This window comes from Oryza glaberrima, chromosome 1 (assembly GCF_000147395.1).
Source record: "Oryza glaberrima chromosome 1, OglaRS2, whole genome shotgun sequence".
NCBI lineage: Eukaryota > Viridiplantae > Streptophyta > Magnoliopsida > Poales > Poaceae > Oryza > Oryza glaberrima.
This window is the reverse complement of record NC_068326.1, coordinates 35,833,415-35,974,013: the sequence shown is the minus strand read 5'-3', so window position 1 is coordinate 35,974,013 and position 140,599 is coordinate 35,833,415. Positions and strand designations below refer to the sequence as shown.

At 40.9% G+C, this 140,599-nt stretch overlaps 14 protein-coding genes across 17 annotated transcripts; 7 read left to right on the top strand and 7 right to left on the bottom strand.

The window, feature by feature from the left end:
- Positions 1-8,806: 8,806 nt before the first annotated feature.
- LOC127760609 (U-box domain-containing protein 45-like) lies at positions 8,807-12,936 on the top strand. Its single transcript, XM_052284891.1, has 6 exons — positions 8,807-8,952; positions 9,816-9,893; positions 10,044-10,229; positions 10,331-10,438; positions 10,581-11,788; positions 11,903-12,936. Exons 2-6 carry the CDS (start codon positions 9,843-9,845, stop codon positions 12,741-12,743), a joined length of 2,394 nt encoding a protein of 797 aa, XP_052140851.1. The 5' UTR covers positions 8,807-8,952; positions 9,816-9,842; the 3' UTR covers positions 12,744-12,936.
- Positions 12,937-15,661: 2,725 nt separating this feature from the next.
- On the top strand, positions 15,662-17,960 carry LOC127760611 (OVARIAN TUMOR DOMAIN-containing deubiquitinating enzyme 4-like). Of its 2 annotated transcripts, none has more exons than XM_052284893.1 (6): positions 15,662-16,004; positions 16,762-16,883; positions 16,974-17,014; positions 17,312-17,410; positions 17,486-17,630; positions 17,755-17,960. In XM_052284893.1, the coding sequence occupies exons 1-6, from the start codon at positions 15,968-15,970 to the stop codon at positions 17,830-17,832; spliced, it is 522 nt and encodes a 173-aa protein (XP_052140853.1). In that variant the 5' UTR covers positions 15,662-15,967; the 3' UTR covers positions 17,833-17,960. The 2 variants fall into 2 exon arrangements, with proteins under 2 accessions (XP_052140853.1, XP_052140854.1); XM_052284894.1 differs by having other exon boundaries at positions 15,665-16,004; positions 17,486-17,650.
- A 191-nt stretch (positions 17,961-18,151) lies between these two features.
- Positions 18,152-23,548, bottom strand: LOC127760610 (transcription factor bHLH128-like). Its single transcript, XM_052284892.1, has 6 exons — positions 22,986-23,548; positions 19,296-19,684; positions 19,078-19,212; positions 18,901-18,966; positions 18,699-18,767; positions 18,152-18,516 (listed from the first exon to the last, which is right to left on the bottom strand). Exons 1-6 carry the CDS (start codon positions 23,434-23,436, stop codon positions 18,463-18,465), a joined length of 1,164 nt encoding a protein of 387 aa, XP_052140852.1. The 5' UTR covers positions 23,437-23,548; the 3' UTR covers positions 18,152-18,462.
- Positions 23,549-37,795: 14,247 nt separating this feature from the next.
- On the bottom strand, positions 37,796-39,239 carry LOC127759799 (phospholipase A1 EG1, chloroplastic/mitochondrial-like). The gene is made up of 2 exons (XM_052284028.1): positions 39,117-39,239; positions 37,796-39,008 (listed from the first exon to the last, which is right to left on the bottom strand). Exons 1-2 carry the CDS (start codon positions 39,237-39,239, stop codon positions 37,917-37,919), a joined length of 1,215 nt encoding a protein of 404 aa, XP_052139988.1. The 3' UTR covers positions 37,796-37,916.
- A 13,479-nt stretch (positions 39,240-52,718) lies between these two features.
- On the bottom strand, positions 52,719-54,395 carry LOC127759846 (phospholipase A1 EG1, chloroplastic/mitochondrial). The gene has a single exon (XM_052284066.1). The coding sequence runs from the start codon at positions 54,366-54,368 to the stop codon at positions 53,013-53,015; it is 1,356 nt and encodes a 451-aa protein (XP_052140026.1). The 5' UTR covers positions 54,369-54,395; the 3' UTR covers positions 52,719-53,012.
- Positions 54,396-71,809: 17,414 nt separating this feature from the next.
- On the bottom strand, positions 71,810-79,461 carry LOC127752624 (uncharacterized). Its single transcript, XM_052278036.1, has 13 exons — positions 79,075-79,461; positions 78,230-78,368; positions 77,636-77,855; positions 77,449-77,549; positions 76,971-77,092; positions 76,804-76,895; positions 75,398-75,503; positions 75,160-75,314; positions 74,760-74,887; positions 74,312-74,442; positions 73,521-73,618; positions 72,627-73,418; positions 71,810-72,317 (listed from the first exon to the last, which is right to left on the bottom strand). Exons 1-13 carry the CDS (start codon positions 79,363-79,365, stop codon positions 72,230-72,232), a joined length of 2,463 nt encoding a protein of 820 aa, XP_052133996.1. The 5' UTR covers positions 79,366-79,461; the 3' UTR covers positions 71,810-72,229.
- Positions 79,462-90,901: 11,440 nt separating this feature from the next.
- On the top strand, positions 90,902-95,211 carry LOC127755806 (AP2-like ethylene-responsive transcription factor PLT1). Its single transcript, XM_052281450.1, has 9 exons — positions 90,902-91,253; positions 91,372-92,080; positions 92,376-92,458; positions 92,607-92,615; positions 92,741-92,829; positions 92,957-93,030; positions 93,170-93,220; positions 93,335-93,411; positions 93,947-95,211. Exons 1-9 carry the CDS (start codon positions 91,100-91,102, stop codon positions 94,780-94,782), a joined length of 2,082 nt encoding a protein of 693 aa, XP_052137410.1. The 5' UTR covers positions 90,902-91,099; the 3' UTR covers positions 94,783-95,211.
- Positions 95,212-97,025: 1,814 nt separating this feature from the next.
- LOC127767285 (extensin-1-like) lies at positions 97,026-99,435 on the top strand. The gene is made up of 3 exons (XM_052292567.1): positions 97,026-97,254; positions 97,903-98,937; positions 99,113-99,435. Exons 1-2 carry the CDS (start codon positions 97,026-97,028, stop codon positions 98,910-98,912), a joined length of 1,239 nt encoding a protein of 412 aa, XP_052148527.1. The 3' UTR covers positions 98,913-98,937; positions 99,113-99,435.
- Positions 99,436-101,488: 2,053 nt separating this feature from the next.
- On the top strand, positions 101,489-106,617 carry LOC127760312 (uncharacterized protein At3g49140). 3 transcript variants are annotated; one of them, XM_052284555.1, is made up of 14 exons: positions 101,489-101,777; positions 102,575-102,667; positions 102,795-102,905; positions 102,988-103,213; positions 103,450-103,552; positions 103,640-103,704; positions 103,894-104,013; positions 104,122-104,217; positions 104,863-105,019; positions 105,107-105,157; positions 105,238-105,347; positions 105,527-105,679; positions 105,799-105,894; positions 105,992-106,617. In XM_052284555.1, exons 3-14 carry the CDS (start codon positions 102,829-102,831, stop codon positions 106,082-106,084), a joined length of 1,347 nt encoding a protein of 448 aa, XP_052140515.1. In that variant the 5' UTR covers positions 101,489-101,777; positions 102,575-102,667; positions 102,795-102,828; the 3' UTR covers positions 106,085-106,617. The 3 variants fall into 3 exon arrangements, with proteins under 3 accessions (XP_052140515.1, XP_052140514.1, XP_052140513.1); XM_052284554.1 differs by having other exon boundaries at positions 102,540-102,667; XM_052284553.1 differs by lacking the exon at positions 102,575-102,667.
- A 5,937-nt stretch (positions 106,618-112,554) lies between these two features.
- LOC127761289 (probable methyltransferase PMT19) lies at positions 112,555-116,208 on the top strand. Its single transcript, XM_052285564.1, has 6 exons — positions 112,555-113,317; positions 113,571-113,781; positions 113,977-114,274; positions 114,699-115,070; positions 115,171-115,248; positions 115,443-116,208. The coding sequence occupies exons 1-6, from the start codon at positions 112,622-112,624 to the stop codon at positions 115,660-115,662; spliced, it is 1,875 nt and encodes a 624-aa protein (XP_052141524.1). The 5' UTR covers positions 112,555-112,621; the 3' UTR covers positions 115,663-116,208.
- Positions 116,209-116,802: 594 nt separating this feature from the next.
- LOC127765396 (uncharacterized) lies at positions 116,803-119,329 on the bottom strand. The gene is made up of 4 exons (XM_052290290.1): positions 119,291-119,329; positions 119,150-119,202; positions 117,279-117,391; positions 116,803-117,200 (listed from the first exon to the last, which is right to left on the bottom strand). The coding sequence occupies exons 1-4, from the start codon at positions 119,327-119,329 to the stop codon at positions 116,857-116,859; spliced, it is 549 nt and encodes a 182-aa protein (XP_052146250.1). The 3' UTR covers positions 116,803-116,856.
- A 4,416-nt stretch (positions 119,330-123,745) lies between these two features.
- LOC127775811 (PTI1-like tyrosine-protein kinase 1) lies at positions 123,746-127,535 on the top strand. The gene is made up of 8 exons (XM_052302117.1): positions 123,746-123,924; positions 124,774-124,901; positions 125,031-125,281; positions 125,387-125,513; positions 125,652-125,925; positions 126,303-126,435; positions 126,626-126,712; positions 126,830-127,535. Exons 2-8 carry the CDS (start codon positions 124,802-124,804, stop codon positions 126,965-126,967), a joined length of 1,110 nt encoding a protein of 369 aa, XP_052158077.1. The 5' UTR covers positions 123,746-123,924; positions 124,774-124,801; the 3' UTR covers positions 126,968-127,535.
- Positions 127,536-128,256: 721 nt separating this feature from the next.
- On the bottom strand, positions 128,257-134,040 carry LOC127775803 (CMP-sialic acid transporter 3). Its single transcript, XM_052302106.1, has 16 exons — positions 133,867-134,040; positions 133,513-133,729; positions 132,671-132,787; positions 132,388-132,444; positions 131,977-132,054; positions 131,797-131,841; positions 131,465-131,524; positions 131,125-131,247; positions 130,467-130,544; positions 130,269-130,338; positions 129,671-129,778; positions 129,295-129,428; positions 129,143-129,213; positions 128,958-129,006; positions 128,799-128,883; positions 128,257-128,683 (listed from the first exon to the last, which is right to left on the bottom strand). Exons 2-15 carry the CDS (start codon positions 133,678-133,680, stop codon positions 128,833-128,835), a joined length of 1,209 nt encoding a protein of 402 aa, XP_052158066.1. The 5' UTR covers positions 133,681-133,729; positions 133,867-134,040; the 3' UTR covers positions 128,257-128,683; positions 128,799-128,832.
- Positions 134,041-136,589: 2,549 nt separating this feature from the next.
- LOC127763425 (uncharacterized) lies at positions 136,590-139,526 on the bottom strand. The gene is made up of 2 exons (XM_052288126.1): positions 139,123-139,526; positions 136,590-137,425 (listed from the first exon to the last, which is right to left on the bottom strand). The coding sequence occupies exons 1-2, from the start codon at positions 139,520-139,522 to the stop codon at positions 137,346-137,348; spliced, it is 480 nt and encodes a 159-aa protein (XP_052144086.1). The 5' UTR covers positions 139,523-139,526; the 3' UTR covers positions 136,590-137,345.
- Between the last annotated feature and the right edge of the window lie 1,073 nt (positions 139,527-140,599).

Genomic DNA, 140,599 nt, shown 5'->3' with positions numbered 1-140,599 from the left:
GTGAGCTAGCTGCCAATTTTTTTCACCCGTTTCGTCGCATCTCCGGTTTTCATGTGTGACGTGGACAGCTTAATCAGCCCCAAAAAAATGATAATTAATCAATTAATCTAATCTCGCACGGTTGAAGTTGACACGCATAAAGTTCGGTTTGACCGAGAAGCTAGAGCTTTATCATCACCATCATCATCATCATCAGTAATCGCTTTCATCCCGTCAAGAACACGCATAAACAAACAAATTAATTATTAAGACACTGTTTGTTTGTGGATTAGTAATTAGTACGATGTATGTGTTCTAGTTGTGCCACGTCAGCGAGTAATTAAGGATCGAGCTGTACACGTACGAGTACAACCAATACTTAGTTAGATTGCTAGCTGCAGGCAGGTCGTAGTATTTATAATTAGTCATTTTCATTTAATCGTTTCCCAACTGATCATATCTATTCCACCTCACAAAATGATATTAGAGGTACAACGAATTAATTAGATTGACCAAACCTAAAAAGGTTGAGAGGATTCAAGCTTGGCTGGCCGGAAATTTAGGCCCAGCTAGCTGGTGATGATCATTAGCTACCTCGCTCTATCCTTTGCAGCTCTCGTAGCTAGCTTAGGTTTTCAGTTCGATTGGATTAATGATCACGGATAAGTGATTGATTAAAGACAGTGATCTATCGATGGATCGATGGGGTTCATGAATTGGTTAGGTCCAATCTCCATTTCGAGCTGGTGAGGAGCTTAATTTTGTGAACGCGTTGTGAGTGATTAGTGTTCAGCTGTGTGTATTAATCCAAGAGATATGGTGATATGCATGTATCGATAGATCAAAATCGCAAAGCTGGCTACTCTAACGCGCAATCGACGAAGCTAATTAAGCTAGGAATTAAGCAGCTGCGTCATACTATGTCTCATAGGCATGCAGGATTGCAGGCTGCTCCTGGTCCGAATGCACGTGGACTTAATTAGGGATGCATTGCGTGCACACTCCTTATCATCATTAATTAAGGCGTGTTTCAGGGTTTTATGAGACCTCTACACAACATTATGATGTGTTTAAATTCGTAATTCAATTAACTTTCTGATCTCTCAAACTTCTCTACAAATGAACTTTTATGCAGGTAATTATATACACAAACATAAATAGTTACCTTTAAGAAAACACACAAGTCTACAATTATATATACGCGGACATATGAGAGATGAGTGGTATATGTTGAGATCAATGAATTCGCCTTGGCAAAAAAATAATGAGATGGATCGACGGACAAAGTCGCCCAAAATGAAACTGAATTTAATCAACTGATCTTTAACCCTGATTATCTGTGACTTCTTTTGGCTCGCAACGATATTCTAAGTGCGTGCACATGCAGTGAGATGATCGATCGATCTAGCCTAATCTCCATTTCGGTTACACCAGATTGTCGTGAAAGCATGCAGGATTAATTGATAGTTTTTTGTTTAATTATTTATTGATTTATTTCGACCGCCTGTTCCCCTTTCTCCGAGCCCTACTAATTGCTGTCGGTGGCGATGCATGTGGATGCTTGGCTAACCTAAACCTGAAATCCTGAAATCCCATGATCGATGCATATGGTCGGTACTAATTAAGCTTGAGATCAGTCTGATTAATCTCCAGATATAATTCCATTCTGCCTCAGATATCGCAAGAATCTCGCAGGGGCATGTGGGTATCACAGAGATGGTTAGCAAGGTGTTTAAGTTTGGTGAGACAAAAGGGGCTCATAACAGAACCGTGCTAATTAATTAGTGGTACATGAGATCGGCTAGATTTGCTCGAGATGCTTCAGGTAGTTATAATTGATATATATACTACTAATAATTCTCTTTATACAGTTTTAAATAATGATCTTCATAAATATTATGTGCATGCATTCAAGCTTTCAACATGATTTTAATAAAATCAAGGATGAGTTATTGGTTTTTGTCTCTTTGAGTATATGTATTAGAAAGCGCATTCGCGGTGTGTAAGTGTGGTGTTATGCATGTAGTAATATGCGTGCGTGCGTGTATATCCTATGTGTAAGGAAAAAAATAATCTCTTACCAAATTAAAGGGTGTGTGTTATTTTTCATCTCTGAATAACCGGATAATTTGTGATGGTTATTTGAGGGTACAAACGAAATAATTATACATTGTAAACTTTAAAAATAGACTATGAAAAATATTTTAGGAAATTCATATATAAAACAATTTTTAAAAGCTCAAATCATAACACATCCAAACAAACACAGAAAGCTCAGAAAGCGTATCTCCGATCATCTCAAACAAACACGTCCACACTAAACAAACATTCATCGGTATATCAACGTACACAATTTTCAAATAGATTGTACCACACAGATAAATAAGTAGGAGTATGAAATTTTTGCTCAAATTTTATCTAAAAATATTCTCTCTTTTTTTTTCTCCAAGGACTCGAACCGATCTTCTGAATCCCGATTGGCCGGCAAGTTCAACGCGTGCATGGGGACCAGTAGTGCAGCTGAGCTGTAGCAGAGTGGTGGTCACTGGTCAGGCTCCAAAGCACGAGGACCTGCCGCGTGTACAGGCCCCCCGTGCTGACCTGTCGCATTGATGGCCATGCCAGCTGGCGCGGACAGGGTGGTTCCAGCGTGGTGGGCCCCGCTTGCCTCTCTGGTCAGCGCGCGTGCTGGGCCCCACCCGTCAGTTGCTTCTACGTATGGACGCGAACGCTGCTGTGTCCGTCCACGTGTGCAGCGCGCGACGTGAAGCGACGCCGGCCGTCCGATCCCGTGGGTGGCGTGTCTCCCCGTCCACGGGAGCACAGGCCAATAATGTGAATTTTCAACTTTAAATTTAAAACTGATTTTAATATTTTTTCATCAAAATTTGTTTTTTAGCCTTTACTTTTATATTGCTAAGAACATATATATAACAGTTTTATTTACAAATTAATTTTCGTTAGTAAATATGCTGCGGCTCCATAAGTACAGTACTAACAGTCTTTTGTTTCGATATTGCCCTCGTTGGTGTACTGGTTTTGGAAAATGACCTTTGTTTTTTTCTCCTCTTGAATCAAGGGCTGTCAATGCAATTGGAATGCTGAGTTTGTGAAAGTCTGGCCAGTTTTTATACGGATAGTAGTGGCAAATCAAGTACTATGAAATCGAAACACGGGAGCTTAGAGTTTAACATGTTCCAAGTACCTGTTGGCAATGCTCCAGATCACTCATACATGCTGAATTTTGGAGAAAATTTTAGTGTTTGTAAGTTATCTAGGGTTCTAAAGTTTTTATATATTTTTAAAATAGAAACAAAATTATTTATCAAATGTTATCGATGTAATTATGGTCTCACAAATATGCATTCATTGATTTATGGATTTAGAAGAGATACCTGTAGGTTTAAAACCTCGAATTCAAACTGTACCAAATATAGGGATGAGTGCACGCGTGTCGTAAGCGTTTGTGTTATACCGTGTTTTAAAATAAGGAGGATGCTACATGACGGTATTCCCATTCGGACGCAATGATACCTAAGAGGTATATACTCAGAGGGATCATCCCGTCCGAATGAGGTATCAACTGATATATACCAATTAGCATGTAATATTTTTGAGGTATTATCCCGTCCAAACAAATATCGTTGTATAGTATTTCCCTTAAAATAATACTCTCTCTGTATTTAAATGTATGACACCGTTGACTTTTTGATCTGTGGATACTGATCAACTTTTTAATCAGTATTCGTTTTTTAAGCATGACATAAATAATTTTATATTTGGAAAAAAAATTTAATAAGACGAATGGTTAAACATTGATAAAAAAGATTAACGGCGTCATACATTTTGAATATGAATATGGAGGGAGTATAAAAAATGTGCCGCTCAAACACTGGTTTTGCTGGGTGCAGTGCAGGCCACCGACAGCCGCGTGGCCGGGGACGACAAGCCGGGCCAGCCGCCGACGCGGAGCGGCGCCGCCCAATTACTGGTGCGCGTGCGTGCATGCACGCCGCCGGCGGCCGGCCGGCCGGTCGGACCGCCGCCGCCTCAGCTCGTGGCTCCGTCTGATTGCCACGTAGGTGTACTGCATGTTCTTCTCATCAACACATGATCAATCTGATCCAACCAACCAACCCAACCAACCCAACCAAACCAGCTTGCTAATCTCTCTCTTATCTCAGAAAATGAGAGATGCAAATAAATGGCCGATGTTTGTACTGTAAGTGATTAAAAGACCAACAGAAAATTGCTAAATCTCTCTCTTATCCTAAAAATGAGAGATGCAAATAAATGGCCGATGTTGTAGTATACTGCAAGTGATCGAAAGACCAGCAGAAAACAACTGTTCAGTGTTGATAAGAGAGGTTAAGTCAGCTGTTGATGGCATTGTTAATTACTGCTACTAGTTTGTTCCTGGGCGATCCAGGGGATTGAGAGAGAAAAATATCTTATTTTCCGCGTGCACGCTTCTCAAACTATGGTGTGTTTTTTATAAAAAAATTCTATAGAAAAGTTGCTTTAAAAAATCATATTAATCTATTTTTAAAGTTTAAAATAGTTAATACTCAATTAATCATATGCTAATGGCTCGTTTTGTGTATCTTTCTAATCTATCTAATCCTCTTCTCTTTAAACACACCGTACTGTCTGTACGTAAAAGGTGAAATTAATAGTAAATAGCTTAGGCCACCATATCTGCATGATGGGCATCAGTGATGTCGGTTTGACTTTTCCTACTCACGACGGATGGGTACCTAGAAATTCGAGTTCTTGCCGACAGTAATATACTTTTCCTACTCACGACGGATGAGTAGTACTGTCTCATTCTGTTTAAATTACTTATCTTTCTTTTCTCAAGTCACAAATTTATATCTTTAACCATCATGTAAATCCGTACAATTATATATGATTTCAGACTCACCATGATTTTTTTTCATAATATATAATTTACATGTTGTTAAATTATACAAATTTCTTTTGAAAAAAATTGATGGCAAGAATGTAAATGTTTGATTTAGAACGAAGCTAGATTGATAAGTGATTTGAAATGGAGTAAATAATTAATTTAACTGTGTTGTTACTCCTGAATCCTGATGCATTCATGGTTTCTGACTTCCCGAGAACTTAGGACAGTAGCAGTACTATGGCCGTGTTTAGTTATTTGGCCAAATTTTTTCAAGCATACATACACACATTTGAAGTATTAAACATAGTATAATAACAAAATAAATTACAGAATTCGCCTGTAAACTGCGAGATGAATTTATTAATCCTAATTAATTCATCATTAGCAAATATTTACTGTAGCACCACATTGTGAAATCATGGCGTAATTAGGCTTAAAAGATTCGTCTCGCAGTTTACCTGTAAACTGTATAATTGGTTTTTTTCATCCACATTTAATGATCCATACATGTGTACAAACATTTGATATGACCGAATTTTGGAAGTTTAAAAGTAACTGAACACAACCTATGTTATTTTTCCCTTCTATCATTGGAGTCAATGCCGGTCAACTGCTGTGTCGTCTGACTTAAATTACTGCAATCACCAACGTAAGCACCTTAAAAATTCTCAAATTCTTTTAGATTATATGGAGATGGTCATGCCCTTTGATTTGCGCCCTTCCCAATCAGAAATGATTGGAATCTTTGGGTATTATTCTGTCCTTGTAGTACACAGTTGTGTACCTCCAGTATCTCTGCATTTTCTCTGTATACATGTGTTACCCGGTTCTGAATTGATATTCAAAACAATAATATTTTAAAAAAATTTCCTCCAGAAAGCGAGCTACTTTTGCATTTTTCTGAAATTAGGTCGGCACTCTGCTTCTTTGTTACTCATGTCTCAGTTTTAAATAATTAATTTCTCTTGCTAGCTACTACAGCTTTCTCCATGAATTCTGAATCAAAGTTAGTGGGCAATATTCTTGCGCCAAGTTTGTTGGTGCAGAAACATCCAGCGCTTTCAAAAGCAAAAAATAAAAGAGCCATAAAAGATAAGCAAAGAAAAAGAAAGCTAAGACTAGATGATCAGTAAGTTGCTATCAAAGTAGCAAACATATGTAATTAATCAAATGGGTGGGCAATGCATTACATCATGGAATTAAATTAGTGGTCAATCCTCTAATCCCTCCCCCTTTTAATAATTTGTCTAACCCATCAACCAAACTTGCCCATCAAACAGTAACATCTTTTCCCTTATTCTCTGCTTAGTGCTATAGCAAAGTTGCTAATAATTCCTTGACACATAAGTACAAGTCTACTAAGCAATATCTCTATCACCTATGGCTCCAAGTGCTTGTCTCTTAAAGGCCTCATGGTATATTATCTTCTCAGGAAAAAGAGCTTTTTTTTTTCCTGGTGGAGTTAATTAGCAAGTGATGACCTTTCTTAATTTCTCCTGAGACAAACCAAAATCAAATCTGGTTGGGTGATTTGATGTGTGCGTGAGGATCCACTGGAAAGCAGAGCTTGATCTAACTCTGACAAATTTAAAATTCTGAGGGGGAAATGCTTGGAATCATTGAGAGGCTAGGAGCCAAGCCAGTGGAAGGGGGTGGCCTTTCACACACACAATCCTCCTTAGTTAATTGCTTGATTAGTACATAATGCATTGATTGGCATGTTAAGATTTGGTTTTATATTCTTCCTGTCTCATGGCCATGTTTGGTTTTGGCATCTGATGGAATCAGCTGGGATCCCTAGCTAACAAAGTACTCCCTCCGTTTTGAAATGTTTGACGCCGTTGACTTTTTATCACATGTTTAACCGTTCGTCTTATTCAAAAAATTTAAGTAATTATTAATTCTTTTCCTATCATTTGATTCATTGTTAAATATATTTTTATATAGGCATATAATTTTATATATCTCACAAAAGTTTTTAAATAAGACGAATGGTCAAACATGTGCTAAAAAGTCAACGGTGTCAAATATTTCGAAACGGAGGGAGTAAAACATAACAAAATGTTCCAACTTGAGATGCACACCACCACTCTGCTGGCACTAGCTAAGCTAGATCTCTGTTAATTACACTGGCTTGAGTTGTTAATCCATCTGGGATCAGATCGATTTGGCGCCATTTCCTGCACATTATATTATTCTAGTATTCAGAGAAAGCTTGGGTTTATGGGAGAAGTTTGGCGAAATCAAGTTGGCATATTTTGGGGTGTTTTTGGCAGAAACATGTGTTGGTTGTCCAAATTGTTCTGATGCATGCATCAGTAGGTCACAGCGTTTGTTTTTTTGAGATCATCAAGTACTAATTCTAATAATTAACTATGAAATTTTGTGGAGATCACCTTGGTTTAATCTCCTGTCCTAGTGATCGGAGTAACTATTCATAACTGTGAATTCAAATATGCTGATAAGATAACTAAAGTAAAAGAGACTGATTAAAACATTTGAACATGCAGTTGTACGCAACTAAGTTTGTTTAAACATCAGTTTCGTGACGAAGTAATGGGAGAAAAGAAACATCACGCGCGACATGCCATGAAATCATCTTGATTTAATTTGTTCGAATTCTTTTTTATAAAAAAAACCGTGCTTTAATTTGAGCAGGATCTCTTTTTTAACCTACTACATGTGTGCGGCATGTATGTCCTTCGGATGCAACAAAAAATAGCTTAGGTGGTAGTTATTGGTAATTATAATATACGATCGCTTTTCAAAAAAGGACCAAGTGAATATATAAACCAGCTATTGAGTATAATGATATTAGAAACAGTTTATTATAGTTGAATGCTGGAGTACATGATTGACTAAATCAAGACCCAAATGAAGAACACAAAAATACTTAAAAAAACACCAGATTTTAAATCCCGAGCTTCCAAAATTCCAGTGCATAATTTGAATTGCACATTCCATGCAAAAATAAATAAATAAATGAGTGCACAACACATATAAAAGCACACACATGGACACTAACCAACAACTACTAATGTCAACATCTCACATTATACAACTAGAAAGAGTATGTCTATAAAATGATATATGCTTATCCAAACACCACCAAGGGCATCATGAAACAAATAAATGAAAAGAAAAAAAAACACTGGATAAGGGACTCTAACCCTTTTTTTTTCAAAAGCTATTTTAATACCTCCCTCTATCTCACAAACAATACTCCATTTTATACAATTTAAAATTTCTCCCACGAAAACTTCACTTCTAGGGCTTACAACTTACAACCAATCACACTAAATCATGCGCATTGAACTAGAGCCTAGGAAAATATAACCAGAGATCCCACTATTAATTTTTCTGAGAATTGCTAGAAATTAAATCTTCATGGATCTGATAAATTATTTTTTTGTTTCAAAACACAAATTAATTACTATCTCCGTCGCAAAATAAGTACTTATAGAGCTGGATACATGTATTAAGAAAACAGATAGATACGTTGAATGATTAAGGATTGGGATTAGTTAGATATATGATGTTGGTGAACATACTCCTGTTCAGATTCGTAGTATTATGTGTCTTATCCGGATAAAATCTCTTATACATTGAGACATATGAGTATATTTTAGAATAAATTCTAAAAGCTTGAAGATGTTATATTTTGAAACGGAGTGATTAAATTAGTTAATTAGTTAATAATCCCATTGAGAAATGGCATTTCATTTTCCATGGGTGACCACCACCACCACCACCTCCCTCTACCCCGCCCTGAAATCTGAATAAAATCCGCCACTCTCCATTATTCCTCTCCTCCTCCCCCCGCTTCTCCTCCCCACCTCCGCCTCCGCCTCCGATCCGCCGCCGCCGTCGGCGACCGCCGGAGCCGCGTGTAGCAAGCACGCCTCACCCCCGCCCCCTCCCCCCCCCCCCCCCCATCGCTCTCCATTTCCCTCCCCTTTCGCTCGCTGCTGCTCCCGCACGCCGCCGGTGCCCGGATCCCGCTGGCCGACGTCGCCCCCGCCGCCGAGCTGCCTCCTCCTCCCCTTCTCTCGCCGCTCGAAATGGTGAGGCCTTCCCACCTTCCCCGTAGGCTGCTGCTCCTCATCCTCCTCGCGCTTCCGCTCGTGTTCTGGTCGCTGCAAATGATTAGGATTTTTTTGGAGGTCGCGGACAAGAGCTGTTCGTCCGCGCCGCGAGGGTCGTCTCGTGTTTTCTCTCATCCTCTTCTCTTCTGATCTTCTCTGAGCTCGTGCATTGGGGGTGGTCTTGGGGATCTCGGGTTAAACCGCGGTTCCAGTGTCGCCGAGTTCTTTTCTTCCTCTGAATTTTTTTTTGGTGTCTCGCGGTTAAAAGTAAAAAAAAAAAAAGAAGTTCAGATGGGGGAGATTTCGAGTGGTGAAAACGATGTCGCAGCCCACACCTTATCGTATTTCCCTTCCAATCACGGAGGATGCTGCGTTGAATTCTTACTTAGTTTGGGAAAGACTTAAAGCAAGCTGCCGACGTCTGCTTATCTGAATTTTTTTTTTTAAAAAAGTGAGGCATGATATGGGGTCAAATGCAGCATTCTGGGAACAGTCGAGTGCCTTGGATTAGTTCAAAAGATGTGAGATTGGTCCAAATTCATGGGCTCCAGGAGCTCGAAATCTTGAATTTTAGCCGAAAGATAGGTATCGATCTGTTAGGGAGCACTATTTAGGCTTGCAGCGGCTGGTTTCTTCTTTTGGCATTCTTATCTCTTCTATTTCGTGCTCATAGGCTGGAAGGCTGCTTTGTCCCGTTCTCTAATGTCCAAATCTGTTCAATGCATTAGTGCTAAGGGAACTTGTATTCTACTATCTGTTTAATTATCTGTAGTGTGAGAATAGCTGGGAGCGATCTGTTCATCTAAGATGGTTTTTTTGCTCTCTTGAATCTTTGTAATCAGATGTTGGAGCTCTGGTGGTAATTAACCATGGATGCAATGGAGGCCGAGGAAGGTCCTTTTCTGGCTAATGATGCTAAGGTATCATCTTGGCAGTGCTTTTATCTTGATGGCAATGAGAGTATATATTTGTTCTTGACCTACTGTCATTAGCCACCTTACTGGAATCTTATCAACCTTTTCTGGACGTATTTGTTGATACATGATCTAAGGAAATCGTGGTTTATGCAGTTGCATGCCGGAATGTACAGAGCATTTCATCCTGCGGTCTCAAAACTTGTAGCGATTTTCCCTTTCATTGAAGCATCAAGACCCAGAAGCAAATCTGGCATACAGGCGCTATGCTCTCTACATGTAGCTCTAGATAAAGCCAAAGGTCTTCTTCAACATTGTGCAGATTGCAGCAGGCTCTACTTGGTAAGCTTATGTTACCAGCATCCCCATAAAGTTCTTCAGAAGATCCATGCCATTGGGATCATTAAAAATGTTATATGCTTAAATATATTGTTCATTTTCAGGCCATAACTGCAGAAACTGTGCTTTTGAAATTTGAGAAAGCAAGAACCCAACTTCAGGAGAGTCTTAGACGCGTGGAGGGCATAGTAACAGAAGAAATTGGTTGTAAGGTATGTCATGTGAAAATCCTATCCTCCTAGTACTTGATTTCTTTGAACCACAAAACCAACTCTGCCCAAGTTATGTTATGGTTTTACAATTTAGTACACCATATGGTATTTCCTGACATCTGGACCTGTTGGTGCACAACAGATTGTAGAGATTATTGCTGAGTTGGAAGAAGTGGTATTTACATTGGATCAATCAGAGAAGGAAGCTGGTGATGAGGTGATCAATTTGCTCCAGAGAAACAGGAAAATGAATAGTTCCAGTGATAGCGGGGAGCTTGAGGTTTTTCATATGGCTGCTCTAAAGCTGGGAATTACGTCTTCCAGGGCAGCACTCACTGAGAGAAGGGCCCTGAAGAAGCTAATTGAGAAGGCTCGTTCTGATGAAGATAAGCGGAAAGAGTATGTTGTGTCATACCTGTACAATCTAATGAGGAAATACTCAAAATTTTTCAGAAGTGAGGCTGGTGATGATACTGATTCTCAAGGATCGTCTCCATGCTCGCCGACAGTATTAGGCATGGAGGACATGTATGGACCCTATGGTAATGGCCGAGCATTCAGCAGACAACTTTCGAGTATTCAATCATTCAATTCAAGGTTTGGATCTTTCAACTCTAGGCTTGGGTCATTCAATTGTAGGCGTAGTGGTCCAAGGTCCGAAAACATGTCGATCCCTCCTGAGGAGCTCCGGTGCCCTATTTCCCTACAACTGATGTACGACCCAGTTATCATTTCATCAGGGCAAACTTATGAGCGTGTTTGCATTGAGAAATGGTTTAATGATGGTCACAGCACCTGTCCAAAGACTCAGCAGCAATTATCTCACCTGTCTTTGACTCCAAATTACTGTGTTAAGGCCCTAATTGCCAGCTGGTGTGAGCAGAATGATTTTCCTGTTCCTGATGGTCCACCAGGATCCTTCGATGTAAATTGGAGACTTGCTTTATCTGACTCCGAAGCGACTGGCTGCGTGTCTCTTGAAAGTTTTGACTCTATCAACGTGAAGAGTGTCAAGGTAGTTCCATTGGATAACGTGAGAAAAGAAGAGCCAGCAAACAACGAATCGGGAACATTGGACGACAGCTCTTGTTATGATTTCGATATGAATGAGGGGTACCGAAACTTACTGCTAATGCTTCATGAAAAAACCAACTTACACATCCAGTGCAGGTTGGTTGAGCAGATAAGATATCTTCTGAAAGATGATGAGGAAGCTAGAATCCAGATGGGCTCAAATGGGTTTGCTGAGGCACTAGTTCAGTTCTTGAGGAACGCTGTGCAAGATGGAAATGAGAAGGCACAGGAAATTGGTGCCATGGCTCTTTTTAACCTTGCTGTCAACAATAACAGGTATTGAAGTTAATTTCCATTTATGTGCTGCTTATCAATTACAACTAGCTGAGTTCATCTTCAGTATTTCTACTTAATCTGTAGTTTTGCTTAACCTTTGCTTGTTTATTTCAGGAACAAGGGACTTTTATTGTCTGCTGGAGTAATCGATCAACTTGAGCAGATGATATCAAATCCACGCCTATCTGCTCCAGCCACGGCACTATACCTTAACCTTTCCTGCCTACCTGAGGCAAAGAACATCATTGGTTCGAGCCAGGCTGTGTCATTCCTAGTAGACCGTCTGTTCAGTCATGAGGCCCGCGACACAAAAGGCAGCTCTTGCAAGCATGATGCCCTATACACACTATACAATCTCTCCAACCACCAGGCCAGCGTACCATCGCTTTTGTCTGCGGGCATTGTGGAAGCTCTTCACTCTCTCCTTTCGGAGTCCCCGGCGTCTGAGGGCCTGGGTTGGACAGAGAAGGCCCTTGCAGTGCTCATCAGCCTTGCGGCAACCCAAGCTGGCAGAAAAGATATCATGTCCACCCCAGGTCTGATCAGCACCTTGGCGATGCTGCTGGACACCGGCGAGCCAACAGAGCAGGAGCAGTCGGTGTCCTGCCTTTTGGTGATGTGCTCAGCCGATGACAAGTGCATCGCACCGGTGCTGCAGGAAGGAGTGGTGCCTTCCTTGGTTTCCATCTCGGCAACCGGCACAGGCAAGGGGAAGGAGAAGTCCCAGAAGCTGCTCAAGCTGTTCCGGGAGCAAAGGCAGCGAGATGGGGCACAGCCTGTGCCGCAGCAAGCTCAGCAGCAGCAGCAGCAGCAGCAGCAGGCGGGAGAGACCGGTAACGGCACCATGGTGTGCCGCCGCGACTCAAAACAGCTGTGCAAGTCTAAATCGAGGAAGCTAGGAAGGACTCTGAGCTCACTGTGGAAGAACAGGAGCTTCTCCCTGTACCAATGCTAGCAGATTTTTGAGCTGAGTTTGATCAGTGGATATGTACATCTTTTCTTGTTCCATGTTTCTCTTGATCTTTCTTTTTCTTTTTGCCTTCTTCTTTGTTGTTTCCTTGTGTAAAGTAAAACTATCTTCCCCCCCTTCTCGGTGGGGTGATGTAGGCCATTTCCTCTTTGTTTTTCTTTGCCAAGATATGTGCATAGCTCATCTTTCACTCTACTTAACAAGTTCAGATCAGATCATCAGATTGTCTCCCCTGAATCCATATGTTCATAGCTCTCTTCACTTCATTTCACAAGTTCAGATCAGATCATCAGATTTTATGAATCACAACTAACATGTTAACGTGTCTATACTCTATACAGGTTCACTCATGCAGATACTTGTCTTCAGGAGGCCCAATTGCTCAAGAAATTCAACATCAGACAGCTCAAGAAGGTAGTACTACCAATCTTGGTACAGTAGTTAATTAAATTAAATATTGTTGAATGCTAGTACCTCATGGTATAGTTTTGTCCCAAGATGCAACAGTGATAAGATGCAGGGTTAGGCTATGGCTTGACAGGACATGGAAGCCAAGCCAGTGAAGACGATGACATGAGATCAAAAAGGAAGAAAATGCCACAGGAGGCAAGACAGTGATTCGAGGGCCGACATGAATGAAGAAAACTCGTGGACTGGCCTTCAAAGTTTGCTGGTGACATTTCAGCCTTGGGCCCAGGCTACTAGTGTTGTGCAAGAGAGACCTCTGTTGTGTTTGTCTCTTAGGGTCAAGACATGATCATGATGATGATGATGATGCCACCTTTATCTCAAAAAATAATGAGATCCCAAAATATAAACATTTTTAGCTATAAATCTGGACAACTGTGTCCAGATTCATAGCCAAAAATTGTTATATTTTGAGACGGAGGTAATATAAGCTAGCACTTTGAATCTAGATAGGCCTCTATAAAGAGCTTGTAGTATTAGAATATATCTAAACTCGTACTATATTACTATATTTCATACTATATTACTATATTTATATTTTAGGACGGAGGAAATATGTGTCGGCTTTGACATCAACACGAATTCTGGACCAAGTATTTTTCCAGTAGTGCGATGCATATACATCTATATGAACAGGTCTGAAATTATTTTTCTTAGGCTTTTTCTCTTCCCATGAATGGCAATTGGATGGTTCTCATCACCTCCACTTTTAATTATTCAAAACAACATACATTCTTCCATAGATAAAAGGTTAAACAATAAATTACACTAACCTAAAATGAAATAAATTTACAATTACACACATTTATAAAATTCCATGTAAAAAGAATTCAAACTCAGATGAAAATAAATTAAAACTATAAAATGAAATAAAGTTGCACATTGCATAACACTACAATTTTAAGCTCAGCAATGTGTAATTTTAGGTGACTGAAAAATTACAAATTTTCATATGCCCTTAAATCTAGCAAATCTCTTGTTCTTAACACAGACATATGAGGGTGAATTTTCTTGGCCCTTGGATCCAAGCTTTAACAACACATGATATAGGTGTGCGCTATTGAGAGGTTGATGGCAATGATGATAGAGATGAACCATGGATATGTGATTGTTGGAGGATAGCCCCACCCATCACTTTTGACGATCGAAAAATGACAAGGTCTTCGATAATTGGACACTATTTGACAATGGAATGGATGGATTAGAACGAGATCTCCAAAAAGAAAAAAAATGGCTCGTGGAGAACTTGACAGGTAAAAACGTCTTGGCAATCTAAGAAGGATGTTGTCAAAAGATTAAAAAAAACAACGATAATTCTAATAACCTTATACACAAAAAATAGACGACAAGATTAAAAAGGATGGAGTATTGAAAAGCTAATAGACCACTCGAGTATCAAGCAATCCATAGAAGACTATGGAATGGCATGGTCCCCTCCTTGTCTAGACTCATGTAACGGAAGAATTAGTGGGGACTATAAGGATAAATTTAGTCCACGTGTCTACGTAAGAAAATAAATAAGTAACACACTTTTAATACTATGTACATTCGACGAAAAAACAAGAGAAATTATATGATAACGACTATATAAACCATTATTTATACGTGTCAAGAGAAAATTAACGGTTACATATACATAACCTTTTTTTTGAAATGCACGAATTCCGTATCCAGAATACAATTTTGATATGAACTATGAAAAAAATTCCATGTTGCAAATCTGAACCATAGGTATGTCAATTGCATTTGTTTATACTTTAATTAGGGAAACACATGTCACATACTCATGTGCAGGTAAATAGCCGTTTCATTCCAAGGACATGGCATCACGGCAAACTGGAAATGTTATTTAGCACAATTGTGTTATCAGCGCACACTATTTCAGGATTTTTTTTGGATGAACGTTTTTTTTTTTAAAAAAAAGGGTGTGTGCATGGGAACACAATTTCGCTGAACAACAACCCACATGGCAAACTATAATTTTATTTTATTTTCAGAAAACCTAGATAACGGTACAGGACAATACCTGATATCTGTTGTGGTACCAGCTGCATGGTACCTGATACTTGTTACCCAGTACCTGTGATACATAGGACCTGATACCTGTTATACTCGTGCAAGAGAATAGTTAATATGTCTATCCCGTTGCAACGGGATTTCGTTTGTAGCAGCCCTCTTATTTTTATTAAAATATAAAAATATTTTTTTCAAAGTATTATAGATCTCTACTACACCTCTAACGCTTTCTGGAGGGCTTTCTTTTTTCTTTTCCTTTTTAACAAAAAAAAATCAACCATGCGCCGCTGACACGGAGGACCCACGAGCAAGATTCAAAAGTGGACGTCCCACGGCCCACGGCTCTCCCTCCCTCACTCCCGCCATTTATTTGTGGCGGGAAATCGAGCATCCGAGACGGCAACGCCTCCACCCACTCAGCGGCAGCGCCACTGTGGCAGGCAAGAGAGAACTAGAAAAGAAAAGGAAAAGAAAAGAGGAAGAAAAAAAAAAGAGGCGGCAATCCGAACAGGGACAGAAGCGGAGTGCGTGGGGAATCCAATTCCATCCCAATCCTCTCTCTCCCCACCCGCCCTCCACGCCCAATTTGTTCTTCCCTCCCCCCCATCTCCTCCTCTCGTGCGCCCACGAGCCTGGTCCCCTCTCTGCCTCATTCCAATCCCCCTTCGTCTCCGGCGACGACAGGAGGAGGAGGAGGAGGAAAGAGGAGGATCGCGGCGCGGCGGATGTCGGATCGGGAGCTCCGCCCGCTGCGATCGATCCGTACGTGACGCCGATCGCGAAATGATGCGATGCCCGGCTCCTGTTTTGATTGATCCCCTTGGATCCTTGATTGCCTTGATCTTTCCTCTTACCTCTTTCTTGTTCTTCTCCTGTTGGGTTCTTTGTTTTCTTGGTTAGTGATTGGATGCTGCAGAGGAAGCAAATGAGTTAGTTGCTATTAGTGCAAGGTTGCTATTAGGGAGTTGTTACCCATTTGTGAAAAGGTGGGCTTTCTTTTTGGTTGTGATTAGTGGTAAGAGAGATCACTGATTTTGGTATCCGGGGATAAAAAAAGTAGATATGGGAGAAAGGAGAGATCAGTGTTGATTTGCAGTCTAAAGGCTGTAATCTGAAGCGATAAACTAATCGGGTAGCAAGATGCCTTTCCTGTCGCTCCTAGATGTGCTTTTCTTGTGCGATTCTTTCCCTGTTGCGTGTGTGTACTATATGCTAGTTTAAGGTCAAGGTCGCAGCTTAAAATAATTTGGTGTCCGCTTTGACAAAATTAGATGAGAGATCAGTCTCTTCCCTTTTGAAAGAAGAAAAGAAAATAGTGACTTTCTTCTTTACATATGTCCTGTTGTGCATCGGAATAATTTTTTCACTGCACTCTCTAACAGTCTAACTTATCAGTTCTGATTGTGTTCTTAACAGTCTAACTTATCAGTTCTGATTGTGTTCTTATTTTTGCTTCAGTTGATGCTCTAGATTGCTGAACATAGGATGTAGCTAGAATGATGTCGTCTTCACATTTCAGGAATTACAGGCGATGGGAGATGCCTCTTTAGGTCTGTTGCGTACGGTGCCTGCTTAAGGAGAGGAAAGCAGTCGCCAAGCGATAGCATCCAGAAGGAGCTTGCCGATGAGCTTCGATCGAAAGTGATTGTTCAATGTTCATCACTTGATGGCTATGCAATTCAGTGAACTTGTGTGATCCACTGAAGAACTTTTTTTTTTTGTCTGTTCCAGGTAGCAGATGAGTTTGTCAGGAGAAGAGGGGACACTGAATGGTTTCTTTTCCTTCCTGTTGTCTATTTGATGCATCTTTTACCTTTGATGATACTTTTGCAGAAGCAGAAGGAGTATAACTAAAAATATGCTTAAAATGACAAACTAATCACTTTTGCTGGTTTATCCATATGTGAAACTCTCATGCAACGACTGGCTTTAGCTATTACTCCTACATGTTTGCCTTTTGGATTTCATTGTTAACTCATAGTCTAATGGTGTTTCAACCATAAATTTTAAAAAAGCCTCAGTCAGATAATGTATTTTTTTTTCTGGTTAATCTTCATTATGATGGATAGGTTTCTTGAAGGAGATTTCGAGAGCTATGTGAGACAGATGAGAAAGCCTCATGTTTGGGGAGGAGAACCTGAACTGCTCATGTGCTCCCATGTTCTTAGGTAGGTACCTTTCTTGTGCTATCCATATCTTCCTCTGCATAATTGCAATTGTTATTGAGTGATGCCATATTGCAGGATGCCTATCACTGTTTACATGTATACCAAGGGCTCTGATAGCCCCAGGATCATCGCCGAATACGGTCAGGAGTATGGCAAGGACAATCCAATCTGCGTGCTCTACGATGGTTATGGACACTACGATGCGCTGCAGCCATCTCTTGTAAGAACACAATCAAGGCTGTGAGTATAGCACTTTACAAAATCTGACAATGGCCTACTCATGCTATTAAGTTCTTTTGCTTCAGTCTTCTTTTTGAGGAACCATCCCCCTGTAAAATTTGCAGGAGAGGAATACAGATAACCGAAGATTACGCTACCTAAGATTGTTCTCAAGGACAGTATCAAGATCCTCTGCTACATGATTTCACAAACTGTATAGTGGTATTGTGACACATATGAAATGCTAGCCTGGCTTTACTGTTCCATATTTCATATTTCAAGGCTGATGATAAATAAACTTCAGATGTGCAACTCTTCTTCCAACCAGAAATTGAATACATACCTGACATTATGTATAGAAAAAAATATGCATACTTAGAATCCTGGTTCTGCAAAAACATTTGTATTTTTAGATCATGGAAATGACACAACAACTAATAAGTTTGTTGGAAAAACGAAAAGGAGACATACAAGGTGATTTACAGCAAAAACAACAGTAATGAGTCGAGTAATTCACAAAAATGGTGCCAAAGAGGAGGATACTTTTATTAAGAGCAATGATAATAAGAAGCAATCCCATTGGCGTTGAAATGGATGATTTTACATACAAGCCACTGCCTTACATCAATTAAAATACAACAATTAATCTACTTTGTCACCGCCTACTCTTCAAGTCATTGACGCTGTCCATAACACAACCGATAAAGGGGAGGGCGAGGCATGGAGGCCACTTGACATGTGAAGTGCTTTTACACCCTAATCTTCTGAAGCAAAACTTTGGGTTCACCAATCACATCATTACAACATTAGCTCGGAGATCTGGTTCTCCAGCCTCAGCAATCGTGCTTGCCTGAGCAAGTGCAGTTTGCTTGGTCATGTTTTAGCTTCTGCATAAATCAATTTCAATATATGAGAGACTAATTCAGATGTAATTCTGTACCAGTTCCAATTTAATTCCCTGAATATATCTGTAACTTAGTTACTAATAACTCTACCTATACATGCAAATGAAACCTGTTGGGAGTTTTTTTTTTTCTCTGAAGAGATTTCTGCAGTGGAGCTAGCATACCTCAACTTGGCCCTGAAGCTCCTTGATGTAGGTTACAGCAATATCCAACATGTCTGATGTATTCGTTTGCTGCATATTTGAGAAGAATCCAGTAAATATCACATCAAACATTTTGAACTAATTTCGATATATAATCGAGGGACAAGCACAGCTCCAATCAGGTTCAATTGATAGAAATGACCCAAGCAGTTCATTGAGTTACCTTGTCCATGTTCGGCACGAGATCCTGCAGCTTCTTCAGCCTCTTGCTAATCCTCGTTCTCCTCTCCTAAAACAGGCACAGAGAAAACATGAGATCTCCATATCAGCATCCAACATCGATCATATCATAATCATATGCAAAGATGGGTGAAGGGAAAATTGACAAATTATGACTAACCCTCTCAGCGATGCTCCGCGGGTGCGTCGCGCAGCCGCGCTTTGCCCGGGCCCTGCAGGCGACGGAGTCTGGCTGGAGCTGCAAGAAGTCATCCATGCCGGCCATCTCCAGCGACGACTGCTTCGACAAGCCAAACTGGATAATCCCAAGAAATGCAGTTTCAGCACAAGGGCAAAAACACAAATCTGAATTGTACCCATGGCAGTGTGGAGTATTACCTGGGAGTCGATGTTGCTGAAGCTGGAGACCATGTCGTCGCCGTGGTCGCCGGCGGCGGCGGCGGCGACGCGGGCCTTCTTGCTGCTGCTCGGGGGCGAGAACATGATGGAGTTGGTGTCGTCCCAGGAGCTCATGGAGAAGTTCCTGGAGGAGAGGAAGGAGGAGGACTGCGCGCCGTGGCCGGCGCCATCGCTGGAGCTGTTTCCGCCGCCGCCGGTGACGATGCTCTCCCCGATGTCGGGGATGAGGCCGCCCATCTCCGATATCTGCGGCAGGTCCTGCCGCGAGAAGCTCCACTGCGAGCTCAGCCTCCTGTGCGCCATCGCGCCGGCGTCGCCGCCGCCGCCGGAGTAGCCGCCCATCCCTCTCGTCGTGGCCATGCCATTGCCTGCAATTCATCACAGGCAGCACGTCAGTTTTTGCAACAGATTCTTCTGTCAGTGAGTGGTCATAACTAATAACTCATAACAATCACGTCAGTTTTTGTAAGTTTTGGCCAATCTTTAAAACAAACTACTGTATAAACGATAAATCTCTTATATTACAAAAAAAAAAAAATCTTTCAAGGTGATACCATACTACAGTAGTATGGTACTCCCTCCATCCCGCCTTATATTTTGGGATAGAGGTAGTACCTTGAAGATTAGTTACTCCCTCCGTTCCAGAATAAGTTCATTTGTTTCCTCCATTTCATCCCAAAATAAGTTAAGTTTATTTTTTAATAATTGTTGCATCGGAATTTATAAAAGTAGTGGATAAATACATTTGGAGTAGATAAAAAGACAAATAATTGCATTAAATTTGATAAGTGAAGGTATTCTAATTTTTTTATTAATAAGTATAAGTAGGTGAAAAATAAATTTGTTTTGGGACCAAGGGTGCCGAACTATAACGTTGCTGATTTTTTTTTGTGATTTTTCTCCTATTTTCGCGTCGCCTCTCCTCCGCGCGGTTTAATTTTTGTCGTGTTCTTTTCAATTTTTTTCAATCTACAGCACAAGTGTTTTCAAATATTTGACTTGAAACTTTTAAAATTTAAGTTGAAAGTTTTCCAATTTAAGTTGAAAGTTTCAAATTTGAGTTGAAAGTTTTCAAATATTGATTTGAAAGTTTTCAAATATGAGTTAGAGTTTCGAATTTGATTTGAAAGTTTAAATTTTGAGTTATAATTTTTTAAAATCTGAGTTTAGAGTTTCAAATTTTTATTTGAAATTTTTAAATTTTAGGTATGTTATTAATTTTTAATAGAAAAATTTAAATTTTATTTGAAAATTTCTTTCATTATGTTAGTAAAAATTCTAAAAAAAATAAAAATCTTATCTTAATTATCATCATTATCTGAAACTAAACAGAGTTAGTTAAGTTAACTTTTGTGACTGATTTTGGCAAGAACCTTTTGTTGCAACTTTTGGTTCTAACCATTGATACAAAACTAGAAATGAACAATTTTCTTTTCAGAAAGCAAGGACACCAAACAGTACTGCAAGAAACGACACATATGGTGAAGAAACTATTTTTGGCCCCATCAAACAGCAAATGTCTGTGTAAATCGGCTAAAGAGTAAAGACAATCAGTATGGGGCATCCATTATCTAAAAGCCTACCCAATTAAGGCATAAACAAAAGCTAAGCTAAAGCCAAGGCTTAATCTAAGCTAGATCTAGCATAGCACCTGGCCATTACTCAAGCTGGATATTTGTCATCGCCTTCACATCTTATCCGTGAATGCATCTGATCCGATATATCAGCCCATGATGAAAAGTTGCAAGTTGCAACAGTAATGAATTTACCATGATCGATGCAGTAGCAATTATTAATGCCGTCCCTGGTAATATTTTTTTTTAACCTTTGCTTTACAGAAAAAAAAACTCCTTTATACTCCTTTGTTTATATTCAAACTATTTTATCATGCTGAAAAAAGGCAGTGATGCAGTATTGCTCGAATATACTATTGGCCCCAGCATGACTCATACGACAAGATATGTCTGCCGTTGCTGTCACTCACCTTATGCATGGTGACATTAATCAACAAAAATGGATTGACTTTTCAAACTCAACGAGAACCTGATATTACTATAACGTTTTATCCCTTCTGAATTAACCATGACCATAGAAAAACAAACAATATATTTTTGTTGGTGACATTTGCATTATGCATGATTGGAGCATAGCTGACAGAGCCAGCAGGTTAAACTAACCGATACACTTATCTTAAATCATACTCCTACCTGCACCAACAAGAATCACTTATCTTAACCTTCCGAATAAATATAAGAAAACGGCATTTTTGGGGGACTTATCTTGCACCTTCGAAAATAAATCAAAAATTAAATCCATGGGGCCCGTTTTGATCGACAACAAAATTATTTTTCTGGTGCGATAGAGAGAGGTTTAGTAGCAGGTGCAGTGAACCGAGTGGTACGTGCTTCACTGTTAGGAAATGAATTCTGCGGACACTGACATGTGTCCAGGTTCGCTGCAAGCAGATGGCCGCCAGCAAGTGCGCCAATAAACGGTCGCAGTCATGTCGGCAACATACAATGCACCAGCCTAATCATATCAAGTTGATAATACTGTACATTGTACTAGGTATGTTGCAGCACATAATGTATAGGACAGTGTCACGCTGCTTAGTACTATTCCTTCAGCTGTAATTACTGGAGACTACCTATATTTAGCCTAACGGACATTTTTTACTATAAATCTGTGTCGTTGTTGTGTTTTGGATCAACATCCTAAATATAAACAATATGACTTTTTATAGTCAAAATATTTAAAATTTATTAGTGATTGAAGCTATAATAATACTAATTAACAGTTACATGTATTTGGAAAAACGGAGGAAGTCATACTAAACTTGCTAGGCAGTACTCAAGCTCTACAATTGGAAATATAACGGTCGAACTAATAACTATAAACCTGATGCACTTATATAGGAGTAGTACACTAGATACAGTGTGCGAGGATGGGATTCTTTTCCATTTCTTTTGTTCTACTTCTTGCCAGAGATGCATTATTGCACTGTCACGAGCACCATTATTGAAGTTAATTAAGCTTACTTGTGTACAGTAATAACAGCACATATGCCCCTGGAGTATGTGCCAGTGGGGGACTCGCATGAATATAATAGTGGGTCAATTATGATAGTAGAATATGATACTAATATGGATGAGATGAGGTTCTCGGATAACTAATCAGGATACATAATTTATTTTCTCTCTCTCACTCTCTGTTTCCTTCTTTGATTAAAATAATTTAGTCCTAGCAACCCTTCATGACATTTGCCAGCCACCCAAACAAAAATCATACTTTGACCACCATTTAGTTTCCAGATTAGTAGTTGATTATGACATTTTTAGTTAGTAGATAACCCTTTTTTTTAAGAAAAAGCATAAGCATTGAATTTGTACTAAAACTGAAAAGATTAGTGCTAATTAAGTGTGGTCGTACTAATCAACTGAGCTAAGTAAGCTATCACGTATCAGAGACGCGAGTGATCGATCGGACGGCGGAGCGCGAGTCGCCGCGGGGAGCGGGGAACCAATCGGACGGCGACAAGTGCACGCAAAAAGCTAGTAGCGAATATGGTGGCACACGCAAAGGCAAAGCTAAACCCGTTGCCGTCGCCGTCGCCGTCGCCGGCGACGGCGAGATCGACGGATTCGTCGCCGGGGAGGGAGGGGAACGTACCGTGCGGGTCAGCCATGAGGCGGGAGAGGAGGCCGGCGGGGGAGCTGCTGTGGCGGAAGAGCGGGACGGCGGCGGAGGAGGCGTCGACGTGGATCTCGCCGGAGCCGCCGTACGCGCGCTCGAGCGGGTGCCGCCCGACATCGGCCGCCGCCGCCGTGGACGTCGTCGTCGTCGTCCGGCAGCTGGACTCGCAGGAGGTGAGCCCCGACGACTCCGCGGAGAAGTACCTCCCCACCATCTGCTGCTGCTGCGGCGGCGGCGGCGGCGGAAGCTGATGCTGATGCTGATGATGATGCAGCTGATCGACAACCCCAACCCCGCCGCCCCGGATCACCGAGTCGGCGATCGACGCCAGCAGCGACCCCGGCGCCGAGCCGTACCTCGCCAGCCCCCCCGCCGCCGGCATCGGCGGCGGCGGCATCCCCCCGTGCGGCGCCGTCATCCTGTTCATCTCCGGCGGCGCGGCGGCGGTGGTGGTGGTGGTGGGTGGAGGCGGAGGCGGAGGTGGACTTGGTTTTGCAGGTTGCGGCTTCGGCTTCGGCTTCTGCTTTGCTTCCGCTGCTTTTTAGCGGGTTCGGGTCGGAGGCAGGGGGGGGATGGATGGATCATGGACCGGGCCGAGGCGGGCGGGGGGGTGGTGGTGGTGGGGCCCACTTGGGAAGGGAAGGGTGACGTGGACGGGGCGACTCCCACGATGCGTGTGCACATGTGTGGGTGTGGCCATGTGCGTTCACAACCCACGTCGGATCTTGACAGCTCGGATGGTTAACACGCGTCGGGATACGGATACCCCCGGGAGTGACTTGGTCAGCCACGTCGGCTCAGGAGGTGGGTCGGCCTGTTTGACCTGCCATCATGTCTTAACAAGCGTAGAGTAACTGAAACGACTTACTACTACTAACTTTCTTTTCAATCTTTTCTTCTCTTTTCAACTTAGGTTGTGTTCTTCTAAGTTCTCAAAACTCATATTCCTTCCTTTTTTTTTACACGCATGCTTTCATACATGATGTGTTTTTTGTAAAAGTTTTTATAAGAAAGTTGTTTAAAAAAAATATAGTGATGCATTTTTCATGCATTTCTGCGTGAAGAGGAGAGGTTCCCTACACCTCCAAAAGAACATAGGCTTAGAACCTGTTTTGGAAGTTTAATATTCTAAGAAGCTACTGGTTAGTAGCCAAGTTATAAAAAATGGAAAAGCTGGGTTTTCCAGTCTATGACTTTTAGTTCATTTTCTACATTATACAACTGCATCATCATAGAATCTTAAAAAAAACTGAACTATGTAGAGGAGCTTTGATTCTGAAAGAAATTGCAGCAGCTAGAAACCCCTTAAATAGGTGCAAAGTGACTAAACAGAGCTATTTTAACGTATCCCGATGTCTTGAAATTATTAAACGTTATTGTTTGTAGCTTTTCAGAATTATTAGCACGATATACGGAGTAGATAGCTGCGCCCACCGAATCCTATCTTGTTTTTCCCCCCCTTTTGCAGACGGCAATGAAATCCTATCCAATTATTATTATTATTATTCAGTGAAAGGCTGAAAGCTCCGCACACATATACGCAACAATAGATGCATATTCTAATTTCGCAGTCGTTGTGTTGGCACTCTCTGAATCACACGAATTAATTTTGTTGGAAGAGAAGAGAAAAAAGAAAATCCACGTCACGTGAAAATGCAAGTTGGGCTGGGCTTTTTTTCCCGCGCCGACCTGAAAAGGTAGTTAATTGGCCACGCGACCCACACATATAATTTGTGCGCGTGCGGAATCCGTCTTGTAGTTTCAAGTTGTAACGAAGTGATCAACCGATTTTCTTTCTTGGCGAACGTACGCACGCGCGCGTCCGTTTCGTGGCAATCTCCGGCCTTCTTTTGACTCCTCGTGTGGATGGATCGATCGGCCGACCATCTGGCTACTACTACTAGGGTGTAGGAAGGATATTTTGCAGCTAATTGATGGCAAAAAAATAAATAAAAATAAATCTAAAGTCAACCATAGTTTTGTTTCTATGTAAACTCTCCTTTTGGATGGAGAAAGCATCAGAATTTAAATACATCTAAATCCAATGTTCGTTTCTTCCGTTAGACATCTGAATGAGACGCAAATCTGATTAAGATACATGTTTAGCTTGGTTTCCGTTAGCACGTTTTTCAAATTGCTAAACGGTGTATTTCGTACGAAAACTTTCTATATAGAAATTGTTTTAAAATATCAAATAAACCTATTTTTCGAATTTGAAATAACTAAAACTCAAATATTTTTTTTGAAAAGAATCAGCACAAGATTGTGCTATTTCATTGAATATAGAAGGAACAAAATACAACCCCTAGGGGTGAAGAAAAAAAAGACTGTACAACATTTTTAGGATCTACAGGCGGCCGGTTAGGAAGAAATTCTCTGAGCCTCTTTGCACCTGCCATGGTCCAGGTTCTTGCCTCATCTTTTATTTTAGCCATAAGGCTAGGGGCTGCGGTCTCCTTTTGTTCAAAGACACGTTGGTTTCTTTTCTACCAAATTTCCCAGACAATTAGTAGGGTAAGGGTTCGCAGGCCTTTCTTGAGGACACCCTTGATATTGGATAGCATTTCCCACCAGTCTTGGATGCTCTGACACGGATCCCATTGGCTTGGGTCCGGTTGTTGATATGCCACTCAGGTGGCCGTCATACTCCAGATCCTTCTGGTGTATCTACAGTGGACAAGGAGGTGGCTTGCTGACTCATTTGTTGTGCGGTATAGAGGGCATGCCCCGTTGTTTGGCCATCCTCTAGCCGCCAGCCGATCCGAGGTGCAAACTCTATTCTAGATCACAAGCCATGCGTAGAATTTGTATTTTGGGGAGCCCAAGATTTCTATATTAAGGTGTTGAAGTTGGTGCCCGTGGTTCCCATACATTACGCTTTATAAGCCGAAGCGGTCGAGTATTCTCCATGGTTTGATAGCTTCCTGGTGATTTGGTCATGTTCGTTTTGATCAAGGATGATGCCCTGTGTTGCGTTCCACAGGGAGACAAGTTGGTTGATTAAATTCACCGTGAAGTGGTTGTTGCCGTTTAGGTTAAGATTGTCAATCCAAGCTCATTTTCGATGCCCTCCCGGAGTGTTTCCCTCCTTTTCTTTTGATATCGCATAGACTAGCAAATGATTTTTTAGGTGCCCATATTTAGAGCCTCATTGGTTGGCCTAATAATTCAAAATCAAAACCAGAATTTGAAATTTCAAACTTAATTTTGAAGAAGATTTTAAGATATTTTCAATGTAGTTTTATTTTTAGTATTGGCTTTTAAGTAAAAAAATACATATATAAAAGTTTTACCTATGAATTAATTTATATTTCATAATAAACCATTTTGGTTTATTAGAGAATATGTGCAACCGATAAGGACCTTATTCTTCACCCTCATCCCATCTGAACGAGGCTGTAACGCAAATCTTCAGGTAAACATCTAGTCTATCTACTACTACTTCCTCTGCCTTAACATTTAGCAACCTTGGAACGGAGGAAATAATACAGCAGTATGTCTCCTCTGAATTCAGCATCTGGAGTTCCGATCCAAATTAAAGCGAAAAAGCCTGCAGAATTCAGATGGTTACGTTGGGTTGGTTGGTTGGTTCGTGGTGGCTGCCAATCTGCAATGCCACCCAACCCAAGGACACACGCACGCCATGGCCATGGCCGTCGTGCGCACGCACGCACGAGAGGTTGCCGTCGTCTTCTCCATCCTCCCCATGTGAGCGGCTACTATCTTACAGGCACACACACACTATATAATTACTAGACTAAACTAAACAAGCTCGCCCAATCTAGTACCGGATCGCTGCTGCCTGCCAGCTGCTTGGCCATGGCTGCAGCACGACGACGTCGACGACGTCGACGGCCATGGCGGCTAGCTACGGCATCGATCTGCACGAACAGTAGTACACTGTTGGCTATGGTTGGCATTGGCCGGACGTAAGCATTCATGATCATATGCATAATTGCAAGCTGATTGGGGAGCAAACTGCATCGATCGATCATCGATAAACCGGCCGGATATCTGGACACCTAGCCAGACAACCTATTTCGCCCCCGGGTGCGATGCGATGGCTAAGATTCTCTCGCTGTGGTTGATGGATCACTGTCAGATTAAGGCCCTGTTTAATTTTCGAGGGTGAAAAGTTTTAGCGTGCCACATCGGGTATATGGACACACTTTTTTGAAGTATTAAACGTAGTCTAATAACAAAACAAATTATACAGATTCTGCCTGTAAACTGCGAGATGAATTTATTAAGCCTAACTAATCCATTATTAGCAAATGTTTACTGTAGCACCACATTGTCAAATGATGATGCAATTAGCTAGGCTTAAAAGATTCGTCTCATAATTTACACGCAATCTGTGTAATTAGTTTTTTATCTGTATTTAATACTCTATGCATGTGTCAAACATTCGATGTGATATGATGAAAAGTTTTTGCGTGGAAAATAAACCGGGCCTAATTTGGAGTACGTGTGATTCTCAACTCTCGAATAGGCATTGCTAGCTTAATTAGCTGCAGCTATGCCTGCATCAGCTCACATCACTGATGACTTCATGTGCTGCTTCTGAATATTTTTCTTGATTTCTTCAGAGAACCGAGGGGGGTCGTCGTCCTACTGCCAAAAACAGAGATTTATTTTCAATAGATCGTACTGTCAAACCTTAATTAATTACTACTCTTACTTGTCTTCTCAAGATAGTTTGGCGGACGGATTAAGTGACTGGCATGCAGATTAGCTGTTGCGTGTTGATAGTACAGTACATGCATGTTAAGAATGCCTGAACCTGGAACCGGTTTTTGCGTTAACCGGCCTTGACTTTCGATAATTTTATACTCCCTCCGTTTCATAATATAAAAGATTTTAAATTTTTTTACTTGCGCTGTTTGACCACTCGTATTATTCAAAAAATTTATACAAATATAAAAAATGAAAAGTTGTGCTTAATGTACTTTGAATAATAAAGTAAGTCAAAAAAAAATAATTTTAAATTTTTTTAATAAGACGAGTAGTCAAACGGTGTAAATAAAAACTTAAAATTCCTTGTATTATGAGACAGAGGGAGTACTCTACTTCTTCTTGCCCCTAAACCCAGCCGAACCAATGCCTAACCCTAACGAAAAGCTTTTCGATATCCGGTGATGCTTGCAGTACTAGCAACAGATTATATTATATTAAGCTGTGTGCGTTTGATTACTCATCAACAATTGATATATATAATTAATTATTCCCAATTGGGCATGCATGCATGTGGATGCTGCTGAAACCAAAGCCCATCACACACGAACCCTAAAGTAACATCAAGCTTTAGCTATTAGCTAGCTAAGCTAGCTGCCTGATCGCCAGATCTGCTGCAAAAAGTACACTGGGCAAGTACAACTCTCGCTGAATCCAACGAGATGACGAGATTTTTTGGGCGCCAAGTTGCAGGCTCTCTCTCCTGATCAGGCTGCAATTAGCTAGCATGATCTGCATCTGCATCCTCCTCTCATGGGAGATAGAGAGAGGTAATTAGCTAGCAAGTGGCAGCTGCAACTACTAATCTCAACTGTATTAGATTAGATTATTAATACAAGTATTAAGTTAATTACTTCCTCAGTATTTTAATGTATGATACCGTTGACTTTTTATCAACATCTGACCACTCATCTTATTAAAAAAAAATTATGTAATTATCATTTATTTTATTTTGACTAGATTTATTATCAAATGTTCTTTAGATCTGACATAAATATTTTTATATTTATAAAAAAAAATTTAAATAAAATAAACGGTTAAACATTTGATTAAAAAATTAACAGCCTCATACATTAAAATATTAATACTGACTGAGCAGTACTTAAGCCACGAAGGTAGCAAGTGCTTAATTAGCAGTAGCTTGTTGCTGGGCGCTGAAAAGATAGAGATCGTCGTTTTCTAGCGATGCTGGCTTGTGGTGGTGCACTCACCACGGAGCTCAACCCATCGCCAGCGATTTGGTCGTCGCGAGCTCTCTATTTTTCTTCGAAAAATTAATTGGTCAGCAATTCAGAAGTCTAATCAGAAGAAGAAAAAAAAAATCTATCCAGCTAGGTAGTACTCCGGTTTCTAACGTACGACGTTGTGGATTGTCTTGTTTATTGAAATTAATAGTGTATATAAAAAATAAGTCATGCTTAAAATACTTTTAATAATAAAACAAATTATAATAAATACCGTTCCATATCATAAGTCTCTTTTGATTTTTTTTGTCAGACTTATTTAGATTTGATCAAGTTTATAGATAAAGTAGCAATATCTACAACACCAAAATTATTTTATTAAATGTAACATTAAATATGTTTGTTTGTGTTAGAAATATATCTATATTTTTCTATAAAGTTTGACTAAGAAAAAAAAGCCAAAACGATTTATAATATGAAACATATGAAAAAATAATTACGTATTTTTAATAACATAAATAGCAAAACGTACTCACTCCGTTTCTAAATATTTGACATCGTTGACTTTTTAGCACATGTTTGACCATTCGTCTTATTAAAAACTTTTGTGAAATATGTAAAACTGTATGTATACATATAGGTATATTTAACAATGAATCAAATGCTAGAAAAAGAATTAATAATTACTTAAATTTTTTGAATAAGACGAACGGTCAAACATATTTAAAAAAAATTAATGGCGTCAAATATTTAGAAACGGAGGGAGGATGTATAAAAGTTTACCGTGTCATACTCTTAAAACCAGAGGGGATACTTTGCGTACAGGATCTGTGTGATTGGTTGCATTGACAGTGTGTCAAATTATTAAGCCCACAGGCCACACAACCTATGGGCCACCAAAGCCCTTCTGCACAATCCAGCCCAGATAGCCCATGCACATACACATCCATCTTATTTTTTTTTTTCCTTTTTCTCTCTTTGTCTGATGGTGGAAGAGGATTACACCTCCGGGTTCTGCATCATGGAAGCACACAGCAGAATCTACTCTTATCTATAAACTTTTTTATGAGGTCAAAAAAGAAAATCTATCTAGAAAATCTATCTATCAAAAAAGAAAAGGTGTTGCTTTCCAGTCTGAAATATACCTTGAGAATTGAACTCGTCAGAGCCCTGAAAACTGCTTGATTTTGTGCCCGTCTCCTTCGTCTGACTCGACGCAGTTCGCCATCAGCCTTCTTCATGGTAATTTGGTAACCCAACCACATGCCTTTTCATCTGGCTGCCTGATGCTGTCCTCACGTTATCAGGCTTAATTAGCGATGTGTATTACTATACATTGTCAGTAGACACACGGTCACATCTCGATCGAGACTTGATAAGTACGATCTCTGAACATTTCTACATCTCTGAACATTTCTGAACTCCGGACAGTCGCTGGAGCTGAATGTGTATTATATTTGGCAGTCAAAACCTACCAAAATTCTCCCCCTTGGCTACGCCGAATCTAATTAAACCCGAAGAGAAGTATCTGAATTGCTACGTGCCGTTTTGAGCTCGGCGAAAGGTAGCTGCTAGCTTCGATCGATCGAACGCGAGCTGACTGTGTGAGTGCGACGAGCACTCACTGATTATTACGAGATGGAATGCAATGCGACGCAACCAATGCAGCCATGGATCGATCTATCGATGGATCTATCGGATGATGGCATTCGTCATCTCTCTGATGTGGAATCTTTCCCCAGCTACACGCTGGAAGAAATGCAGGCGTCGCTGTAGCTCGTAAAGCAGGAGTTCGATGAGGCAGAAGCCTGAACCTAATTTAACACCCTGGAATTCTGCATTAACCATTGCTACTACTATTTGGCAGTGAAGTATTGGTATAGCCAACCTCAACTGAAGATGCTCTCAGCATTGTTCAGAGAAAAAAGAAGAAGAAGAAGAAGAAGAAGAAGAAGAAGAAGATGTTGTCAGCAACTTTGCTAGATACTCCAGCTAGGATTTTGTTCGGTGCAGAAACGGCGCTAGCACTTCTTTCTTCAGTTACACATCGTTTTCCCTCTGTTTCTTCTGACAGCTACACAATTCACTGATGATTCTGAAAGTACAAACATTTCGTCGTGGACATGTATAGATTATGTGCAATCAAGCTGCATTATATTTCTTTAAAACAGAAACTGTATTAATGCTATCAGATAGTACTAGCCACTTGGTCGCGCGTTTGTATGCCCAAATATAAATAAACCATGTATATATTTGTGGTACCTGGTTGTCTCAACTTCCCTGATCTTTGTATTACAGTGATACGCATTTTGCGTATTAAAAAAAACTGTATATATAGGCTGTGTAATATGTGAATGAGATTGTACTTTCAAAAGTAGTAATTCATACTGATTACTCATACACCATTGCAGAATTAAATTTAAAAATATACTGATCATTTGTTTTTTCTTAAAAATATTCTGGATGTAACATTTTTTATCCAAATATACCGTCGATCTCGTATAACTGTTACATGAAGATGACGTGAGCGTAACGACATGGGCCGAGTGGTCTCGCGGACCGAAAATAATGAGACCGACCGGTCTCGCACAAGTACAAAGCGAGAGCGAACTTCGGTCTCAGCTAATTAGCGAGTGCTGCCACTTAACTATTGACTAATTACCTGATTAATAATTAAATAATAATAATTAGTGATTAATTATCTTGATTAACAATTAGTTAATTAATCGCTAATCATAATTAATCGATCAAGCCTGTTCGGTCTCGCTCGCTGATAATGCAAGACCGCTCAATCTCGTAGCCCCGCCGTACGAGACCGAGCAGTCTCGAGCCGTGGTCGCCCGCGTTGTCACGTCCACATCAATTTTACGTTACGTTTATGCGAGATCAGATGTATATTTTTGAAAAAAAAGTTACCTTCGAAATATTTCTGAGAAAAAAACTAATGAACAATATATTTCAAATTTAATTCCACCGTTGCAAGGATTAATTAAGCAACAAACCTTCTCTATTTAGTCTACCCAACACATTGAAAACATAGTGTGGGCATAATATTTTGTAGTAGAGCGTCTTGGAAACTAACCCTCATTACTTGACAGCCCATTTTCTTGTTATGGTTGTGTTCATAACATAATGTGGGAATGATATTTTGTAGTAGAGCATCTTGGAAAGTAACCATCATTGTTTGACAGCTCATTTTCTTGTTATGGTTGTGTCCATCGTAACAACTTTTTTTCTCGAAAATACAAGAGCCATGCGTTTCATTTCATTAAAGAGAAGATAATGTATGTATAGTAGAGCGCTTGACAACACTCTAAAAAAAGGAAAACACATAAAAAAAAAGTTGCTGAAGCGATGTGAGGAGCTAAGCTCATAAGTGGGGAGCAACCGGGCCAAGAGTTCATTAAGAGCTCTTGCTCTAGCGGTACACCATAAGGGCAGTCTCAACCCATAGTGTCCATAAGCAGTGTCGACTATGGTGCCATGTCAATAAGACATCACAATAGAAACTACACTCTACAACCCATGGTTTCTTAAAGTGGGCCATTAATAAATACATAATCTCTCTTCTCTACCAATCATATTTATTCTTCATCTATTATAAAGACACTATTCTCTCTCAATGCAAAACTTGATAGTGTCTAGTGCATAGGTTCTCGTGTTGATGCTGTGTCTTGCATGAGACCTAGTTTCTTCCTCTCTTCACTCTCTCTCTTAATTAATATAGTGCCACATAAGCTAAAAGTTCTACATGGCAATATAGTTAATACCATAGACACCATCCTAGCTAGAGAGTTGGGACTGCCCTAATAAACTCTCCCTTGCCACAACAACCAATACGACAACAGTACTTGGTGTGGCATTGTTGAATACACTGTCATTCTTGTATTTCTAAATTTGCCAGACCACTAAGATAAGAGTTCAGTCTTTTTTATCTTCCTTAGATACACCTCTGACCATTTGAGACCACCAGCTAGAGAATTGCCTTGAGGAAGGTTGAGGCCCTGAGGTCTCCATGCCTATCTTTTCTATAATTAGGTACCATACTTTACGGGGAAAGACGCAAAACACAAGGATGTGTTGTATTATCTCCTACTGTTGATCATAGAGAGGGCAAACTTTTGAGTGTGATATTCCAAACTTCTCAAGGCAATCCGATGTCCAATATTGGTTATTCACCGTTAACCACAAAAAGAACTTACACTTGGGCGTCCAAGTCCTCCATATTCTCTTCCATGTGGTAAATTTTATCGACCCAATGAAATAGGTGTGGTAAGCGGACTTGCTTGTGTAAGTTCCTGACTTCGAAAACTTTAAAGTGTGTTGGTCAGGGATATCCTGTTGTAAGATCAGTCCATCAACTAAGTCCCACAGTTGCAAGTATTCTTGTATAGAGAAGCTTATCATATAACCAATAATCAAATAACAAGGATTATATAACCAAATAAGCATAAGAACAGTGAACCTGCAAGTATATCTCAGCATTAGAGATATTCTAAGAGCAGATTTTAAATGCTAATGTACATCAACTACTTCCTCCGTTCCAAAATATAGTTATTTTCAGGATTCAAATATATCCCAAATGTAGCTATTTCTAGTTGTTTTTTTTTATACCTCAACCAGCCACCCTACTCTCCACAAGTCCTCCATGCATTAATGAAGGACATTATGATCCTTTCACCCTCGTTCCTGGCTGAGTTCTTTCCCAGAGTTACCAACTCATCTCCCTCGTTTTCCGCGTTTTTTGCGTGTACGCTTTTCAAACTATTAAACGGTGCGTGTTTTGCAAAAGTTCTATAGGAAAGTTGCTTTAAAAAAAATTATATTAATCAATTTTTCAAGTTTTTTTAGTTAATACTTAATTAATCATATATTAATATATCGCTCCGTTTTACGTGCGGAGGGGAGGGGTTCCCCTCCAAAAGAACTAGTAGAAATAACTACATTTTAAAATGGAGTGACTGCTATCCAGAATTGCAGTAGAAGAAATTATACAGTTTAAAAAAGATCCATTCGCTGTCAGCTCCAAGAGTCTACCTACTTTGAAATTGGACAGGCAAACTTAGGTGGTCTCTTTTACATAAGGGTGCAGCAAGTTAGCATGCAAAACACTATTTCTTTTTAACATGACCTGTTTCTCTTGGGATGCACTCACCAGTCACCATCATGCAATCATTTAGGAATTCTTTCTACTTTTCCCATCAGATTGCCAACTCATCTTGTGTTAACCATGGATGAGGATGACAGCATCCATAATTCAATACCAAACAAAAACCAAATTAAGTAGGAGTATACACCATACGGTGCCTAATCTAATAACCCATCAAACAACAAATAAGTCCTCTAATACGGTGTGCAAACTGAACTTTCAGACACTTTGGCCTGAAAATTTATTAAATTCAACCCAATTCTCAATTAAGGTAGTAAAGAAATAGCTTTTAATATTTAAATACATGGACAGTTGATTAGCCTTGTTCTCATTGCTCTTTTGGCTGCAGGCAAGGCAAGGCAAACTCCATCTCAGTTGAAAGAATGCAAATAATATTCAACGATCAAATATACATCGACATTTTCACGAAATGATTTACTAATTGAAAAAAAAGAACAATGGACATTTTATATGAAAGAACAAAGAGAAATACAGATATGAGCTCTTTTATCAAGATAAATTCATAGTTTGCCTTTAGCACTTCCAGGTGTTTAGGTTGGGATTTTAATCATTTAATCACAACGAAAGTATATAATTAATAGCTTATGAAGCGTATGACAGCAAGGGATCCCAGTCACTAATACCTTCTAGGTTGCAATTTTCTCCTTTTATATATGGAATTCCTTTTGCTCTTTGGAGAAAATGGTGCGTGGTGGCTATTTTGCAAGAAAAGAAGAAAACCAATCCTCACATTTGCACTGAATAGCGCATATGTCCTCGAACCAATTGACACCTTGTTGTGTTTTATTCTTAAAAACCCCTCGCTTAATTAACTCTACCGTTTGCATCGTGATATGAAGAAATGGTACCTAGGAAAAACATTCAGCCTTGTAATCATCAGATCGGTGTAGCAAATGGGAGATAATCATTCACCGCATGACATAATTTACATTAGCTAAATCATTTTTTGCACATGTTGGCTTGTACCCTTTCCCACATTTGCATGGTGTTCTCTAAATCAAATTTCCAGATGTTCAGAAACTTGCACTGAGATTTTGTGCAGTTGATCCGATGCCTCCCAAGATCGTGTGGATTAATTGGAGAAATCTGTGGCACCGGCGCCGTCGATCAGAAGGGGACCAAGAGGTGGCGGCGACAGGGAGGCGCCCACGGCGGAGGAAGGGAAGACTGAAGAGGCTCGTGGAGAAGACGAGATGAATGGACCAGATTTTTTTTTCGTTCTTTCCTTTCTTTTCTTTTTTTTTTACTGATGAAGGATGTGAAAAGAAGTTTTATGAAAGATTTTAGAAGATATTTTGTCATTTATTGGATTTGATGGATTGTAGCACTCTAACAAAAGTCGAACGGATGATGTTTTCTTGAAGATGTACCGTGGTAATTTTTTTGTGAAAGTTTAGGCTCCCTAAGCCAAACGGCATATTTGTAAATGAAAAATAATTTACGAATAAAACTTTTATATACGCGTTCTTAACGATTTAAAAGCAAAGGCTGGAAAATAAACTTCGATGAAAAAAACCCCCAAAATCAACTCCAAATTTAAAGTTAAAAATTTAAATTTTGGCTAATAAGTATAAGCATAAACTAAAAGATGGGGCTGTTAGAATGTTAGAATTTAAGAGTATAGGAAGATTGTAGTGATCGCGGAAGAGATGGCAACTATCAAAGCCCAAAATTTTCGGGCCAATTGTTGTCTTCACTCTTCAACCTTCATCCATGAGTTCCTGATAATTTCATGTTTTTTATGTTGAGTTTGTTTGACTGGATTTTACCTCAGTTTGATGTGGTCCGAATAATTCCATATTTTTGGATGTTGACTTTGTTTGGCTGGGTTCCCCCCCCCCTCTCTCTCTCTCTCTCTCCGTCTCTCCGATCATTGGATAGAGATGGAGGGTTTTACCTCATTTTAATATGTGAGTTGTGTGTTCATCTCTCCGATCATTGGATAGAGATGGAGGGTTTTACCTCATTTTAATATGTGAGTTGTGTGTTCACACTTGCAACTGATGAATAAGAGAATGTACACAAAATTTATGATAGAAAAATCTACTCCTCAAAATAATGTTGGTACTCCCTCCAGTCAAAAAATATTTTATGTTTAAAACAAGATTCAATCAAACCTTTAAAATTATGGTAATCAATTTTACGTTAGAATAAGTTTTTAGTATCTAACAGGTTTACAATATTATGATACTCCCTCTATCCAGAAGTATAGGAGATTTTGCCCCTAGAAATATCCATAAATATAGTGGATTTATCTCCTCCCAAAGCAAGCAGGATTGTCAGCCACCCATCAATCGATTTCTGTGAGAAGTACTCCCTCCGTGAGACTGTCAGGCACAAAAGCAGATATGGTCCGGTATTCCCTCGTTCCCCGTATTGGTTATGTTCTTTATTTCTTGTCTAGTAGAAACTAATCGAGCTCCGTCTGATCTCCTAAAAGCGGAAGCTGAATCAGTTGCTGGCTATAATGTGGAATATGCATGGGATACGATCCTTAATAGTTCACTGTAGGCGGAAGCCAATGTCTCGGGGACTCATTCTGACTTAAACAAGGGGTGGGTCTTTACCAACTTCCAATTCTAAGATTTAGGGAAAAAAAAAGAGAGGCAGGGCACTCTTCATTCTTCATTCGAAACTCATGAATGTCGGGTCGGAGGTTTTTGCCTTGTTATCAAAAAGGGGAGTTGGGTAAAGCAAACTCCTTGGGCGAGCAGAGCTTCTAATATTACTACTACTACTCCACACTATTCATGTCAAAAACTAAAAAAAAATACAAAGAATGTACTTAATGTACTACTTACCAGTACTACTACTTTGTTTATTATGCCAAAGATGCTTTTTCAAACTACACATATGTACTACTTCTCTTCCTTAATTTATATTATTTTAGACATAATACCTTATATTTCTGGACAGAGGGAGTAGTACTTTTTTAAGGCAAACCTACTGATGTCATTCATTTTGTTTATAAACTAAGCATTTATAAAAAAAATATTGGTGATATGAATTTTAAAAGTATAAGTGGATTTTGTCATAAACTTCAAATATTTGACTGGAGGGAGTTGCAACTTATCTATAGACCAGAGAGGCAGAGAGAGCACAATACAAATTAATTTGAGGCAAATGAGAGAGACTATTTTCTTAACAGCAAAAGAATGAGAGTACAATGGAAGAGAAGGGATTGATCCCTCTTTTCTCCCAAAACAAAAAAAACCAAAAAACCTCTGCTTGTTAATTTACAGACTAAAATAGTCAATAAAACTATTATGTTGGACACATATTCTAAGAATTAATTAACACTCAGTGGCCAATGGGAAAAATCTCTGCAAAAAATGGATGCAACAGAGGGAGATGAATTCTAATAGCTAGAGTGGACGTCCATCCATTTATTACATGTTAACTAGATGATTATGAAAAATTTTCAAAAAAATTAAGAAGATAGATCAATATTTAATATATCACTCCACAAACATGCAAGTTCAAATTCAACTTCTACAAGTTATAACAAAAATAACAAATTTAATTGTAAATGTACATATAGTAATTTGAGTTTTGTTTGTTATTTTTGTTACAATTTGTAGGAGTTGAATTTTAACATGCATGTTTGTGAATTGATGTATTATATATTGATCCATCTTGTTTATATTTTTTCAATTTTTTTCATAACCATTTAGATGACATACAATCAACGGGTCGACATCCACTCGAGCTGTTAAAACAGTTTCCCTGCAACATAGATATCTTTTTTTTTGAACGCCCAAAAGGATTTCACACTAATATATTAGGAGGAAAAGAGTTTTTGCAACAGGGAGAGATCTCTCATATCAAGCCAGTTGACTGCACCATCCCCCTGGCTGCGTCCTTCGACTGCCATTGCCTCCCAACGAGCTCCATCGCCATGGCGAGAACGCCGCCGGTGGCAGCCTCGGCGTCGGTGACCACCCCTTCCCTGAGCGACGCGACGTAGGATCCGAGGTCGTGGACGCTGGCGAGGTCGCCAAGGTTGACGAAGTCGAGGGTGAGCTCCTCGCCGACGTGCGCGTAGCACGCGCCGCGCATGGCGGCGAGCGGCCCCGACCTCGTCGTCGCCTCGTTGAGGAAGACGCCCGGGAGCTTCGTCACCGGGTCGCGCGCGTTCGCCACGCGGAGGACCTTCACGCCGAGCTCGTCGCAGCGCGCCTTGAACGCCGCGTTCCCCACCCTCGGCCCGCCGTAGGAGAAGACGGTGACCGGGGCTTCGCCGGCGACGCCGAGCTCCGCGAGGTCGTACGCCAGGAGCAGCGCGAGCGCGCCGCCCATGCTGTGCCCGGCGAGCGTCACGCTCACGTCCTCGCCGCCGGAGCGGGAGGCGGCGAACAGGCGGGACACCTCGCGGAGGAGCTGGTCGCGGCAGCTGTCGGCGCAGCCGAAGCGCCGCGTCTCGTCGGCGGAGGTGTAGACGTTGAGGAACCCCGACTCGACCTTCACGTCGCCGCCGCCGCCGCCGCGCGCGGCGAGGCTCGCCGGCACGAGGGAGCTCCTGAGGTTGGCCATCCACTCGGCGGGGGTGACCGTGCCGCGGAACGAGACGAGCACGTCGCGCCGCCCGAGCCGCCGCGTCGTCTCGTCGGTGGACACCGCGACGTACCCGACCCAGCTGGCGCGGCCGCTGGTCGACGCCTCCATGCCCGGCACGGCGGCGTCCGGCGACGAGTAGATGTACCGCGTCACCTCGTACCCTGCCCCGGCGACGCCGGCGTCCTCCAGCATCCGGAGCTTGCCGTACTTGCAGTTCATGTACCTCGGCGACGAGGGGTCCTCCTCCAACGCCGCGTAGCACGCGCCGACGAGCTCGCCGTACCGCGCCACCTCGCCGCGGAGCACCGGGTGCAGCGGCGAGAGCATGCCGTCCCAGTCGCCGGAGCCCTGGACCTTCCTCCACACGCGAGCGACAGAGCCCGACGCCGCCGACGCCGACGCCGTGCGCGAGCTCGTGGCGATCACCCTCGCCGCCGTCCGCTCCGCCGGCGCCGTGGACACCGCGTCGGCGGCGCAGCGCAAGTGGCCGGCCGGCCTCGCGTGGCGGTGGCGGGTGGCGGCGGCGGCGGCGGCGGCCGGTGGCATGGTGGATGGCAGCTCGAGCGTGGTTGGAGTGAACGCCATGGGATGGTGCATGCAACGTCGAGTTTGCATCCCTCTTAATAGTTATATATACTTACGCTGCTTAAGCTTGTGGATTAGGCGTGATATATGCGTAGACTTGGCATCTTGTGGTGAAGCCACGTGTCCAAAAGTTTGGGAGAGAGAAAGTGAAGATAGAACCTGACTCATATAGTTTTGATTTTTAAGATAAATATCTATTCTCGTTAGTGGACTGATATTTAGTGTTTATAAGTTATTATATCAATATAATTTCATTGATTTAGTAGAGCTTTCGCCGAAATGTTGGTTCTATAGCAATTTTCAAATGTAATTTTTTTTTTAACAATGAAACTCCATTCCAGCATTTGCTTTCAAGAAGTCTTAGTCAACTATTATAGAGTTTGCAGATTCAATAACTACAAATTACAAATAACAACTCGATGGATAAATGAAAAATTAATTGAAATACTAACGTAAATATAGAGATAACACCAGGAATACTAGTACTCACGAGAGGCCTGAGGAGGCCTTCATTGAATTCATGAGGATCTAAGCTCCTTAATTTAACCTTTGTCAGATTAGAAGGTGGACTTTTCGAGTTTCATTTAGAATCAAAGTAATTACACCTCCAAGTGTTTTTATAAACTGAACTTTGCAGTTTTACAAGCTCCTCGGCCATACTTAGGGCCTGTTTGATTTAGCTTAAAATTATTATAATATAGATTATTAAAAGTAAGCTGAAACAAACAGATAACTTATTATAATAGATTATTACAAATTATAAGTCAAATTACTATAATATGGTAATCCACTCTAAATATGTTTTTTTAAGATGAGAAACAAACAGCTAACAACTTATTTTATGTCGGCTTATTATAATCAAGCTTACAGCAATCTGGCTCAATAATCTAGATTACAATAATCTTAAACTGAAACAAATATGGCCTTAGTGGTTATGGAAGTTGGAAGACCAAGTGTATGATGAAAATCAAAGTTTTTATTTGGCTCCTCTTTGATGATCCGCTAAACACAAGAGACATGCTTGATAGGAAGAAATGTGCTCCACCAGATGCTGACCTAACATGTTTTTTTCTCTGCCCTTCTCAGCACAGAGAAACTATTTTACACCTCTTATCCCTCAGTCGTTTCAGTGAAAAGTGCTGGTAGAAACTTGGTATCTTTTGGAATACCTCTCTTCTTGATTTCTTTCAAATTGTGATCTTAGCAAGACTTTGGTTCAGATAGAAAGGTTTCTTAGAAGTTTTCTTCACAGCTTGCTAGCACATTTGGAAACAGCAAAATGGAAAGATATTTCAGAATATTGGTCCTTTCTTTGATAGTTGGTGGTCTGCTATTCAAAATGAGGTTCTTTTGCATATGTATAGGATGAATGATCACTTAAGATAGGTGCTGATTGGTTACAACACTTGTAGTACTCCTTCTGTTTTTCCTTTTTTAAGTATATATTTGTATAAAACTATTATGTTTTCTTTGGTTATAAAATCACACACTACAAGGTAAGGCCTGGTAGTATTTTCTTAAAAAAGAAACTAGTACTGACAAGGAATTTCAGTATTTGTTTTGTTTTTTTTTTTCAAAAAGAAGATGGTTAGGATATACTTCCTCCGTTTCACAATGTAAGACTTTCTAGCATTACCTACATTCATATGGATGTTAATGAATTTAGACAAACATATATGTCTAGATTAATTAACATCCATATGAATATGGATAATGCTAGAAAGTCTTACGTTATGAAACGGAGGGAGTAATTGGTAAGGGTAGCAATATGGTTCGATACATTCTCTAGTTTAACATGAGATTTGGTAAAATGACAAACAAATTAAAACAAAGCAAACGACACTTCAACTAGTGACGACTGCACGTATGCATCATACAACGACAAGATATTTTGTGACTGAGATGGAGGGTGTGTTCGGTTCACGCTAAAATTGAAAGTTTGGTTGAAATTGGAACGATGTGATAGAAAAGTTAAAAGTTTATGTGTGTAGAAAAGTTTTGATGTGATAAAAAAGTTAAAAGTTTAAACAAAAAATTTGGAACTAAACTCAGCCGGAGTATTGGGAAGAGATAGGTAGCTGCACGATCGAACGTACACCTGCGAGGTGTCGTCCCCTCGTCATAGCACGCAGAAAACACAAGCCATTTGCCCTCTTTCGTACAAGAATTGTAGGCATCGATCTACCTAACACGGCTGTCACACCCTCTTCTTTTTCCTCGCAAATATATATACTCCATTTATTTTCTAATATATGGCGTTGTTAATTTTTTAATATATATAAATATTCATTTTATTATAAAAATATTTTATTATAATTGGATTTATTATCAAATATTCCTTAAAGTTTGACTTAAATTCTTTTTACATTTGTTAAAAACAATTTGAATAAAATAAGCAGTCAAATGTTTGTAAAATTTTTTTTATTATGATTGGATTTATCATCAAATGTTCTTTAAAGTTTGACTTAAATTCTTTTTACATTTGTTAAAAAAATTGAACAAAACAATTAGTCCAACGTTTGTAAAAAAAAATTAATGGCATTATATATAAACAAGATGGAGGTCATGTACCATGTTTTTTTTTAAAAAAAGGTCATGTACCATCTCTCTCCACGTTCTTCGCGTCATTGTGGTAGACGTCATATACTCCTCAATCGATCACCTTTGTGTGTTGTGTCATTCGTAATGTGAAATAAGAGCATCTCCAACAGCCTCTCCATCCCACTCTCCAAGCCAAATTTTAGCCATTCTAGCAAAAAAAACGTGCTCCAACAGCCCCTCCAACCGGATGGCTAAGCCATCCGGCTGGCCAAAACCCTCCCTCCACTAGCCAAATTTGGCCACTCTATTTGGCTGGCCAATGGTGGGCCCCACAGAGCCCATCTCCTCCATCCCCACACGGCAACCAAGCACAGAAAGAGCACGACGACGCATGGGGAGGAACTCGAGCACGTCAGCCGCCGCCCTTCGCTCGCCGCGACCGCCATCCTCCACTCGCCGCCACCGCCGGCCCCCGCGCAGCGCCGCTCGCCGCCGGCCTCTGCACGGCGCACCCCGCCAGCCCCCGCACGGCTGCCGTCCTCCGTCTCCGCTCGCCGCGGCCGCCGGCCCCCGTGCGGTTGCCGTCCTTCGCCTCCGCTCGCCGCGGTTGCCGGGACCCCGCGCAGTGCAGCCCGCCGCCCCCCGCTCGCAGCGGCCGCTGGCCCCCGCTCGCCGACCGCCGCTCGCCGCGCCCGCCGTCTCCGCTCGCCGTCCCCTTCCCGCTTGCCGCCGCCGCTTGTTTCCTGCCATTGGGGAAGGAAGCATATGCTAGAAAAGAGGAAAATGGGAAGGAAGGGGAGAAAGAATAAGGAAGAGGCTGACATGTGGGTTCCTGTGTCATAGAGTCAAAGTAGAGATGGTAGATGAAGAGGCTGTTGGAGTGAACTACTAGTTTAACTAACCAAATCAGATGGAGAATTGGTTATATGGGTATTTGGAGAGTTCGATTTGGAGAGGCTGTTGGAGATGCTCTAACGTAAGTAACCTTGATCACTCTTGAGAGAGTACTACACATGTATAATATCTTTCAGCAAATTAATGTATGGGAGATTTTTATCTTTACCATGCTCCCGTTTCGTTTCCTCCTTGATCCGGAAAAATTCCCAACAAACTAGTGAAGTGCAGTGCTATAGCTACTACTTGTCTACCCTCCTTTGCATTTGCTTTAGTCACAAAAGGCAGGCACCATTAGTACGATGGTGGAACTGCGGGTACGGTGTAAAATAATATCGATATGTGAATAAGGGTTTAAATTTTGATGCCCGCAATTAAACAACTTTGTCTATTACTATCTCCGTCCTAAAATAAGTGCAGTTTTACACTGTTCATGTCTCACGTTTGACCGTTTGTTTTATTTAAAATTTTTTTACGATTAATATTTTTATTGTTATTAGATGATAAAACATGAATAGTACTTTATGTGTGACTAACTTATTTTAATTTTTTTATAAATTTTTTAAATAAAATGAATGGTCAAACGTTGGACACGGATTCCCACGGCTGCACTTATTTTGGAACGGAGGTAGTAGTAGCTGTGTGGACAAGAAGTTATCCTCACATTCAAATGGTGTTGCAAATATAGTGATATTTATTCCATTTACATAAAAAGATATTCACGAGTTACTTTGGAACAATGGCTTTTTTTAGGCATTTAATCCTATAGAAAAATCTTCTTTCTCTAGATCAAAGAAATAGTTATCCAAAAATCTTATGATATTCCTTCATATTGACTTATAACATAGGAATTTCAACGTGAGGTTCAACCTCTTGGGGGAAAAAAAAGAGCACCCCTTTTGACCATGTTTATTCTAATTCTTGTACTGTTTTTTCCACTCTTCATTCAAACGGTCATTCCTGTAGAATTTCTGCCCCCTTTTTTTTTTCAATCCTTATGAAAGGTGGTAGAACACTTTAATCATGCATTTTTCCTTGTTACCGTGTTTTAAGAATTCTACGTTCCAATGGAGCACTAAACTTCAATGAATGTAGTTTTAGTGCTTATGTTTAGGATGAATGATACATTGATAATACAAAATCTTTTGAATATTTATATTTTTTTATAAAATACAAGTTTTTAAAGTTTAAATATGAATAATAGTAACAATATTTGGAAATCAAAACTATTTTAACTTTGACCATCAATAACTAATAAATAATTAGACTATAGTGCGTAGAATTTGGATAGTAAATTTACATTTATTATTAATACACTTTAATAATAATTCATATTTTAGTATTTTTATTTTTTTGCAAAAACAAAGAATGATCAAATTTTGAAAATGAAGTGTCCAGTCTCAGTTATTTAAAAATGGAGATTTTCTGGAACTCTCTTTCCGATTTTGGGCCTTTCCCGTGCATGACCCTTCGTCCCTTCCCGCTTTTCACTCATGGGCCTTTACTTGAGGCCCCAAGGCCCATAGATCTGTATAGAGGCATAGAGCCCACCAAGTCCTGAAAAAAAAATCCTCCACCATAGAGCCCACATGCTCTAATACATGCCCATTTTTTCACATCTCAAACCAAAATTTCAAACTTTGAGCATATATCAATATCTATCAAATTATTTAGACCGCATGCTTGAATATCATACGAGTAGAGAGTTTCATTGAAAAATATCTACAAAAATAATAAAATAAAAATCACTAGCTAAACCTACATTTTGGACACATCTTACTAGAAAGAGCATATTCAATCATTACTTTTTCTTACTATGTACTTGGAAAAATATTTTTAAAAATAACTTTCTAAAATCGTTTGTCATGATAAATCTATTAACCTAGTCCCCAAATAGTAAATCCTAATATTTTACATATACATCAGTATATTAAAATTTTAAAATTTAACTGCACGTATTATAGGATTCACGTTATCTGTTTAAGGGAGCGGATGTAAAGTACTTGCTTGTCATAAGGGAAAAAAATATGATGACTACACCGAGGCAGTGTAGGCATTGATGGGAGAAAAGCCAGCAGCAACAGCAAAGCTTAATCAGCAGCAATCAATGGAACAAGCAAAGTCAAGACATGACATGAACAACAACAACAAAATGGGACGAAATGCCGGTTCCTCCCTTAGCTAGCTACGTGCACAAACAAAGGCCATACCACCATCTCCTTGTACATGACCCATGCTCCCAATCAACAACAACAATATTATCCCCAAGCTTAATGACGCTAGCTGCTCCCTCTCACAGTCTCAACCCCATTGTGATTACGTGGCCTCTTCCTTGGCTCGCTTTTGAGCTTTTATTAGGGTTAGGTTGGTGATGTGCAAGTGTCCACAGCCATTGTTAGCTTCAATTCAATTCAATTGTCCCTCCAAAAGCCAAGAGAAAGAGGACCTCCCCAATTTCGGAGATAGTCCTCAAAACTTTTAATGTGCATAAATTATGTGTCGCAATTCACTTATTTGGAGAATTTTGTGTGGACCTGTCAGCTAGGTCGGCACAGGAATCGATCGAGCTACCAATCAGCGGTAGTTTTATTACCGTCTTTCTATCCGCCTCCGTTCTTAAATAGATGATCACGTGTCTTTTAAATAAAGACACATGATCATGATTTACGACAGCATTCTAAATGTCAAGCAAGAAAGAAACGGATATCGTAATAAATAGCCATTTGCAGATATATACCTACGAAAATATAAATATTAGTGGTTGTCGTGGTAAATGGGACACATGTACTACAATATTTAAAAATAGTGGTTACTACAATACTATAAAAAGGTAATTCCTAGGAAAATATGGTAAATCGAGAGAACGGTCCGTAGAACATCGAAACCATTTCGGTTTTCATTTCCGTACTTTTTCTATATACTTTTATTTCAATCAGTAACCATGCATTTTCAGATGGTTTGGTCGGTAAAAATGGGCATCGTTTTTCACCACTGGAGAGAGTGTGACTGTGTGAGTATGATATTAATCTGTGCGTGTTGGTTTCCTGCATGCATGTGGGTCAGGTCGGCGTTTGACTTTGCCTCTCCGGCCGGGTCGTTGTCAGGGTGTAGGTGTGGGCGGATTGGAGGGAGAGATTGATGAGAGCTGATGATATGCATATGCAGCAAGAAAAAGGTAGAGAGATCCGTAATAATGTCGTCGCCGTCGTCGTCGTCGTCATCGTCGGCGTTGCGACATGCACGTCGACGCTAAGCGTAGCTAGGTTGGGCCCCGTCGCCGTGCGACGTCGTCCTTTTGATCAGATCACCTCAGCTCTGAATCTGATCGATCTGAGATGCGCTTGATTGTGCAGCGGTAAAAAGTGTGTGGTTTCTCTAACACGTTTATAATTTCTTGTTTTCTGAATCTAATCGATTTGGTCCGCGGTGTGAAATAATCAGGCTTCACCTTTCCGATTGAGCGTTGGATCTCAACCCCCTGGTGGTATGACAGTTTTCGTGAAATTTCGATCGGATTTACTATTTTAAATTCATGTTCTAGAAATTTACTATTTCAAATTTTATATCACTCGGAAATCTGCTCCCGGCCAATGTCGAAACCTCGAAATTTCACGGTTTTCGGTCGGTCTCCTGTGCTCATATGCTGCTGCTGATGCTGCTAGCTCGATGTGGCCTTTTAGCTTCAGAACGACGCAATTAATTACTGAGGGGGGTGGTGATTGGCGCTATTCCGATCAATTTTAGCGAGATTAATCGCTACTACCACTTTGAATCGTCAACTCTTTTTACGAGAGATAGTACTACCGCTACATGTCTTCTTGGTTCAGAGAAGTTTCAGAGAGAGAGAGAGAGAGAGAGAGAGTCTTGGTTCAGAGAAGTTTCAGAGAGAGAGAGAGAGAGAGAGAGATAGAGAGAGAGAGATCAGTGTCAAATTAATCTCGATCAGCATCTGGCTCTGCTGCCTCTATCACTCTCCCCCAGTTAATTACCAATGAAAGAGAGAAAGAGATAGGGGGTGACAGTGTCAAGTGGCAACATAGTCAGCTAATTAAGCCTTGGAGATGGAGAGCTAGCTAGGGATCGATCGAGATGGAGTACGTCGGCTACAGTGAGCCGATCGATCGATCGAATTGAAGAGCTCCGGGAGCTAGGCAGGTCGACATGGCGGATTATCGTCCATCCAAATCATCATCCCCTCCCCCGGCCACTGTCCTCGATCCTCCCCATGAACACCCCTGAAAACGACTCCAAAAATATTATGATCGGTTGCTCATATTAATTCGTCAGCAGATCAGATTGCATCATGCTCTGCCTTGATGATAGTCTCGTAGATATATATCGGCTGCACGCAACCATGCCATCCAAATTGTTGCTGCTCATTTCTCAAAGATCACCAAACTGTTCTCGGAGCAACAAAAAAAAAATACAGGGGTTAGTGGTTTTCCTCAGTTTCGCAAAATACATTGCCTCCTAACGATTTCCGGTCAAATTTTGTTAAAAATTTAAATTTTAGTACCAAACTATTCTCGAACCAAAACCCAGAATTGGTAGTTTTGTCGGTTTCACAAAAAAAAAAAGGACTCCTAATAAATTCTGGTACTTTTAAAAATTGAAAGTTCAGTATGATTTTTTTTTAACTTGATTGAAAAACCGAGCGGTTTATGTTCTTAAGCCGGCTTGGAAAACGTTGGTTTTCGTTGGTTTTGTAAACTTTGATATACATATAAACACTTTATGTATTAACTGGAAAACGATGCATGTACAAATTTTGTTTACAAACTCTTACGAAAATTGATGTGGCATACTGTGATTATCTTAACTTTTCATAATCATCGACTGATTAAATCAAACTGTTAGAGATCTTTGTTCGTAAGGGTTATGCAAGAATTTTTTAAGTATGTGTGTAGCACTGCTCGTATTGATTTTGTTCAGAGATATTAATTGGAACACTAATGAACAAAAGAAAATATATATATATATATTTGTGCTGCACGTACACATGGATGCATGCATCATCGTCTGTCTAGATAGCCTATCTATCTGCTGCTTGCTCTGAAGGATCGGCGAGGACGTGCACCCCATCATTTTTCTTCCTTTCTGAACTTTTCTGAACAAGTTCAGAAAGTTCAGAGAAGATGACGAGACGAGCGACGCAGTAGTACACATAGCCTTTGGGGCACAAGGGCATGGAGGACTACTCCTAGGTTGCACATATCTCACAATATGGCCATAAACATTGAGGGGGTCCCCTTGGCCTTATTATTGGTATATGCTACTACTATGACACTTGTACTGAGTGGGGTCATGTGTGGTCAAACAACCTAACATACATAGGAATGAACAGTTCATGCTTTGCCTTGTCAGTCCATGGCAACTCCCCCAAATTCTGGTTTCAGAAGTGGAGATGGAGTATATAATTGTTAGTATGTCGATCTGCATTTGGTGGTTTTGTGTTTTTTAAAAAAGGAAAGATCCGCGTGAATGATCTATTATACATGTCATCCAATTAATTATAAACATAGTTTGCTTTATGGCACCTCTCTTCTCTAGTACGGTCTAGTCACTCGGTAGTGACTTCTTGATCGGTTGTACGAGGATGGTCTAAGTTGATTAATTCGTCATGAGAAAATCTTATCAAACCAACGATTATTATTTATCTTTACGGTCGACTATAGTACCATACTACACATGTATAGTCGTACTTTTTTAGACTCGTTAGTCATCCCTTTGATCAGTTGTACGAATATGACATACATCGATTCGTCATGATAAAATCTTATCGAATCAACGATTACTACTTGCTTTTGCGGTCGACCATAGTACTATAGTACACATGTATAGTCGTACTATTTTAGATGTAATGGTAGAAACGTTTATTCCAGCTAGTATTCGAAAATGTGACAATTGCTGAATCTATACTTGATTGTCACGATATCATAAAAGAAAAGCTTATTAGTACTCCTCGCAGAAAAGAAAAGCCTAATTAGTACGTACCTTAATCCAACTCTGTCAATTATTACTGAAGTCCATATATATATTTTATATATAAAAGAGGCAGGAGATCGAGCCGAATTGTTTAGCTCCATCGTTGGGCATGCTAAGATTTTGTTCCTTTGGACAGAATCAAGCACCCAACGCACGCAAAAGGATGTCAGCAAGATCCTCAACAGCTCATAGTACACTACTGTACTTTTGTGCTACATGTTGTATAAACTAATCGCTTTCCAAGATATTCAGATTTGATGGGTTTGGTTTTTGGTTTTCTTCTCTATGCATTTTTCTTTCGTGCACTGCTACACATACTTAAAAAAAAAAGCTCTTACAAATACTTATAAATAAAGCTGTCAACTGTATGATTTAACTAAGACTGTGTTTAGCAAACACTACTTTGCAGTTGTAATCGTATATATTTTCTTTACCATCCACTGTGGCGGCTATTGTTGATGTGTAGCTGCAATTTAGCTACATCGAACAGATCCTAAATAGAAGTTAGGGTCTCTCAGAAAACCTATCTAGACGTACTCATAGCGTGCCACGTCAGTTGTAAGAGTTTGTTCTAAGAAAAACTTTGTACGTGTAGCCTTTTTTTTTTCTTTCTTTCTTTTTTTTTTTGGTTTGCTATGTGTTCCAGGAACAGCGGGGGCATACAGGGATTGCGTGCAGTTGGCATGTTAACGTCGTATATGCACGAGCTACGTTCGTGGGAACTGTCCGGTTCACAAGATTTTCTCATTTGTTTATTGTCTTGGTCCAATGATATGAGAGAGTTTTTTAATTTCCTATTTAATTATTAGTGATCGATCAAAGATAGAGAAACAAATAGCACCGGGAAGACGTCGACGTAATGTGCCGGTGTATAACTTGTATAATCTATGACCTCATTAAGTGATATTGTGCACTCTGCATTTGTATTTCCTCGAGTAGTTAGTGTAGATTAACTCAAAATCATATCCTAGCCTAATGTTTCATTTTATAAGATGAAATCTATATATGGTCACAATATACATATAATAGATCACTGGCCATAAGAAAGATTAATATACGTTCATATATAACTAACGGCCCCATCACTTGGCTTAATTGCGGAATAATCCAAATAGTATATTTGATATATATATACATACATACATACATATATATATATATATATATATATATATATATATATATATATATATATATATATATATATATATATATATGTATATGTATATGTATATATATGTATAAGTATAAGTATATGTATATATATATATATATATATATATATATATATATATATATATATATATATATATATATATATATATATATATATATTCTTAACGATCTAAAATCAAATACTGAAAAATAAACTTTTATAAAAAACTCAAAATCAACTCTAAATTTAAGTTTGAAAATTCAAATTTTTGTTGATAAGTACAAACGTAAGAAAAGGATGAGGCTGTAAGTTTCAGAGTTATATCTATCAATTGTTTATCCTAGAAAGAATATACTCCTTTTGTCTTCAAATATTTGTCGTTGGATAGTGTATTCATCCTCAAGATGTGTTCGCCACAAGATGTTCCCAACTGGAACAGTTGACAGTTATTTGAAAAGGGAAGAAGTATTATTTGCGCGTGGAATTAACACTGGCCATAGAAGTGGATTTTTAAATTTGCAGTATATGTGTAAAGTCCTAATAAATAAGGATGGTGATTGGAATGATCCTACGAGACAAGACTGTGACCCTGATGCAGGGGCCTTATATATATGGTCCTTGTTCTTTTGGCTCCTCATCATGCATGAGCGGTGTTAAGCTATGTAACATGTTGTTTTCGTAAAACGTCCATTTTTCAAATTTAATCGAAATTAACCCAAGTTATCTTCAAGGAGAGCAACCCGTGTGATTGGCGTTTGATTTGAAATAACTCGGGTGAAAACGGTTGATGCAGATTAAAACTAACACGTAGACACCAATATTAATATGTCCCTCTCGATTTCGTTGGCTGGGATCAGAGATTGTGTACAGTAAATTGTGTATCTTTTTAGGTTAATCCTAACTTAAGGATTAAGCATCAGCTGGAAAGGCAATTAACAGAACACTACATTTTAGTATTATCTCTGAAAGAACGCCAACTGTATATACGTTTTGCACATTTCCTTCCTTGGAAACAGCATTTCTTCATCTTCTTTCTGTTTGCTAATTGTTCTGGTTGCCAGAAATATCAACTGAGCTCTCCTGTGCATAAATCGTAAATTTCCTACCTGTTTTTGGTTACTGGACACACTTAGTGAGTGAGTGCCCTCATGAACAAAATGCCATTATCAATATGAAACCTCGCACTCTTTGATATGGGTTGTCTAAAATAAAGGGCTCTAATATCACATTCCAATTAATCGACTACCGTAAGACGTCATGACAAATGGTTTGCTGCGAACCATTTGTCGTAAAATTACCAGAGACGGTTCGCTATCATGGATGTCTCTATTTGATAGTTCACTATCACAGCCGTCTATATTTCACTGCTGCATCAAAATCCATCAATAATTAGTACTATAAGAGACAGTTTTGCGGATGTGACGTTGTTGATACTTCACAGACATAGGTGGTGCTCACGGTAATAATTGTCTATGATGGCTGAAAAGTCTATAACAATATTTATCATCCCTAGTTTAAATTTCTCACAAATGAATTCTATAGCCCTCTTTTCTCTCCTTTTTCTTCCATTGCCCTCCTCTTCTCTCATGTGGCTGGAGGCGTCGTGTATCAAGGAATTTTGTTTAAACAATAGAATTTGCTATAGTAGGATTCCCTGAATTATGCCAGTTTCGAAGGAACCCAAAGCATCATGAAATTTGCGACTTATGAAAATTAGTTGCATCCAACATATAGCAAAAATACATATCAAACACATTTTTTCCTTGGTTGCAACTATTAAAGATGGCTATTTCCTTTCTGATAATAGTTCATAGACTGATAGACATATCTACCAATCCGTCTCTGTTAGTTAGGCAACATAGTAGTGTTTGCACTCCTTTTTTAATAAAATTTTAACATTTAATGTAGGATTTTCCATCTTTTTTAAGCGAAGCTTTGCACTCCTTTTCTCAACACCAATTTGATAGCTAAACAATAATTTGAGTGATCAATTGGTACCTAATTATTTAGAGTGAACAGTGTTGGACAGAGACCTTCCCAGAAAGTAGGAAAACGGAAGAAAAAATGCGGCTGCATGATATGCAAGGAGGAAGTTTAAATGTCCAAGTTCCCATTATTTTGGGTGTTTTGATTCTGATAAGTCCAAATTGTTAAGGACGCTGATGATTTCATCACCAAAAACATATATATCTGAAAAGAAAAGGTCAAGAGGTACTAAGCTAAGAATAAAAGCAGTTTATGAGATTAGTACCAACAAAATCCCAGTGGAAAGCAACTGGGAACTTTAATTTTGGGATTGGGTCAGCAGGAATCTCTGTGATTATGATCTAGTAATACAAGCAACTACTACTCATTATGAGCAATCTTGAGCTAAGTATTAGTTTTGTATGACCAGTAGAATTGGCATCTCAAATACTATTTTTAAAAACCAGCACTAATACTTACCATACTGGTAAGCATGTTCCCAAGTACTAAAAAAAGTCATGGAAAAATCACAGCTTAATTCAGTGGCAAGATTATCTTAGCCATATGAAAATTAGCTTATCTGATTAAGATGCGTTGTTGCATGGATGCCATTTTTCTAGGAAAACTGAAAAGAAGATCTATGGCATCCTTGCATACGTTATAAATAAATAAATAAACAAAATGATAAAATTTGATGAATTGTGCCAGGCTGCCAGATCGTCCAACTGGTGTGTTCCCAAGCAAAAACAGATATACAGTGACGTACAAAATATCATCAAATTTGTTGTGTCACACTTCAGGCAGCTTAACTGAACTCATCAAGTTTAAGGCCCATTTGGGACCTGCTTCATACGGAAATCGAACTGTTTCCTGCTCAGATTTGGGCGTTCTGGAACGGGGACAAAGAGAAGCTGAGATTTCAAAATGAATCAAACAAATTCAGATCAGTTTTTGTTGTTTGTGTGTGTTTACATGCTCTGCTTTGAGGCTCATGAATCATGATCTCTCTCTATGTACAGTGTGAAAAAAACAGAACAAAAAAAAATGGGGTTTCTTCTTTTTTGTGTGTGTTTGATTTGAGATATCTCTATGATGGTTGATCTATCTATACAGAATCAAATCAAAGAAGAAAAAATAAATTCGACCATAAAACCCTCGAATAAAATGTTGAAGAGGATTAGTGGTCTGTTAATCTTGATTAGCCGTCTTGACAGTGGTGGGTTAAGACTCTGTCAGATTAGCCCGAGCGTCTGCACCAAGCCGCCCATCTGTATCATCGCCGCGTCGTGCCACGGCAATGCGCCGCCGCCGCCGCCGCCGCCGCGCCGCCGACCCACGAAGTCCATCACCTTGGCGATCACGCCGCCGGCGTCGGCGGCGGCGGCGGCGGGCTGCTTCTTGTCGGCGCCACGGAGGAGGGAGATGTAGGTGGCGAGGTCGTGGACGGAGGCGAGGTCGCCGACCTTGAAGAAGTCGAGGGGGAGCTCGACGCCGACGTGGGTGTAGCAGGAGTGGCGCCACGGGCGGAGCACGCCGGCGGTGGCCTCGTTGAGGAAGACGCCGGGGAGCTTGGTGATCGGGTCGTGTACGTTGGTGACGCGGAGCGCCTTGACGCCGAGCTCGTCGCAGCGCGCCTTGAACGCCGCGTTCCCCACCCTCGGCCCGCCGAAGGAGAAGACGGTGACCGGGGCGGCGCGGTTGAGGCCGAGCTCGGCGAGGTCGTAGGCGGAGAGGAGCGCCAGCGCGCTGCCCATGCTGTGGCCGGCGAGCGTGACGCTGACGTCCTCGCCGCCGCCGGAGTAGGCGGCGACGAGGCGGGACACCTCGCGGAGGAGCTGCTCCCGGCAGCTCCCGGCGCCGCCGAAGCGGCACGTCTTGTCGGCGGAGGTGTAGAGGCTGAGGAACCCGGACTCCACCTTGACGTCGGGGCGCGGGTCGCACGGGTCGAGCCGCGCCGCCTCCAGCGAGCTCATGAGGTTGGCCATCCACTCGGCGGGGGTGACCGTGCCCCGGAACGAGACGAGCACGTCGCGCCGCCCGAGCCGCCGCGACATCTCGTCGGTGGACACCGCGACGTACCCGATCCACCGCCCGCGCCCGCTCGTCGACGGCTCCATGGTCGGCACGCTGACGTCCGCCGCCGCGTAGATGTAGCGGGTGACCTCGTACCCGGCGCCGCCCATCCCGACCTCCTCCAGCATCCTCTCCCTCCCGTACTTGCAGTTGAGGTACCTCCGCGACGCCGGGTCCAGGTCGAACGCCATGTAGCACGCGCCCACCAGCTCGCCGTACCGCGCCACCTCCCCCCTCAGCACCGGGTGCGGCGCCGGCTCCAGCATCCCCTCCCAATCCCCGCACCCCTGCACCTCCCTCCACATCCCCGCCACCGTCTCCGCCGTCTTCCTCGCCGCCCCTCGCCTCGCCACCGGCGCCACCACCGCATCCCTCACCGCCACCGCCCCACCCGCCGCCGCCACCGCCCTGCACCGCACCACGCCGCCGCCGCCGCCGCCTGTCCTACACGCCGCCGCGCATTGCCTCGGGAGCGTCATTGCCGCCGCGCTGCTCGTGCCAGCAACCAAGGCCATGAGCCGCGCAGACCATAGACGAGGGGAGGAGACGCGAGGAGGAAGAAGACGAATGATGCATGGGGCGCGCGGGAGAGCGGCATATAAAGGGCGCGAAAGAGAGAGAGAGCTTGTGGTGACTTGCACGCATGTCCCAATCTCGCGCCAAGTTAGCCTCGCTCTTCTACCTACAGTAGAGTGACCCGAGCTGTGAGATTTTCTATCTGGGATTCTGGCGCGAAGCTGCTGCAGCCGCGCGCTTTTCGCAATAATATCCACCACTTGACTTTTGAAACCTCTCTCTCTCTCTCTCTCTCTCTCTCTCTCAATTCCTCGCCATGTTGCCGGGTCGGAAGAGAAAGCTTTGAAAAGCAGGTTAAGTTAGTGAGGGAGATTAAGAGTAAGCAAATTGCTAATTAGGAGTGGTACTGTTTCAATTAAGAATTCTTTTGGGTGTCTCTGTCTCAATCTAACCTTTTTGTGTGTCTCTCCGACTGAAAGTTTGGCAGGGTGATTGACCAGAGGATGACCTTTTTTTTTTTTTTGTTGTTGTTCTGAAGATATGGAGATGTGTGTGTTTTTCTTTTAAATTATTGTTCAGAGTTACTACTGCTTCATTAGCACAATTTCTTTATGACTGGGGTTTGGTTGGGGTTGGTTGGTGAAGAAGAAGAAGATGAAGATGATGATGTGATTCGATTCTCGGAGAGATTGGAAGGTCAAAATCACCATCTCAATTCTTGGAGAGACTTTGGAACAAGAGACCAGGAGGAAAGGAATCTTGAGATTGGTTGGATCCTCGGGTTTCTGAAGAGGGAGCAGGGAAAAAGGCAGGGAAGCAGAGCAGGAACATTCAAACAAAAAAGAAAAAGAAAAAAGAGATCATCTTTTAGTAGTACAAAAATCATTCAGAAAAAAGCTGTTGTTATGATCACTGCTGGATTTTATTCTTGGATTAACTAGCTTGCTTGATTGCAGATTTTACAGGTCAACATTCAGAAAGAAAAAAAAGAAGCAGAGCAGGAACATTCAGAAAACAAAAAAAAGATATCATCTTTACTGCAGAAAATCACTCAGATAAGCTGTTATGATCAAGTGCTGGATTTTGCCTTTGGATTAACTTGCTTTGATTGATTGAAGATTATGCAGGTCAACCATGGCTAGATATTAAGGCGTTAACTGTAAGGCTCTGCAGGACTGAAACTCAACAAACTTCAGGTCTGCTTACAATAATTATTAACATCACGTTGACTGCAAGCTTGTTGACAATTTCAGCTGATAAAGAGGCTTATCATTCATTTGCACCCTAGATGTGTACCTCTAAAGTACCACCCTCCTATTTAGGATGATGCTAACACCTAAAACCCACCCTGATGCATCACAACTTGACTTTTTTTTCCTCATGATTTTTTTATTGACAATAAGAACCCAAAAATCCATAGCAAAAACAATCCATCCATCAAACATTAATATATAAAATCGGGGTACTCGATCGCATATCCCATTCCGAAGACTAAACACACCCGAACTATTTATTTCTAAAAGAGAGAGAGAAAAAATAATCTCTACCTTTTCGCGGAACTATTTACGACGACGTGGCGTCTCCCTGGATCATCATCAATGGCTAAAGCTAAGCATTTTTCTAATGCAAAAAAAAAAAACATACACATACATGTCCCCCCATTTTCCCTTTGCTTTCATGATTTAATTGGACCTGTACACACACACATACATACATTATATTACACTCTTCTGTACGCTCTGCCACTACACTACATTCCTGAGGCATCTAGATACATGGGCAGAGACTCTCAAGTATTTTTGATAGAATATTTTAGATGGGATTTGATAAGCCGAATTCAATATTTGGACATTGATAAGCTACCTAGCTGAAGCTGAAGCTGAAGAGGAGGCAACGCCCATGACTTATTGACATATGCGATGGCGTGGGATAATTACGGCGAAAAGCGGCGAGATCCGCGGGAGATCTCGGTCGTTCGTGCGCAATGAAGTCGCCGGTTGGGAGGAGGAAGGAGGAAGGACGCGGCCGCGGCGTCGCGCGCGACGCCGCGGCGCGGCGAGGGGCGGGGCGTGGGCGACGTGGGCGAACGGAGGCCACGTCGCGGGGCGCGCGGCGCGACGTGGCCGGCGACCGCGCGCGGTTGCGGTTGCTTTGAGGATTTAATTGGGTGGGGAAGGGGTGGTCGTGGAAGGATCGCGGCCGTCAGCGTCAACCGCGTGGATGGATGGATGGATGGACGTGTAGCGACCCTTGATGCTGGCCGTTTTGGGGGTGGGGGTGGGGGTGGGGGTGGTCAACGACCGACCTCAGTGTCAGTGTCACTGTGTTTTTCGGCCATTTAATTAGGAGATGCCTTGATCATTCCAAAAGTCCACATTTTCTTTTCTTCCTTTTATTCAAGTCCTTTTTTTTTGTTGGGGGGGGGGGGGGGGGGGGGGGAGTTGGGTTTTTTTTTCTTTAAGATAATTCTTCAAGTTGGTGCTGCATATTGGCGTGCAGATGTATTCGTGCGTATGTAATACCATATCCATCTCATTAAAAAACTCAATCATAGATACGAATCTGACACATGTTTTATAGGTGAGGATTGACTTTTTTTTATTGTATATTTTTTTTACAATGCTCCATTTGACCTTCCCAATCCATCTTGAGCAAATCTTAGCCGTGGATTATTTGATGTTTATTTTTCGTAAAAATATATTAATTCTTTTCATTAGCAAATCATAGAAAAGAGGCAAGTAGCTACATATACATCTAATCAGAAAATTCTCTTTGCCAAGTGTTTTATGTTCTATATCCTTACGACATATAATATCACCTATAACGTCTGAATTATCTGAACCGATTATTTTCTTTATGTCGTACGAAAAACAGACACACACCAACACACGTACGCGGGGAGCAGAAAAGCTTCCCCGCGGGGGAATTATTGGTCATGGTTGTCGCTGATCGAGCTATCTGTAGCTTAAGTAGCTATAGCTTAGGGTTGACAAGATATAACATTAGCCATTAAAATCCGAAAACGAAAGGAGAAAAGAAAATATAAAATAGGGGCATGCATGAAGAGAGAGGCCCTTTGACCCTGCGTTGAACACTGTTACGGTGGATGCATCCGTGCGGTTGGAGAGATCTCGCCGCAGTGGTTGCGCCGTTGCCGTCAGTCATAACGCCGTTGACATCTTCTCCCTCTTCTCCTTCTTCCTCTTCTGTACAGTGGTACGGTCACAAGTGAACATTCCGTGCACTGATCATTGAAAGCTGCATCTTTGCAGATTAAATAATTATATAAAACATAGGGGCCTATAGGGAGCTACTCACTCCCATTTTAAATATACTAACTTTTAATCATAATGTTTGACTATTAGGTTTTTTCTAAAAAGAACAGTATAAATAGGCTTAAAAAGGATTATAATAACAGAAACCGTCATAACAGAATAGATAATAATTATATTGATTTTCTAATAAAAATATAATAATAAAGTATCAATAATATCGTATATTTAAAAACAAAGATAGTAGTACTCCCTCCGTTTCATATTATAAGGCTTTCTAGCATTGCCCACATTCATATAGATGTTAATATCTATATGTGTCTAGATTCATTAACATCTATATAAATGTGGATAATACTAGAAAATAAAATAGAGGAAGTATACTTTTGCTACTATCACAAGCTAGGGAGGAGGGACCCAACCCGAAAATTTGACAATATGGCCCTTTCTGAAAACTATTTGCAAATTTGGTCCCTGGCAAAAACTATCACCAGATCTGGACCCTGACCTCAGCGCCAAGGTCGATGGCGCTGAGGTTGAACACCTCAGCGCCAACCGCATCGGCGCTGAGTACTTGACGGCCGTTTCCTTCGGTTTATGGCCGTCTGCTGACGTTTGGGGGGGGCTGAATCTCCGCGCCAAACAATTAGGCGCTGAGGACGGCCAACTCAGCGCCGTAAGATTTGGCGCTGAGATTGCCTCCCGAGGGATGAGAGCACGCATCTCAGCGCCAAAGACCTTGGCGCTGAGGTTGTGCACCTCAGCGCCAATTGCTCTGGCGCTGACATGTACAATCTCAGCGCCATTCTATTTGGCGCTGAGGTCAAGCAGTGGCTGGCATAGCACAGCCAGCCACACAGAAATTGACAGCATCACACACATCACAAAATTGACAACCACATAGTATTTAACACATCACAGCAACTGAACATCCATCAACCATCACAGTATTTAGAGTTCATCACATCCATCAACCATCACAAAATATAGAGTTCAACACATCCATCAACCATCATCTAGAGTCCAACACATCCATCAACCATCACATCCATCTAGAGTTTGATATAAAGTCTAACGCTGCCTAGAGTGTTAAGTACAAAGTAATCAACTAGTGCCGACCCCTCCGGCCACTAGTGGAAGGTGTGCACCGGTCCACCGGTGCCCTCTTTCTCTGCGGGCGACCCTGGGAAGGCTGCGGGGCACCTGCAAGCTGAGATGACCCGATTTCTTCGGGTTGTTCATCTTCCTCTTCGTCACTCTGTCCATCTCCTTCTTCCCCTTCCTCATGTTCTTCCTCCCCTTCATCATGTTCTTCCTCCCCTTCCTCTTCAGCTCTTTGTTGACTTGTTTCTCCGGCCTGTGTCCGCGTTAGTCTTGGTTGTGGGTCAACTGCGTCTGTGGACCTACAACCAAGTCTTGCCGCTAACATCCGACTTCGTTGTTTTAGCCTCTGCAAGAACAAAACAAATTAGTTAAAGGCAAGTGAAATGATTCATGGATTGAACTAATTGGTTAATTACCTGAAGTGCGTTCCGAAGTATCCCAACTTCATTCTCTGACCCAGCAGGTGTGCCAAGGGCAACACCCGCGTCGTTCATGGACCTCATCAGCTCACGTGCCTGCAAGTGGATTTAATATTGTGAGAACATGTAGGTGTATGTGAAATGAACAATTCTGAGCCTTAATACTTACCACTCGGTCACGTACAGGCCCGTACTCGACCGTCGCCCCTGCTCGAGTGTGGGTGTCATACTCGTTCATCTCCTCAACATCCTCGGGATCTGTAGCTATGTCATCTAGAGTCCATGCCGACGGAAGGAAAAGGCGGTAGTTCCTCAGGAGCCAAGCTAGGTACTCGTCGAAGTATGTCTTGTTGTGCTCCACTCTGTGAGGCACTACGTTAGCTGCTATGTTGTCCCACCGCTCAATAAGATGGAGATGATGAGCATGCCAGTCCGTAATCTTCTTGTTCTTCCTGCGGTCCAACCTACAGTCATTCAACAAAACAAATAATTTGGTTAGAACTTGAGTAACCAATGCCGAAGAGAAAGTTTGAAAATGATATGCACAATGCAAATCTTACTTGTGGAGGTCGAACCCCGTCGGGAATGGTTCTGGTATGGGTTGACGCAAGCCGAACTGCCTTAGCACGCGATGAATGAGCTGCCACTCAACGGCGTAGAAGCAAATCAAAGGGCACCTGAGAAACTTCATATCCTCCGGTATGTAGCACATGGCGTTGATGTCGATCCCTATGTGCTCATACGGCTGCCACACCACCTGGTTTCGCAAAAAGAACATGTTAGGCCACTGTTAGAAAATAACAAGTACATCAGAAAAAATTATTTAGTAACTCACGTGCTGAGGCTGGAGGCAATCCATCTCATTTGTGTAGTGGTAGTAGGCCTCATTTTTGCGCCCTACTACTGGCTGTGGGACAAGCTCCCAAAGAAAAGCAACCGTGGGACGCCTCTCCTCCTGCTGCCACGGCCACTGAGGGTGGTTGTGCCACATCAGTCGTCCAACGGGAAGCCTAATCCACATCCAAATCTGCGAGACAATGTTCACAAGTACAAGTTAGTAACGTATCGATATGATGGTGGAATGTACAAAAAATAAAAGAAATCGAACCTGCAGCAACCGCACACAGCCTGCTAGGTTGGAGGTGTTAGAAAGACGCTGGCAGGCATCACACAACTGCCTGTACAACCAAGCTAGGGCTGCCGAACCCCAACTGTACTACCCTGCCTCTGTCCAATCCCCTAGAAGACGAAGCCACATCCAGGAAGCCATGTCACCACCTGAATCAGGAAACAACACACTGCCGAAGTAGTAGAGCATGTACGCCCTGCAGTAACGATCGACCGTCAAGTCGTCAGCATCCTGCGGGCAGTGACTGAAGGTGGTGCGCAACCACTGGAGGGGAACTCCGGAAGTCTTTGTAAGCCTCTGACCGGCAGGGGCTTCCGGAGGCTCGACTCCAAGGTAGTTGGCCACCGTCAGCCGCCAGTTACCCGAGCTCGTGTCACCGGTGACCGCTCTCCCCTGGATGGGGAGAGCTAGGATCATGGCGACGTCCTCGAGTGTCACCGTCAGCTCGCCACAAGAAAGGTGGAAGGTGTGTGTCTCCGGTCGCCACCGGTCGACGAGCGCTGTGAGTACTGGCCCGTTGTAAACAGGCATTGGCCTCTGAGCCATGGTGATGAACGGCGTGAGCTTGGCGGCCCCTAGTCGAGGGATGTAGCGGTTGTCGAAGGGCATATCCCCTGCCAAGTGCCCTCGAATCCGCAACGGCTTTCAGACCCTGTGCACAAAACAACAATTGAACAAGTGAGATTCATTGAACAATTGAACAAGTGAATAATAAGCAATTAATAGTATATTACCCCTCCCTCCGCTATCCTGCGAGCTCGGTGCCTCTCCTTGTACTGCGGCTCCAGAGCTAGGGCCTGCGCCATCCTGCATATGGAAAAAAGAAGTTAGAAATATGTAAATATAAGTGAAATAGTAAAAGTAAGCAAATTGTCAAGAAGGTACCATCAATTGCTATCACTGGACGCATGTGGTTGAAGGCCTCCACACACTGCCCAAAGATCCATGCGGCACGCCCAAATACACGTCTCATTACCCCATCAACTGGCCTCGACCTCTCTGGGTGAGGCTCAACAACATAATGCATTGTGGGGTTCTTAGCCTTAATAGCATTTAGAAGCGTTGGGAGCCGAACATATGCCTCATCCCAATCTCCCCATATGTTCTTCATGGCCACCTGCTTTGCACGCCAAGCTTTACCGTACGAAGGACGATAGTGCCATATGGCCTCCACAGCCTCAACTATAGCAGCAGGAGTCAATGTCGGCTCAGCTCGGACAAATGGTTGCAACCTATTACCGATGAACTTAGAAGTTAGTTGCAAGTGCTTGCCCGAAGCCTCAGCACTACAACATGTGTGCTCTTTGCCTACACCGGTAACTCTCCACCTCCCATCCTTAGTCTTCCTTGCACGAACCTGCCATTCGCATGATTCTTCGATGAAGGCCACCGTATACTTTTTAGAAGCGTTGGAGTGCTTCACATGGAATGGACGATGCACACTGATCGAGTAACTCTGCAGCCATATCTGTAATAACTCAAGAGATTTAAATTCCAAACCCTTCTTTGGCTCCTCACCCATTGCATCGATGATGCCATTGTATGTTACTCCTCCATCAACAACTGCTAGCTCAGAATTGCTAACATCCTCAAACTGATCAACCTCTGGATTGCGTCCAACTAATTTCTCAAACACCTCCCTTTCTTCCTGAGACATCTTGGCTACTGGACGATCGTCATCTGAGTCTACGGCATACTCAACCTCATATCCCTTCTCCTCATGTGTGTCATCATACTCCTCTGAATGTTCGTGCAGCAAATCAACACTCAATCCATTCATCAACAAAGTCTCCTCACACTCCCTCCGAGTATATATTTTGTCTCGAAAACAGAACCGCACCAAGGATGCTAATTGAGCATCCGTTGTACGCTCTTCTCCACCTCCCCCCATTGATCCATCTGCCACTTCATTATCATCATCAACATGATTTCCAACTATCAGAACTGCCTGACTCCTTGCCTCATTCACCTCTATTGCTTCCTCCTTCTGCAGTTCCACATTTACCTCCACCCCTTCTGATTCAAGCTTGCTTGACTTATTAGCCTCAACTGCTTCCTCCTTCTGCAACTCCACATTTATCTCCACCCTTTTAGATTCCTGACTCCTTCCCTCATTCGCATCAACTGCTTCCTTCTTTTGCATGTTAACATCAACCCCCATCCCTTGAGATTCTATGACTTCCTCAATTGTCAAAGACTTAACCGACTGACTTTTCATATCTCCTTCATCATCAAATGCTTCATAATTTGGTTCATCATAAAACAGTGTGCGATTGAGGTCAAAAGAATCATCTCTGCAGTCAGTACGATCAAGCTTCGAAGCAACCACCTCAAGCGACTTGAATTGGGAGCCCAACACTATATCCACATATGTGTTCCACTCCAACTCCCCATTCAAATCTAGCATGTACTTGTGTGAAATGGGTCCTGCTCCAACATCATATCTACCTTGTATAGCTATAGACTGATTGCTCCACCCCAGCACATCCTTTGTACGACAAACTAACTCCTCAAAACTAGGTTTTCCACCAAATATAAGTTGCTTAACACTCATCCCCTCGAAATTGCTACCACTGTTACTTTGCTCTACCACCGAACCACCATAGTGCAATCGTACTAATCTATCCATCTACAACATTAACCGACATATTAGCATATTGCATTTTTTAAAAACTTGAATTTGCAATTAAAAAAAATCTAACCTACAACTATGTCCCCCAACGAAATTGTCCATAAATATCTAAACATACACAAACTTCCATTTGTAACGATCCATCCTAAATTTGAACTCTCGCATTGTGATGAAAATTAAAAAAAAAAGTTCTTCACTAATTTGGGGGAAAAATTAGGGTTCTTCCCTAAGTGCCAAAAATCTCCACTAAAAATTAGGGTTCTATGAGCATCTAACCATTGCATCACCAACAACAACCACAACCACAGAGTAGAGAACCAACTAATTAGGGAAAATAACCCCAAATCACTATTCTAGAGTTCATCCATCAATGAACAAATCCAAGCAAAAAAAAATGCGAAATGACGAGAGGATTCGGAGGAGAATACCTTGCCACTATGTCCTCCAACAATTTCCCCTCCAAAATGCAACGATTTAGTGGGGATTTTTTTCGATTTTTTGGAGGGGAGGAGAGAGATAGTTCGGCGCCGCCGTGCCTCAGCCGACAGCCACTGAGGAAGAAAGAAGGCCCGGGCTGCTTGGCGCGGCTCGGCCAAGGGTTATAGGACCTCAACGCCAGACCCGATGGCGTTGAGGTCCCGAGGTTCAGCGCCAAGTCGGTCGGCGCTGACATTGCGCCGTTCGCCTTAGGGCCGTCAAGTACTCAGCGCCGATGCGGTTGTTCAACCTCAGCGCCATCGACCTTGGCGCTGAGGTCGGGGTCCAGATCTGGTGATAGTTTTTGTCAGGGACCAAATTTGCAAATAGTTTTCAAAAAGGGCCAAATTGTCAAATTTTCGTGGGACCCAACTGACCAAACTGGGAGCATGTGGCCTCCTCTCTCTCCACTGAAACTAAACGAACTCTGGTTGATTAATTAATTCATCTGGGTACCATGTGTGTAGGCGTGGCACCACTAATCTCCTTGATTAGTTGATTAATTAATTGATTATTAAGCAACCGTACGTGTATCTCTCTATATATGATCATTGTCTTGGTTGTTTGGTAATTAATCCTCCTTTGCTTGTTCAGCTGCACCTCTTTCTACCTAGCTAGCTGCTTCTTTTTGGTGAAAAAGACGTGCTTTTTTAGCTTCTGGGGATATGTAACAGAAGAGAGAATTGCATGCCTTCAAGAAACTACCTTAATTAGGTAAAAAAATATCTCTTCTCTGGAGTATTAATTAATTACTGCAAATTACTCCATCCATTATTTTCTAATATTTCATAACATAAAAAAACACACACACACATATATATATTGCATGTAATTAACTAGCATCTCCTCGTCCTCCAAATTCGTATTTTAATCCTCCACTAATCTCATTGGTTGCATGTATTTTTAATGGGGTGATTTAAATGATAGGAGACGATAATAATTCTTTTTTGATGTTTGATTTAGTGGTTGTATCATACTCCTTCCATCCTAAATGTTTGACGCCGTTGTCTTTTTTAAACATGTTTGACCGTTTGTCTTATTCAAAAAATTTAAGTAATTATTAATTTTTTTCTATCATTTAATTCATTGTTAAATATACTTTTATGTATACATATAGTTTTACATATTTCACAAAATTTTTTGAATAAGACGAACGGTCAAATATGTTTAGAAAAGTCAACGGTGTTAAACATTTAGGGAATGAGGGAGTATAATTAGTACCAAAGAGACAGTTTTCCGACGCAAAAAATTAATTAGCTAGCCACAATATGTAAAGAAAATTAACCCTCAGATGTATACATTTTAACAGATAAAAAAATATACAAGAAATTAACAGGCGACAAATTTAGTGATCATTGACTCGATATAGTTAACTTGCATATATATCAACTTTCAGACAACACAAAGCCTTCATGAATAATTTGTACGAATACAGTTAATACAGAGAGAGGCGAGATTTTTTGGGCATCTTTTCTTTTCAATAATAGATAAAATTAAGGTATTTCGAGTTAATATGGATCGAGTAGCCATCGACGATATCTCTCTGTTCTCACCTGATGTTCCTGCCAGCCAGACGCAATAATACATCAATTAATTCGGTGAGATCGATCGATCGATGTGCAGGTTTCGCTAGCTCCGATCGACGACCAAATTATTAGTGTAAGAAATCAACTAATTAATTAAACAAATTGCGCGTGCGTGCGTGGCAAAGAGAAAAAAATGGAAGGTACGCTACGTTCGTCGTCAATTTAATTATTTAATCGTGGGAGATGGGTTGTGTGTGTGTCTTGAGCTAGATTAATTAGCTAAAATAGCTTAGCTTAACGTTGATGAGTGACACTGACAGCGAGAGAGAGAGTGTGTGTGTGAGGTCGACGCTGCTGACTTGCTGACGGCGATGGCCGGCCGCATCGATCGATCGATCGATAATCGTCGACATGGCGGATCGCCAGCCAGCCAAACCCCTAATTAACGTTATTAACCATTGCTATAACTTCTCCGATCCTCAATAAATTCTCCGTGAAAGCAAACGGTGAAAGCATTTTCATCCCCTCGTTTTTTCATATCACTAATTAAGTCTTTTCTGTTTCAGTTTAAAATTATTGTAATGTAGATTATTGAGCCAGATTACTATAAACTGAATTATAATAATACGACATAGAATAAACTGCTAGCTGTTAGCTACCCAATAATTAAAAAACACCTTTAGAGCGAATTACCATATTGTAGTAATCTGGCTTATAGATTGTAATAATCTATCATAATAAGCTATTTGTTTGTTTCAGTTTACTTCTTATTATCCAGATTATAATAATCCTGATTTGAATCATACACGACCTTAAATAGTCATCAATTTTTTTTAGGAAAATAAAAAGATATATTAATATAAAGTATGTCATTTTACTAACACATAAGTTAAATCCAACTTCTATAAGTTGTAACAGAAATAACAAATATAACTATGAATGTACGTAAACTATTTTCATATTATTTTTTTTTAACTTGTAGAAATAGAATTTAACATTACATGTTTATAGTGATTTTTTTAAAAAAACTGTATGACTATTTAGTTGTTGACTTGTAAGAACTACATAGGATGACCCTCGAAAATCCATTTCCCAAGCAAAGCGGAGCGTTCGGTCATTGGTTCGATCGATCTCCATTTCTCTCCGATGAGCTCGTCGACGTCGACGCCAACGACCCATTACATATGTACAGCCGCAGCTGCTCGCCGACGTCGACGTCGCCGTCGCCGTCGCCGTCGCGGGTACAAATCGATCGGATTCAACGTGGTTGGCTCCAACCGATCGATCGATCGATCGATCGATGAGCAGCTAGGTGACTTGAGTGATCAGTGATGAGTAGCTTAAGTGTGTGTGATTAGCGAGTGAAAATTAGGCGGGAATTGGATTGACCAGATCGCCGAAAGAGGCGGGCACGCACGCACGCATGCATGCACGCCACGAGGTCGTCGTCTTCGTCGTCGACGACGACTCCTCGTCGTCGCCGTCGTGGCGTGCACTGGTCGCGCGGCGGCGGCGGCGGCGGCGGCGGGGGGAGCAGAGTGCAGTGTAGCGGGATGGGTTACATCCCTGTCAGAGCTAGGATTAAGTTAAGCAGCTTAGGTATATAGGCTATAGGCTATAGCTAAGGTACTTACTTTATTTTAGCCCTTTTTGGACTGAGACTATTTAGGCTCGAATCCAACCATCAAATTAAAATGTGGCTTTAATTAATTTCTTTAGTGATGATGGAACAATGCAGTAGTGCATCATGTGCATGCATGTTTGGAACTTTGAATTGGATTTGGATGAGAATTGAAGAATTCGAGAAGAGATATATCGAGCATGTGTTAGTGCGTATGTACGGCTTCCTGGAAACTTGGACCGGTTCTTGCTTGCTGATATACATGCTCTGTGCTTTCCACGTATGTGGAAATGGACCCAGGGCTTTTGCACTTTCGGTATGGAATTAAGTTGTCAATCACAAGGATGTGTCAATATATATGCATGTGCTTTTCCCCTCCAAAACAATAATAATGTAGCTTGTAGATCGATAAGATATGCGTGTTTTTATTTTAGATAGATAATGGAAATAAAAAGATGGGCATCTTTTTTTTAAAAAAAAATTACAATCAATTGTTACATCGTTCGTAACTTAGCTAGGCAATAACATCACCGATAAGATATCCTGTTGTTAAACCTCCATCGAATGGTTAGCAAAGAACAAGCTAGGACTCTATGCAAAGCGTGCATGCGTCATAAAAAAAAGCAACTGAGATTTGACACCAATTAGTATAATAAATCAGAACAACCTCACGTCTTTTAAGTGTAATGCGCGTGTTAATGAAAAGTAAACTGGAAAACAAATTGGCTAAATATATGTTAAATTTGGGCATGAATTTTGTTAGCTTAATCGCTTGTCAATTTTGACTTAAATGCTAACATTATTGACCGCTACATTTTTAGGAAATACCCAAAAATGATTCCAAATATATATATATATATATATATATATATATATATATATATATATATATATATATATATATATATATGGGGCAACATATCCTATGCACACAGGCCCTCACGTGTACACACGTGCACACCAACTAAAAATGTCACAAAAAATCTAAAAAAAATCATACACATACTAATCATACACATACTTTCAATTGTATTACATCTAGGGTTAAAATCTTAACGTCAAATTCATTATATTTTAGCCGTAACAAAAAAACAAAAAATCTGACAGTTTTAAGGTTGCAATTTTGTCAGAATTTTATCTTTTTTGTTATTCTCTATGTAGAATGAATTTGAATATGCGACTTTGCACGTAGATGTAATACTATTAAAAATACATGTATGAATTTTCCTAAAATTTTTTGTGAAAATTTTTAGTTGGTGTACACGGTGTGTACACGCGAGAGCCTGTGTGGATAGGATAGGTGTATATATATATATATATATATATATATATATATATAACATTTTAGACGAAGGAGGGTCAGATCTATCAGTAGTGGTTAACCCTCTCATCTCACAATGTAAACACGAGTATTGAAGGGAAAAAAATGTTCAACAAAAGGGCAATTAATAATTTTGTTCGTCATTGCCTTAATTTCTTTCCTGAAATGTGTGATTGCCTTTTCCTTAACCGGTATGCATTTCCTTTTTAGATAGTTAACAGAAATAGCAAACTCTTCTCGAAACCAGGCCCCCAACTTCCAACTTTTCATCAGATCACATCTAAAACTTTTCTACACACATAAACTTTTAACTTTTTTTTTCCAAAAATTCCAATTGTTTTTAGGAACTAAACACAGCCTATGCTTACTACGTACGCATATATACGAGTTTAGGCATAGGATTTGTTTGGAGAGCTCAAACTTTTAAATTTAACTCTAAGAACTGAGTCAGAAACAAAGTTGAGCAGTCTAATTAAACTCAATTTCATCTCTCTAATTCATTTTATAAGAGTATTTTTAACTCATTAGTTTTACTTATTTTGATGTAGCTAAAACTGTTTGGCTAGACTCGAGCTGAACTCCTAATTAAGCACGTATGCGACCGAGCACACGCAAGTGCTGTTTTCCTCACTTGTTCTAAGCCCAATTAATCCAGGCATCCAGCTAGCTAAGCTAAGCTAAGGTAGCTAGGTGTATTGCTGTACACCATGCAAATTAAGCACGAATGCATGTGTCCCATACGTAAGAGACACTAGTTGGACTGCTTGCTTGCATCGCATCATGCACAGGTCGGTCAGCTGCTCGCGTTGCATGCGCAGCTGCTTTCTGCGTCGTCGTCGCGTCTCCACCTGGGGATCGGAGGAGGAGGACCACTCGTACGTACTCCCTCCTTCCCTGAACAAATGTTTAACGCCGTTAACTTTTTTAAACAAATTTAACCGTTCATCTTATTTAAAATTTTTTGTAAAATATGTAAAACTATATGTATATATAAAAGTATATTTAATAATTACTTAATCTTTTTAATAAAACGAATAATCAAACATTTTTAAAAAAGTCAACGGCGGTGTCAAATATTTTAGAATGGAGGGAGTACTACGTAGACGCCGTCCCAGCCACACACATGGCGCGCGCCTCCCCCTCGCCAGCTGCCGGCGACGACCACCGTACCACGTCGACGTCGCCCGTCGCCGCCGCACGAGAGAGATCGAGAGAGAATCGATCGATATGATTAATTGCATATGATCATTGCCTCATCGGCACAATGACACGTACGGATGAGAGATGCATGCATATATACATGGTCAATAATATCAGCACGTTGATCCGTCAGAGATCTTTGCAAATATCGCGAGCCATGCCGGCCGGCCGGCCGGCGCCGGAGAAGATGCGTGCGTTGCATGTGTAGCACGGTGGCGCCGTACGTCGGCGATCGATCGCATTCTGCAGGATCTTTTTCCGACTGTCTGAAGCTATCTATCTCTGCAAGTCTTATACATTTGACACCTGTACATGTACATGAATGTACACAGATCAGTAATCTAATTAAAGTGTGACTTTGCTAGCTGCTCATCGATCGATCGATCGATCCCGTCCGTATCTCACATTTGGTTGGTGAGGCTAATAGCTAAGGTAGCAACGTACACAGATCTTCGTATCAAAAATGCTAGCTTAGCTATGGGCGTCGCTTGTAGATCTACGAACACCGTCCTGTATATATCTGTAGAACTCCTTTTCCAGCCTAGCTAGCTGGACACGAATAATTTAATTCTTGCCTGACCAACTTAATTAATTTCGTCCAACCAGCCGACACATGTAGATCCATCCATCAACCGAACTACTGCCTCTATTTTATATTATAAATTATTTTAATTTTTTATAGTTAATCTTTTTAAGTTTGATTAAATTTATATTAAAAAATATATTAATATTTTTAACACCACAATTTGGTGTTTAAATTTTACTAATTTTTTTATAAACTAAGTTTGATTAAGAAAAAAATTTCAAAGCGACACAATATGAAACAGAGAAAGTACATTGCAGTATTTAGTAGTAATGTGTAGCTAGTTACGTGTGGTTGGTTTACTTGCAAGCTTTGGTCACTGCAACGGCAACACAAATGCTGGAAAAAGGCAGCTAAAGGCTTTCAAGTGTTTGAAACTAAACGTGATCACGCATTGACCGAAGCTGAAAGTGATCAGATTTGGAGATTTTCGTTCGTGTCCCGTTAATTTCTTCTTCAGACAAGAAGAAAACCCTCAATTAATTAAAGGCGCACGCCGCCGTGCCGGCCGGCGATGGAGACCGCCGCGCCGGCTTGCCGGAAGGAGCAGCGACATGCATGGGGCCAGAGCTCCAACGACGGTGAAAGCTTTCGGCCTCTCGCCTTTTTCCAAAATGATAGGTCAGTTTTCTCAATTTCCAGGGGAGGAGGACGACGACGACATGTTGGTAGTGTTCGATATGGAGAGGTATAATACCTGAAGCTTCTTGGTGCCTTCAGAGAGAGATAAAAAAAAAAAAGGTGTCTTCTTCAATTTTTTCTTTTCGAGTTAAGTGTTCATGAATTGAAACTGCGGTGGTGGTGTTTGAAACTGATGAAGATGAAGTTTAAGTTAGCACACGTAAAACGAGAAAACTTAACTCGAGGTAATTAGTTTAGTGGCAAATGGATATATTCGATATTTTAAAGCAACTTTTACGTAGAAAATTTTTACACGGAACGCACCGTTTAGTAGTTTGAAAAACGTGCTAACGGAAATCGAGGTAAAATCTGTAACTTAGTGAGAAAAAGAACAGGGCGAAACTATTCGATGATTCTTGTTCATGCAACAAGAACTTGTATCAGTTTTTGCTACGTCAGAAATTCAGGAAAAGAATCAAAGGGATGCATTGAAACAAAGCTGGAATACTAGGTAGCTGATCATCTTTGTCTGAATTAAACAAGGAACTGGAAAAAGGAGATGAGAAGGAACTATAACAGCAAACGGCGATCCGATGATTGCGTCGAATATGTTCTGCTCTTTCCTCTGCCTTTTTTCTGCATTGGTCATCAGTATGCATGAACGTCCTCATCAGCTAGATATGAATGGATGGATGCATTCCAACACGTCATGCAGAGCAAGTTGCTTTGAAAGACGGAAAAAAAAAAAGAAGTGTTTTTTCCTTGGGCTTAGTTCGTCACAAGAGATTCCTTGGTTCTTGCCAATCTGATGGCATATCTTTTATGATGTATATTTCTTTTTATTTCTCAAGAATCTTTGTTTTCTCCTTGTTTTTCTCCTGGAGATGATGGGGATAGATAGATAGATATTTGGGTCCCCTTCTTAAAAAGGTCCATGACAACTTCACTTGCAAGCTTGCTGGTGCTGGAGTTGTGTCTTGGTGTTTTATTATGGCAGGATGGGGTTGTTGAGATGATCCAGAATTTTTTTTTAAAAAAAATATATCTCTTTTTTTTATAGTATATTCAGGCCATGCATGCGTGTGGCTGTATCCTCATCACATTCTAGTTGTCACACACTATCTCAAGCTCTTGAATAAATGAATAGTGCTACTACTTGGATCTGCTCATCTGACAGAGGATTGAATGCATGTCTCCAAGAGGGCAATAGATGCAAAGATGTTGATGTAGTATCTTTTTAATTAAACTATGCCAGATAATTCAACAGGGGAGAAATTCTTGCAGTACCTGAAAGTTGAAACTCTTATCTCTGTCTCTGAACTGAGCCATTGACAATTTCATGGATCAATCAACCCTGCATGCTTGTGAGTACAAAACTTTATCCCTTCAATCATGTAAACCAGATTCAGAAGTCACCTCTGTCCCAAACAAGTCAAAGTGCACTGCACTGCAAAGGATTCTGTGCTAACTGGACTTTGACAGGGTTGCAATGCTTTCAGAGTTCATAGCAACGGAAATGCAATATGAGGGACAGCTTTTCTTCGCTGCAGAAACTAGTTTCTTTATTCAGCAAGTAGGAGTACATGGTACATGATTGTTCAGACAATTACATGTAATGTGTGAACACTAGAGTTACAACAACATTGCAGCAAAATTTGATGCTACAGACTAATATAATTACTCACTACCAAAGGTTTCATAAATAATAGTGGCATGCTGTACTCTACTTTGACCTCAGAGCAAGCCTATGTAAAGCTAGATACTCCTAGTACAACAAATGCTAAGGTCCAAGTGATGTTTTTCACATTGGCAACACCCTTCAGCTCTGAACTGTTCTACTTACAGTTACAGTAATACAGTCAACACTGTATATGCAGCCAACCTCCTGCGAGAAGCAGATGATCCTAACATCCTGAACTTATCTACAAGAATTAAGGAGAGTTACAAAATTAACTTCACACAATATCATCTCTGGTGGACGAATCATGAATTAGCATGTCCCTTTTCCGAGTTTCTATAACCCTTTGCATGGCATAGTGGCACCTATAAAGCAATAGCATCAATTATTTTAGTCCAGAAAAATACACCACTGAAAAATACTAGCACCATAACCAAATAATTATGCATAAGATCCTTGTAACGAAACAAGCATTGATCTACAATTTTCTACTGACAATTATGATTATATTGATTGACCGAAACAGAGTAATCTGAAACCAGTGTAATTTCAATCCAGCTGATATACAATGGTTTACTCTGAAGGTATTCTTAGTATGAATGGCACAGAAATACAACCCTTAAAGCTAACGAGTTTCAACATAATATGGTTTGAGCAGAGCTCTCAAGATATACCTCCATGGAAGATGATCAAGGAACATACGAGGTGTAACAACAAGGTCCATAAAATCTTGTCGATTGGCTATAAATGCTTTGTAACTCTTGTTCTTGCGACTCTTGTGTCGAGTCACAGGTGTCTTCTGAAATGGAGAGGTATGATTCTTTACTGGAACAAGATGAATAACGAGACCAGGCAGATACACCTCCGGTGATTGTCCTTCAGGCAAACTTATTGTACGCAGATCATTAGGATCAATCGAGAGTTTCGTGCCATCATTTGAATGAGGTAGCCTGTATTCCCTGCTACATTCATTCAGATCATCTTCAGAAGACTTCCCATTTCCGCACGCATTACTAGGTTCTCCAAAATGAGGAACATCCAGAACACTGCAGGAAGCAGCCATGCAGTTCCCTCTATCACCAAGAATATTCATTCTAGATCTGCTCCCCAACTCATAGTTGATTGCTGCTGTGGAGCTCACTCGATATTTTGGAGTATTTACCAAGCAAGATATCGCTTTACCAAGGAGGAATACACCACCTCTAATTGTGTGCATTAGATTATTTCCGTGGATTTGATCATTTCTTAGCTTTGCCTCATTGACTATCTGAAGAGCACCAGTAGACTGACGATGATCTGCAACATTTCGATTGTATCCCTTCGTCCTCACGATCCCAGCAACTAGTTTTCCAACTTTGGTGGAAGTCGGCAAAGCATCCTTTGAGAGAGCTCTCACAGCAGCAGCACGTAATCTAATTATTGAATTCATGGATAACCGGGCAGAAAATTCATCATTGTGGACAATACTGTGATTGATGGGCACTTAGTTAGAAAATCACATGACTGGTATATATGAACAAATAAATAAATGAACAATAGGTTCATAGGTATGACAAGTTCAGTATCACCTGGTAACAAACTGTGAACATGCTTCTGCGATCACATAATCCACACATGGTGCTGCTCCATATGCATATACATGTAATTTTGGAAAGTGTCCATACAGCTGCATAATACAAATACAATTGACTTAAAGAAATTCGTATGTTTGCATGAATACATGCACACTTACAAGTCACAAGAACTAATTTTTTGACTGACTTGAAGATTGACACAACTTAGTACAATATTGCATCATAAATGGCTGTTATGATGTTTAATTAATCGAACTCCCATATCATTCCTGACAACTGTGTCACTTCATGCCCCACATTTCTTTCAACTAACAAGCTTTCCGCATATTCTCTACTCTGACAAATAAGGGGTTGTTTGAAACTAAGTTACTAACAGTTGTTTGCCACTTTGTCTAATGAGCCCTTCTTGTAAGGTGCGACTTGCGATATCACTGTCCTAAAATTTTAGAGGAATAACATCATGCAAAATTGCAAGATCCCTTCTACATTCTCCTGAAAGTCCATAGACTGATGGAAACAATAAATCCTAAATAATCCTATGAAGGTGTGTTGATCCAGCAAAAAACAATCAAGGTTAATTCAACACTATATAATACTAACATGGAAGTATAAAATAATACAAAAATATACCAGTGCCTCATTGACACATATCCACACTTCTACAGTTGAGCAGGTGAAAACCCAAAACAATTCACTCCTGGTGCTAATAAAAAATTGATAATCCAGCATAATCAAATAACTTGAAATGAATTCCCCTGTGCGTTGATAGTAATAAGCAAACTTACTCTGATACCAAGAAGTGCAGCTACAGAACCTCCTAAAGAATGCCCAACGATTTCAATATTGTATCCATGGCACTCACATCCAGCCCCGAGCAAAGAAGATAAGAATCCAGCTGGCACTGCATCTGGTTTATCTGCAGACGGTCTCAAGATGACAGTTAATCCCAGGTGCTAACTTGAAATTTTTCAAGAATAAGTTGCTATAGTATTAGCGAAACAAGTCACTCGTTCAGTCCAAAAAACTGAAGGGTTCTTGTTTGTACATAGAGAAGAATCTATTCTATACTTACCAACCTGTCATGCTTAAGATATTACTGACGGGTATTTTGGTATTTTTATATCTATAAAATATGATTGTTAGGAATGTGTGACTGTCATCTGATCAAAATATCCATGTATTTAAGTTCCACATCAAATATAAAATATAAAGTTACATTATTTCCATGCTAACCTTGATGGATGGGCAGCCCTTCAAGCTTAGCATACAGTTCTCGAGCTGATTCAACCATTCCAGCATGTCCATGGTGTGGAAAGGATGAGATGACAGCATCCTTAACTTGTAGGGGCAACTGATCAGAACTGCAATGCAACAGATCATTTTATCAAGAAAAAAAATGAGTCCTAATTCACATTTAATTCAGATTGACCATAAGGACCATAACGAAGAAGAGTATTTCCCAAATTTAATCATGGCGGACCATGAGACTATTGGCAGTGGGGAGTTCCAGATAGTTCGTTTCATGCACAAGCAGCTGGCTAAGGATAAGCCTTATTTATTCATAAAATAACCAGCAGCTTACTCTAGATAAGTTTTAGTGTAAGTAAGGGAAATGTAGAAAAAGTAAAGTTACTTGATCAGCCCATCCAAGTCATCCACCGTAAGAGAGCATTCCCTACACAAGCCATCAGTTATAACATCTTCAGGAGTCTCAGTTCCGCGGATGGCAATGACTAACGTTTTCAAATCGTGCAGGACAACAACAAAATAGGCAGCCTCACGTCTTGCCTACATACAGAATACAAAACCTTAGGTTCGTCATACGCCATAACAAAATTGTAAATAGAAGGTGAGGTAGACTGCTGATTAACCTGGCTAACACGGCCTTTTATAAGAACTTCCGGGGGTACACTGACATATTTTAGGAAAGCAGTTGCATGCCCTCGCCACCAATTATCGCCTTCAAGAACTGGTCGCCTGTCAAACTAAAGTTCCATAAGCGTGACTATATACCATGCAGCAAAGACACAACAGACAAAGACAGACATCACATAAAAACTAAACATAATCTGGAGCACCAATTGGCTCTGATGCAAAATTTAGAAAGAGCTGAAATTCGGAATTAAAAAATAAGGAATATTAGAAGAGGAGACTAGAGTCCATATAGAAATCCAATTAGGAAATAACTTAAATTCGGAATTAAAAATAAGGAATATTAGAAGTAGAGTATAGAGTCCATATAGAAATACAATTAGGAAATAATAGAAATTCGGAATTAAAAATAAGGAATATTAGAAGTAGAGTATAGTCCATATAGAAATACAATTAAGAAAAAAATAGAAATTCAGGATTAAAAAATAATGAATATTAGAAGTAGAGTATAGAGTCTATATAGGAATTTAAAACTAACTATAATTCGGAATAAACATAATAAAATTAAAAGTAGAGTTTAGAATCCGTATAAAAATACAATTTACAAATAACTAAAATTCGAGATTAAGAAAAAACATGGGAAGAAAAGTTTAAAGTCAATATAGGAATACAATTTAGAAATAGCTGAAATTCGAAATTAAAAAAAAAGGAATATTAGAAGAGGAGACTAGAGTCCATATACAAATACACTTAGGAAATAACTGAAATTCGGAATTAAAAATAAGGAATATTAGAAGTAGAGTATAGAGTTCATATAGAAATACAATTAGGAAATAACTGAAATTCGGAATTAAAAATAAGGAATATTAGAAGTAGAGTATAGAGTCCATATAGAAATACAATTAGGAAATAATATAAATTAGTAGTTTTGAAAGGGGATTTTATTATTCGTTCTTTTTCCCTTTCATTTTAATTTTGACCCCAAGGGAAGCTGCAATGTCATGTTTTAAGTGACTGTGCTTGTAGAAGAGACCAAATTTATCAAATTAAATTATGCAAATAATTTGAAGGGTTCTGTTGCAATATTTATATGAGCTGTCTCTGTGCCATGCTACCAAATAACACTAGTCAAGTTCTAAAATATGTCTTCTAATTTTCGTATAAAGATTGAACGGACATCAAAGTAAGCAAGCACAAATTATCCAAGTGCTAAAGATAAAAGCAACACTGACAAAACATGTGCAGCATAATCTCTTTTTTTTTGTGCAACTAGAAGAGCATAGCCCCCCCCCCCCCCCCCCCAAAAAAAAAAAAAATCCATTAGCAGAAATGAGCATTACAAAGTTTTCACAACATAATCTAATTATGTTTTGCAAAAGCATGTAACAAAGCACCACATATTTACCTAGCACGGGTCCATGGTGTCATAACACCCTGCCGATTGAGCCAAACACATGGAAACATAAAAGGATTCCTTCCAAAATCAAGAAGTGGTCCCTGCAAGGAGAACATGTAAAAAATGTACTGGCAAGACTGAAAATGACAGACCAAGTAAATGAGTCAGGGAATAACTGTATAGGCAGCTTCAGCAAATGGATGAAAGAGAACAGCCTCTTTAATAAGATCCTGAGGAGCCTCTGCTTGTTCTTTTGAAACAACTGCGGATGACTTAAATTTCTGCAACAATGAAAACCCTGAAGCAAAATAATTTGAGATCATATAATATTGCTGAATGACAGTACCATGGGACATGAAAAATCATCAAAATATTCTTTTTTTCTCCCTTCTAGCAGTCGAAACCTATAATAAATGTCCACAGAGATGTATTCTAAAATTTCACAATATAGCAGAGCATCAGAAACATAATAATGACAATAACATGTTGAAATTTTTTAGCTGACTACCAGCCTAAAGAAGCTTCATCTTAATTGCACGGATAAAGGGTGATATGTGTTTTTGTCCATTTGAAGGGAATGATATATCTCAGATATGCACCAAGATTAAAGAGAGCAGAGCTGAACTTCAAATCACAGGGTATACAGAAACCAACCTGCTATAAGCTCAAGGTGGCCAGTTCCAGATGCGCGATAAGCCATAAGATCACCCAATAATTTTGCCACAACACATATATCATCTTCTTCTAATACACTCCTAGCAATGTGAATAACAAAGTTGCTCAAACTTTTCAAATAGCAATAGAGGTAGGATATACCAAATAGTTCCAGAGAGAAACATACGAATACTTAACCCGCCCTAGACAGCATAAAACTTCTCGGATACCATGATCAAACACCTCTCTATAGTGTGCCCTCCACGCAATATCATGGGAAGCATAGAATGACCTCCACCTTAATACATCAGAACCAGTAGAACATTGAACTATAGTTGCCACCCACATGATGACGATAAAACTTATTAACAGAGTGTGCTTCCAGTTACTGTTGTCTTGGTCATGTCCTGATAAAAGCCAAGTAACATGAATCAGTGATCTAATTGCAACAAAGGAATCCATACATCTAACAAACGAATGGAGATGAAGGCCTTCCTTGTTATGCTGTACTATATATCAGTTCGTGTTACTATATGATACTACAGATAATTTAAGCATGAAGACAGGATAAAGTATGTTACATACTAAAATCCATGTAGGGTGGCGAAATCCCACATATATTTGATTTTAAATAAGTAAATTTAGTGCAGAAAAATGCTGCTTTGCATAGAATTCCAAGGGTTTAAGAGCATAAATGTATTTTGATCCTAACAACATCTTAACAGCCCATTTTTTAAAAAAAAAAAACAGTCTGAATCTGTATATAGCACAATGCAAGTACCTGACAAGCACTGTTTTGAAGATCTCCCAGCAGAGAAATCCTTCACTATAATACACAACAAACAAAGTGCTAAAACAAACTGCAGCACAGTAATGACCACCCCAAACCTTGTCCACCAAAGCCATCTCTTGTACCGCAGCTGCCAACAAACAGAACAGGGAGTAACCTCAAGGTTCAGACATTAATACCAGTAAGCATCTAAAAATGCAGGATCAGCACTGCAAAGCAACAGTAAAAAAATAACACTAATAAAACTCTCACCTATAAGAATAGATGCCATTTTGCTGAATATCGGTGAAGTTAAAAACGATTTCAGATTTTGGTAACATGATATTTAGGAAAAACAAATTCAAGTCAATTAATTCAAGGTATCCTACTCTCATGGTGACTTGTCAAGTTGTCACACTACATTTCGGGTGTGTTTAGTTCACGCCAAAATTAGAAATTTGGTTAAAATTGGAACGATGTGACAGAAAAGTTGGAAGTTTGTGTGTGTAGGAAAGCTTTGATGTGATGGAAAAGTTGGAGGTCTGGAGAAAAAGTTTGTAACTAAACTCGGCCTTCAAAGACTGAGCTAACCAGATGCTGCAAGGCTGCAACCTACAGAGGCAGCTTGGCCTAACAATCGCAGCACACAGCAGCTTGAAGCAAATGTTAAAGATTGCCGCAATTGATTGAACAATTCAAGCATCATCGCACAACAAAACACACAAATTTGCTCTTCTGAGCACCGTTTGGCAGCAAATTTTTGACGTTGCCCTCCCCTCCCGTTTTCGAAACTATCGAATCTCTCGCATATTAGAATTGAACACGAATCGCATTGGCGTTCGGCCGGTGGAGCTTACCCGCGAGAGGTGGCGGAGGTCGCGGTCGCTGTCGACGTGCGCCCCGATGGCCCCCGCGGCAATGGCGGCCGCGGCGGCGCCCTGCGCGAACCCGGCCACCGCCGACGCGACGAGCCTCGCCGCCGACGCCGCGGACGCGGCTGCGGCGACCGGGCCGAGCGCCCCTCCGCATCCCCCGCCGCCGCGGAGGGCGAGCGCCGCCACCGCCCCCCCGGTGGACGCCGCGGCCGCGTTCAGCACCGCCGCGCACGCCGTCGCCCACCGCACCGTGGCCAGCACGCCGCCGGCCATGGCGCGCGGCGGCGCGACAGGTCGACGCGGAGGCTTGACCGGAGGACGAGGTGGGCCCACACTGTCAGTGAGAGCGCGGGGGTCACTGCCTTGGTTAGCTCGCAGTTGAGCTGATCGATTTCTCTCTCTCTACTTAAAGGCCGGAAAATTCTCGAGTTCACGCGGTTATTCTAGAATGGGGTCAGTGGTATGTGGGCCATGCACAGTACAGGTAGGTGGCGTTTTCCCGGTGGGCCCACCTGTCAGTGATAGTGGAGTTAAGGAGGGTGGGAGGGGTTCGGCGGTAGTGGTTGGCACGTTGGGATCGCGTGGTTCTAGAACGAGGCCTTTTTACCCGGTTTTTATATTCTTTTTTTCTGTGAGCGAAACCTAGTTTTTAATTAATTAATTATAATTGCGATGGGCCGACTCATGAAGAACCTGCGGGCCGCGCGCGCATGGCCTTGCTGGGCCCGTTGAAGTGGTTTGCTGGGGAAAAAGTACTTGGATTACCTCAACTATCGCCCGAGTAAGATTCATATCCTCCAACCACAGAACCGGGTATATCGACTCCTCCAACTATCAAAACCAGTGCAAACAATATCCCTCGGTGATTTTAGAGGTGGTTTTGGTTGACGTGGCGCCTACGTGGTGGTTTTGACTGAGTCTTTGTCCTACATGACGCTTACGTGGCATTAGAATAAAAACAAAAAAAAGTATTGTGGGACCCACATGTCATCCTCCCTTTCCTTCCCTTCTTCCTCCCCCCTCTTTCCCTTATCTCTCTCTCAGAAGCGGCGGCGGTGGCGGCGGGGACTAGGCGGAGGGGAGTGGTGGTGGCGGTGGCAGTGGGGACGAGGCAGAAGAGAGCAGTGGAGGTGGGGAGCGGCGGCGGTCGGGATGGGCGGCGGTTGTGGTGGTGGGGAGCGGCGGCGGCGACGGTCAGGAGCGGCTGAAGCACGAGGCACGAAGCACGTCGTTCTCCTCCTCCTTCGCTCTCCTCCGCCGCATCCTCCCTGCAAACCACCTCTTCCACCTTCTCCTTCGCCGCTCCCCTCCACCTCGTCCCCACCGCCACCGCCGCCGCTCCCAACAGAGAGATAAGGGAGAGAGAGAGATATAAGGGAGAGAGAGAGGGAGGAAGAAGGGAAGGAGATGGAGGATGACATGTGGGTCCCGCAATACAATTTTTTTTGTGAATGCCATATGGGTCCCACATATTTTTTTTATTTTTGTTTTTACTCTAATGCCACGTAGGACAAAGACTCAGTCAAGACCGCCACGTAGGCGCCATGTCACCCAAAACCATCTCAAAAACCACCGAGGGACATTGTTTACACCAATTTTGTTAGTTGGAGGAGTTGATATACACAGTTTTGTGGTTGAAGGACATCAATCATACTCGGGTAATAGTTGAGGGAGTCAGAGTATACTTTTTCCGTTTGTTGGTATGAGGCCCGTACTGATGGGCCGAAACGTGCGGCCCATTTGGAGGAAGATGCTAACCGATCGTGTTTTGCTGGGCTGTACTGTACTCGCGGAGGCACGTGAGTACGTGACATATACACACACAGTTTGTAGGAGTACAACTAGTATATGCAGGAAGGACGCGTCCTGTTTAGGGGACCTTAACATTTCGAGAATCATCAATTTAATAGCTAATTTATACAATAATTACATATAAACATATACTACATAATTAATATCTGGTCCCACTTGTCATACACATATGTGTCTTGGAGTCCGTGCTGCAGCTAGCTATAAATCTGTAGTCCGCCACTCTTATCTATAATCTGTTATCTCCTTAAAATATGTTTATAGCTAGCTTATAGCCTGTTATTGTACATGCTCTTAATAGTATAGTCCACTGCTACCTCTAAAAATTAATACATCATCTATATCCACTTTAATAGTCTATTCATACAATATTTTATATAAAATATATTGCACCATTAATACTACTTGGCATACATTTCATACATGCACAATATCTTAAAGCCTGTGTCACAGCTGCTTTCAAATTGTAGTCCGCTTTTTTTCTCTCTTTCTTCTCCTGCTTTCTTCACACAGTACTACAAAAACGATTTTCCTGGACAGGGACACTTTTAGATTGCGTGCGGGCGGTAACTCGATCCGCACGAAAAAATCAGCTCATTTTCTAGTGCGGTCCATTTAAGAGGACCGCACGGAAAAATCGATTTTCACAAATGGACATATTAAGTGAACCGCACGCAAAAATGAGACTATTTTTGCAGGCGGATGTCTTCATTAACCGCACGCAAAAATGTATTCCCTTCCACACACTTCAAAATTTCACCTACTCTCTCTACTTTTTCCTTTTATTATTCACTCCTCCTCTCATCTCTCTCTACTTTTTCCTTTCCTCCTCTCCTCCCCTCCTCTTTGAGCGCATGGTGCGAGTGGGAGGCCGCCGGCTCGCCGCCCCTCCCCTTGCAGATCCGGCGGCAATAGCGGCAGCGACAGCGGCGGCGCGCGGCCCCTCCCTCCCCTTGCAGATCTGGCGGAGGGGAGGGGGGTCTTCGGCCGGCAACCATGGGGACGACGGCTGGAGATGAGGGTGGCGTCGTCGGCGGTGGGGAGGCATGGGGGCGGCGGATCCGGCGGCACGCGGCCCCTCCCCTCCCTCTCCCTTCGGCTCCCCTCCCGTCGTCGGCGGTGGGAAGGCATAGGGGCGGCGGATCCGGCGTCGGTGACAGGAGCGGGCAGCGGATCCGATATCTGGAAGACTGTCGGTGATGAGAGCGGGCGGCAGATCCGGCGTCTGGGAGACCATCGGTGACGGGGGCGGGCGGCGGCGATGACTGGATTAGGGTTAGGGTTTTGGTTTCGATTTTTTTTTTGTTTCGATTTTTTATTTTCCCGTGCGGGCGGCTTAAGTGCGATTTTCGCACTCGCAGACCCTTCGTTCCAGATGGGCGAAACAACCGCACGCGAAAATGAGTTTTGACTGCACGAAAAAAATTGTTATTGTAGTAGTGGCCTGTATGTGCTTATAGCTAACTTATAGCATATGCTCCTTGCTCTATACAAGGCCTAGGATTTGGATGAGCCCACCTACCTATCAAAAATAATAAAATAAAAATGAAGGAATAAAAACAGAAACTGTAGGACCAGCTTACTGGTGGCGTTGACCACCAGACTGAAACTGAACAAGAACCGCATCCTCGTTAGCTTTGTCGTTTGTGTGCGTTCCTCAAGCAACGATGGAAAACCTATGCATATATATAGCTATAGTCTCGATCATTCATATCTCATTTTGGATTTGGAGTTAATTTAGCTAGCAAGCAGTGACGTAATTTTTGTATGGGTGATCCAACTTATAATTTTTATAATATCCTAAATATAAAAGAAGTTGAAAAATATCAATGAATAATCAAATGTGCATTTTAATATATTAAAAATGAGTTTTTTTCTTTTTCAAAAGTTTCTTTTCACATATGTTATATGTATACATTGGGCTAGGATTTCTTTTTTCCCCTAGATCGGCCTACGCTAGCAAGAGGCCAAGGTCACGTGAGAGGTAATTGATGCTAATTAACTGATCATATGCATGCGGCAAAGCATGCATGCAGCAGCATCACTGATCTGATCATGGTCATTGAAGCGAACTGAAACAGCGCAAACGACGTAGAGAAACTACAGCTAGTTTGAGCGACTTGCAGCAGTAATTCAAAGCTGAATTCGCCTAAATTAACTGCTATAGCTAGCTAGACTAATTCTATGCATTGGTGCATGCATGAGAACTGATCATGTACAGAAAATAGGAATAGGATGAGACCACCTGCATGGTCGATCTGCCAGAAGAAAGTTGTAAAAGAAAACAGTTGAGGAAGAATTAACATGACGATGAAAAATGTCGAGAGAGTATGCAGATCTGATGATATACAGAAAATGTGCAGTCCTAGCTAGGTAGGATAGGTGATAGCTGCGGTTTTCACTGACAGAGACGACTGAGAGCAAGTTTAACGGTACTAATTTAATAACCAATTCATACAATAGTTACTTACTATATTATTAATATATGATCCCACATGTCATATACATATTGTATCTTGTAGTTCGCGTTGTAGCTAGCTATAGATCTGTAGCCCGCTGCTCTTCTCTCTCATCTTTTATCTTATTAAAATATATTTACAGCTGGCTAATATTCTGTTATTGTAACTGCTCTGAACGAGCTACTCCCTTGGTTTCATTAGAAATAATCTAATACGGTATGTGGCAATGTCTAAATTTATAGTATTAATTAGATAATATTATATTTCATATTAGGAGTACTAATTAATTAAGATAATATTATATTTCGTATTAGGTTTATTTTTATGGGGCGAAAAGGAGAAGATTGATCACTGAGCCGTTTACGCGCGTATAGGAGTAGCCTTCAAACAGCTCAGCGAGTGTTTAAGTCAAAGGGACTAATTAAATTTAGTCCCTCGTAAAAAATAAGTCTCTAAAGAGGGATTTATTTTTTGATGAGAGTACTTTAGTCCCTCTCACCTAAACACCCGTTCATATGGTGTTTGGGTGCCCTCCCATAAAAATATAAGTCCAGTCCCTTCCACCCAAACATCACCTCAGCCATCTAGTCATATGCCTAGCTAAAACAAAGCAGTCCCAGAAAAGCTGCCCAAATCAATGCAAGTGTTTTTAGTGGGATTGCCTCCCCTACATTGCTACTATACCCCTCCCTCTCAAAGACTACTCGTACGCATGCAATCCATGTTTAATCAACTGTATTAAGTGCAAAGCACGGTAATTAATTAGTATATGTGGTACTAGCTAGTACCTATGGCTTTAATTAACTACTATTTACGCTAGCTATAGGGTTATCTTTACAGTGTTTACGAGGAGGCACGGGTGGGTGCTCCGTTGATTTCTCCTAGGCTGACTGACTGCATGCATTCTGCTCTTACTGCACTGCTGCTAGGGTTTGAACGATCTGCGCGATGTACGCATGCACCGCTATATATATTTTTATATGTAATTAGTAGGAGTATTTCTTTAGACTACCTTTGGTTTGCATCTCAAACTACCTATGCCAACTTGTCATTATTTTTTTTCATTTTTAAGCTCACCGTTCGATGAAAGAAAATTGTGTGAATATACAGCTATTTCACTCTCGCCCGATAAGCCTTATGTACACTCTCATATCTAATAAATAAAAGTTTGTGTACGAGTTGTCCTTTATATATATGAGAGGTGTCGTTTTATCTCTTTTCATTCTTCTTTTCTCCACCTCACCATTTAGTTCTATGTGATATTTTGGGTTTGTGTTTAGATGTTTATAGTACTTTTCTCTCTTGCCATATGATCCATATATCATTTTATTTCTTGTGATATAAAAATACTTTAAGTACGACTTATACATTAACATATTTGTATTATTTTTTTAATAATGCGAATGGTTAAATATCATTTTAAAAAATTATCAGTGTTATCTATTTAGAAAACGAAAAAAGAGTATATGTATTAGACTAATTAAAACTATACTTATTTTGAAAACTGGATATATGATTAAACAGTAACAGCAAGCATGCATCCTCGGAGGAAGGCACGTCTTCGATCCTTGTCCTAGCTCGGAGTTGGAGGCATCTCTTGGTGGCTTGTCAGTTTGCCGACAACAAATATTGCTGCCACACATCGTCAATCAAGCTAATTTGTTTTGGTTGTACTGGAGTACTACTTATATAGTGTACTCCTATATACAAGTGATTTTTTATGCTTTGCTACAGGAATCAAGAAACAATCGTCAATATGTTTCCTTTAACAATCAAGCTAGAAGTATCAAGGACATTATTTACTAACAATAAATTAAACTGGTTTACCAAGTCATATTTGAAGAGAAATAAATTTAGTAAATTATATAGGAGATTGTAAATGAAATATTGGACCAAAATTTGCATTGCATAAAGCAAAAGATTAAAAAAACAATAAAACATCAGAGTTTATCAGTAATAATCATGAAACAAACAAATGCCCGTGCTTTGATGCGGAATATATTGATAGGTATATTTTAAGTATTATAAAAATGATGGACAAATATGTTGAAATATGGTAAAAATGAGGTGAGTAGTGATGATAGGATATGCTTGCATGTTGATTTGTACTGGAACTCAATACATTGTAGATTATGTTGCATGTTTACATGAGCTTTGATATACAATTATTGCTAGCGGGTGATGATGTGATATGGGCCCTGTTTGGAAGATTAGCCCAGGGCTAATTTTGAGAGCTAATGTTTAGTCATGAATTAGTAGGCTAAACATTAGTTTAGGGTGGTATGTTTGGATCCATGGGCTAATTCAAGGCTAAAAGGTAGAGAGAGAGTAGAAAGAGAGGAGAGAGAGAGAGGGAGAGAGAGCTGCTTTTTGATGGTTCCCACATAAAATTAGCCCCATTAGCACCCCATGGAGGGGCTAATTCACTTTAGCCTCAAATTATCCCACCTGTTTGGATCCTTGAGGGCTAATTTAGGGCTAAAAGGTGAGGGCTAATAATTAGCCCATGGAACCAAACAGGGCCATAGTTGCATATTAAGTTTTAGATTTAGTGGGTTATAACTTTATAGAATGTATAAACATGCAAAATATACATACATGTTATGTACAAATGCTACAGGAGAATTGTATGATAATATAGTAGATATGAGTTCTAAAATTTTCTTTCTTACCTACTATATGATTTGTTTTCATGTATTTATATATTTTTTACCTTTATTAATTATCCATAGGTTATAAATGATTGTATTATATAGTGTGCCTTTTGGGGAAGGGGGAGATGCAATTTACACCCTTGATGAATCATTCAAAAGCTAAAAACAATTCAGGTGATGCGGCTTCATGAGAGAAGAGATAATTAGCATTAACTATAATTAGTGGGGATGAACTTTATAGATCTATAGGATGTATAGACATGCAAAATATACAGTATTTGTCAGCGAGTATATCAGGTATTACTATAAATTATTTACCTATTAGGATAAATTAAATATTTTAAACAATAAACTCACCAAATATATAATGTGTGATCTAACTAATTCAGTAGATTTTTTTTTGAGAAATCATATTCATAAAGGGAAAACACAGATGATTGACCAAAGATGATCTCTTTCTTTTCTCTCGCCTCTCCCTTTGCAATCCAAAGTAGGGATGTCATATGGAAGCCCTAGCGCCCTTTCCGTGGTTTGGCTTTATCATCGTTGAGCGGTGTAGCTCTTTCGTTGGCATAGCGGCGAGCCGGCTATCAGTCTCACACAGCGGCCAGCTCAGGGTTAGTTTCCTTCCTCAGTGTTTTGTGCGGTGGTGTTGTTAGCGTTGAGTTTTTCCTTTGTCTTCTTTCATTTTCCTGATTAGGGCAGTCTCAACCCATAGTATCCATAAGCAGTGTCTATGGTGCCATGTCAATAAGACATCACAATATAAACTACACTCCACAACCCATGATTTCTTAAAGTGGGCCATTAATAAACGCATCATCTTTCTTCTCTACCAATCATATTTATTCTTCATCTATTATGAAGACACTAGTCTCTCCCAATGCAAAACTTAATAGTGTCTAGTGCATAGGTTCTCGTGTTGAAGTTGTGTCTTGCATGAGACCCAATTTTTTCTTCTCTTCTCTCTCTCTCTCTCTCTCTCTCTCTTAATTAATATAGTGCCACATAAGTTAAAAGTCCTACATGACAATGTAGTTAATGCCATAGACACCATCCTAGGTGAAGGGTTGGGACGTACTGCCCTTATAGCCTCCCAAGGCTTGAGTTTTGTAAAATTATTTTCATACTATATCAATAAAAACTTCTCACCTTTTATATGTATCGTATGGTGTTGTTCGTTAAAAAAAACATGTTTAGAATCATGTCAATGTGCTAAACGGCAAACGGAAAAGAACAGCAGAGAGATTATTGCTCATGAATTAATGCAAGTGCATCAATCGAAGACTCTTGGGCGTATGCACGCACACGTGTGGGTACGTGTCCATGCTAATTGAGTAGAAGAAAAGCATGCGAGCACATGACAATGGACTAAGCTTGCCATTGCACATGCTCCTTTTTATCGTTCCAAGAGAAGATTATATTGGCCGGTCGATGATGCATATGCATGATCGCCGTGTGCACGTGAGAAGCCTGACAAAATATTAACCCCTGCATGCCCTCTCGATTTCTCTATCATTTTTGCATGTGTTATCTACAACTCTCTACTGCTCTATACATTGCTTAATCCATAGTTCACTGTCAAATGCATGCAGAGGTGATCAATCTAGTATTAGCTTGTTTGTTTGTCAAATGTATACAGTGTGTGCCTAGCTATACTTGTATGTATCTATATTTATACAATGATGGAGCAGAGATTTTTAAACCCAACAGACAAACGAATATACCTAGTATCTGTTACTCCCTCCGTTTTAGGTTATAAGACATTTTGATTTTGGTCAAAGTCAAATTATTTCAAATTTGATTAAGTTTATAAACAAATATAGTAATATTTATAATACTAAATTAGTTTTATCAAATCAATAATTAAATATATTTTCATAATAAATTTGTTTTGGGTTAAAAATGTTATTACTTTTTTCGACAAACTTGATCAAACTTAAAAGCAGTGTGATTTTGACCAAAGTCAAAACGTCTTATAACCTGAAACGGAGGGAGTACAAGATTTCTAACTTAAATATATCCTTTCAAAAAGTAATTCAATTGTGTATTTATATATGTATATAGTTTTTTCTTTTATCAGTCAAGACCCAAGACCATGGACAAATTGGTTCAGACGGAGTCCAGTAGTTATACACGTACGTATATCTCAGAAGCGAAATAAAAATGCATACTCTATTATATTTGCCATAACACGTATATGGTCAAGCTAAGCTAATTTGTGTAGTACTATTGTTCAATTTTCCTAGATTTTTTCCTAAAATTTGTTAGCTAATATACACAGAGTAAATACGAGAAGTTTGTATACATAAGATATGTTTCCACGTAAATATATATAGCACAACTATATATATACAAGGCTGTTTTCAGTGTTCTCGTTGATGTTGTAGCAGATGTACAATGGTTGAAGTACACCACACACTTGTTGCGCAGTGTAGACTACGTACGGTAAAACTTCTGACGGCTGAGATCATCAAACTTCTGAATTCTGACGGTCGAGATTAACTGTTAACTGCCCTTTTCTCTGTCCCGGCCAGCCGGCCAGTCTCCTCAACTTATGATTAGACGTATTCATATATACTGTACTACCCATGGGGGGTTAATTTACTGACCGGCCATGCATGCAGTAAAAGTAGTAATTAATCAGCCTAATCACACTCTGCATCAGTGTGAAACTGAACTGTAAAAAAAAAGAGACACCTAGCTAGCTTAGTTCAGTTTGAACAGAGCCCCTGCATTTGCTTAATCAGAGAGAGAGAGAGAGAGGGGTTAGCTTTGACGGTCAAAGTTTTAGGCGGATGGGAGGGAGGCAAGGGGTGCAATTACCAAGATAAAAACACACACTCTCCCCCTATCTTAACCTCCACTTCTCCTTCCCCCCATAAAGCTACAGATATCACCAGAGAGAGATTACTGTTGTGTGTGTTCTTGTTAACAATTTGTCATGGAGGATCCTATGCGAGGTTTTTAGGGTTTCGCTCGCTTCTCCATGCGTTTTAGAGAGAGAAAGAAGGAAAATTAAGCTTTTTCAATGGCCGGAAGACAAGGGTTCGTGTCCTCTTCTAGGGTGCAGGTAGCACATCATCCTCTACTGCAATTCCGTATATGAATACATGAATATTTGACAGAGCTATACTAGCAGCTACTAGCCGTTTTAATTTGTTTTCAGGTTTTCTGCTTGCCTGTCCTTGATCTTCTTTGGTGTTTCAAACCAAAAGAGTTCCGTATATTTTCTCCAGCAAAATGATCTTCTATGATGTTATTGTTTGCTTTACGTACACTGCATGATATATTCTCAGATTACATTTCTAATGGTCAACTGAAAATGGCTGTGGTGGGCAGGCAGCATCATGGCATATACTATAGTAGTAGGAAAAGAAATACAAGACGTTTATGAGACTTTTTTTTCTCTCCATTTAAATCTACTCTTCTTGATATTCAGTAAAAACAGATCCTAAATTCTGATGTTGAAAGACGTGTATACATATGATCGTTTGGATTATAACCTTGTGGAAACTCTTGTATTATACTTAATAAAGCAACAAGGAACACATACTACGGGGGTGTTTGATTCACGACTGTATTTTGCCACACCACACTTTTAGTTGTCACAATTTGTTAGCCATGTGTTTAGTTCAATAGAATGTCCATATACCATAGCTCAAATATTTTCTTATCAACTTTATCACACTTTGTGACTAGTAATTTGTCTAGCTACCACACTTTTGTGACTGCTGCAACGTGCATAATCTTAGTTGTGGTAATGTGTGGCTGACAACCAAATACACCCCTTCATGCTGTTGTTATTTTTTTCTTATCCTCTTCTTTTTTTAGAGAAGGTTATGTTTTTGAATTTTATTCCTTCTAATATATCCAGCGAGTCTTTTGCGCTCCGTTTAAAAAAAAACAAGTACGATTGCTCTCTTTGATCTCTCTATGTTTCCAGAGCAAATTAACCAAAGAGCTATCTAGGGCCTTATTATAGTACTTGCTCTAAATGTGTGTCTGTGTCAGAGGGAGGAAGGAGAGGTGTGCCTTGGGGCATGTAAACAACCTTGTCAGGGATTCAGCTTCTGCAGGTGATTGAGCTGTGTGAGTGGTTTTAGGGTTTGAGGAGATCAGGTCCAGGCCAAACCAAGCCTATCTTCACTCTATTCATATATGCTGATTAATTATATAAATTCACCAGTCTTGCAGAACTTTGTTTTGGCACTATATAGTTTGGATGCATATACACGCATATGTCAACTGCATGCATGTATGGCCAAGGAAAACCCAACCGTGCAGTTTGCATGTGCATTCCTGCATTTGAAAAAGAGAGAGATACAGGAACATCTGCTCATGAATTGAGATCCTGGACAAATAGAATGACTCTTAGATCTTGCTCTCATTTCTTTTTTGCAACCTTGATTATATTATTTATCCCTCTCTTACTACTACTACCAACTTTTCAGTCAAAGGGCAGTGAAAAAAAAAGATGATATTTTATACTATTATCGAGCCCAAGGCCATTGCTTTATATACAAAGCTACTGCATACACTGTATTGTAGTAGTATACTACTAGTAGTATTGAGATCATGTAGGTTTCATGCATATAGACAGGCTTAAATATTCACAGGAAAATGAGACAAAATATGGTGGACTCACCCCCCAGAAAGCAGAAGCAGAAAGTGGTTTCTGTTCAGTTAAACCATGCCCAATGTTTTTGTATTGCATGCACACACAGGTTACAAATTCATATTTTTTTTTAAAAAAAAACAAAAGTGCACAAAAGCTAGACCTCCTTGCTGCCTTCTCCTACATAAGGGAGTACTTCCATTAGTAGTAGTACTACTAACTTAGCAATTAGCATCATGCATATCTATCTTATATAAATATCTACCAGTGATACTGTTGCTTAGTGCTCCAAACCTCTCTTGACCTCTTCTTCTTCTCAGTTAGCTTAGCTTAAGCTTCCCCTAACCTTGAGCTCACCACAACAATGGCGACTTGATCTAACAGAGCTTAACCAAGTAGCAAATCATACATATAACCATAGCTTAATTCGCATTGAATCTTGTCTTGTTCAGTGTGAATCATCAACCATGGCCACCATGAACAACTGGCTGGCCTTCTCCCTCTCCCCGCAGGATCAGCTCCCGCCGTCTCAGGCCAACTCCACTCTCATCTCCGCCGCCGCCACCACCACCGCCGCCGGCGACTCCTCCGCCGGCGACGTCTGCTTCAACATCCCCCAAGGTAATTAAGCTCACCAATCGATGCATGCATTCATGAGCTAGATATAGCTAGTGTTGGTTGGGATTTGAAGAGGCATGCATGTTTGATTGATTGATTGATTGATTGATTTGATGTGCAGATTGGAGCATGAGGGGATCGGAGCTCTCGGCGCTCGTCGCCGAGCCGAAGCTGGAGGACTTCCTCGGCGGCATCTCCTTCTCGGAGCAGCATCATCACGGCGGCAAGGGCGGCGTGATCCCGAGCAGCGCCGCCGCTTGCTACGCGAGCTCCGGCAGCAGCGTCGGCTACCTGTACCCTCCTCCAAGCTCATCCTCGCTCCAGTTCGCCGACTCCGTCATGGTGGCCACCTCCTCGCCCGTCGTCGCCCACGACGGCGTCAGCGGCGGCGGCATGGTGAGCGCCGCCGCCGCCGCGGCGGCCAGTGGCAACGGCGGCATTGGCCTGTCCATGATCAAGAACTGGCTCCGGAGCCAGCCGGCGCCGCAGCCGGCGCAGGCGCTGTCTCTGTCCATGAACATGGCGGGGACGACGACGGCGCAGGGCGGCGGCGCCATGGCGCTCCTCGCCGGCGCAGGGGAGCGAGGCCGGACGACGCCCGCGTCAGAGAGCCTGTCCACGTCGGCGCACGGAGCGACGACGGCGACGATGGCTGGTGGTCGCAAGGAGATTAACGAGGAAGGCAGCGGCAGCGCCGGCGCCGTGGTCGCCGTCGGCTCGGAGTCAGGCGGCAGCGGCGCCGTGGTGGAGGCCGGCGCGGCGGCGGCGGCGGCGAGGAAGTCCGTCGACACGTTCGGCCAGAGAACATCGATCTACCGCGGCGTGACAAGGTATTTAGGGTGCAATTAATTAATCATCTATCTATATTTTGCTCAAAAAAGTTCATCTACTAGCTAGCTTAGCACAAATCATCATCAGTGTAATCATATATATTCTTTGATGATTTAACTGTGTTGCATGAATTCATTCCTATTTGATGTTTGTGATTTGGATCCCATTTTCTAGGATAGCTATATAGGTGATAGATTGATCATTAGATTTGTAGGATTTATCATTATGTCATTATTATGTGGGACATGATTGTTGTGATTAACAAAGTTGTAATATCTTTTGGTTTGGTTATAGGCATAGATGGACAGGGAGGTATGAGGCTCATCTTTGGGACAACAGCTGCAGAAGAGAGGGCCAAACTCGCAAGGGTCGTCAAGGTAGGCTAACTAGTGCCATTTAAATCGATTAATTGTTTTTTTTATGCTCCAATGGCGATTGATACTGATCTTGTTTCTTTTTCTAATGATCATTTCGGGATCGAATGATCTTCCTCTGTTTGATCGAACTTGGCTTTTGAATCTACAGTCTATCTAGGTGAGTGAGATTCCTTGAACCTAGATGTTCTGTTTGCGATGCATGTATATATTCGGTAGATTGAATTATTTGCTGATCTTTGCTTTCTTGAAGTTTAATGATCTTATAAATTGTAATGCTGATAGGTGGTTATGACAAAGAGGAAAAAGCTGCTAGAGCTTATGATTTGGCTGCTCTCAAATACTGGGGCCCGACGACGACGACAAATTTTCCGGTGTGTTTATAATTAATATACAGATTGTGTCACATTGTTATTTTCTCACTCTTTTATTTGATACTGATCTAGTGTAATGATGATTACTAAAACTGTACTTAAAGGCAATGGTTTCTGTATTTTTCAGGTAAATAACTATGAAAAGGAGCTGGAGGAGATGAAGCACATGACAAGGCAGGAGTTCGTAGCCTCTTTGAGAAGGTTGGTCTCTACAATCAAGATATCCATACTATACTAATTAATTTCCTTTTAGATTTATAGTAATTTATCTATCGCATTGAAGTTAATTAATTATCTGATGCTTACTGATACTAACAAATACTGCTCCTTATATGTGCAGGAAGAGCAGTGGTTTCTCCAGAGGTGCATCCATTTACCGTGGAGTAACTAGGTACATATATATATGCATCATTGTACAATTAATTTTTTTAATTTTTTTAGGGTAAAAAATGAAGACTGTGATATAGATCCATTAATTTGATCTTGTGTGTACTTGTAAATATAGGCATCACCAGCATGGGAGATGGCAAGCAAGGATAGGAAGAGTTGCAGGGAACAAGGACCTCTACTTGGGCACCTTCAGTAAGTACAAATATTCATATTTATACTGCAAAACCATATAAATCCATATTAATAAGTATGTCCTTTCTCATTGAGTATACAAAATATCATATTTTCTTGGCAAGTACAATTTATTCATTCAGGGCAAAATAGTAGTAGTAAGAAAGAGGGGTGACTCTTCAAAGAACACAGAGCTTACTTAAGCCTGTAACTAATTAATTAAACTAAAAATGTGATCTGCAAGTCATGTCAAGTTGCATTACACCACTAATATATATACTCTGTGCATGCTTGCATGCTCTCCTCATGTGGCTAGCTACCTTTTCAAACCTTCCATGTCTGGTGCTACTTCTGTCTCCATTCACCACTGCACCTGGTCAAGATCCTCACTAATTAAGAAACAATAATGCATTATTTGCAGTAAATAATTTAACTAGTGTTAATCACATTCTTTGCAACACAAACTAATCACCAATTAAGCTAGCTAGCTGGCCAAAATGATAATCTTGTGCATGCGCTAATGGTGTGTGTGATGATGGTGGTGTCACGCATGCAGGCACGCAGGAGGAGGCGGCGGAGGCGTACGACATCGCGGCGATCAAGTTCCGGGGGCTCAACGCCGTCACCAACTTCGACATGAGCCGCTACGACGTCAAGAGCATCCTCGACAGCGCCGCCCTCCCCGTCGGCACCGCCGCCAAGCGCCTCAAGGACGCCGAGGCCGCCGCCGCCTACGACGTCGGCCGCATCGCCTCGCACCTCGGCGGCGACGGCGCCTACGCCGCGCATTACGGCCACCACCACCACTCGGCCGCCGCCGCCTGGCCGACCATCGCGTTCCAGGCGGCGGCGCCGCCGCCGCACGCCGCCGGGCTTTACCACCCGTACGCGCAGCCGCTGCGTGGGTGGTGCAAGCAGGAGCAGGACCACGCCGTGATCGCGGCGGCGCACAGCCTGCAGGATCTCCACCACCTCAACCTCGGCGCCGCCGCCGCCGCGCATGACTTCTTCTCGCAGGCGATGCAGCAGCAGCACGGCCTCGGCAGCATCGACAACGCGTCGCTCGAGCACAGCACCGGCTCCAACTCCGTCGTCTACAACGGCGACAATGGCGGCGGCGGCGGCGGCTACATCATGGCGCCGATGAGCGCCGCGTCGGCCACGGCCACCGCGGTGGCGAGCAGCCACGATCACGGCGGCGACGGCGGGAAGCAGGTGCAGATGGGGTACGACAGCTACCTCGTCGGCGCAGACGCCTACGGTGGCGGCGGCGCCGGGAGGATGCCATCCTGGGCGATGACGCCGGCGTCGGCGCCGGCCGCCACGAGCAGCAGCGACATGACCGGAGTCTGCCATGGCGCACAGCTCTTCAGCGTCTGGAACGACACATAAAAAAAAAAACTAGGTTAGCCAGCTTAATTAGCAGGGTAAACCACTGACACAATTAAGCCATACTTAAATTAGGGTTCATGAGATGACCATTAAGCAGGTTATTATCATTAATGATGTTTAATTTCTCAATTAGTACTTAGCTCAAAAGGAGGGGATTTCTTCTGAAGGATGGTGATGGCTTGTGAAATTGAACCTGGTGTTCTTGCCATGATTTTTTTTTCACAAGCTGCCATTTTGGGGTTCAGGTTCAGAAGGATCCTGATTATTATTAACCAGCCATATATATATAGAAGGGTAGAAATGGAGGTATCCTGCTTGTAAATTGGGGCAATGGTAGCTAGAGTTGATGCAATGACCATGCTTCATGTGATGAGAACTAATTGTCTTCCTCTGATCAAATTAAGCAGGAAGATTAAGCAAAGCTCAATATTGTTTCAGAACCATTCTTCCTCCTGTATATGCAGTCTGGACTGTTCTTGATGTCTCAATATTAGTGTGTATATGGGCTGAATCCTTTAAGGTGCAAGATAGGCCCAAGATTATGCATATCATGAAGTTGGGCTGGAACTATACTGTTTCTTCATCATGTAGTGGTTAAGCTTGGCAGCCACCAACTGCCAATTAGTTCCAGCTTTTCTTCATCAAATGAGCTTCCTGCCTCCAATAGCCATCATGTAATGGTTCAGCTGGATTTCATTCATGTGCCACATGAAAAGAATGAAACAAATTAAATAGCATACTAGCAAACAAAATTTGTTGGTTAGACCTGCTCAATTGTCTTGTGGAGCAGTACAGATAGGGGACAATGGCAGCCTGCAAAGCTTTTGACCAAAGGTCACCTCTTGCACTGAGGTTTGTTAGCTGCTATGTTGTGGTTAGTAAGAAGTTTGAGCAGTTGAAACCTTGTATGATAATTGACAAGATAAAAGTGAGGCAGCACAGAGAGAGAAAGAGATAGACCATTCACCCCTGCTCACCTGACAAGATAAAATTGGGGACGGTTAATCTTCTTTTCACCTGGTATTTGATTCCAGGTGACTTTCCCAGCTGGATTGTATGATTCTGCAGCTATGCATAAGTACAATGAAATACATCTGGTTAGAAAACAAAACAACGATGAATGATGAAGTAGACTGATACCAAACCTTCAAGGTTGTTTGCACATATGCAAACAAGAAAGGTTATGTATCAGGGCCTGGCTCTGCAACACCACAGAGGCACTGAGCAGTAAGGTTTCACAACTGAGTACAGAAGGCAACTTACCAGGGATGTTACACAGTGGATGTTTTCCAGAATAACTTCGGTTTAATTGCAGTACAGTGAACACCCCATTAAACGGAAAATTAGGTGCCTGATGAATTTACATCTCAACAAACCTTCCACATTGTTACCGTTTACAGATTTTCAGTTTCTGTTGTTGAGGAGAGTGGCTAGGAAATATTAACAGTTCCTGACAAGGTGGGCTGACATAGCATATTTCTTGCAATTGGACGCCCTGGAATTGGGCTAACTTCAGCAAATAAAACTGTAGCATCCACCACCCCGATCTACCCTGGTCAGAGCTTAAAATGATATTTCTTAAAATTTATAGACAACTCAGATAACACATTTGTATTTACATGCACAGTAGTTAGTAAAATAAGTGAAAGAAAATGTTTATCATCTTTTGCAAGGGCACACACCAAGCCCCACTATAACCACAAAAAATGTGTACAGAAGTCCTCGAGAATTAACAAACAACGAACTGAAAGATGGACATCATGGATAAAACTTGCAACTGCAATTCATGTCAATTTGCCACATCACGGTAACAACTTGAAGTACACTAGCCAAATAATTCAGTGTCCATCCCTCTTGATAACATTGATCGTCAGCCTATAATGTAAACCTTTAAAGGTTTGTTTCAGTGAGAGTTTGGATTCTGAATCCATTATACGTCCAACTAAAGATATACTCATTGAATTCTGAATTAGCAATTGCTCCATGTAAAGTATTATTCCAACTATAAAAGGTTATCTGAAATCACAAAAAGAATATTATATTCTCCTAGCTAGACTCAAGCAGAGGATTAAGTACAAGAACAAATATTCAAATGTCCATACTGTTCTCTTGTCATCCTCTACCTGCTCTCTCAAACCTTTGGCATCTTGGACACTATATATATCCCTCCATACCAGAGCCATAACCATTCAGTCCTCTTCTCCTGTCCTCACACTTGAGAAACCACTGCCAATTGTCAAACAATGAAATTTAGCATGAGAGGACAGCCAAAGGGTATCCCATGGCTGGTATTGGCCATGCTGATTGCAACTTTCGCAATGCTCACGGAGGGAGCTACCAGCTTGTCACCACCTTCTCTCTCCCTAACACCAACGTATGCTCCTGTTATTAAGGTGATAGGGAAGGTGTACTGCTATAGATGCTTCAATGAGGCACACCCAGAAGAATCCCATGGGAAGGAGCACCTGAAAGGTGAAAACTTGTTATCCCCGTGTTCTTGTGTTCTAATCATGCTTATGGTTTTATAGTGGAAATATGTTGATATTGCTACTTTCCCTAACTGTAATGCTTAAACATCAGGTATTAACAGAAAAAAAGAAGGAATGAGTAATATCACATAGAAGAAGTCATTTGTTGCAGAGGCTGGGTGTAATTTTATTTCTTATTAATGAGAATCTCCCCATTATCTAAAAAAAGAAGAAGTCGTATACCATACACCATGTTGTTGTACACCATTAGTGGTGTGCATCTAAATTGTACACCATGTTGTCGTAAAAATGCACTGTACACAAATTACAGTAAAACACAACAAAGATAATAGACTAAGCTACAAGATGGATAGAATTTGCAAACTACTCATGGTTTCCCTATACACCCTTCTGCGTCTCATTGTCATTTCGGGCATGTTTGGATTGCTACCATACCAATTTGTTGTTAGTGCCAAATTTTAGGCAAGTTTTGGCACTACCAACATTTTGGTAAAGGTTTCTATTGATTTGGCAAGTTTTGGCATCAATCCAAACATCACACAAGTACTATTTAGACTACCAAAAATTTGGTAGGCAAGATTTGGCACTAAACCAAAACAGCCTTTCATGTTCTGTATCATGGTCTGTGCAGGAGCAATGGTCAAGGTTACTTGTCAGGCTAATGACCAGGCACTGGTGGGTTTCGGCTATACCCAAGACAATGGCAAGTACAGCGTGAGCATCACAGGCTTACCACTCAGCAGCACATATGGGGCCGACTCATGTAAGGTTGAGCTCCATTCAGCACCAGGAGGATCTGACTGCAACGTGCCAATCGAGCTAAACTTGTCTGGGCTTAGCGTTTACTCGAAGTCCAATGAGGAAGTGGTGCTCCAAGCCAACCAAGTAATGGCATTCGCGTCACAGAAGACATTTGGGTTTTGTTCGAAACCTCACATTCAACCACCAATTTTTCCATACAATTCACCACCACCGTCCCCTTACCAGTATCCCTCACCTCCTTTCAACTACAAGTCCCCGCCGTTGCCAAATCAGTTTTCACCCCCTCCATTCAACAAGTTTCCACCTCCATCTCACCAGTATCCATCACCTCCGCAGAGTTCCTACCATTCACCACCACCCTATCAGTATACACCTCCAAACAGCTACCAAGCTCCACCAACATCTTACAATCACCCGCCACCCCCATATGGATACAATTCTCCGATCCCACCAACCAACAAGTATTTACCACCCCCATACTACTTCAACTCCCCACCGCCACAATACCAGCATTCGCCACCTGCAAACAGCTATGTATCACCACCACTAGCTCACCAATATCCCCCACCTCCATACAAGTCACCACCGATACCTCCTTACTACTTCAACTCTCCACCAGCAAACCATTATTCACCACCTCCATACAACTTTGGATCTTCTCCCCCAACCTACCAGTACTCTCCACCATTGCTTCCGAAAACTCCAAAATATTTACCTCCTAAAGTTCCTCTTGAGATGTCTCCACCGGCACATGCAACATCTCCACAGCCTCTGGTCCACTATAGCCCTCCGCCACCACTGCAGCATGCTGGCATATCATCGACAACACCATCTGTGAACTCCTATCAATCCCCGCCACCAGTAAATCAGCTGTCATAAGCATCAGCGATGAGGCTCCTGAAGTGTAAGTTTTCTTTCTGATTTATATGGCATAATGCACGATTTTCAGGAGTTATGTGAATTTTCAGACTTTAAGGAGAAACTCAAGAAATATAACTAAATTTGCTACATGAATGCGAGGCAATTGTATCCACAAAGTCAGTGACATGTTATCTATATATTACTCAATCTCCTTTCAGGATCAGGCGTCTGCAGAATAAACGGGAGACTTGAAGTCTACCTCGAGAAGAAGCAGTGGGTTAATTCGAGTTCCAGGCATCCATCTCAGTATCTAGGATTGTTACGACAGTAACTAGTATTGTTTCAGCTTATATCTCATTGCCTAGAGCTAATTTCAGCAGGGTAATCATAAGTCCAGTAAGCATTGCCAGTGTCTCTAGTTTTCAACTGAATTCAATGTATGTTGTTGGTTCCTAGCAGCCCATATAAAGCTTTTCTTATGAGCACTTATTACATAAGAAAATCAATCATATGAGAGGAATATGGTTGCTTGGCTGAATACTGCACTAGTCCCATTTTTTGTTCCACATTATATGTGCAATATATAAATCCAAATGCACCTCTCCACCACAATCAAACAAAAGAAAACCCTGAAATTATATTCTGTGATCGACAATGAGCGTAGAAAACAACTCACGAACCAATCACTAGTCATCACTAAATCAGAGCTTCAGGATTTCAGTAGGATCCAGTGCAGTGCAGACACACCAGCACGTTCTTCAGCGGGCATAACATTTTTCAGACGTCGCATCTCTTCCACGGATCTCGCGGTATCTAAACAGCATGATCCTCCCACAAACGAGAAGGAAAACCTCTACATCGCCGATTCCTACGATTTTTTCCCAAATGCAGCCGCCGAAGTAGTAACTTCAAGCAACGGGCTCCAAGGACATACCGGAGAAGACGAAGACGACGACGAAGAAGCAACCGGTGGCCATGGACGCGGCGTTCTCCCGGAGGTGGCGGTTGAAGCATCGCCAGAGGCCGCGGCGACGGCGGCGGCGGCGGCGGCGGGACCTGCCGTCGCGCCGCCGCAGAAGATCCGGATAGTTTTTGGGTGGGCCTGACAAGCCTTTATCTGGGCCTTCCATTTGGGCCCGATGGGCCACGCGTGGTGGGCCGCGACGTCCCTTTCGGCGGTTAGCTTTCAACGTCACACGACGCAACTGTAGTCGTGAGCCAGGCGATTTGATTAATTGCTTTTGCATTCTACTCCCTCCATTTTTTTTAAACTAACCAATGCTACACATTAGGAAACGGAGGTGGCACTACTATAGAAAATTTCTTTAGCTCTGTCTCTTTTGGAGTTGGAGAAAATAAAATGAGATTTATGAGGAGCCTCCAAATATTTTTTAAGAAGAAATTATGAGCGTGTTCAAGATTAAACACGAAAACTTAGGATTGAAATCACATACCTCTAGCCATTGCACTATCAAATACATCTCTAGATAGTTTTAGCTTCATGGAGTTGAGCTGGTTGTAATGCTCTCACAAAATAAACTAGAGGTGAAGTAGATTTTAGGTTGCTTCGTAACTTTATTTCAAACCCAACTCTTGAAATAAAATTTAAGAGATCGAGTCTGCTAACATGTCCTTAGAACTAGAACTAATTAAAATTTATCAGGTTATTTTTTATAATTGATATGGAGGTTCAGGATTCTCACCCATCATTTTCCAAAAAAGCGAGCAACTAGACAAAAAAAGTGGCCACAAAACGAAGGAAAATGGCAAAATTGGGGGTGGCTTTTTGTATTTCTCTGAGCCGATGATGTGCTTGAGGCTGGCATTGCAGGAGGGCCAGAAAAGAAAGAAAAGCACCATTCCCTGATCAACTTTGAGATGCCAACGGAATATGAGTGACATATTCCCTTCTCCTGCCATTGGAGGCCTGAGGCTAAGCCACATCCACCATTCCATTCCATCCATACCCCAACTGCCATACACACACATACAATCTCCTCAACATCCTTTTTGTTCTCTTCTCAGCTCAATCCATCACTTGTTATCCATACACTTCTTAATCAGCATCAAAGCTTATCTCACTCCCCCATATACTGTAGTATAATCCAATAGTACAATCACCAATGTTAATTACTGTAATTAATGAAATGTGGACTAGTACTACACACTGTACTAGTAATATGCAGTGACATTGCTAGAGAGTTTGAGTATCCCAGCTACTGTAGTAGTACTGAAACTTTGTCATACACATGTTTGGTCAGGTGTAGGAGTAGTGCAGCTATCCGTATTTTTAAAGCAGGAAGAGAACTGCCACTATCATCATCATCATCAATCAGTGTAATTAAGTAATGGGACCAGCAGACACTAAATGCAGAATTTACCTCGAGATCCAACTCGCCACCAACTCCAATCCAAGTGCAGCAGCAGCTATGATATTCCAAAATTCATCTTCAATCTTCATGCTACAAGACTGAAGCAGTATACCACTACTACCAATGAACATTTTACTGTAAGTTGGGGATAAAAAGATTAGAAATTGGCAGAAGAATCTGCAGTATAAAATTGAGCAGCAGCTTGGAGGCAAAGGCAGCACAGCAATAAACTTGGAAACTGCTCTGCTACTAACCCTGCATTATTCTGCAGGAGAGAGGCAGATTGCCCAAAAAGCCCTCACACTGTCCCACACTCCCACTGCTCGCTAAGTCCAAGAAAGGGAAACAAAAAAAAAAAAGGGGGGGGAGGAGAGACGAAGAGAGAGACAAGAACAAGAAAGGGCAAAGGCAGGGGAAGAAAGCAGCGAAAGGATTCAACGCAGCTCGCGAAGGCCGCGATCCGCCGCCTCGCCTATCCTTCTTGACAGCCGACCTTGGGGCGGATTTACCGGTACGATGCTGTTGCTGTTCGTCTCCCCTTTCCGTATTTGATCTGATTGTAGTCGCTAATCGGCATGATTTTTATGGTTTTACTCATATTGGATTGTATGCTCGTAGAACAGAGGCAAAGAACCGATCAAGATGGGGTTTCTTTATTTTTCTCTATTGGGGGTTGAACAACTGTTCGAGGAACAGGAGAAACCTTTTTTTTTTCTCTGATCAGTACAACTGTTCCGTTTTCCCTAGTAGTAACATCCTTTGGTGTTGCTTAGAGAATTTGGTTGGATCACTCCGATATTCATTTCATAGATATGGATTTGTGATAGTGTGCGATTTTGTGTTAACAGTAAAGGATTCATTTTGCAAAGTGTTCTTGATCCACTGGGGCCCTCCAGAACGCATTTTGTTCAGGAATTAGGGTTACTGGGTTAAGGCAAATGATTTTTTTTTTTGAAGTAACAAGGGATAATTTTCAAAGTTGGAGGGGATTTTTTTTCCTTTTTCTTTGGTCCTGTTCTTCCAAAGTTGGTTCTTTCATTTCGGGGGAATACAATTCCTAATCGATCTGAACAACTTCATGAATCATGACCACATTGCCCACCTCTTTGTTCTCTGTTCCCCTCTTGTGTTGATGCAACTTGCATTCCAGAGGAAGATTGCTTTTTATTAATTATTGAGGAGGAAGATGCGCATGGGTTATGTACTGTTGTAGAAAATATTCCCTGATTTGAATTCATCATTTTGACTTCTGTTCTAATATGCGCGGCTCCAGTTCATGGACCTAATATAGTTCGATGGACAAGATAGGGCACTGAATTGGGCTTACTGTTAGAGGAGTACTGGTTCTGCTTTTGCTGAAGGAATTATCCTTTGTCTGATGATGTGATATATAAGCTACTTGTAAGCTGGAAACTAATCTCACATTTTCTTTAGTTTTGTTGATAAAAATACAATGTGTGTTGTATCATCTTTTGGTTGGTATGGTGTCGAGCACATTTTTAGTTGTCAATTATGTTTCTCTTTGCAGAACATATTTGATCGTTCTTTGCTGGAGTTTATCAATGGCAGCAGGGGTCACTTTTAACTGGATTAAAACCCCACTTGACATCCGGAGATTTCATGACTTTTCTAGTTTAAGGTCTCTCTCTCATTGTACAACTGAATCATTTGACTGGACCCCTTGCATTTCGAAAACTGACTATTGTAGCTAACTATTGTAGTTTTCGATGCCGAAATACTTTTGGATCAATCCAACCTTCCTGGCTGACAACAGACCAGGAACCATCTTTTTCCAAAGTTCGAGTGGCTGCAGATTACTCAGATTCTGTTCCAGATTCAAAGTACACAAGAGATCGGGGTTACCATCCTCTTGAAGAAGTTAAAGAACGTCCAAAAAAGAAGGACCTGTCACTGACAGATGTGGAAACTGCTAGAACTGTAGTAGAGGTACCCTGGTGCATCTATACATTTGTTTAGTTACTGATGCATGTAAATCGTTTAATTTTGCATAGGAATGACTTACAAGATTCCTCAATCACTCAACCTTAGGCTGAGTAAATATCTGTAAACTGTAAAAGTTAAGCAATAAAAAATTATTCCTGTTGTAAAACAATTAAACTGGTGATCTTACCTTGTGTATCGAATCCCTATCATACTCTGGATAACTTTTCTATCTTGTCTAGGCCAATAGCAAGGGATTGCTTGTGTTCCCTGCAAGAGTGCATAATGAACCTCATGGGCATGTTGCTTGGTCAGACTTTCAGTATATTGTAGATGACTATGGAGGTAATGCCTTAATGTGCAGCATATATTTTTACAGTAGGGCATTCATAGTTCTCATTTTCATATAACAAGTTCTGTACTTATGTACAGACATTTTCTTTCAAGTACCCGACAGTGAGAACATCTTGGAAGATGATGCTGCAAACAATCCTGTGGTAAGATTACTCTACTTTAGTACTTTCATGTTGGCGTATGTCTTCACAAGCACATATCATGTTGAATGATCACTAGCGCCATGCCAAAAGGATCAGAGTTTTGGAAATGTTGTAAACTGTAATGCACCAGTATTCTAGTGGGAATGGCATATCAGCTTAGTTCTTATCGGAATGGCATTTTAATTGCAGACAGTTTTGATTGGAATGGATGGCCCTATTATTGGAGAAACTAGTGTGGTGACTAGTGATTTTAGCGACTACATGGATGTTGAAAATTTTATAGACATGCCTGATGAGAACGACAGCAAGGTTTGCCAAATAAATCATCGCCTGCTTTCAGCTGGTTTTATGACAAGTTTTCTATCAGCAACAAGTACTGTCATTAGTTGTTGATATTTCCTTTGTGATATGTCGCAGATCGATACAGAAATAACTGACATTCTTATAGAGTGGGGGATGCCAGCAACAATGCGTGCAATACATCCAATTTATTTTGCGAAGTGTTTGACAAAGGTAAACCGTCAAAAGTTATTGCAAGCATCAGCAACCATTGAAATAGTGGAGCAGATGAAAACTTTAACTAGGATAACTTTCATAAATGTATTGGCAATGTGAACAATGAATATACTGTGAGTGATTAGTTAATTCCAACCTACATCATATTCTTAGAAATAATGTTGTGAAGGGTGCAAAGTCTTTATCTTCTGGTAACAAAAGTAAGAGCCCGGACCTCAACTTGATACTTCAAAAAGGGAAAAAGAAGGTAGAAATTCAAGGTATGGCCTTACCTATTTCAAGATACACTCTGTCAACTGTAACAGAAAAAAAATCCAAGATCTGAACTTAGTGGTCAGATAAAAGGAAGACAAAAGGCGTTTTTGTCTCTTGTTCTGGGATATGTATTCCATCAGTTAGTACTGGTTGTATATGAAAGATATCATTAAAAAATTGAGTAAAATGGTAAACAAAAGAACAGGATGAACTTTTGAACCAGCAACTTGAACTTACTGTTATTTGCTCCAAATTTTCCTATAACAGTTCATGAAAAGGTAGATGCTTTGGGAAGCATAGTTCGTAACCTAAATTATAACGAGCACCATATTACATATCAACCACCTAGTCCATGATAAATATACTGTGTATTCTTTTGCTATGCAGGCTGTTCATGATAAACACAGGGAAAAGATGGATAGTCCATCAAATGGTGTCTCAATTGTAGGATATTTGAGACCTGCTTTCATAGAAGAAGAATCTTATCTAAGGAGCTTATTTCATGGTGAGTGCAATGGTGATGGTTATTCGTCTGATTGGAGAGGTAATTCTTTGCTTTATCTTGGTTACTTCTGTTAATACTACTCTTTGATTCTGGTTTATTTGTTCTAATACACAAGAAATCAAATAGATGAATGCAAAAGAGAACCTGCACCAGCTTCTGGAACCAATGGCCTAATTGGTAAGTTGATCAGTTGTGATCAATTCATTCAGTGCACACTTTTGTTTAAATTTTGTTGCTAATGTTAATTCAATATTTAGATGATGATAAATCGAGATTTGATTTCATGAATGTGGGAAGTAGCACTGATTCAACAATCTACAAACTAGAAATAATGACGGTTGAGCTGTTTTCCATCTATGGGAAGCAGGTAAGGACTTCCCTCTTCTGTCCAATGTATTGGATCTATACTGGTTCAGAATGCATACATGACTCGCATAACGGAAAGTTGAATCCATGTCTAAATGATAAACAGGAGATAATTTTCTCAACTTTCTTGGCTTGGTTGGTTGTTCTACGACATTACTTTCATTCTGTTAATATCTGCAGTTGATGATTGATCCACAAGATTTTCAAGATGCAGAACCAGATATTCTTGCAAATTCTGCTTCAGAAATTATAAATCGCATTAAAGAAAACGATGATCAGTGCGCTATGGCACTCAGGTCCCTCTGTCATAGGAAAAAATGCCTCATTGTCGAGGTATGTTCCTGTTCATCAATGCCTTAATCCATGTTCCTTGTTCCTTATGTTTTCAGTTGGCATTTGGATTATTACTTCCATAGAGTAAGCTAAATTTTGCAGTATGGTATGTTTTACAGGAGGCTAGCTTGATTAGCATCGACAGTCTCGGTATCGATGTAAGAGCTTTCTCTGGTTTGGAAGCTCGGACAGTTAGATTTTCGTTTAATGCGCAGGTTAGCTCTTACTCTTAGACTCAATTTTTCGCATGTCCTGTCACCTATTTAATTTTCATGGAGCCTATAACAAATCATTTGGAACCTTTGGTTTCAGGCACTCTCTGAACGTTCAGCAGAGAAGAAGATAAGGCGAATGCTTTTCCCTCGTCGTAAGAACGTGAAACCTTCTACTGAAGATGAATGTTAACCTATCAAAACCTGGTTAGGACACAAGAGAGTAAAGGGATTCAGCATAAGATGTGCATCCAATCTGATGCGAATTCGTTAGAGATACTGCAAATCTGCCGACTATGAAAATGACCTCATTTCCTGAAGAGTTAGATAACTTTGATCCAGGTTTTGATCTGATTGGTGAAAGAAAAAAGAGAAAAGAAAGAAGGATCACCCATGGTTTCTTGCAAGCAAGGTGGTGGTCTTGTAAAGGTGAAAGCAGTGAAGTAAGATGCTAGCATCAATCCGCAACTGACAAAAAGTTTCATCAGCCACCCATAAATTTGTCATCAAAGAAAAAAAATAAACTGTAAAACAGGCCAGATTAATAAGATCTCTTTGGCCTGTAATAATCTCTCCATTTCCTATCAACCTGTAACTAATTTAACTGCCATTTTTCCCCCCTCATGCCTGAATAAAATGCAACTCCAATGTAAATCCACTGAGAAATCCTGATGTTTTCTGACAAGTGACATTCTCCTTTCTTGACAGGCGTGCGTGCTTGGTCATGAGTATTACTCTCTCTGTCCCATTTTAAGTGCAGTTCGTCCGTCTTATTTTTTTTTATAATTAGTATTTTTATTGTTATTAGATGATAAAACATAAATAATATTTTATATGTGACTTATTTTTTTTAAAAAAAAAGTTAAATAAGACGGACGATCAAACATTGGGGACAAACATCCACAACTGCACTTAAAATGGGATGGAGTAGAAATCTACATCAGAGAGAAAGTTTGCTATGAAAAATGTACTACTACTACCAATCTGTCTGTTGGTGAACATACTACTACAACTTTTTTAAAAATTCTTTTCCATCAATGAACTGACAAGTGATAAGGCTGTGAGCTAGTGAGGTTAGCAGGTTAATGTTCTTGTTCTTTGATGGCATAGTGGCAGTCACCATCCTGAAACGAAACTAGTGGCGATGCTTTTCTGTACTAAGCTATAGCTCGATCGATGCAAGCACGAGTGTCAGTGTCATCTCTTTTTTGTTTTTTCTCGCTTTCTGCCTTGGATTGGTCTGGTCGTGCCCGCTTTTTTCCCGCGAAATTTGATTCGGGAGAGAAGCTGATGGGGAGAGCATTTCGGCGCCATCTTTGATTACCGCGTGTGTGCAGAAAAAGGTGCACCCGGTGGCAGAGCAGAAATGAAAAGAGGATGCATTCACAGATTTAAGAGATATTTTACGGTCGTCGAGAATATTTTAAGGGTGAATAACATATCGCCTCTGGATAATATTTCGAGGACAATGAAGAATTATATTGAGTTAAATGCACCGATCACTTCAATTACGGGTAAAGGTAAAGAATTCTATTGAGACGATGCATCAGATGCATCAAATAGTTTAACCTAAAAGCTTAGTCCGATAAAAACTCTATTGACTCGAGACTTCTGGCTCAATGGAATATGTATACCCATCAACTGTTGGCAGCTTTTTTTCACAAGTTGACAATCACGATCGCAGTACCTAAACGTCTTGCGGTGATATGGAGTTACCAACCACCTCGACCTAGCCAAAGGGCCAAATCAAGATGGGTTTTTGTAGAAAACGGCTAAACCGGCTAGCGGAGCTGATTTAGAGAGACCCGATAAAAACAGATTCGGGTTCGGACCCTGACGGTCAGACCGGCCACATACCTGCGGTAAGACCGGAGTTCAGGCCACGGTCAGACCGCCCACATACTTGTGGTCTGACCTGTCCTGTGAAGGAAACCCGGCACTTTCTAAACTTTGGTAATTTTCCTCTATTTCATCCATATGTGCTAAATTTGGATGTAAACATCAACTTAAATGTTTAACCAGAAAGATTAAGCTGGTGAAAAAAGACAAAACAGTTTACTTATCTTCTAACAAATTCGAGATCTGAATACGATAAAGTCGTCGTAGCTTCTGGCACCAATAATACGCCTGATTCTCATGCTCACAAGAGCACAAAGTAGCCAGGCCAGCCTTGTTGCCTTCGTTGCATGGAGAAGAAAGATACACATCACCAGAGTGTGGGATCATACAGGAGAAGAAAAGGATAGAACGAAATACCACCTTCGTCTTTTAATATATGACGATATTGATGTTTACACATACTGTTCACCATTCATCCAAATTGAAATACTAAACAAATATCATTTGTAACTTGTTTTTGTTATTAAAGATTTTTTAAATCATGACGTATTTTTTTATTTTTGCAATAAGCTTTCAAATAAGACAAATCATCAAACGACACGTCCAAAAAAATTTAAAAGCAAAGAGAGCATTTTTCAGCTCGAAGAACGAAGAAACATAGGGAGTACTCTCTTTGTTACGAAATAAGTTTAGTTTTATCCATCACACATACCAATATAAAATAAAAAAAAGACTACAATACCCGAACTTTATTAAATCCTAATACAATTATTCCTATCTTTATCTACTCCCAAATCCCAATGCAATTTTTTACAAACTCTGATACAGTTGCTAAAGATAAATTTGTTTTGAGATTAACAATTGGGACATAAATAAAGTCGTTTGGGATAGCGATACGGTCTCCAAAACACAATTTTGACTTCCTGTTTTTATAAAAAAATATTTATTGAATTTTATGAAAGTATTTTTCAAGACAAATCTATGTATATAGTTTTTATATTTTCAAACTCAACAGCTTAAGAGTTATTCATGATTTATATTCCTAAGATTTGACTTAAACATTATTCTAAATGACTTACTTTATGAGTACGGAGGGAGTACGAGCTATTAGCTCCGTCCAAGAATGTACTCCCTCCGTTTCTAAATATTTGACGCTGTTGACTTTTTAAAACATGCTTGACCATTCGTATTATTAAAAAAATTAAGTAATTATTAATTTTTTTCCTATCATTTGATTCATTGTTAAATATACTTTCACGTATACATATAGTTTTACATATTTCACAGAAAAAATTGTAAATAAGACGAACGATTAAATATGTGCTAAAAAGTCAACGGTGTCAAACATCTACAAACGGAGAGAGTACTAGCAAGCACACATGTGCGTTATCGTCTTCTCCCGGCGCGACCGCATGCGGAGGAGAGGGACGCGACGGCCGGTGGCCCGGGCGTTATCATCAAAACCATCAAATCAGCCGTGTTGTCGATGCGGCAGCCAGCCGATCGGCTCGCCGGACGGCCGCCTGCGTTTGTCACATCGTCCTCGCGAGTCCTCCCCTCCTAACCTGCAGTGCTATATATGCCACGACGAGCAGGAGGCGACCAGACGGAGAGAGAGATCGATCGAACGAGGCGTCGCCGTCGATCGCCGTCGTGCCGGATCGTTTGGTTAGCTTGCAAGACATGCTTATATACTCCTTCCGTTACATATTATATTATAAATCATTTTAACTTTATTTTAACTTTTTCGCTTTCAAAGTTTGATTAAATTTATAGAAAAAAAATAACGATCCTTTTAACATAAAATAAATATACTATTAAAATATATCCAATGTTATATTTAATAAAACTAATATAATATTATATATAAATGATGCTAAATTAAATTAAATCAAAACGAGTTATAATAGAAAATAGAAAACAGATGAAGTATATATATACTCTATACTGCGCGGGCGTATGGATCGCCGGAGTCGCCGTCGGAAAATTACTACATGCGTGAATGCGTGATTAAAAGTCGGCATGATCCACCACCGCCTGCAGAAAGAACAAAGCACGACAGATGGTGACTTGTGGTAAAGAGATTCTGTGAAGGGGAAGGTTTAATTTTATGCTGTCAATTAAGTAAGGCTCTCATCGGATGGCCTAAATAGCCAAAGAATAAGCTAAAATTTAAATTTTCAAACTTATTTTTGAGATTGATTTTGAGATATTTTCAACGTAGTTTCTTTTTCAGCATTGACTTTTAAGTCACCAAGAACATATATATAAAAGTTTTATCTAAAAATCCATTTTTTTTCTCTAATAAGCTGTTTTGGCTTATTAGAGAAAAAGCCAAACGATGGGAGCCTAACCTTTCAAGACTAAAAGAAAAATATTATTTTAGCAGTATATAGTTTATTTTTCTCTTCCATGATGTTAAACCCAAGTGTATAACAGATAATATGATCGATCTGATGGCGTCTAGAAGGCTCATGGACAATTATTATATGCTGCTTTTTACCATACAGTATATTGGGATCACGGTGACCTAATTTTAAGGACTTTTTTGAAACTCAAGAATTTTATAAGATTTTCATAGAGATCCGTTCGAAGCAAGTAAATGTTTTTTTCCTATAGAAGCACCGCTATGATCTTATAAGAAGCAGCTAGTATGTAAGTCAGTTGAAGGAATATGAGAACCTGGAAAAAAAAGTTTTTCCACTTATATTTCTAGTTTGTTATTTCCTCCATCCCAAAATATATTCGTAGTGCTAGTATGTGGCACTTCTTATACCAAAATCTTTTATATCATAAAATGTGGAAAATAGTTAGATTCTATAACTACTGATTCATAGAATCTTTGTACGTAACATTATGAACTATTTGAGGACCTGAAGATTTGGAATAAATTACAGGTGTAAGAATCTGCAATAACTGATTGTTTAGCATTATGAAAAACAACTGATTGGTCAGCTTCTGTAATCTGCAAAAAATGGGTTTTTATCTTCTCTCTTCTAGTTCATGAATCTCACAACCACATATTCTCAATGTTTAGGTATAACTTTATTTCTTCGAGAGAGCTAAACATTTTGAGAGAGGCAATACTTCTTGAGAATGCTACATGCTGGGTCCCCTTGTCCCCTGCCTATCCAAGGACGAGTGAGCTGAGCAACAAGGAGGAGGGTGCCCACCGGCGAGGACATTCGACGTGGGCCGGGGGAGAGGACCTGTTTAGCGAGAGGACGTGACCACCAGCAACGAGCACTAGCATGGGGGTGTGGACGACGGTAGGCTGTGTGGTTGGCGATGGTAGCGGTGGCTACTTCTTCCCTGGGTCGCCATGGCCGCGCGCGAAGGTGGCCACCACCGTTGTCGTCAGCGGATCCAGCAGAGGGAGGATAGGAAGCGCCATCGTCACCGCCGCCGCGCCAAGTGAGGACGGCCAGATCCTTCTCCACTGATCTCGATTCCCCACGGCAGCAACGAATGACAAAGGCTGATGGAACGTGTAGCTGGTACTGATGGCAATGGATAGGGTCGACAGCGTCAGAGGCTCTCGGCCCGATACTAACAGGGATCGACCGGTGTCAGTGGATACCTATAGGTATCACCTGATACCTCGTCAGTATTGTTTGATACTTGGTAGGTATCAGATCCAGGATTCCGTGTTTCACAAGCCCCCTGTACGCAAGAAGCTTTCCAAATGCAATTCGTGCGTTCGTTAGGGCATGAGCAACGTATCTTGCCGGACTCGGTAGTAACGTGGGCCCAAGATACAGGTGATAGTAGTATATGAACTTACCCATAATATTTATTCGTGTGAGTGAGAAGTAAGGTAGGTCCACTTAAATATTGATTCCTATGAATGGTGAGAAACAATGACTTCATGGTTCCTTATACTAATATTTTACTTGCATGTGTCATATTTACTGTACAAACAATGATATTTATTTTTTATGTACTGGTGGTAGCTCTATGAGTAGGTACTAGTTACTTATCACTCTCGCAATGGTTGCTACTTGGTAGCAAGAGTGCATTCAATGCTTAATACCTAGTTTTTCATCACATTGTGGATGTCCTTTGAGCAAGTTTAATAGTATAGCCAACTATTAGCTCCAATTTATCTATAACTAATCTAATAACTCATTCATACAATAGTTACATACTACACTATCAATAACTGGTCCCACCTGTCATACACACAGTGTCTTGGAGTCCGTACTACAGCTAACTACAAATGTGTAGCCCGCTGCTCTTCTCTCTCCTTATTTATCTCCTTAAAATATGTTTGGAGGGAGCGTATCCTATGCACACATGCCCTCGCGTGTATACACCATGTACACCAACTAAAAATTATCACAAAAAATTCTAGGAAAATTCATACATGTACTTTCAATAGTATTACATCTACGTGCAAAGTCGCATCTTCAAATTCATTCTACATAGTGAATAACAAAAAAAATAAAATTCTGACAAAATTGCAACCTTAAAACTGTCAGATTTTTTGTTTTTTTCGTTACGGCTAAAATATAATGAATTTGACGTTAAGATTTTAACCCTAGGTGTAATACAATTAAAAGTATGTGTATGATTTTTTCTAGATTTTTTGGTGATATTTTTTAGTTGGTGTGCACGTGTGTACACGTGAGGGTCTGTGTGCATATGATATGTTGCCATGTTTGGAGCTGCCTTATACCCTGCTATTTAACCTGCTCTTAGGCATGCTGAAAATTGAAATGCAATGACCGGGGCCCACGCGTCAGTAACGGATTCCCACGCCCTCGCGCCTCCTCAAATACCACCACCCACTCCACTCCGCTTTCCTTCAACATTCGCGACGAGAAGTTCAAAAAAAAAAAAAAACATTCGCGACGAGCATCCGATACTCGCCGCCGCCGCAGCGCGCGCCATGCCGCTCTCCGCGACGGATGCGGCGGCCGCCGCCGTCAAGCCGCTGCCGCGTGCGCTCTCGCTCGCGGGGGCGGCCGTGGCGGCGGCCACCACGTCGCTGATCCTCATCTCCGTCGTCGTCTCCCGCGCCCACCACTCCGCCTCCTCCTCCTCCTCCTCCTCGCCGCCGCCCTCCAGCAACGCCTCCACCGCGGCGCCGCTGCCCGCGCCACCCACCCCGTCGCCCGTCCCGGAGTACCTCCACCACCACCCGCCGCCGCCGCCCCCCATCCCGCCGTGCCCGCCCAACGCCACCCACGTCGTCCCCTGCCACGAGGACGACGAGCTCTCCGGGGAGCGCCACTGCCCGCCGCGCCCGCCGCCGCCGCCGCCCCCGCACCCGCCCGAGGACCCGCCGCCTCACCCGCCGCACCCCCCGGACCACCCGCCGCCGCCGCCACCCTGCCGCGTCCCGCCGCCTCCCGGGTACCGCCAGCCCATGGCGTGGCCCGCGCGGCGTGACCGCGCGTGGTACGCGAACGTGGAGCTCCCGCCGCTGGCCCCGGCCAAGCTGGCCGGCCCCCCTGACCCCGTGCGCGCCCGCGGCGACTGGCTGGTGTTCCCCAAGGGGGTGGGGACTTACGTCGAGCAGCTGGCCGGCATGGTTCCGCTCCGCGGCGGCGAGGTCCGGACCGCGCTCGACGTAGGATGTGGGGTAAGGCTAATCCAATCATTTCTACGAGCTTTCCGTTTCATATCCGAGACGTTGAGATTTCAATTTGTAGGGGACTGAACTGAATTACTGATAGTGAATGGTACAAAGTACAAACAGTTAATTACTGTCACCTCTGAAGTTAACCACTGAATCATGTAGTACTGAAAATTTCAGTGTCAAAGATGACTCTATCAAGTTAAAATTTGACTACCGAATAGTGAATTTGAATGTGATGTCTGTCTCTGTGCTACAGGTTGCGAGCTTTGGAGACTACCTGTTGAACTATGGGATACTGACCATGTCAATTGATAGGAGAAATAGGCATAAAGCACAAGTGCAGCTCGCCTTGGAGCGTGGTCTGCCAGCGATGATCGGAGCACTCGGTGTTCGCAGGCTGCCTTATCCGACGAGGTCGTTCGACATGGTGCACTGCGCAGGCTGCCTTATTCCGGGGAATTCTCATGGTAGGACATGAAAGATACATACTCTGTGATAATTCTTGATATCTTGTTGATCATGAAACTCGTCTCCACGTATAGCTTTTGATTGGTTGCATATATCAATAGCTTTGAAAGTTGGCAGATGTTGTCATTAGTGAGAAGAATTATTGTGTGGTGAAGTGCTTTAGTTTGTTCTCATTCACCTATAGCTGATTTCAGATGAACTCTACATGCTGGAAATTGACCGTCTTCTCCGACCTGGTGGATATTGGGTATTGGCTATGCCACCAATCAGCTGGAAAACACAGTATGATGATTTGAACCGTACAGCCAAGGGTATGCCAGGTGAACAATTAGCTTTGGAAGAGATAGTGAAAAAACTTTGCTGGTCGAAGGTTTCAGAGAACGGTACAATCGCGGTTTGGAGAAAGCCTATAAATCATATTCAATGCGAGCAAGATGCTAAGCTCTTGAGGTCACCACCGTTCTGTACAGGAGATGACGCAGACAGTGCTTGGTAAAGTTTTCCTTTCCACCTTGTAGCTCTGCACAATTTTATTTTCTGTTATCTGATTTGTGTTACCATGACGTCTGTCTATTTCCTAGTCATCTATTGCTTTCAGGAGAATTGTCCTTGTAAATGTTAATTCTGAAAATCAGTATATAGTATCTGGGGTATTTTAGGAGAGTTAAAAATTTGACCAGATCAAAGTTTATCTTAAGTTGCACCATGAGTACGACGTCCAAGTAAGAGTATTAGCACAGTACCAGTGCACTTCACAAGGAGCTTACTGCTAAATTTATGAAAATAAGAAGAGAGAAATTGGTTACTGTAGTAGTATATAACTCTATCGACTATAGATTATATTGGAGAATTGCCCATTCAATTCGTCAGTTATGTAAAACTCATTCATAACAAATGCATTTTGATTATATTGCAGGTATGTAAATACTTCAATGTGCCTAACTCGTCTTCCAAGAGATATTGCTGGTGGTGCTGTGGAGAAGTGGCCTGAAAGGCTCACTGCCATACCACCAAGAATAGCCAGTGGAGAAACAAAGGGGATGCCCATACAGACATACAAACTTGACAGTTTGGATTGGAAGAAAAGAGTTGATTTCTACAGAACATATTTGAATTTATCTGATGGGAGTTACAGGAATGTCATGGACATGAATGCCGGCTTTGGTGGCTTTGCTGCGGCTATGTCTGAATATCCTGTTTGGGTCATGAATGTAGTTCCTGCAAATCTGACGGACAATACACTTGGTATCATCTATGAGCGTGGCTTGATAGGAACATACATGGACTGGTAAGTTACAGATCAGATTTTGAAGCGTTATTTCTACTTTTACACTAAGCATAACAGATAGCTCACCATCCTGAATCAATTTTCTTCTTTTCATTTTCAGGTGCGAGTCTTTCTCTACTTATCCACGTACATATGATGTGCTACATGCCAATGGAGTATTCAGCCTGTATATGGACACGTAAGTGATGACTCCTATCAAGTAGTAACTCAAATTGTTCTCGTTCTGAGAGAAGATATCATTCAGAAAAGAGACATGACATGCATTGCTACTCTGGCATGCAACTCCTCTGGCTCGCTTAGCTTGATAGTGCCAAAACTAATCTCAATGTTAAGACGTACCGATTCCTTTACACCAATCTTTGTGTTGTTCAGGTGTGGCATCCCTTACATCATGCTCGAGATGGATCGCATTCTCCGGCCAGGAGGCGCTGCGATAATCCGGGACGTGCCTGATGTGGTTCACAAGGTGAAGGATGCTGCAGACAGGCTACATTGGCACAGCGAAATCGTTGACACTGAGAATGGGGGCCTGGATCCTGAGAAGCTTCTCATCGTGGACAATTCTCTTCCATTCCCAGATCACCCTGCATGATGTTGATAATTTCCACATCTTCTCTGATCATCATCTTCAGAATCAGAAAAGATTGTTCTTGGATGCTTGTATATATGCACAGATGAAGAGTATAAGAGGACTCTACACGCAATAGTTACATATCCAGATGACCACATAGCCGAATAATCCAATGTATTTGAGCTGTTTACTCCACTAGACACTGTCAGATTCCAATAAACCAGTATAGGTAACTTAATCTCCTGAGCTCTGTGTTGTTCCCAGCATGGTGTTGGATGTGCAGAGATGCAACCAGGCTCGATTCTGTAGAGATGTAGTATCTAATTGCTCTGCATTTGTATATTGTATACTAGCTGTGTATTATCGGTGAGATTTCTGTGAAATTCCTTCAGAGTTTGCCTTGCTTTGCTTGCTAAGCAATGGCATGATTCATGTATGATGATGGAATCTGTAGCCTCTACAGTTTTGCTCTGGTACTTCCAAATTTTTCAGGCTATAGGATGTTCAAAAGATGCCTATGCTTGTTTGGGATATTGTACAAGTAAAGTGAAGCTGCAGCTGATCGAATATGAACATGATATTTTCGCCTCTTTATCGAACATTGAACTGAAAAGTTTGAGCTTACTACGATGGCCTCTGCTACTACTGCCGAAGTAGTAGCAACTTGGAATAACTGAATAGATTAATTAATAGCAATTAGTACTAGCATGCAACATTTTTGCATGAGAATCTGGAAAATGTATTAATCTTGTGGAACACATAATCCCCTTTGCTAATATGATGCTGGAAACATGTATATTTATTTGGCTATCTATATTCACAACACACAAGGTAGGTTACCAGTACAGCCAACTGCTACTCCAGGGCCTTGATCCAAGTTAAGCAGCTGAAATGTGTATACAGTCAGCAGTCAGCACCAGGTGCTGCCCATAATTCATGGCTATAATTTATATACAATGAACTGGGGTATTTCCTTCAAATATAGTAGTATAACATAAACTTATTATTACATATAAACGATACATATATAATCAAAAGGCACCACTGGTTCAACGAACCACTTACACTTATATCTCTACGGGTTTCTAACCAGAAAGCACACTAGTTGCTCTTGTTATTTTCACATAGTTGCAGACTAGTTGGCTATAATAATAATATAGTTTCTGTTCTTTTACATAGTTGCAGACTAGTTGGCTATAATAATAATATACCGAGCTACTGCCTGCTACGTTTGCCACGAGCAAACTTGTTCAAGGCTTCCTCCATAGTGAGATCCGCAAATTTGTTTGTACCTAGTGTGCATTCGCAGCAACCATATTTTTTCACCTGTTCAGCATTGTACTTTTCGACATACTCGACAGTAGACTTGAATACCTCAAAGCGATAAGCCTTCTCTGCCTCGTCTTTGTAATTACGGTTGAACTTGTTCATCCACTCTTGGAATCTCACCTTCAGGGCCTGTTCCTCGTCTTCAGACAACTTCTTGGAGCCCTCCATCCTCTCATCACTGTCGCCTGTCTTCATGGTCGCCTCCTTGCCAGTCAGATACTTCAAAGCTGCTGTAATTATGCGGTAGACACTTCTTGTTAATTACAGGGAAACAAAAGAGATTTCATTTCATGCAAAGCTGTCCATACGTGGTTCCCCTGCAGTGGTATACAGTTGCTTTCCCTCCAATGCGGTTGCCATAGACACTTCCATTGTGTTTCCAGGCCTTAATAATTTGAGTTCAAGTTCCCCTGAAGGCACCCTGCAAAAGGTAACGAAAATGGAACATATAGTTAAAACATGTAGGGTAATGAGTGATGAAATGCTAGATTTTTTTCTTTTGCTCTAACTTTTCTGTTCGTAAAGTTGATTGCACAGATCAGAAAATAATAGACAGAGATATAGTAATTTCTTCTTCTTCTTTCATATTTTTGCTCTAACTTACTGAATCCTTAATCGCTTGGGTCTTTAACTCCTTAATCGCTTGGGTCTTTAACGACGTGTTGGCTTGTTATGGGCGTTCGTAATGGTACCGGTAGCAAATAAAGGACAGTTTTTGGGTCCGCTTGGCACAACTTTTCTTAAAAGCTGCAATTGATATTTAAATTTAGAATTTGGTTTTAAAAATTATTTCTTGAGGTTTTCCTTTGCCACTTCCATTGCCTAGCTCTCTTTTCATGATTGATATAAATATGAGTAAAACCTACCTAAAATTAGTCTTAAAAAACACATCAAAATTTGTCTTTTTTAAGAAAATGTGCTTCTAAAAGTTTTCCCTCCACAATATATATCTTTTGCCTATATAATTAAGTTACTCTCCTGGTTCAGTGAAGATCTAACCATCATGGCAATAACTTGTGGGTTGAAGATGGCGTGTGTGTGTCACATCATAACTTAGTTGATAATCATTATATGACAATAATAGGAACGCCGACAAATGCTTTTAGATTCATGGTTATTGCAGGGTCCTCAAAAGAAAGAAAGAAACATGGTGTAATGAATGGCAGAAGCACGTCGGAAGCTATTCTCCATGGTTTAGCTTATATGTTCTCAATATTGCTTACAAACAGAAACATCTCAATAAATAAAAATAAGTACTATGCTATGAGAATAATCAATTATATTGCTAAATGTATTCTGGAAAACATCAATCAGATTTATTTTAGTAAGTCATGCACACAATCTCTCTTTCTCTCTGGACATTGTATATTTGTTTATATTCGACCAAGATACTATCTTTCAGTTAGCAGGACAAGAACATTGAAGGAAAAAATCAATGCAATGGAAAGAATGGAACCATGTACTTCTGTACTTGCTGTTTATAATAAGTTTAAGATAAAAAAATCCTGTCATAAATAGCCACAATATCATAATTATAATAACCTAATCGCACATATCAATCCAAACCATAACACATCAATACTCTATCTGTCCCATAATATAAGAGATTTTGGGTGGATGTAACATATGTATTTCTACGAAGGGAGTACATGCCATGGAGACCGGTGGACAAGTCAAGTGGCAGGATATTGTACCATCGTTGATTGGTGGACGCCTAAGCATCAATTATGATATATTATGTAACCATAACATTACACAGGAAGAGTTGAGATATCATAACATTTTTTTACTGAAAAGACTAGGAACCAACTGATCAATGGTTTAATAGAACATGATTGAGCAAAATCATATAGGTTTCGCATCAATATATACTTAATTTGTGTAAATTGTAGCTAAGAAATATAGCTTCTTTTATTTTTAACAGATTCAGCAAGAATGGTAAGCAGTACTCTCTCCGTCCTAAAATATAACAACTTTTAGCCCTCAGAATTTATTCTAAAATATAACAGCTTCTCTATCAACATTTTCTTCCTAACCAATTATAACTCTACATCATTTACTTTTCCCATCTACCTCCACTACTCATCTAATCACAACGCTCTACCATTCATTTCTACCTACTTTCTTAATAACCGTGTTCAACTCTAACACTTCTTATATTCTGCTATGGAGGGAGTACCTTAGAAAAGAGCCCTGCAGCCTTGTGGTTCTTCCCGCGTTGTAAGCACGGCCCTGAAAATCATACTCTCAGTAAAGTAAAATCAGTCAATTGAACATTTGGAGCGGGTTTGTGAGAGTAAATAAATAAAAGAAGGCATACATGGAGGAGAAGACTTGCTGCTCTGCGCAGAATCCTCATTGGAGAAGGAGAAGGATGGATGCTAGATAACCTAACAAGAAGACGAATTCGGAGATTCAAATAGGAAGGGAAAATCAAATTCGGACTTGACAAATGAACAAAATAAACACGCCCTACGAGCAGCGGAGCGGATTTAGTTTTCGAGGGAACCCTTCCCAAGTGAAAGGCGGGGGCGGCGATGGAAGAAGACAGGAGGAGTATATGGATGGGATATGGGCCTTTTAGCAAAGTGGGCCTTTCCTTTAAGAGTTATATAAGGTTCACATTGGGTCCCTCAATTTGTCACCGAGTTCGAAATTCACTTGGACTACGAAACCGGATACAGCCCATTCCCCAACTTAGAAAACCAATGCAATGACATGTCAGCTCACACAGAAAAGTGACCTGTATAGCTTTGGAGTTACAGTATTCTCTTGGAACTTCTGACAGGAAGAAAACCAATGGACCATACAATGCCTAGAGAGGTCAGCAGAGTTTGGTTAGATGGGTAATGTTCACATCTATTTATTTTCTTCTTGTTAGGTTTGCATGATCACATCTGAATATCTGATTTAATTAACAGTGGCAACAACTAAGGGGGTGTTTAGATCTCGGGGTGTAAAGTTTTGGCGTTTAACATCGGATATACAAACACACATTTGAAGTATTAAACGTAGACTAATAACAAAACAAATTATAGATTCCGCCTGTAAACTGCGAGACGAATTTATTAAGTCTAATTAATCCGTTATTAGGAAATGTTTACGGTAGTACCACATTAAATCATGTAGTAATTAGGCTTAAAAGATTCGTCTCGCAATTTACACTCAAAATGTGTAATTAGTTATTTTTATCTATGTTTGGTACTCTATACATGTGTTCAAACGTTCGATGTGATAGAGCGTAAAATTTTTGCATGGGAACTAAACAGGGCCTAACACTTGATTGGTAGTTCAGTACAGTATAGCAATACACAACCCAATCCTCTTTTTACCTAGTCTCTGAGCATGTCCCAGTTCTGTTTTTGCAGGCTAAACCAAGATTGACTCAAGACAAGGTATTGATCCTCGGTTAAATGGTGAACACCCACCAAAAGGAGTTGCAAAGGTCTCTATCTCTCTCTATATATAAACATGAGTTTGACGAGTCATGGCATAATCCGAGACGCACCTGACCTGATGTGGTTCTTCACAAGGTGAAGGATGCTGCAGACAGGCTACATTGGCACAGCGAAATCGTTGACAATGCTTCTCATCGTGGACAATTCTCTTCCATTCCCAGATCACCCTGCATGCATGATGTTGATAATTTCCACGTCTTCTCTGATCATCTTCAGAGATATTGTTCTTGGATGCTTGTACATGTACAGATGAAGGAAGAGTATAAGAGGACTCTACACGCAGTAGTTACATATCCAGATGACCACATAGCCGAATAATCCAATGTGTTTGAGCTGCTTACTCCACTAGACACTGTGTCAAATTCCAATAAACCAGTACAGGTAACTTAATCTCCTGAGCTCTGTGTTGGATTCTGTAGAGATGTATCTAATTGCTCTGCATTTGTATATTGTATACTAGTAGCTGTGTATTATCGGTGAGATTTCTGTGAGATTCCTTTCGAGTTTGTCTTGCTTTGCTCGCTAAGCAATGCCACGATTCATGTATTATGATGGAATCTGTAGCCTGTAGTACAATTTTGCTCTGGTACTTCCAAAATTTTCAGGCTATAGGATGTTCAAAAGATGCCTATGTTTGTTTGGGGTATTGTACAAGTAAAGTGAAGCTGCATAGGATCGAGTATGGACATGATTTATTTTCCTCATGACATAATCATGGCGATTATTAACTGATGCCGCGTGGCTGGAAACCGGTGAAATGGGTTGGGGTTGCATGTACTTGTCTTCTCTTAATCTCTCCATCTACCAATCGTTGGACGATGTGATTGGGTGATGTTCTTGCTTGTCCTTTCGTCCTCTCAAAATTCTCCTTTTCCCATTTGCTTCGTGCAAAGGACATGATCACTGGTTTTGTTAGATGCACACAGTGCTATACATCTCCATTCTCCAGTTCTCTACTTTGCTTATTCTACTCCCAAAATAACTGCAATCATAAGTTTCTGTGTCTAGCTTTGATCATTCGTCTTATTTAAATTTATTTTTACGATTTGTATTTTTATTATTATTAGATTATAAAACATGAATAGTACTTGCGTGACTTATGTTTTTTTTAGTTTTTTTAAAAATAAATAAGACAGACGATTAAAGTTAGACACGAAAACTTCTGTATTTATTTTAGGATGGAGAGAATAGAATCACACTAACAAATATCCTAGTGTGTCTAGAGATGGTAAGGTCCATGGGTTTCCTTCACAAACCCTATCTAGCCTTCATATTATTTTTTAGGTAAAAAATGTGTAAAGATTCAACCCACCGTTGCTCTAGCTGAACTGTTAGGTTGTGTTTTGAATAACCTGCCGATTTGTTACCCTGATCCACGTATCATTGATTTAAAAGATCTCACGTGCTACTATTACACAATGATATTAACAACATAAAAGTTTATAAAACATCAAATTTTACCATATTAAATTCATAATGTGCCTAATCAATAGGTTAGTTGCCACATTGTCGTGGCTGTAATTTCAACGTACGCCCCACATAACAAAGCACGTAACATAACACATACTCCCTTCGTTTATAAAAAAACCTAACTAGTATTATATATGATGTTTCCTAGTACAATAAATCTGCATAGGCCGTACAAATCCGTTGTATTAGGAAACAACCAATCCGATACTAATTTGGTTTTTTTAGTTGAGGAAGTAGGTCTGTTGTAGCCACAGACCAACCTTAGCACATGCTCTACTTTTCTTTCTTCTTCACCCCTATTTTGAAGAAATTTGAAGAACAGGTGACAAACACTATTAGGGCCGTGTTTTAGTTTCCCCTATTTTCAACTTTCCATCACATCATATCACATCAAAAACTTTCCTACACACATGAACTTTCAATTTTTTTTTCAAACTCCAAACATACTTCAAACTTTCAATTTTTTTTAGGAACTAAACACACCCTACGGATAGTAGTAATAGGGAGGTTGACAGTTGACACCTTAGTAAGTGATAGCGGGCCCACCTTTGTGTGGGACCCACCGGGCAGAGGCACATCTGATCCATTTGCTCGCCTCTTAGAGCATCTCCAACAGTCTCTCCAAATCTAACTCTACAAATGTCTATTTGGCTAACTCTCCATTTAATTAGCAAGTCAAATTTGTTATTTACTCCAACAACCTCTCTATCTGTTCTCTCTATTATGAGTGTATGACATTGGAACCCGCATGTCAGCATCACCTCTTTCTTCTTCCTCATTTTCTCTCTCTTTTTCCCGGACGGACTACACGGAGCCTCCATCGCCGCGTGCAGGGCCTTCGGCGAGGGCTCCCCGGCCGTGGCCGCCGCATGGAAGCCACTTCACCAACCCTGTCCCTCCCTCCCGCCGCCGCCGCATGCAAGCCATCCTCGCCGCTGGTCCCGGGGGCGCCGCCGCTGCCAGGGTGCTCGTCGTCGCCGATGCCACCAAGAAGGCTGTCGCCGTGCTCAAGGCACCTCCCTTGAATTCTGTTTTGTTATGTACAAACGACTGAATTCTGTTTCAATTATCAATTTGCAGTGCATCTAGCTATAATTTATTAACTGTTACCACCTCAATTACATACATACGCAAAAGTTTATTCACTTCAAAATTCACACACTAGAATCTATTAGTATCTGACTTCCGGCTAAAATGTCAAGATATCAGCATCAGTGTACATAACTACATTCACCATCCATCAAAAGAATCCTGATTTTGTCTCACTCTACTTGCTTTTTTATATCAGGTCCTACAACAGTGAATGGCCGCCGTTGCCACCCCCGACGCCTGGCGCACCCACGACTGGCGGAAGGCCGTCGACTACCACAACACCCTCCTCGCCAACGGCATCCTTTCCCCGACCTCCCGCGCCATTTGCCTCGGCGCCATGCAGGAGGCCCTCGCCATGCGGGAGCTCAGTGTCTCCACCGCCGTCGCCGTCGCCAGGAAGCGCTCCCCGCCACTCGCTATCGTAGGGAACGACCGCCGCCTCTCCTTCCCGGACTCCTCCGTCGACTTCATCTAAACGGCGGCGCGCTTGTGGCCGGCGTGCCCTCCGATTCTCCCCCGGCCGATGCAGCTGAGAGAGAGGAAGGATGGCTGGCTGAGGCTGGGAGGAGAGCTGGGAGTGATGGTGGAACCTACCTTTGGCCAGTGGAGGTGGCTGGCTATTTTTCTCTGATAGCTAAATTTTAATATGGAGAGTTAAATAGAGATTCTGTTGGAGATGCTCTTATACCGGCCAATCCTACCAGCTTCTTCGGCTCTTCCCATAAACTGCAGAGTACTACGCCGCGTCAAAACGATTAGAAATAGGCAGCACAAAAAAAAAAAGAAAAAAAAAGAAAGAGGAAACCGAACTCCGCTATAAAACCGCGCCTCCGCCGCGACGAAGCCGACCAAGTGAAGCAGCGCCGCCCCCCGCCGCCGCCGCGGCCGACGACGACGACGACGACGAAACCGCCGGAGGCAGAGAGGAGCAGAGGTACGCACGCGGTATCAGCTTTCCCCCCCCCCCCCCCCCTCTCCCTCCCATGAAATCCAACACCGTTTTCGAGCTTGATCGTCTCCGATTTCGTTTCTGGGCGGCGGCGGAGTACTAGTGGAGACGACGCGGTTTGTGTGGGGGATGGGATTCGTCGGCTCGGCGCTGCGCTGCGCTGGGGTGAGTGGATGTTGGTGTAGGCTAGTGGGGTGCGCGTGCGTGCTCGTTTGATTGGGTGTTAGGTGACGATTTTTTTTTTTTTTGGGGATGCGGTAGTCTGTTAGGCGCGTGGGTTTGTGTTGTGCGACCATGGTTTGGATCTCGGAGCTGCGCATGCGTACTGTTTTTGTGTTTAGATTGATTGGCAATTATGGCTGCCACTAGCTGTGTTTGCGATGAGATTAGTTGATTGACCAGTTTTCAATTTTTCATGTTGAATGACTGAAATTGTTTGAGACTTTATCTTTGAGGGTTTATGTTGCTGACACCGTAAATTCCTGTCGAATAGTTCGGATATTTTTTTTAATGAAAAATGTGTACAGAAATCTCATGTATGTGATGTATGGAGGTCACCATTTTTAGCCGAGAGAGCAATTTCATTTTTAGCCGCTCTGGAATTCTCTCCTTCTGAATAGCATCAGCATCATAGACGCACATTGTGGCATTACATATCCTGACGCTGTATGTCTCTGCTGACAATGTCTTAATAAGGAGCGGACGGAGAGGATTGCCCGAAATCTGTTAAGAATGGGGAACAATTTAGGCTGGAACATTTTACAACCGGTCTAAGGACATTGTCTCTGCTGACTATCTGATATGTTTCTTGGTAAAAATTTATGTGCTGTACAGACTACAAGGGGTAAAGTAGTGAGAAGAGATGGTAAGGTGGCGCCGCTGGATCTGCTGCAATTGTCAAGTGAACGAGTCTGATCAGCTCGAAAATGGACATGCCAAGGTCCTGACTAGTAATGTAGATGGTATGCTTCTTTCACCTTGCTTGTGTTCTCTATTTATATTTCTTAGTCCTGCAGTGTCACTTCATTGATTGAAAACTTAAACTCCGTTTCTGATTGTTCACCTTTCTACATTTTTTTCTCCTTTTCCAGGAGTGACAAAGGGTTTGAAAGATTCTGCTACTGAAAAAGCTCAGCCACAAAGTTCAGCTCTCACTATCAATATTCCTGTTCTATCCTTGGACGAACTAGTAGAAAAGACAGATGATTTTGGCTCAAGTGCTTTGATAGGCGAAGGTTCTTATGGTAGAGTGTACTATGCTGTTCTTGACAGTGGAACAAAAATTGCAGTGAAGAAACTTGATTCTAATGAAAATGAGCCCACTTCAGAATTCTTGACCCAGGTTGACTTGATTTTAGAGATATGAATTATTGTTATTTGGTTATAGCATTAATGCATTTCTACAGATGGAGGATCCTAAACAACACTGCTTATTTTCTGATGCTAGGTCGCTTTGGTTTCAAGATTGAAACATGAAAACTTTGTAGATATGTTGGGATACTGCACGGAGGGTAACCTTCGCCTAGTAGCATATGAATTTGCCACTATGGGTTCACTGCATGATGTTCTACATGGTATGGTTCGGCATATCCATCATGTTCTCCAGTTTGACTAACTTTACTACTGTTTTTGGGTAGCTGGGAACGGGTGCTGTATAGCTGCAGCAGAAGCAGATCAATTGTTGATATATCTTTTTTAACTTTGTGTAACAGGAAGAAAAGGGGTGCAAGGTGCACAACCTGGTCCAGCACTTGATTGGATGCAACGAGTAAGAATAGCTGTTGATGCTGCCAAAGGACTTGAATATCTACATGAGAAGGTTCAGCCCTCCATTGTTCATAGGGATATTAGATCAAGTAACATACTCTTATTTGAAGACTTCAAGGCAAAAGTTGCAGACTTCAATCTCTCAAATCAGGCTCCAGATATGGCTGCTCGTCTGCATTCTACTCGTGTACTGGGAACCTTTGGTTATCATGCTCCAGAGTAAAAATTCTTACCATATTCTGTGATGAACTTTATTTTACTGTTCAATTGTAGTTTCTTTATAGCATTACTTCTTCAATTAACTTTGGAAAGGACCAATACACAATGTGATTATTATAGTTTGTTGAAAAGGATCCAATAAGTTCTATTTATTCATAGGCACATTTAGGACTCCTGCAGTGAAAGAAACTGGTCTTACTCTACGATATTTCTTACTTTGTGGCACTTTCTACATATAGGTTTTTATGCCTGGGTTGCTGTAGAACCCATTATTGCCTCTATATGACATTTTCTGATGAATAATCAAGATATATATGTAACACTGTTTTTATGCTTGAAATGATATCATTATCTGACCCAATATGTAAACTTTGCAGGTATGCAATGACCGGTCAGCTGACACAGAAAAGTGATGTGTATAGCTTCGGAGTTGTTCTCTTGGAACTTCTGACAGGAAGAAAACCAGTAGATCATACAATGCCTAGAGGGCAGCAGAGCTTGGTTACATGGGTAATGTTCACCATATAGTTTACTCATTTATCTTGTCGTTAAGTTCAGATCACATCTGAATATCTGATTTAGCAGCTTATAGTGTCTACAGTTAACACCTTGATTAGTACAATGTAGCAATACGCAGCCCAATCCTTTAGTGGCTACTTTTTACCTAGTTCTCTGAGCATGTCTCAGTTCTGTTTTGCAGGCTACACCAAGATTAACTGAAGATAAGGTGAAGCAGTGTATAGATCCACGGTTGAATGGTGAATACCCACCAAAAGGAGTTGCCAAGGTCTCTATCTCTATACATGCACACAATATTTATACACATGAGTTTGATGAGTCATGATAGTCATCCTTTCCTTCTCTTTTCCCCCACATTTCTCACTACTGCACTTTCTCGATGCAGCTTGCAGCGGTTGCAGCATTGTGCGTACAATACGAAGCCGAGTTTCGCCCAAACATGAGCATTGTGGTGAAGGCTTTATCTCCACTGCTCACAAGTAAGCCGACTCCACCCGCGCCTCCACCAGCTCTGGACGGTTGATGTACAGAATCATCAGAGAAGAAATAACAACTAAGACCATATAAGCTTCTAAGGGTCAGGGACTATTGTTTTTCCTGCTTGGTCATTTTGCATAGCATACCACAGAATGGAGCTACTTTCTTATTGCTTCTCGGAATTCAGGCTAACTGCATGGAGAATGTGTTTTGCCTTTTGAAGGAACACGATCCGAGCACAATAACATACTTAATTTTTGCAGACGGTGTCTAACAATCGGGATTGCATTGCATATATACTGTCATTCTGGGCCAACCATAGGATTTGCAAGTATTTAGGTGCCTGTTTACAGAAGATTAGACGATGGCTTGTGTTCTGTAGTCGTTTATTCAGTGAACTAGAGATCATGTACTGCTGAATACTGATGATGTTCATTGATTCAAATAGTGTCGCTGTTACTTGTGTTGCTTTACCGTTCGTTCAAGTCTTGGGAGATAAATCAAATTAGTCACCACATGTTGCTACTGCTAAGTTGAGGGATACTTTCAGAGAAAACTCATTAGCGCATGTTTAATTATTAATTATTATAAAATTAAAAATAGATTTATTTGATTTTTTAAACAATTCTACATAGAAACTGTGTAAAAATATATCATTTAACAATTTGAAAAACTTGCTAACGGAAAATGAGGAACTCAAAGCTTAGAGTTGAGAAAAAAAACTGGGCCTAGCTGCTAGCCCATGGAATATGGTTAACAAACGTGCACGATTCTGTACGATTGTGTGCATCTTGTAAGCAGTCACGTTAAAAAGAATATTTTGTATATATGAGACTTAACTTAAAAGACACATTCCAAGTTAAATGCAGAGCTTAAGGTTTGTTAAGCCAAAAACGACCTTAACAAAGTACTTACTGAGTTACTGTAGAGCTGATTAAACATTACTAGCACGAAGCAGACCACCCCAGATGCACATATATTCTTGCTACAAGATCATTAATACCTAACTTATGAAAAAAAAAACTCTATTCTATGCCACTAGTATATACCAAGTTCTAGCTCAACGATTTATCGACTTCATTAATCATTTCTATAACATATCTAAAGTTTACACATACAATTTAGATTTAAATTCAAATCACCCGGCAAAAAGATTTAAATTCAAATCTAAATATTTTTAAGTTCAATGTTTTAATATTAAAAATTTGTACGTATAAACTTTTCTGGTCCGCGCTCGAACGCTTGCCCTTTACACCCAGGCAGGATGCTCGAAAAACACATTTAATCCATCCATAAAGGACGAGCCTTTCTCAGCAAATCAGTCGGCTCTTGTCATGCAACAACTGTACAGTAAGTACAGCACGGAACAGCATCTGTTTAAATTACTATGCAAGACTTGCAAGGGAACATATTGCTGCTGCTATCTACAAAACCAACACAAACGAATGGAATGGATGAATGCTGCTTCGATTCAAGCTTTGTAAGTGTGATCTCATCACACGCAACAACGCTGAAGGTATCCTTCATCCCCCCGCTACTCTATATCAGTAAACTCACACGATTCGGTTGCGCCACTGAATTAGATATGCAGAGGTGTTCTTGCCACAGTTAACTCAAAATGGCGAACATTAGGTCAAAAAGAAGGCTATGAACACCATTATAAGCTTTCAACTCTCTACTTCTCTAATGAGGACTGTGTTGGTAAGATGTATGCTGCTTCTCCTTGGTGTGGAACCAAGCTGAATTGTATCAGTTGGCAGCTCTGTCAGAAATGTGAGCTAGTTAGGAGAGACGTAACTAAATCAAAGGATGGAATGAGATTAAGATTATACTGGACTTTCTTCGCAAAAAAAAAAAAGAGATTATACTGGAATTACACTGTGCCAAGAAGAAAACCTCAGGAATAGAGGATCAAACAGGAAGAAGTGGCTGCCTCTCATCAGTACCGTGCCTGTGTTTAGCCTGCATTGTATAGATCCAATGATTTGTATCCAAAGAAAAAACAGGGCAGTTTTGAATTTGATGTGAATAGTTACCTCAGTAGCAATAGAATCAGACACGTTGACAACTACAGATTCCTTCGATCTGAGGAACAAGGCATCCATCAAACCAAATATATTACTAGACAATCATGGAAATAGCAAATGGATTTCTACTGATGATAGACCACGGCATGGAAAAGTGACAAACTACAATGTTCTATAGTGTTAAGAATCCAAACCTGTGCTCATGAGCATCACCCATCTCAATTTTACTGCTCGGAACTTCATCCTTAATTTGGTTCGAGAGATACTGAAACAAAAACACCAGAAACATGTAAAATCACTGAAAGAGTCAGTACTAATTGACTAGACAGGAAAAAAGAAAGGTTACCTGATGCATAGATATAATTACTATTGATATTGCAAGAACAAAATTTATGGTCAGAGTATGACCAAACAACACAGCAGATGCTACTCCAGTAAAGATTGTGGCGATTGTTGATGAGTACTTCTTCAATATTGTATCTGCAGTCAGCATTAATGTGTTTTAAATGAACTGCAGTACAATTACCAAAACTGGCATATTAAAACAAAAACTCATAAAAGCAGATTTAGCTTATCCATGTAGGTGAGATCTTAAGACATAATCACAGCTTTGCATACTAACTTTACCAAAAAAAACTGGTCAACTGCATCCAGAACATGTACGAAAACAGACTTCAAGGATATTAAAAAGTACCATTTTAAGAGTCAAAGGGAAAACGTACCTGCATATTTGAAGAAAAATGACGATAGTATGCCCTGAGCGGCATTGTTGCAAATAAGAAACATTGTGGCCTTTGAATGCCCTTCCAGAATATTAAAGCTACTAGGACCTGGACGAAATTACATAATAAGTGATCTTTATAGCACCGAGTAATGCATGACACAAAAGAAAAGTACATAGCTATAGTGGCATCGTAGAAGTCAAATGGTTGATACATATGTACAAGAGGACATTTCAGAGAAAACACAGTTAAGGTACAAGATTTCGTTGCGCATATTGTCATCCTAAAAGCATAGTTGATTGAATAATTGTGACAAAATGGAAAGCAAGAAGAAAGAGATTCCATTAATTAAACTATTGAAGCACTTTATTATGATCTATTAAATTGTAGCCATACCGAGGTGTAAAGAACTAAAGATATATATCACAAAACGACTGAATTAACCAAATAAGTACCCTATCAAAATCCAAGCAGGCATAGGGCTAGTAATTAAAAGTAAAGTTATTGACAGCAGATCACAACACATAATTTGGAAACTATAATATGCAAAAAAAAAAAATGCATTTCTTATCATGAGATATAAATTCTCAACAATTACCTTGGATGATGGCAGTGATCACAAGCCCTAGGAAATTAAATATTGCACCATATCCATACAGAAATAAGTTCTGTAAACATGATATGACAGTCATGACCCTTGAAAAACAATAGCTTTAGGAGATACAGGCTGATAGTTTAGTACATTATCATTGAGTAGCACATGGTGACTGCAGGATAAGTATGCATATGGTCATACCTGAAGATATATACTGGTATCAAACTGGCTTTTCAGAGCCTTTTCATTGTAAACTGAAGCCAATGCAGGAACTGTTACCTGATTGCAGAAAATGTTAGCATGGAACATTAGATTGTGTTGGCTATTTCTGTTATATAGGAAAAAAATTGAGCAATCAAATGAAATTAAGCTTGTTTTTCCAATGTGAAGTATTCAAAAGCAATAATGTAATCCCATGTGCTGAGAACTACTGTAGCTATTTTACTCTGTCAGTTTACCACAAGTTCTTAATCCTACCATGCTACATATTTTTAACTATATGTGAATCAATAAAATGCAAAACACTGGTTCAAAGCACAACATATAAGAGTTCAAGCATTGTATCAATAACCCAAATGTCTACTCGTCTATAACTATATGCAGATAAAGAGCAGGCCAGATATAGCATCATTGTATCGTAATCTACGGACTACCAGAAAGCCTTGCTTGAGCTGGGCATGAAAATGAACTCTGAAAACTAAAAGTTAACCTACCTTCCCAAATTACACAGAAGATACATTAGTCTAGTCTAAACCTACATGTTAAATAGAGTAGCACACCATGCACTAATCAGATATAAGAGGATGAAAGGAGGTACAAGAAAAATGAATGAACAAATGAACCAATAGACAGAACTTACGAAAAATAATGTGTATAGGTAGGCACCAGCAGCAACAGGAAGACCAAGTGTACTAGAACCTTCAGGCAGTGATTTGAGCTGATTAACCGATATACCAATCAACAAAAGAGCAAGGGCTTCCCACTGTCAACACGCCATAGTATGATGTCAATTACATAAAGTTTGTGGTGTTGCAAAAATATTTATTAAGAGTTAGATATTAATAGATAGATGTAAAGAAAAACAGGAAGCCAATCGGCTTAAATAAAAAACCACATTTGGACCACCTCTACTTTTAAATCCTGAAAAAAAAGCTCAAAACTGATTAACATGACAAATGATAATTAAAAACCAAACCTACCTGAATTGTGGAGAAACGCCTCCTCATTATCACCTTTAGGAGCACAGCAATCACCAGAACCTAAACAACAAATGTGTGATGACCAATACAATCAAAACGTAATTCACATGTTGCCAAACTCCAAAGAAATGATGAAAATCAACTAGAAAAATCACAAGGTTGGGAGTTGGGACTATTAGGAGCTTAATAGCTTTTCTGAAAACAACATGGACAAGTGTGTGCATGTGCACGTACATACATGTGTGGGAGGTGGGTGAATGCACCAACGTTGATGCTATGTAGCTACTACAACAGTAAGATAATCTTTGAAAAAAAAAGAGGGTATACCATACCTTGAGATTACCCAACATTTTCACTGTTGCAGGATTAAAATATAGCTGCACAAGACAGGATCAATGGTTAGAAGAGCTGCATCAGATTGAAGGTAGGCAAAAGAAAGATCTCACAGATTGGTTCAAAGAAAGTCAAGTTCCCACACGGTCTGTAATTAAGAGGTCTTTATGATCCTATACCTGCATTACAAACTTCATGTAATTGTTGATAGCATAGAAAAGAGCAGGAACTGCAAGAAGAACATTGTTGCGAGCAGCCTGCCAAGTGAAGAAGAATAATTATGATGGCAGAAAAAAATCACTAACTTCTTGCAACAAATGGGAGCATATGGCCAGTAAGAAGTAACACATGATTAAAAGATAGCTTTCTATGTAAGTTTTAATGCTTTCTGCCAAATGACAAGTTGCCCCATAATGTATTCGCGTGCGGTTTATACTGTTAGGCAATGAGGATTGACTACCTCTCTTCAAAATAAATAGTGAGTACTTCAACTGTGGGGTTTGCAAGAGAAATCAATATTTGAGATTTAGACCAGGCAAGGAATCACCTGATCCAATCAGTAAGCATGGCATACTTGATGGTTATATTACCTGCATGAATGTTGAAACTGTGAGAAATGGCTTCTCTCCCACCTTTAGGCGCCTGGCCTGCAAAGGGCAGAAACCGATTTGACTAGGATATCCAAGAATTAATAGAAACAGAATTCTTTAGTAATCAAGGTTGCAATGAAGTTCTAAGACATGAAAAACAATCAATATTCCACTTGCTTAGCAGTACATGAAGAAAATGCATCTTGCAGTCACCAATAAACAAGTATAGGAAACAACCGTATAAACAAATACGCTTAATGGAACAATAGAAGGTTTTACATACCTGGATGCATAGCATGATGATGGCAAAGATAATTTTTGTAATCTCTGTCAAGAAGTTTACACTAACTGGGCTAAATTTGAACTTCCCATCCACTTTACACATGTACACCAATATAGGCTGCAGAAAAAGAGGTAGAGATGCGTCAGGCAACATAAGAGTTCATAAAGTGGCAACAGAGTAATGACTTAGCAAACATTTCTATGGATGTGCTCAGATGGCTAAATAACTCAGCAACAAGTTGTGTTTCAACAGAATGTTCCAAAGTTTAAGATCTCTAGAGATATCTAATAAGCAATGAAAATGATGGAATGATAATGACAGTAGTAACTAGACATTCATTCTTTTCCTAGCAGCTAGTATGTGTATCTAGACATTAACATTAGCTCAGGAAAGAATACAAGTCATCAAAACCCCAAATAACTACTGGTTGTTCACGTACACAGATCAATGAAACCGATCATGGTGTGATGTGATAATACATAACACTAGACATTTACATGACGCTCATTTTACCAGACATCAGCACAGTTTAATAACATTAACACATTCATAGAAAAAGTAGTCACAGACTCATGGCTAATTAGTAAGTTTTTGTTTAGCATGAACTGTAGCTAAACAAATGCACAGAGGCACAAACTTTGGTACCATTACAGTTTCACTGAGCAGCAAGCTACTAATCCTAAATCTAAATCCTCTCAATTCATTATCTCACGCAATCCACCAAAACCAATTCAGTCCGCGCGCAACACCTGGCGGCGATTCGGGACCAGGCACGCTGATCAGACCACCAAAACCCAGTGCAGGAAGAGGGGGGGGGGGGGGGGGGGTGAAGCATTATCCACCTGTAGGCCGGCAAGGACGCAGTCGCCGGAGACGAGGAGGACGTTGAGCGCGCGCTGCCTCGACGACACGGAGCTCCGGTGGATGTCGTACGCCTTCGACACCGCCGCCGCCGCCATCGGCACCTGCACCTTCGCGTGGCACACTCTGCATTCCACCTCCCCGCTCATCTCCCCCACCGCCGCCTCCCCCAAAACCCTACGATTCCGATCTCTCCCGCTACAAATCACCCAAAAACATCAGCAAAATTCACCAAAAAAATCGAGAAAAAAAACAAAACAAAATAAAATAAAATCAGAAACCGCCCTGGCCGGGACGAACTAGGGTGGGGGGAAAGGGAGGCGAGGCGAGAGAACCTATCCTCTGGAGGCCACCATGGGAGGGAGCTCGTTGCTGGGCCGAGGTGGGAGGAGGCGATCGCGATTCGAAGCTTCTAGAAGGCGCGAGTCGGCGGGGTGGGGGCAGACACGGGGAGCGGAGGCCCGGAGAGGGAGAGGAGTGGGAAAAAAAATTATGTAAATATAAAATAAATAATTATTCGGAGGAATATCCCACGAGAACGAAAGGGGAAGGGACTTTTATGTGAGGTTTGTGTGTTTCTAAAATGGACTCTTGAATTTTACTGATTTTCAAAATGGTCCTCGTAGCATTTTTTTTCTCCTTTTTTTTGGGTGAGGTTTTTGCTGATTTGGGATGGAATCAAAACCCAGGATATGTGTGATATCCAAGTGTCAGTAGAGACTTTCGGTTTAGAGGGAATGTTTAATGGCTAGTGCTAATAGATGAGTATTAGCTGTTGTAAGGTCTTGTTTTGTCGAGTGCTGGTGGATGATGGATGAAATTCAGTTTATGTCAATTGTTGGATGTTATAAATGAATGAATTAGATGTTAGAGAGTTAAGAGTTTGTTTTGTAAAGTCTTGAAGAAATGGTTATGAAGAAAGTTGTCAAAGAGATAATAAACTTTTAGGCCTTGTTTGAATAATGGGTTAGGGAAATGTTTTTTCACCCACCAAAAAGCATCTTTAAATCCTAACCATTTATTCTTACTCTTCCATTTAATCCTAACATTTCATTCATTTCCCTATCTCAATCTCACCCCTTATTTCCCATTGTCCAAATATACCCATAGGAGCTTAGGAAGTAACCATGATAATAAAAAAAAATATCTTAAGCTGAAAAGGATGAAATTTAAAAAGCACTAAGTGGTGAAGAGGATTTTGATGCTACACCATATTCGCCATGATTACAACATTAGGCATATCATCTTTCTATAAGGTGGATAATTAGTATATCCTCATGGAATGTTGGAAATATATAATTTACTTTTTTCTAATGTGGGCACCAAGCAATTACCAAACAGGAAATATTGTACGAATGTGTCATACTATAGTGCATTACCATATATGTATTACAGCATAAAATTCATTAGCTGGGTCGAAATACAAATCTATAAATTGATTTTTTAAAAAAAAATATTAATGCGATCCTTTTTCGTAAGGAGAGTTTGTTCGACCCATCCAGCATAAAAAAATCAAATAAGCAGGAATGCAAAGGTCTAAACTGACAATTGCCACGGCCCTTTCTGCTTGTTCACCGGTCACCACCATGGACGAGACTTGCTGAGAGAATCGCCAATAGAGACGACAAAGTGGAGACCTCCCAGACATGGAGACCTAACATTCCGAAACTGCCACCTATCCTCCTCAATCAATTCACAGAAAACGGGGGGTACTACCGGTATTTCGCCACTGCACAGGTGCAGTCATACCGAACAGGCAGGCAGGATTAAACTCAACCCGTTTCATGCAGGTGTGAGTTTTTATATCTAACGTTTAATTATTTGTCTTATTTAAAAAATTTATGAGTTTAAAAATAATAAATCACTCATAAAATATTATTTATGTTTTATCATCTAATAAATATAAAAATATTCAATATAAAAAAATAAATAAAATAGATAGTTAAATGTTAGACAGAAATTCACAACTGAATAGGATAGGGGAGTATAGAGTATACACGACGCTTGGGGATGCGTAATCCAGAGTCAAGGCTCCACATGGAAGCTTCGGAAATCATCGGGACCCATGCGCGCGCCACGTGTCCCTGCTACCAGCACTGGCGACTCCTCACCGACAAAAAAACGAGAGCCTCTTCCCCCTCTGTACAGTTGTGAATACAGTGGTTTTCTGTAAAACTGCACAGGAAATGCTATTGAATCTTACAACTACAGCAAAAGGAGATCTTACATTGGAACTTTGTTGTTCTTTTTTATAAAAATAAAACTTAGTAGTAGATTAATGTTGGTTGGTTGCTTTGGGCAGATATTTTAATTCCTAAATTTAATCTTAAGAGTTGAGTATGAAGCGAACTTAGCCTGAGTTCGGTAGATCAGGTTGGGAACTAATCTCCTCCGCACGGAAAACGAAGCGGTCCATTAACGCGTGACTAATTAAGTATTTGCTATTTTTTTCAAAAATGGATTAATTTGATTTTTTTTAAGCAACTTTCGTATAGAAATTTTTTGTAAAAAACACACCGTTTAGCAGTTTGAAAAGCGTGCGCGCGGAAAACGAGGGAGACGGGTTGGGAAAAGGTGGACCCGAACACAGCCATAGAGCAACCAGAATCTACCGTCACCTTTTTAGTTCAATTTGTGATAACACTTCAGCATATTATAGTTCTTTTTTTTTAGCTGAAACTGTTTGGAGAGGTGGAAGTTGGAATTCTGCAAAACAAGCCCTTAGGTCCTGTTTGGCTAATGGGATAGGGAAATTATTTCCCACCCACTAAAAGACATCTTTAAATCTTAACCATTCATTCTCCATCTTCCATTTAATCCTAACCATTCATTCATTTCCCAATCTCAATTCCACCCCACATTTCCCATTATCCAAACACACCCAGTTTGTGGCTTACCCAATTTTTGCTAGAGTTTTGAGGGTAGTTCTGAAATTACCAAAATTTTAATAAGGTTGTGTTCGTACTGATATGTGTTTGGTTTGTTGTCTTGCCAAATCTTTATAATGTTAAAAATGACAATAAAGTGAACACACCGTGAATCTGACAATGAACTGGATATAAGCTCTGAATTGCTAATAGTAGGATCTGAATTGGATAATTTGTGGATCCAACAAGTTCATGCAACAGTGTTATCCCAGCAGCATAATCCAATCAAATCTTTTACCAGTCTCAAACTGAAAGCATTGAGAATGGGGATACAGGCATACAAGTTCAGTAGCATCACATGGTAGTACTACACAATATCAGCAGCTACAGTTTATTGTTAGACTGCATGGATAAATCATTTTTCGGAGCATACTATCTGCAAACTTTGCAGTATAGCAGAATCTTCTACTTCAAAGCAAATGAAAATTAAACAGAATATCAGAACAAAGCCATACTGAAACTGATCCACCCATGGATCAGCCAAACCCCCGCCCCACCGGTACAGTACAGCAATTGGTGCTCCTAAAGATCATGACAAGAGCAAAAACTAGCAGGTCTCGCAGTTGCAAACCCTGCACCATGCAGAGACCTCCATGAGGAATGACAAGCTTCTGATGCCTTCAGAAAAGCTCGGACCACGGATCACCTTGAGTTTTCTTGCTGTTCCGTGGGGTGACCAGTCTCCTCCCCTTTGAAGTTTTGCGAAATAACTGATCGATCGTGTTGCCTCGATAACACGAGGCATAAGCACCTCATCAGTGTATTTGCTCACCTGACCTCAAAACCATATAAGTGAAATTCTTCAACTTCAACCACCTTCATTTCCTCCCGTCAGTAGGATAGACATTATGAGATGAACCAGCAGACAGCCAACCACCAGTCCACCACTAACTGCAGAGTTTCACAGTGCATGCCACTGCCTGAGCCCAATACTTCAGTCTAGCCTTCACTTCCTTTGGGTCATCACCTATAAGAATTCAGAACCTATTGATCAGCAAAGAACAGTATGGCTTTCATAGAGTAGATACTATTATAGTTTGCCACACACATCTCAATATCAAACATCTCGATTAAACGGACAGTACATCTAATAGCTACAGAGAACATGCTTAGGTACTGTTTATTTTAGAAATAAAATTTTACATTCTTGATAGGAAGAATAGAATTTCTTCAAATTTGTTTTTGAGAGAAGAAACATGTGTTGGAAAGGAGAGAAGCATAATTTCCTGTGGGGCTACTCTTGCTTTGCTTGCTTGTGAAGATTGTTTTGCAGAAGACAGTTCGCACTTACTAAGAAAAGAGACATCATGAACAAAGCAAATCTGTCTTTTATCTTGAGTGCTCTACCTGAGAATGTAAGCATTGTTTCCTTCATTTCCTATGCTAAAACTTCCATTATCCCTTTCCTGTATGTGTATCAATTCAGAGAACCGTAACTTTCTAAAAAAAATTTTAGAGAACCATTGAATTTACAACAACCAAAAGGTTGGCACAATTTGCAGTCTTGAGTGTCTAACATCCTCATTTCTTTATGAAACAAAGCAAAAGAAAGCGAATCTGATTCTCTCCGCCTAAACAACTTGTGCTGTATGTGGTACAAGATGCAAGCGTCATCAAGACAACAGAAATCCTAACTCCACTCTCCCCCACCAGAGAGAGAGAGAGAGAAAGAGAATGATTGAATCAATATCCTAAGAATAAGGGTTGAATACAGGATACAACAATTGGTATTAACTGTGCACGAGAAAGTTGGCAAATTTTCAGCGGATTTCCTTAAAGAGCTACAACAAGCTGGTATCCAAAACATATATCCAGCTGGAATTGCTGTTATAAGTTTGTTATAATTATTACAACTGTGCATCAGTTGAATAGAGCAAACCATCAATTCATATGCACAGGGCAATCAAAATCGAAATTAGGCATCCAGTAATCTCCAACAAAATCCAGGGTGTTCAATATAGCCTGTAAACTGGGCATCGATTGTCTGCAAGCATGTTGCTTGAAGCCTACTCCATTCCGTTATGAATATCTCATATCTTTTATTCATTGCGAGCATCAGATTTCAGGATGTTTATTCATTGTTAGTGCCATCCTATAGCAAAGCCACTTGTTAAAAAAAAAACAGTGGTGTAATCTACACAGGATTCAACGAGCAATCTAATGGAGAAACCCACCTGATATAATATTGCAAACATACTCTCATCCTACCTGGGTAGAACATAGGATAATCAATTCTTTCACGATCAACTAAGTCTATACTACTTCGCTACACATATCTCAATATCAAACATCTCACACTTCAAATGGACCAAAAAATCCAAGAGATGCACTTGATAGTGCATTGGCAACGGGTGTGTGGTTTCAACCCAAGTTCCCGTGTTCAATTCTCGACACGCTCACAATTTGTTCTTAAAAAATGTTTGGAGGGACGTCTCTCCCTTCAAATCTCGTTTTTCTTTTTTGGACCCAAAAATCCAAACCCTGCATCTGACGTCCCAAAAATTCACCTCTAAACCTCTCAAATCATACAGCTCCAACAAAACAACAGAAAAAATCGATCACACACCTTCACAACCAAGAAGTAATCAAGTATATATTCACACAATCCCAAACCTAGAACATTATCAGAATCAAAATCTGCACGGGGGGAGGGGAAAGCTTTACCGGGGCCAGAGATTCTCCAGTTGGGGAGCGGCGGCGTGGCGGGCGACTCCGGCTCCTGCCCGGGCGCCCTCTGCTCGTCGAGGAACCTCCGCGTCATGGAGTAGCAGAGCTCCAGCGCCGGGAGCGTCCCGCACAGCTCGGGGATCTCGTGGTAGGCGAACCCGAACCCGAGGTCGAGGCAGCCCTTGAGCTCCTCCAGGTCCTCCTCCGTCAGGCTCCTCGTCCTCCCCACCGCCCCTCCCCCTTCGCCGCCGCTCCCGGACGCCGCCGCCGCCTCGAGCATCACGAAGCTGCTCCGCCGCCGCTGCTGCTGCCGCCCGCCGGACTTGGCGGCAGCCGTGGCGGGGAGCTGCGGCTGCGAGGAGAAGTAGGCGGCGGTGGTGGTGGAGATGGCCGCCATTCTTTGCTCCGATGCTCTGCCTCATCAGGGGGGCTATTTATAAAGAGGTAAAAAAAATATTTCCTGGTTAAAAAATTGCTTTAATTAGGTGACATTTTTTTTTGGATTAGTTTTAGGTGAGTGCTAATTTAGCAAGGATTTCTTTTTTGGAGTGTGTTTGTTGTGTTTTATTTAAGCTGGCTCTATTTTAGTCATGCATCCCTAATTGCAGTTATCTGTCTCTACAGTAAAGAGCAGAAGTTGTTTTATTTTTCTCATGTTGGTATAAATAATTGTATCATTTTACTTTAACTGCTTAGTTATAAAGGAAAAAAAAACTTCGGTATAAGCATATTACCTGGTACCTGGATGCTCCCACCGTGCACAAATATAACGGATTTTTGGATTGTTCAACACAATTTAAGCTTAAGTTGAAATTGCTTTGATGTCATTAATTAAGATTTTACTTGATTGAAAAATTATGATGTCTAGCGAAGTAGCGATGCAACTACCAGTGAGCAATAATAGTGGAATTTATACTCCTAATTTTCGTAGATAATTTTTAAATCATAAAATGCCCAATATTTATATTTGTGAAGTAGAGATCACTTGATAGTGTAGTGGTGAGGATGTGTGGTTTTAACCTGAGATCTTGTGTTTGATACTCAACATGCTCATAATTTCTTCTTTTAAAAATTTAGAAAAGTTTCTCCCTCCAAATTATTATTTTTAATTTGTGAACTATATATATATATATATCACAGTTGATATGTGCATTTTGGGATATTAAGAAAAGATAATAATCCTAGTACTAAATCTATATGCATTCAGTGCACGTAGATATATGTATACACACCACTTGCCCATGCGTACGTGCCAGAAATTATGTCGGAGCACTCGACCGGAGGAAGGTGACGTGGACTGAAAATTACGCGCACCTTGACTGCGCTTGTCGTGGGGGACGGGCCCACCTGGCAGGGAGCCGGGCATCATTAACTACTAGTGGCCGCATGCTGAGCGGCATAATTACTCCGTCTGGTCTCTGGTGACGTGGCACTGTTTTCCCCCTGCCATTAATTACATCTAGTAGTCCACTGT

What these genes read in the sequence shown, in the direction of transcription:
- LOC127760609 (XM_052284891.1), top strand. Translation starts at nt 9,843, where the DNA reads ATGGATGCAATGGAGGCCGAGGAAGGTCCTTTTCTGGCTAATGATGCT. An exon ending in CAGAAGAAATTGGTTGTAAG is followed by an intron (nt 10,439 to 10,580) that starts GTATGTCATGTG and finishes GGTGCACAACAG; the next exon opens with ATTGTAGAGATTATTGCTGA. An exon ending in CTTGCTGTCAACAATAACAG is followed by an intron (nt 11,789 to 11,902) that starts GTATTGAAGTTA and finishes TGTTTATTTCAG; the next exon opens with GAACAAGGGACTTTTATTGT.
- LOC127759799 (XM_052284028.1), bottom strand. Translation starts at nt 39,239, where the DNA reads ATGGCGTTCACTCCAACCACGCTCGAGCTGCCATCCACCATGCCACCG. An exon ending in TGCGCTGCGCCGCCGACGCG is followed by an intron (nt 39,009 to 39,116) that starts GTGTCCACGGCG and finishes GTGTGGAGGAAG; the next exon opens with GTCCAGGGCTCCGGCGACTG.
- LOC127760611 (XM_052284893.1), top strand. Translation starts at nt 15,968, where the DNA reads ATGTCGGATCGGGAGCTCCGCCCGCTGCGATCGATCC. An exon ending in CCGCCCGCTGCGATCGATCC is followed by an intron (nt 16,005 to 16,761) that starts GTACGTGACGCC and finishes TTCACATTTCAG; the next exon opens with GAATTACAGGCGATGGGAGA. An exon ending in ATGTGCTCCCATGTTCTTAG is followed by an intron (nt 17,411 to 17,485) that starts GTAGGTACCTTT and finishes GCCATATTGCAG; the next exon opens with GATGCCTATCACTGTTTACA.
- LOC127760610 (XM_052284892.1), bottom strand. Translation starts at nt 23,436, where the DNA reads ATGAACAGGATGACGGCGCCGCACGGGGGGATGCCGCCGCCGCCGATG. An exon ending in TCAGCAACATCGACTCCCAG is followed by an intron (nt 19,213 to 19,295) that starts GTAATACTCCAC and finishes GGGATTATCCAG; the next exon opens with TTTGGCTTGTCGAAGCAGTC. An exon ending in TCGTGCCGAACATGGACAAG is followed by an intron (nt 18,768 to 18,900) that starts GTAACTCAATGA and finishes TCAAATATGCAG; the next exon opens with CAAACGAATACATCAGACAT.
- LOC127767285 (XM_052292567.1), top strand. Translation starts at nt 97,026, where the DNA reads ATGAAATTTAGCATGAGAGGACAGCCAAAGGGTATCCCATGGCTGGTA. An exon ending in TGGGAAGGAGCACCTGAAAG is followed by an intron (nt 97,255 to 97,902) that starts GTGAAAACTTGT and finishes TGGTCTGTGCAG; the next exon opens with GAGCAATGGTCAAGGTTACT.
- LOC127752624 (XM_052278036.1), bottom strand. Translation starts at nt 79,365, where the DNA reads ATGGCCGGCGGCGTGCTGGCCACGGTGCGGTGGGCGACGGCGTGCGCG. An exon ending in ACACCATGGACCCGTGCTAG is followed by an intron (nt 75,504 to 76,803) that starts GTAAATATGTGG and finishes TTAGTTTGACAG; the next exon opens with GCGACCAGTTCTTGAAGGCG. An exon ending in TGTTCACAGTTTGTTACCAG is followed by an intron (nt 73,419 to 73,520) that starts GTGATACTGAAC and finishes CATCAATCACAG; the next exon opens with TATTGTCCACAATGATGAAT.
- LOC127775803 (XM_052302106.1), bottom strand. Translation starts at nt 133,680, where the DNA reads ATGAGCGGGGAGGTGGAATGCAGAGTGTGCCACGCGAAGGTGCAGGTG. An exon ending in AAATGTTGGGTAATCTCAAG is followed by an intron (nt 131,525 to 131,796) that starts GTATGGTATACC and finishes TTTGTTGTTTAG; the next exon opens with GTTCTGGTGATTGCTGTGCT. An exon ending in CTGATTCTATTGCTACTGAG is followed by an intron (nt 128,884 to 128,957) that starts GTAACTATTCAC and finishes TATACAATGCAG; the next exon opens with GCTAAACACAGGCACGGTAC.
- LOC127759846 (XM_052284066.1), bottom strand. Translation starts at nt 54,368, where the DNA reads ATGGCCTTGGTTGCTGGCACGAGCAGCGCGGCGGCAATGACGCTCCCG.
- LOC127763425 (XM_052288126.1), bottom strand. Translation starts at nt 139,522, where the DNA reads ATGGCGGCCATCTCCACCACCACCGCCGCCTACTTCTCCTCGCAGCCG. An exon ending in CTGGAGAATCTCTGGCCCCG is followed by an intron (nt 137,426 to 139,122) that starts GTAAAGCTTTCC and finishes GAATTCTTATAG; the next exon opens with GTGATGACCCAAAGGAAGTG.
- LOC127765396 (XM_052290290.1), bottom strand. Translation starts at nt 119,329, where the DNA reads ATGAGGATTCTGCGCAGAGCAGCAAGTCTTCTCCTCCAT. An exon ending in CAGCAAGTCTTCTCCTCCAT is followed by an intron (nt 119,203 to 119,290) that starts GTATGCCTTCTT and finishes TATGATTTTCAG; the next exon opens with GGCCGTGCTTACAACGCGGG. An exon ending in TACCACTGCAGGGGAACCAC is followed by an intron (nt 117,201 to 117,278) that starts GTATGGACAGCT and finishes GCATAATTACAG; the next exon opens with CAGCTTTGAAGTATCTGACT.
- LOC127760312 (XM_052284553.1), top strand. Translation starts at nt 102,829, where the DNA reads ATGGCAGCAGGGGTCACTTTTAACTGGATTAAAACCCCACTTGACATC. An exon ending in AAAAATGCCTCATTGTCGAG is followed by an intron (nt 105,680 to 105,798) that starts GTATGTTCCTGT and finishes TATGTTTTACAG; the next exon opens with GAGGCTAGCTTGATTAGCAT. An exon ending in GATTTTCGTTTAATGCGCAG is followed by an intron (nt 105,895 to 105,991) that starts GTTAGCTCTTAC and finishes CTTTGGTTTCAG; the next exon opens with GCACTCTCTGAACGTTCAGC.
- LOC127761289 (XM_052285564.1), top strand. Translation starts at nt 112,622, where the DNA reads ATGCCGCTCTCCGCGACGGATGCGGCGGCCGCCGCCGTCAAGCCGCTG. An exon ending in CGCTCGACGTAGGATGTGGG is followed by an intron (nt 113,318 to 113,570) that starts GTAAGGCTAATC and finishes TCTGTGCTACAG; the next exon opens with GTTGCGAGCTTTGGAGACTA. An exon ending in GATGACGCAGACAGTGCTTG is followed by an intron (nt 114,275 to 114,698) that starts GTAAAGTTTTCC and finishes ATTATATTGCAG; the next exon opens with GTATGTAAATACTTCAATGT.
- LOC127775811 (XM_052302117.1), top strand. Translation starts at nt 124,802, where the DNA reads ATGGTAAGGTGGCGCCGCTGGATCTGCTGCAATTGTCAAGTGAACGAG. An exon ending in CTTCAGAATTCTTGACCCAG is followed by an intron (nt 125,282 to 125,386) that starts GTTGACTTGATT and finishes TTCTGATGCTAG; the next exon opens with GTCGCTTTGGTTTCAAGATT. An exon ending in ACTGCATGATGTTCTACATG is followed by an intron (nt 125,514 to 125,651) that starts GTATGGTTCGGC and finishes TTTGTGTAACAG; the next exon opens with GAAGAAAAGGGGTGCAAGGT.
- LOC127755806 (XM_052281450.1), top strand. Translation starts at nt 91,100, where the DNA reads ATGGCCACCATGAACAACTGGCTGGCCTTCTCCCTCTCCCCGCAGGAT. An exon ending in ATTTACCGTGGAGTAACTAG is followed by an intron (nt 93,221 to 93,334) that starts GTACATATATAT and finishes TTGTAAATATAG; the next exon opens with GCATCACCAGCATGGGAGAT. An exon ending in CCTCTACTTGGGCACCTTCA is followed by an intron (nt 93,412 to 93,946) that starts GTAAGTACAAAT and finishes TCACGCATGCAG; the next exon opens with GCACGCAGGAGGAGGCGGCG.